Source organism: Hydra vulgaris, chromosome 12, assembly GCF_038396675.1.
Source record: "Hydra vulgaris chromosome 12, alternate assembly HydraT2T_AEP".
Classification (NCBI taxonomy): domain Eukaryota; kingdom Metazoa; phylum Cnidaria; class Hydrozoa; order Anthoathecata; family Hydridae; genus Hydra; species Hydra vulgaris.
In genome coordinates, this window is record NC_088931.1 from 73,498,836 (window position 1) to 73,643,014 (window position 144,179).

General features: G+C 28.6%; 8 protein-coding genes across 8 annotated transcripts; 5 read left to right on the top strand and 3 right to left on the bottom strand.

Annotated features, from left to right (window-relative positions):
• Window positions 1–15,534: 15,534 nt before the first annotated feature.
• LOC136088324 (THAP domain-containing protein 11-like) lies at window positions 15,535–17,539 on the top strand. The gene is made up of 2 exons (XM_065812021.1): window positions 15,535–15,928; window positions 17,445–17,539. The coding sequence occupies exons 1-2, from the start codon at window positions 15,535–15,537 to the stop codon at window positions 17,537–17,539; spliced, it is 489 nt and encodes a 162-aa protein (XP_065668093.1).
• Window positions 17,540–19,052: 1,513 nt separating this feature from the next.
• Window positions 19,053–19,916, top strand: LOC136088325 (uncharacterized). Its single transcript, XM_065812022.1, has one exon. The coding sequence runs from the start codon at window positions 19,053–19,055 to the stop codon at window positions 19,914–19,916; it is 864 nt and encodes a 287-aa protein (XP_065668094.1).
• A 2,468-nt stretch (window positions 19,917–22,384) lies between these two features.
• On the bottom strand, window positions 22,385–23,023 carry LOC136088326 (uncharacterized). The gene has a single exon (XM_065812023.1). The coding sequence runs from the start codon at window positions 23,021–23,023 to the stop codon at window positions 22,385–22,387; it is 639 nt and encodes a 212-aa protein (XP_065668095.1).
• A 3,322-nt stretch (window positions 23,024–26,345) lies between these two features.
• LOC136088327 (THAP domain-containing protein 11-like) lies at window positions 26,346–26,747 on the bottom strand. The gene has a single exon (XM_065812024.1). The coding sequence runs from the start codon at window positions 26,745–26,747 to the stop codon at window positions 26,346–26,348; it is 402 nt and encodes a 133-aa protein (XP_065668096.1).
• A 10,610-nt stretch (window positions 26,748–37,357) lies between these two features.
• On the top strand, window positions 37,358–70,079 carry LOC101239989 (uncharacterized). Its single transcript, XM_065814384.1, has 4 exons — window positions 37,358–37,563; window positions 56,269–56,857; window positions 65,919–66,059; window positions 69,742–70,079. Exons 2-4 carry the CDS (start codon window positions 56,323–56,325, stop codon window positions 70,002–70,004), a joined length of 939 nt encoding a protein of 312 aa, XP_065670456.1. The 5' UTR covers window positions 37,358–37,563; window positions 56,269–56,322; the 3' UTR covers window positions 70,005–70,079.
• A 13,015-nt stretch (window positions 70,080–83,094) lies between these two features.
• On the bottom strand, window positions 83,095–83,817 carry LOC136088328 (zinc finger MYM-type protein 1-like). The gene has a single exon (XM_065812025.1). The coding sequence runs from the start codon at window positions 83,815–83,817 to the stop codon at window positions 83,095–83,097; it is 723 nt and encodes a 240-aa protein (XP_065668097.1).
• A 21,462-nt stretch (window positions 83,818–105,279) lies between these two features.
• On the top strand, window positions 105,280–106,938 carry LOC136088329 (uncharacterized). Its single transcript, XM_065812026.1, has one exon. It carries the CDS (start codon window positions 105,280–105,282, stop codon window positions 106,936–106,938), a length of 1,659 nt encoding a protein of 552 aa, XP_065668098.1.
• Window positions 106,939–119,102: 12,164 nt separating this feature from the next.
• LOC100205034 (uncharacterized) lies at window positions 119,103–134,785 on the top strand. The gene is made up of 4 exons (XM_065812297.1): window positions 119,103–119,236; window positions 124,333–125,038; window positions 125,278–125,418; window positions 134,426–134,785. Exons 2-4 carry the CDS (start codon window positions 124,357–124,359, stop codon window positions 134,716–134,718), a joined length of 1,116 nt encoding a protein of 371 aa, XP_065668369.1. The 5' UTR covers window positions 119,103–119,236; window positions 124,333–124,356; the 3' UTR covers window positions 134,719–134,785.
• The last annotated feature ends 9,394 nt before the right edge of the window (window positions 134,786–144,179 follow it).

Below are 144,179 nucleotides of genomic sequence, written 5' to 3' on the forward strand. Positions count from 1 at the left end.
AATTTGTTTTTTGTATAGCATTTCTCATTTTGATTTCAAATATGTAACTCTTTTTTTACCATCAGGTCAAGTTGTAAAGATATTTAGGTTCAAATCTTAAGTATTTAGGGTAAAGTCCCTAATATTGTCGAAAAAAAAGTTATTCAAAAGTATGTCAACCTGGGTCTCAAAAGAAGCGTATTTTCATAGAAATTTTAGAAAACATAAATATTTTTCCTTAAAATTTATTAACAAAAAAATTATGTAAAAAAATGCTAAAGACTCTTAAAAAAAAGTCAACAGAATGTTATTCACCAAAAATACACAAAATACTTATTTTTATTACAAATGAATAACATTTTTAAAATCTCTATGAAAATACGCTTCTTTTGAGACTCAGGTTGACATACTTTTGAATAACTTTTTTTTCGACAATATTAGGGACTTTATCCTAAATACTTAAGATTTGAACCTAAATATCTTTACAACTTGACCTGATGGTAAAAAAAGAGTTGCATATTTGAAATCAAAATGAGAAATGCTATACAAATAACAAATTGTTTGCTCGGCACCAGAAAAAAAATTTTTTTTGTTGACCTGTGTAATATACTTATAAACATTTACTTAGAAACATCATTCCAGTCAAAAAAAAATCAGTCTTTGATGAAATTCTCAGTAATAACCATATATATAACTAAAAAAAAAACAATAAAAAATCTTTGTTCCTCATAGTAAACTTATCTTTAAAGCAAGGGTTAATTTCCTGATATTTCCCTACTTACTTAAACTTGCAAGAGTAAACCCAATTTATTAAAATAATAGTTGGGCCGACGTCAACTAAATAACTTTTTTGAAAATGATAAGTTTACTCTTGAAGTTTTCATAGATTTATCCAAGGCATTCGAAATTATTTATTCTGTTAAAAAAACTAATATGGTACGGGGTATGTAATAAGTTATATCGTTGGATAAAAAGTCATTATCTAATAGAAAAAAATCTGTTTAAATCCAAACAAGTGTGGAGTGCTTCAAAGATCGATCCGAGGACCACTCTTATCTCTAATTTATGTTAATGATTTTAACAATGCATCAGTAAAACCAAATGCTATCATGATTGAAGAAAATACAAATCTATTTTTATCTAATAGCAATATCAATAAACTATATGCTGACATAAACATTGAATTAGAAAAAGTAAATTATTGGTTCAGGTCAAATAAACTCTCTTTTAACATTGAAAAAACATATTATACCTTGTTTCATAAAAAAATGCAAGAAGAAAACCATCCTCAAAAACTGCCAAACTTTAATATAAATTATAAACAAATTAAAGAACAAGACGCTATACAGTTTTTAGGTGTTATGTGGATGATCATTCATCATTGCTCCCACATTTAAGATAAATACAATAAAAATTAGTAAAACCATTAGTATTATGTATCGAATTCGCCCATACATAAATTCACAAAGTCTAAATAGTTCTGTCTAAATCATTGCTACATTACTTCTGCAAATATTACGTAGGTAAGTTGTCAACCAACAAAACATAAAAAAATCTTTTGTTTACAAAAACATTCTTGTAGAATTACAGTTAGAGAAATAAGTATCGGAACAAAACATTTTATTATGGAAAACAAACCTTGTTAGGTTATTTCATAAAAAAATAACTTTATAAAAATAAAAAAAATGATTATTCTGAAAGAAAATTTAATTACGAATTCAATATGCAAAAAAAAAATATCAATAATAATATTTAATTGCAAAAAAATTATGACTTAAACTATGCAATTTTTTACCATTAAATAAGTATCCGAACAAAATTTTAAAGATTAAGGCTTAAAGATTAACGCTTCTCCGAGTAATTATTTTTATGACATTTTAATATCGAGTCGGACCTTAGACTTTTATGACTTTTATGACTTCTGCAAATCAATATGGCATCGATTCAACTAATTTCTTTGTTGTATCTGAGTCGATATCAGCCCAAGCTTCTTGGAGCATGATCTTTAGTTCTTCTTATCTTTTTAGACATCGTGTGCCATACTTTTTATCCAGAAAAACGGGCTTTCACAGAGCGCGGTTTCAGTGTATGATTTTACCGTAGGGGACAAATGAACAAAATGGCGACTTTGTTTAGGTTGTTTTGAAAGCTTTTTTTGTTGTTTTGATTTTTGCAAATGACTTTGCAAGTATAATATTAAATAATTCTTATTAAAATAGATAGTATTAAAAAAGAATTAACACTATGAAGTGGTTTTGTTCTTCATCTTTATGCTACAATAACGTTAATACAAAAAAAGAAGATGGAACTAAAATAAAGCATTATTCGCTACCAAAAAATAAAAATCTTCAAATTCAATATCAAAAGATCTTAAAAACTAAAGGCCTTTTTCCTGATCTCCTGAACACTGGAGTTCAGGAAAAAGGGAACACTTAAACCCATTACCCGATATTGTTGTCCCACCATCTCAGTATATTATTCATAAAAATAAATATAATAAATGTTTTATTCGAAATAAACGACTTAAAAAACCAACGCCTTTTGATAAAAAAAAATTTGAATTCGTATAAAAAAAAATTAGATATTGTTAACAACCTAATTCATCAAGATTCTCCTACTATTATTGTTCATTCATGTCGGAAATCTCCTACTAAAAGAATAATTTCAAAATATGTTCCTAAACTTAAACGTCGTTCTTCAAAATTGCAGCTAAATTCCATGTTATCTAGTTCATTAAAAAACTATAAATCATTAAAACAACAACTTAAAGAAGCTAATATAAAAATCAAGAGACTAGAAAATGAAAATAAAACCTTACAAATAAAAGTAAAATTTCTCCAAAAGTTAGGCACATATGTTATCAGTCTCCAAAAGCACAGTTAATAGACTTTTTGTTACATGGATAGTATTTTCAGAAACACTGTTTGATGAAGTTGATCTTCATCCTGATTATGGATATTTATTAAAAAGAATGCCAGAAATATTTGTCAAAACTGGACATGGTCTAACTGATATGATTATAGACTGCACCGAATTTAAATTTCAACTAGCAACTAATTTGTTTGTTTATGCGACACAATGGTCGCAAAAAGTGACCAACGGAGCCGTCCAGTTACGTAGACCTGGGAGATGTGAAAATAGAAGTAGATTGTAGATAATGTCATTGATTGAGAATCATAAATAAATGTAAAGACTATCCTGCAGAAGGAATAAAATGTTAGGTCTCAGGGATAGGGTGAACAATAACTCACGCTCTAGTCATCCTAAACAAATGACGAAACAATGTTTAGTCTATGACTAAACAAGTCAATATAGATCCGCTGGTTTATGAACGGCAACCATGGCTAAAATTATCGCACCAAAAAAAAAAAAAAAAAAAAAAAAAAAAAAAATATGTAGATAACAAAATAGTAAGAAAAATGATCAAAAATGATAGTACGGGCAATATAAAAAGAAAAAATAGGCTAATAAATGTGCTACTATTTATGGTCTAAACTCTAGATAATAAACTGAAAACTGATAATCACCTGTGTGAGATAAAAGTATATAAATGTCGTTAATGTAACAAATTCATAATATAAAGCTCACAAAGCACTATAACACGTGGGTGTAAGAGGTAAAAAAAATGTTGGTGCCATGGTAACTAATCAGAATTAAGTAGTGGATAATGGTGATCCCCCTCCTCAGGAATGCACTGCGATCACCAATGACGTTTCGGAGAGCCCGAGACCTGCACTAACGCCACTCGTCAGGGGCGTGTCCTTGTAACAGATCACACCGCCTGCACTCTACGTAATGCTAGTCAATATTGCAATATAACAGGATAAAAGCCAAAAATCCCAAACCCTATCCCAGTTTTTAATTTAGCTCCAACATTCTTAGAGATCTCATGAGGGTGGTAAGGGATGCGCGTGGTTTTTAATTTTTTTTTATTATTATTAATATTTGCCGTATATTAAAATTTACAATGAAATAAATCATGTTAATAAAAAGAGAGCTGGAGCTCGCAGAAGACATAAACTGTCTTATCATCAAGCCTCATTTACATTGAAAAAATCGTCAGTTTATATACAAAAATGAAAAGTAGCTAAGTACATAAAAAGAATTTCGCACACGTTAGTTACAATATAAATATTAATATAATATAAATTATAATATAATATAAATAATAATATAAATTAAATAAAGTTTTGAAATATAACGCAATATATCAAAGATTAACAACAATAAAAAAGTATAAAAGTTTTTTAACAGAAAAAAATTATATAAAAATAAAACTGCAACAAAAAGGAAGTAGTGTCGATAACTATTTTTTTAGATAATTTATATTATTTATGTATTTATTTTAAAAGAGATATTTTAAATCAAAGTCATTTTGTAATAAGAGACTCTTAGATTCTTTCCTGAATTGTTCCAAAGAGATGTTTTATATATTTATTTTTTTTGGTAATAAATTTTGGAAAGAGTTTCCATAGAAACAGTCCACGGTATTGGATTTGGTGAGAACTTAGTACAATTATGAAGTACAATAGTTTAAAATATTTCATCAAAAGGAATTTTGGAAAAATTCTTTTCTTTTTAGCTGAGATACAAGACTTCAGGCATAACTGTCCTGTTATGCCTCACTGTCCCGATATGCCCCGCTCTACCCTAACTACAAAAATAAAGTTTAACTAATCTATATTTTATAAAACATCCATATGAAATTTTAACAAATAACTCGACAAAATACATCTTACACATACGCCAAGCACGCTATGATAAAATAGTCGAATACTTTGATAAAAAAATCCGTTGCTGCAAATCGGCTGATACGTATATGTCTGCGCATGAATCACAGTGTCAGTATTTATTAAAATATCTAGGGTAAACTGACCTAATTCTTGTCGATTGTCAAAAGCACTAAAATCCCTAATGAAGAGTGAAATTGCTCTGTTATAAAATGAAGTATAATATTTCAGCTAATATTCAGCTTAAAATATACAAAGACTTCCCAATGCTTCGAAAACATGCTTGAAATATTTGATAAATCTTTTGTTTCCGTAAACTCAACATTTATTGTTTTTTAAAGTTTTTATAATTACATTCAAATTCTAAAACATTTGTAAATCGCTCGAGTTGAAAGTAATATTGGAAAATAATATTGTTAAAGCTGTATATGCATTTATTGACTTGCAAAACTTTACAATGACTTTAAAATCTTTCACAATGACTTTTACATTTACCTTAAAATGTAGTTTTATTAAAAGCCTAATGGCGTATTTATCGTTTGTTTTCCTTTAATTTTTTAAATAGGTATAAGTAAATTCTTAAGACACCCATTATACTTTAGTTAGTTTTCTTTTCTATTTTTTGGCACGCATGATTTTCACATTTCCTTATGTCTGCTGAGTTTATATGTATGGCTAAAAATTTTCTAAGGTCAATTTTAGCTATATGTAAAATCTCAATTTCTTCATTTTTAATAAAATTTTTACCTTTTTTTTTAGATACGAACTCGATAACTTTACAGTTTTAATGCCCCTTACCCCTGAGTATTTGGAACGCCAATATTTTTAGACTATATAAGAGTCAGCCTATTTGGCCTATTTGGTACCGAAGGTCCATTGAAGTCTGATTCACAGAGGGGGTTGATAATAATGACTAGTTGAACAATCTTTGTGTTTTCTGTATACTGTTTTGTTTTAACTGCTTATAATAATAATAAGAAACCGTCTTTTTAATGGTATATGAATTAATTTTTTCATATATAATTATGTAATAGTAATACATATCTTCAATATACATATATTTATTTGAGAATTGTATAATAAAATATAACTTTTTAAATTTGATATAGCATTAACTAATAATAAAAGTATTAACTAAAATGGGTTGTACTTAAAAAAAAAAAAAAGGTTAGAAGATAAAGTACAGCGTGTCAACGAATCCAAGGAGGCTGCTGTAACTCCTAAAGTACACTACCAGTAAGCTTTCAACAATATTTGGCAACCATCGTAAATATTAGATTAGTTCATGTAAAGATTAAGTTTCTTAAAATCTCCTAGTTCAAAAAAATATTTTTTTAATATAAATTAACTATAAAACAATGATAAATGGCAAGTTTTATGCAATACATATTTAATCTAATCATTTAGATTCAAGCATCAATCAACATTAGATTAGGCAATGCTCTTCAAAAATCCCTGAGCAAAGATGTGTTTTAAGATTTTATCATCACTGGATCAAGTGTCAAGGATAAGATACTGAAGCTCCATAATAAGTATATAAATCTGCATGATCTCAAATTATTTAACTGGAAATTTTGAACAAAAAGTAAATCAGAATTGTTTTTTTTCTGAAAATGCTAAAGAGGAGGATATTTTATCCAGATCAAAAAAGAGAGCTAAACATGTTTATTACAGAAGAACTCGATCAAGCATAAAAAAATTCAATTAATAATAAAAGTATTTAACTCAAGAGGATAGAAGAGGTAAGAGGTAAGGGTATAATCTCAATGAATGCAGTAAGATCCGATGAAAGTGAGGCTTCTTTTCATTCATCTGGACGTGGTTCTGAATTGAAACTCAATTTAGATTCTTCCGATGATGAAGATGTACCTAATAGGTTTAGTTATTCTACTAAATTTAAGGTAGTAATATGAATAAATGCAGAAGATCTGGTTGACTGTACTGCTGCAGCTTCTACCCAATATAAAGTAGGAATACGTCTACAAACTTCATTAGTAGCTACTATTTGCAATAAAGCTGTGTGAATTTAGAAAATATTAATCTATCAAGAAGTACAGTCCATAGAAAGAGATTCAGTAAGATTGAGATATTAGGAGATAAGCTTAGGCAAGAAATTAAAACTACTCTTAAAGCAAAAAAGCAATATGTTTATTTTGATGGAAAGAGGATAAAAGAGATGGAAGAATATCTAAAAAACTCTATTTTGGTAAAATAAGAATATTACTCAGTGATTGTAGATTAAATATTTACTGCTTGCTGTGACACTACGGCATCCAATACTGGAATACACTCTGGACTAGCTGTTTTCCTTAGCTTTATTCTTTTTTTTCCACTTTCTTTTTTTTCTCTGTAAAAGACATTATACACCTAGGCTAGAATGGAAACACATCTAGGCTAGAAATTCATCTAGGCTAGAATAGAAACACATCTAGGCTAGAAAATACAAATCAGCCTAGAAATACACATCTCACACTATATGGAGACTTTGACTGAATATAAGACAAAGAGCCTAAGGAAAGGACTGTATTTCAAACTCCTGAAAAATTGGTGTTTAGTCAAGATAGATGTGGAAAAATGATAAACCTGGTTAGGTAAATGAAATTGCTAAAAAAGCGTTGGTGTTTGGAAAAAAGGCCCTTGACTCAAAAACTTTTGCCAGAAGTCATTAACGGAAACTATGCGAATTTTTTGTTTTCTCTTTGGGAGGAGAAGTACCTGAATTTTGTTTCAATCAACCTAGAACCTGTCATAAACCTAGGCCCAGTATATTAAAAAAATAAATGTATAAGTATAATAAAAAACATATAAATAAAAAAATATAATAAATAAATAATTATAGTGACAAAATCTTACTCTTTAGGTTTATAGCTGAGCGGCTGCAAATCAGATAATATGCAGCAAAGTTTAATACTGGTAGCCAGGGACAATAGAAAGAAGCTTAAACAAGATTAATTAAAATATATATAGTTTATTTACTTCTGAAACACATATTTTTTGACGCAAATTTGTATTTTTATTAGGGTTTTTAACAAAAAACGGAATTTAACATATTGCAAAAATTCAGCAATCATGGGACACAAGGAAATGGGAAAAAATCATTTTAGTCAATGGGTTTAAAAAGTTTCAATTTTATCTATTTCCTTTAATTGATCTAAAACCAACTTTACAACAAATTGATTTAATCTGTTCTTTACAAGTATATGTAGCCATTGAAATAAATTTTCATCCTTTGAATCTTAATTCTTGTAAAAGTTAACTGACCTTCTTGCTATTTTTAAAACTGTTTTAAATTTGGGTGTTTTATTTTTGGATCTTAGTGTTAACGGATATTATCTTTTGAATAGCAATAATTCTAATAGCTAAAGACATCAGATTCGAATCTCTGGACTATTCTTTTATGTGGTTCCGTTTAGCACCTATTCACTCAACCACTGTACTTTTTTTTCTCCAATAACTGTGTTATCTCTCTTTTTTTTCCAATAACTGTGATTCAATGTTATTTTTGATAAAAAAAAATTAAGCTTTTTTTCAGCTAATATTTTATATTTGTGACTTGAATGCTCATTGCAGTAAATGGCTTGAATTTAGTACCACTGATCCTGATGGATTTAAGGCTTAAACTTTTTCTTATTTTAGTCTTTTACTCAGATAGGTAACTTTGTGATTGTTTTTTTATACAATTCTATTCACTTATTTTTACTTCTTAAATTGTGGCTTGTACAGTTTTATCTTGTTCTTTGTTAAATGGTTTAGAAGATTCTATGATCTTACTAAAACATCACATACTTTTTCTTCAGAATGATCTCACTTGGTTTTTCCAATGACCTCACTTCTTATTTCTACTTTTTATTTTTATAAATATTTACATTACTGTTATTTACTACTTTTAACTATCATTACTAATATTAAGATTGTTATTATTATTATAGTAATTATTATTATTATAACAACATTACTAGCGTAATGTTGTTATAACAATAACTATTTTTATTACTGTCATTATTGCTGTTGTTATCAGAGTCGTCTCGAAGAGATCTTAAAGGGGAGGAAGGGTGATATATCTCTTTTTTGCCGACTAAGACCAAAAAAAATTTTTTTTGGCGATTAAAAAAAAAAAGTTCTTCGTTTGCAGACATTTGCCAACTGCAAACCATTGATCCAATTTTGCCGACTCCAGTGTCCAATTTGCCAAATAATATAATTCGTAGGGAAGCTACACCCCTGTGTCACCCATTCCTTGCCCCGGGACGTCTCTGGTTGTTATATTCTTATTGTTATACTATTATACTATAACTTTTGATAATTACTACTATTATTGATATCTATATTATATTTACTATTGTTATTATCACTATTTTTATTATTATTGAATTTGACAGGTGTTTACTTAATATTAGTATTCACTACTATTTGTAAATATCCTTGATGTAAGAGCTTTTATTAAGAAATATATTTGTTTTGATTTGATTTAAACCTAAATGATATTTTTTTAATAATTTTTTTTTTGGCTCACCTGTGTGATTTCCTAGTTTAAGGCCGAGATGGAAACTTCTATTACTTTTTGGCGGATTCAGGTCAGGCCATCTTCTAATGCAACTGTTATTTCTAATCACAACCGTTTCTTTCATATTTTTCAAAAGAACAACTCTTGCAAACATTAACAAAAGAAAGTCTAACACTTCATACATAAGTCTGATCTTACCTCTCCAAAAGATAGGACAGAACTTTTTGGAAACAACTTTTTTTCTAAATAATTTCTTTAATTTAATAACCACCATTCATTTTATCCCGAAGAGATAAATTGATTCAAAGTTAGATATCTAAACTAAATGCTTCCGCTGCTTTTTTTATTCCAGTTGTTTTTGTCACTTAAATTCTCCTACAGCTTGCGGTCCGCACAAAACTCTTGCTACAGTCTTACAAAAGTCCAGAAAATATGCACATTGACAGAAAATGTGCACATTAGGGTGTCCCAAAAATATGTAGAAAAACCTTTTTTTTCAAACTTCTCTTGTACACAAAATTCATTGTCTATATATAGGTAGAAGATAAATACATTCTAAAAAATTGCACTCAGATCATTTTAAGAGCTTACTGCAAAATTCATAAGTTTTCCTTTTTTTTAGCTAGAAAAAAACAAAATTAAATAACTGACAGAATAGTTCTTTTATTCATAAATATATCTCATTATTATCATTAACTGACAATATAATTCTTTTATTAACAAATATATCTCATTAAATTTTATCATATAAAAAGCTTTAAATTTTCAAAAGTTCGTTTTGAGTTTCTTTGTTACTTTTTTTCTCTCCTCTCTCGCTATTAATAGTATATTTGGATGCTGTTCTCCTTTTTGAAAATATTTAAAAAAATTATTTATTAATCCGATGTTCGTTTCAGCGCAGTCGTTAGTTACAATAAGCCCTTTAAGAAAATTTTCAAAAAGACTATATGATTCAGTTTTTGAGAAGTTGGGATGAGAATGAGCCCAATCTTTGACTTGGTACACGATTCCTAGGCGTATAAATATAAACAAGCTATCAGCAGTAACAAGCTCTGAAAGCTTGCTGTATGGTAAGATTAAAACAGGATTAGGTTTTCCCATATTTATTTTTTCTAACTCTGGAACTAGAAAGGAAATTAATGACTTCAAAATCTGATATTTTACAAATATTTTCAAGCGAGAGTCAACTAGTGAAAAAACAACTACTGCTAGAGAAAAGTACCACAAATGTTTATGAAAACTTTTAGTCCTAGAATTGCCTTTGCAATACTCTAATATGTTTTGAATAATAATAGCTTGATCTTTTCCTTCAGTGCTCTCTACAGCTATAATTCCAAGTAGGCGGTCATCTTTTGTATTGAATTCAGGACTGGTAACAGCAACCCTTTCCTTTTTAACTGTAACTTTTAACTTTTCCTCTATTTCTTTTACTAACTTATTGTCAAAGTGCAAGATCAAATTCTTTCCCAACATTTCTTCATAATGGCTTGATCTGATGGTGGCTCCTAAATGAAAAAAAAAATTTTTTTCTCTTTGTAATCATTATTTTTAATTTATTATAAATATTAATAATATATAAAAAAATTTATCTAAATCTTCAATATTCTTGAATCAACTTCTTACTATTGAGCTTCTAGATATATTTAAATGATGAGCATTTCCCCCTAAAGCTTTAACAAAAGCTCGTAGAAACATTGTTTGTGAGCGAATGCTAATTCCGTATCTAACACTAACAGGTGTTGTAGCTAATAGAAGCTTGTCTCTGTCAAACTCTATTGTTATTTCCGAACAGCCAGACTTAGTTAATGACTTAATAAATAAAAGTTTAAATTAAACTTTTAGTAAAAATAATTACTTAAAAATTTTTGAATCAAAGATTAAGGATATAATTTACCTGATTCATCTAAGTCATGAGAGATCACTTCATCCATTTCTAAATCAATTTTGCAATTCAATTTAAAACTTTCATTAACTCTGCATTTTTCTTCATAAAATCTCATTCTTTCATACCTTTTAATTCTCCTTTCAACTCTTTGTTTCATATCAATGTCATACTTTTCACTCATCACACGTCTCCTCAATGTTCTTTGATCTTGAAAAAATGCCCAATCTTCTATCACTGCAGCCTTCGATCTTGGCATATCTTTATCTAATTTTTTTTTGGTATCTGTGTTCCAGGCTATATATCTTACTCTTTGCATTGAAATGTACAACTTATTTAGTTTAATAAACTTTTGCACAATTTGTACTTCAGAAATTATATAGTTTCCAAAGCCAAAGTATATTTCCATATATTAGCAATTTTTCTTGGGCAGCATATCTGCATATTTTCATAACAGAAATCTTTGTCAAGGAAAACCATATCCCTACTCCCACTCTTTGTTTTGCATGAAAAATTTTCTTGCGTAGACTTAAACCTTTTACTTTTTTCTGTAATAACATAATGATATTATCGTAGAACTGTTCCATTTGTTGGAAGTTGATGTTGAGGAAAAACAGAAATCGGACTTCTGAGAAGGTCGTCGTGGGTTTAAATTAACATTGTAGTTCGACTTTTTTATTTTAGTGATCTTTCTTTTCCCCATCTGTGATAAGAATTTATTATAAGTACTTATTTTTTTAATAATTTTTTAAAAATAAACTGCCCAAAAGATTCTTTTGTCAAGAGTAACGATTCGATTAGTTTTTTTTTATCAGAAAAAAATGATTGGTTTAAGTTTGTTTACGTTTTCTAAAAAGGTAATCAAGATTGCCGCTTTTCAAAGTTGATATATTTAAAAGTCGATATTTTAGATAATATAAAGTTGATATATTTAAAAGTCGATATTTTAGATAAGATAAAGTTGATATATTTAAAAGTCGATATTTTAGATAAGATAAAGTTGATATATTTAATAGTCGATATTTTAGATGAGATAAAGTTCAAAAATCAATAATTTAAAAATAGCTGTTAGTCCAGAAGCCTCTTTATTATTCTCTAAACTATTTTCATATTTCGTTTTTCTGCCAGTTGTAAAATAACATTTGTCGTTCCAATCTTTAACTCTGAAGATTGCTCTTGTCCTTCTAAGTATCGTTCAACCTTTTGCTATTATCAGCAAAGTCTTTAATCTTTTAATAAACAAATTTCTCATATCTTATCTTGATTCTAAGAATCTTCACTTAGAGAATCAATAGCCTTCAACCGATTCGCTTCGAGAATCAATACACTTCAACCGATTCACTTCGAGAATCAATACGGATTTTAATCTCTCTACTGCTGACTTGATAACTTAACTTATGAAATGATCTGTTAAATACTGGTTCTAATGTTAATCCATTTCAATCCATTTTAATTGCAACTGTAACAGAGAACCCAGTGAGTGCAAGATCTAAAAATACGTCTTCTGAACGTTTAAAAGACGTCCAAAACTTTCAAAAAACGTTAAATAGACGTCCAAAACATTCAAAAGAAGTTTAAAAGACGTCATTTTTAAGTGTCCACTGGGAAATGATCACTCACAGTCATATGAGTTACTTTATATTTAATACATGTGACATTTTTGTGTATCGCTATTATGTCTATTATTCTTGTTGTTACTCGAGTAAGCTAGATATTTTTTACATTCGTATTCACCATTGGATTGCAGATTTGAATTTTTTCTTTAAACTTTCTTGAAGTAAAATTTAGGTAAAAGTTTCAAAATTTTGATATTTTGAATTTAATATTCAAAATTTGAACAAAACTTTTATTTTTGTAAATAATTAAACAACATTATCTAAATGTATTTTAAATAATAAAACCAAGCACCTCCCAGACATTAACCAAATATTCAAGCCTTTTCAATCCAATAAAAAAAAAGCTCGTTCTAGAAAAACACGGAGCATGTTTACTTAGCTGGTAAAAAACACGTTCTAGAAAAATACGAAAACATGTTTACTTAGCTGGTGATTTTAGCTTAAATTTGCTTAATTTTGCTTCAAATAAAAATGTTCAATACTTTTTAGATACTCTAACCCAATATAACCTAATACTAACAATAAATAAGTCAACGAGAGTAACTAAGACTACATCGTCATTACTTGATAATATAGTTACTAACAATTTTCAAAACTGTCGTTTAGGAACGGGCATAATCAAAACTGATTTAACAGATCACTTTCCAATATTCTTAATTACTGATAACATTACCCAAAATAATCACCCCTCGAACTCTACAATTTTAACGCGACAGATCAATGAAAACTCCTTATTGTATTTTCGAACCCTTTTATCGGAAAATATCGATATGAATCTTATTTTATAATCCCATGAAGTCAATTATGCATATGAACTATTTTTAGCGCAATTCTGTAAACAGTATGACATAGCATTTCGAGTTAAAAAAATAGTTATAAAATCCAAGTCTCTTTTAAACCCCTGGATGACCAAGGGACTAATAAAATCGTCTAAAAAAAACAAAAACTTTATATTAAATATTACAAAAATAATACAAAAACTATAAAAACTTATTTGAAAAAACAAAAAAACACTCTAAAAAAATTTATTATGCAAAGTTGCTGGAAAAAACCAACGGCCACACTAATAAAACGTTGAATATAATTAAACAAATAAGTGGTAAAAATAAATGTGTAAAAAATAGTCTCCCCCAAAAGCTTTTAATTGACGGGGAAATAATTAATGATTAAAAAAAAAAATAGCTGAAAAACTAAACTCATTTTTTCTTGAAGTAGGGCTTGTAAACTTGGCGAGTAAAGTTCCACCAAGTACCACAGAGTTTGAATCTTATATTAAACCGTGTAATACTATTATGGAAAAATCTAATTTAAATCTAAGGGAGATAAGGAATGCTTTTAATAGTCTTAAAAGTAATAAAAGTGCGAGCATTGACAAAATTAGTGTAAATGTTGTTAAGTCAGTTTTCGATATCATTAAACCGTCATTATTTCATATTTTTGACCTTTTATTAAAACTAGGTGTTGTGCCAAAAAAACTTAAAGTTGCCGTAATCACTCCAATTTTTAAATCTGGTGACGAAACTAATATTTCAAACTACGGACCTATTTCCGTCTTGCTTTGCTTTTCAAAATTATTGGAACGAGTTATGTACAACAGACTTTATAACTATTTGATGTTAAGTAGTTTGCTGTACAGTAAACAATTCGGGTTTAAAAAAGATAATTCAACTAACCATGCGGTAATCGAACTGATTAATCATGTATCAGATGCATTCAATAATGACTATTTTAACTTAGGAGTTTTTATTAATCTATCAAAAACCTTTGATACTGTTAACCAAAAGATACTTATAAAAAAACCGGAACTCTATGGAGTATAAAATAAAAACTTACTTTGGTTTGAGGATTACCTGGCGAACAGGTCGTAATGTATTATTTATAAAAAAATTGAAAAAGAAAAACACATTACATGTGGTGTGCCCCAAGGTTCAATCTTAGGACGATTATTATTTTTATTGTATATAAATGATTTATACTTAGCATCAAACATTTTCAAATTTATATTGTTTGCAGACGACTCCAATCTTTTTTATTCCAACAAAAACATAAAAGTTCTCTTATATATATTTAATGAAGAACCATTAAAAATAAAAGAGTGGTTTACAAGTAATAGGCTTTCGTTAAATGTAGAAAAAACTAAATTTATTTTATTCTCCAAACCTAGTAAAGGTGATGTTCCTCTAAAATTACCTAATCTTTTAATCAATAAAACATTTATTAAAAGGGAACCAACCGTTAATTTTTTAGGAATAATACTAGATGAAAAAAAACTAAACCATATCTTAACATTGCTTCCTTGAAAAAAATATACTTTTTATTTATTCATAGTTTTATCTCTTACTATAATATTGAATGGGGTAGTACTAATTATAGTAAATTAAAAAAACTTTATAGTAAACAAAAACACGCATCCAGGATTGTATTTGGTGCACACAGAACTTTTTATTGCGAACCTCTTTTAAGGAAGCTTGGTGCCCTCAGTATCCATAAAATTAATATACAGCAAGTTCTACAATTCATGTTTAAAATAAAACATGGGCTTTCTCTTATTGTATTTCAGTCTTACTTTAATGAAATATCGCACAAGTATCCTACTAAATTTCCAATTAACAACTTGATTGTACAAAAAACTAATAGACCTTTTCGCGGTTGCGAAATGCATCTTGGGTAATCAGGGCAAACAAACAACAAAGTTCGCTTTTTTTAAATCAAAGCTGAAGACCTACTTCCTATTATTTTTATTATCTAGTGCTTAGATTTATGGTTTGATGTTTTATATTGTGAATTTTTTATTATTATAGATAAAGAAAATATAATTATAAAATGCCAAACTACCGTTGCTGTGTTGCTGGTTGTAATAACGATTCTAGGTATGCGGATAAGTTACTCAAAAGAAGTCAAGTAACAGAGCTAAAATTTCATTATTTTCCTAAAGACTCTGAAAAAAGACATCAGTGGGTAAATCAAGTTGGAAAAGGTTTACTAAATTTTACAGTTTCTGATAATAAAGTGGTTTGCTCTAATCATTTTGAGTTTGGAAAACCTACTTTTGCTTCACCTATTCCAACTTTGTATTTGAATATTCGTAATGCATATAAGGAATCTCCTACAAAAAGAAGAAAACTTAAAAAATTGAATCTTATTGTGGAATCAGATTCAAACAGTTTCTCTACAAGTTTAGCTATAGAAAGTGAAACTTGTGATAAATCTATTCAGTGTAATTAGGTATGTTACATCCCGCGTTTTACGGAACCGATTTTTGTGCTAAAAAACTGTTCCACGTTTTTCAAACTTGGCGTTTAGGCAGTATGGTAGGATGATGTTTTGTAGCATATTTTTTTAGAATTTTATATTAACTTAGAAGTTTTTTTAAAAGTAGAATGGTTGAACTTTTTTAAAGAGTATTTTTTTATTATATTGACGAAAGTTAAAGTGTTATTTATTGATATCAAAAAGTGTGTTGTACTTCTTGTACTTTGTAAATGTTGAAGATATTATCTTTTTTTTTTCTATCCTATTCTTTTTTTTAAGTTTATACGTTTTCTATGCACATGCCGAATTTCAAGAATTTATTTTAACTAGCAGATACCCTATTTTTACCCTCACTTTTGGTACCTAAATTTTGTTTTTCCGTCTTCTGTTTGGGGGAGAAGGGGGGGGGGGTACTGAAGGATATTAAATATTCGTTTTTATAAGCCAATAATAATAATTATTAAAAAAATTTATGTGATTTTTCTATAAAGTGATTTTGTGATATAAGTACTAATATTACATTTATAAAGTATCAATGTCAAAATAGCATTTATTATATATTAAATCAATAATACATGTTTTTTGCTCAGTCCAATCATACTATTACATTTTTAAAAAGCTTTATATCATATAATAATATAATATATTGCTTTTTTACGTATTTAGAATATATCATATATTAGTAATATACTAATATTTGTCTAAAAATATATAGACATATATAATATATTTATAGTATATTAAATTTAATATACTATTTATAGTATATTATATTTATACTATATTATATACTTAATATATACTATATTATAGTATATATTAAATATATACTATAATATAATATATATATTTAATACATACTATATCAATAATAATTATGAATGATATGATTCCGATAGAGCAATGACAGTCTTGCACAATAGCAGAATACTAAAACTTAAAAAAAAACATAGAAAAGCTATTACTATTTCTTAATGGACTAGAAAAGAAAATGATTCTGAAACTGTTGATTATTATATGAAAAAGTTCCAGCTGGTTGCTGACATTGTAGTTGATGTTTTCATTGAGTTGATGTTTTCCTAATGTGAATATGTTGCCATTATTTTTTGATAATTGGACATGCATTTTATTATCTTACTACATGATTTTACTATTTTTCGACTATATATAAATATAAATATATATATATATATATATATATATATATATATATATATATATATATGTATATATATATATATATATATATATATATATATATGTATATATATATATATATATATATATATATGAATATATATATATATATATATATATATATATATATATATATATATATATATATATATATATATATATATATATATATATATGTAAATTATGTTAGTGTATTTTACAAATAGAGTGCTCAATGTTCTTAAAGAGCAGAGCAATAATAAATTAGTAAAAAATACTTGTCTAAATTTTTCTTCAACTTAAAGCTTCACCATTGCTGGATCATCAGGAAGAGTTCTCAGAAACTCCTCCTGATGATCCAGCAATGGTGAAACTTCAAGTTGAAGAAAAAGTTAGATAAGTGTTTTTTACTAATTTATATATATATATATATATATATATATATATATATATATATATATATATATATATATATATATATATATATATATATATATATATATATATGTAATATGCAGCAAGTAGTGGAACTTGCAAAAAAAAATATACAGCGAGTAGTCAAACTTGCAAAAAAAATTTACAGCGAGTAGTGGAACTTGCAAATAAAGTTACAGCGAGTAGTGGAACTTGCAAATAAAGTTACAGCGAGTAGTGGAACTTGCAAATAAAGTTACAGCGAGTAGTAGAACTTGCAAAAAAAATGTACAGTGAGTAGTGGAACTTGCAAAGATATGTACACGGAGTCGTGGAACTTGCAAAAAATATGTACAGCGACTCGTGGAACTAGCAAAAAAATTTACAGCGACTCGTGGAACTAGCACAAAAAAAATTACTGCGAGTAGTGGAACTTGTAAAAATATAAAGTGAGTAGTGGAACTTTTTTTTGATAGATGGATCTAGCTTACATTCACGTCGTGTCTATTGTTAACAATGATTATTATATAGTTTCATTAATGGAATTTAATATCTTAATCATTAACTAAAAGCCAAGATGTAAACTAATTAAAATAATATTATAAAACATTTTTTGTTTTTAAAAATTTTTTCAGGTCAGAGGGGGAACCATCTATAACTATCACTAAGCATTATGTGATGTATTTTGAATTTTGGTAAAAGATGTTTTTATATTAAAGTTTATTATTTTAATTACATTTAAATAATTTTTCGAATCTCATTAAAAATATAATTTTTTTTTAGGTTGTAAAAGAGGGAGGGGGGCGATGATACGCCCCTTCCCCATCTACACCCCTTGAAACAAAGGGTGCACTGCTAGTGATGTGAAGTAGTAAAATATAATTTTTGATTTGATACTAGATTTCTTTTTAATTATAAAGATTAATATTTATTAAAAAAAAGAGTCATTTTTGACAATAGGGTGTTTAAAACCATCACCCTTACATCCACCCAAAGACAATGATAAAACTTCTATATTCGACTGTGGTCGGATAGCTAATTACAAAACATCTTGTATATAAAAATTTATATTTTCATTAAAAAAAACCCACTTTTTTACGAATACTGTTAGTTTTTATTGCCGGTATTGATGGTGGTTTTGTGCCCCCTCTTGCCCCTGGATGCACCCGTAATCTAGAAACCTTTATAAATTTGTAGATAACTCTTGTATCCATCTTTTGATACCAAGATGTAAACTTTTGGATAAGAATTGATTAAGTTATAATAGTTTTAGTTAATAAAAACTTTATTTTGACCACAGTTTTTTCAACAAATCCTAATATCAAAAAATCGGTACTTAAAATGTCATAACTTTTTGTAGGGTGATTCGATTTTAAAATTTTTTTCACTTTTGGAATAATGAAATAAAGCTCTTTTTAATGATATATAACAACCTAGAACTTGATGAATTTAAAAATTTCATGTTACATACCTAGTGTAATGAACCAATACGAGGATCAATGATTTTTGCTAATTTAACTAGAGATTCTGATGTTCAATTTTTTACTGGCCTAGCAAATTCAAATATCTTTGAAATGTTATTTTCTTATTTGCAGAGGAAAGGAAATATAATGCACTACTGGAAGGGTAAGAAAAATACAACTAAAGACTTATCTTCCCCAAGAGATTTAAAAACAATATCATTAAAATCTCTAACATTGCAGCAAGAATTTCTTCTTGTAATGATGCGTTTACGCTTAGCTCTTTTAACTGAAGATCTTGCTCATCATTTTATGATTTCTACTTCTGTAGTCAGTTCAGTATTTATAACATGGATAAAACTATTTTCTCTTGAGTTAAAATGGATTATACATTTTCCAAACAGAAATATTATAAAAAGAAATTTACCAACCATGTTCAGAAAGTACTATCCAAAATGCTCGGTAACAATTGATTGTTCTGAACTCTTTATTGAAACACCGTCTAGTTTGGAGATAGCTGCAGCTTGTTGGTCAAATTATAAACACCATTATACTGTAAAATATTTAGTTGGAATAACACCCAATGGTGCAGTTTCTTTTTTGTCTAATTATCATGGTGGCAGAGCTAGTGATGTTTTCATAGTTAAAGATTGCGGATTTTTGAAATATTTACAACCTGGTGATCAAGTTATTGCAGATAGAGGTTTCAAAATTAAAGATCTTCTAGCATTTTACCAGTGTAACATAGCTATTCCCCCATCAAAACATACAAATTTTCAGATGACATATAATGATGTACAGGAAACCTCAAAAATTGCAAATGTTAGAATTTATGTTGAGCATGCCATAGGGCGTATGAAAAACTTCCGCATATCAAAAAATGAAATGCCAGTTGTTAATTAAAAACAAAAAGTTGTTAATTAAAAACAAAAACATTAACTTTTTCTTCTAAATGAAATTTTTTACAGAAGTATATGTATATGCGAACATATACATAATATATATATATATATATATATATATATATATATATATATATATATATATATATATATATATATATATGGATGTATATATATATATGTATATATATATGTATATATATATATATATATATGTATGTATGTATATATATATATATATATATATATATATATATATATATATATATATATATATATATATATATATATATATATATATATATATATATATATATATATATATATATATATATATATATATATATATATTTATATATATATATATATATATATATATATGCAAACACCATAGGTTTTACCGCTCCTACTTGTACTGACAATGTTTGTGACTGGAATGCTCTATCCAAAGAAGTTTAAACAATTATGGTAAAAGATATGAATATTGTTCAACAAAAAAGTGGTAAGCCACATAAAACTTACTTGATGTGTAAAGAAAAAATAAATTTTGATTCGAGACCAGAGCTAATGCCTGAAGCGACGGATGCTGAAAATTTTTTTTTTTATAATATTCAAAACAACTCTCCCTAACGCGTTTTTAAACACCAAGTTTACTCCTCCTACTGAAAGTGATGTGCCACACCCAGTAACAGAAATAGCTTCCGCAGCACTAGGTTTTTTGCCGAAGGATCCACGTGGTGTGACTAATAGATTTTTTGATAGCGTACGTTTAATGACCTTTAACTAAAAGAATTAGAAAAAGCTACAAGAAATAATCACACTCAAAGCAATGGTGGGAACAACGCAGAGGAAGAATAACATCATGATGTTTTTATTCCCAGCACCAAAAAGTTACATCTTTTTTAAGAAACAGCGAAGAAGACGTAAAATGCAGAATTACTCCACTTCTTAAGGCTAATGTCAAACCTTTTGAATTGAAAAATGTAGCATCTATCAAATGGCGTAAAGAAAACAAGAAAAACCCAACTGAAGCATTTATGTCATCTAAGGGGTAAAACATCAAAACCCGAAGTTAAATACATGTGATTTATTCTTGCATAAACCTCTCCTATATTTTGGCCCTTCTCTGGACAATATTTTTCTATGTCAGTGTTGCCTAAAAGCTTGTGTAGAATATAAATGCCCCTTTAGTATTCGTGACGAAGAAATAAATGTTTCATGGAAAAAAACTGACTTCTTGGAGATGGTTGACAACAAAGTCATGTTAAAAAAAATCACAAATACTACACCCAAATAATTGGCCGAATGGCAATCACTGGTTATAACTCAACATATTTTGTAGTCTATACAAAGAAAGATGTTTTAGTAAACAAAATCACGTTTGATGAAGATCATTGGCAAAGAGTGCTTCCAAGTTTAATTCTGTTTTTTAAAACTTATGTCCAGCGTTACCTGCTTGGATTTGTACATTTATATACATGTCCATTGTGTGACAAGCCATGCTTAAATGAAAATGAATTTGAAAATGAAAAAGATAACAGTATTGAATGCAATATTTGCGGTCTCTTGTTTCATTGGGAATGCTGTGGAATCAATAAAAAGACAATATTGAATAATAGATTTATTTGCATACTTTGCCAATAACTTAAATGTACTTAATCATTGATTTATAGACATTTTTATATAGTTATGGAGATAAAAAGTGTATTATTTAAACATTATATAATATAAAATTTATCTTTCTATGAGATTTTCAGTAACAAACTATTGATTTAGAAGATTTAAAAAGTTTATTAATTAATAAGGCACCTCCTTATTTAGTTTAAACTGTAAATAAAAAAAAATCAAAGATAAAATTAAAATTTTTGTATGCAACATACCCGAAATAAATGAAACAAAGTAGTTAACAAAAAAAAGAAAGACTAAATTAATATATATATATATAAATATATAAATATATATATATATATATATATATATATATATATATATATATATATATATATATATATATATAAATATATATATATATATAGTTTAGATAGATATAGATATAGCTGCCTGATGAACCTATATCTATATTTATATCTATCTATCTATATATATATATATATATATATATATATATATATATATATATATATATATATATATATATAAATATATATATATATATATATATATATATATATATATATATATATATATATATATATATATATATATATATATATATATATATATATATATACATACATATATATATACATATATATATACATATATATATATACATCCATATATATATATATATATATATATATATATATATATATATATATATATATATATATATATATATGTATATATATATATATGTATATGTTCGCATATACATATACTTCTGTAAAAAATTTCATTTAGAAGAAAAAGTTAATGTTTTTGTTTTTAATTAACAACTTTTTGTTTTTAATTAACAACTGGCATTTCATTTTTTGATATGCGGAAGTTTTTCATACGCCCTATGGCATGCTCAACATAAATTCTAACATTTGCAATTTTTGAGGTTTCCTGTACATCATTATATGTCATCTGAAAATTTGTATGTTTTGATGGGGGAATAGCTATGTTACACTGGTAAAATGCTAGAAGATCTTTAATTTTGAAACCTCTATCTGCAATAACTTGATCACCAGGTTGTAAATATTTCAAAAATCCGCAATCTTTAACTATGAAAACATCACTAGCTCTGCCACCATGATAATTAGACAAAAAAGAAACTGCACCATTGGGTGTTATTCCAACTAAATATTTTACAGTATAATGGTGTTTATAATTTGACCAACAAGCTGCAGCTATCTCCAAACTAGACGGTGTTTCAATAAAGAGTTCAGAACAATCAATTGTTACCGAGCATTTTGGATAGTACTTTCTGAACATGGTTGGTAAATTTCTTTTTATAATATTTCTGTTTGGAAAATGTATAATCCATTTTAACTCAAGAGAAAATAGTTTTATCCATGTTATAAATACTGAACTGACTACAGAAGTAAAAATCATAAAATGATGAGCAAGATCTTCAGTTAAAAGAGCTAAGCGTAAACGCATCATTACAAGAAGAAATTCTTGCTGCAATGTTAGAGATTTTAATGATATTGTTTTTAAATCTCTTGGGGAAGATAAGTCTTTAGTTGTATTTTTCTGAACCCTTCCAGTAGTGCATTATATTTCCTTTCCTCTGCAAATAAGAAAATAACATTTCAAAGATATTTGAATTTGCTAGGCCAGTAAAAAATTGAACATCAGAATCTCTAGTTAAATTAGCAAAAATCATTGATCCTCGTATTGGTTCATTACACTAGGTATGTAACATGAAATTTTTAAATTCATCAAGTTCTAGGTTGTTATATATCATTAAAAAGAGCTTTATTTCATTATTCCAAAAGTGAAAAAAATTTTAAAATCGAATCACCCTACAAAAAGTTATGACATTTTAAGTACCGATTTTTTGATATTAGGATTTGTTGAAAAAACTGTGGTCAAAATAGTTTTTATTAACTAACAACTATGACAACTGATCAATTTATCCAAAAGTTTACATCTTGGTATTAAAAGATGGATACAAGAGTTATCTACAAATTTATAAAGGTTTCTAGATTACGGGTGCATCCAGGGGCAAGAGGGGGCACAAAACCACCATCAATACCGGCAATAAAAACTAACAGTATTCGTAAAAAAGTGGGTTTTTTTTAATGAAAATATAAATTTTTATATACAAGATGTTTTGTACTAGCTATCCAACCACCGAATATAGAAGTTTTATCATTGTCTTTGGGTGGATGTAAGGGTGATGGTTTTAAACACCCTATTGTCAAAAATGACTCTTTTTTTTAATAAATATTAATCTTTATAATTAAAAAGAAATCTAGTATCAAATCAAAAATTATATTTTACTACTTCACATCACTAGCAGTGCACCCTTTGTTTCAAGGGGTGTAGATGGGGAAGGGGCGTATCGTCGCCCCCCTCCCTCTTTTACAACCTGAAAAAAAAATTATATTTTTAATGAGATTGAAAAATTATTTAAATGTAATTAAAATAATAAACTTTAATATAAAAACATCTTTTACCAAAATTCAAAATACATCACATAATGCTTAGTGATAGTTATAGATGGTTCCCCCTCTGACCTGAAAAAATTTTTAAAAACAAAAAATGTTTTATAATATTATTTTAATTAGTTTACATCTTGGCTTTTAGTTAATGATTAAGATATTAAATTCCATTAATGAAACTATATAATAATCATTGTTAACAATAGACACGACGTGAATGTAAGCTAGATCCATCTATCAAAAAAAAAGTTCCACTACTCACTTTATATTTTTACAAGTTCCACTACTCGCAGTAATTTTTTTTGTGCTAGTTCCACTAGTTGCTGTAAATTTTTTTGCTAGTTCCACGAGTCGCTGTACATATTTTTTGCAAGTTCCACGACTCCGTGTACATATCTTTGCAAGTTCCACTACTCACTGTACATTTTTTTTGCAAGTTCTACTACTCGCTGTAACTTTATTTGCAAGTTCCACTACTCGCTGTAACTTTATTTGCAAGTTCCACTACTCGCTGTAACTTTATTTGCAAGTTCCACTACTCGCTGTAAATTTTTTTTGCAAGTTTGACTACTCGCTGTATATTTTTTTTTGCAAGTTCCACTACTTGCTGCATATTACATATATATATATATATATATATATATATATATATATATATATATATATATATATATATATATATATATATATATATATATAAATTAGTAAAAAAAAATACTATCAACTTTTTTTTACCTTGAAGTTTCACCATTGCTGGATCATCAGGAGGAGTTTGGACTCTTCCTGATGATCCAGGCAATGGTGAAGCTTTAAGTTGAAGAAAAATTTAGACAAGTATTTTTTACTAATTTATTATTGCTCTGCTCTTTAAGAACATTGAGCACTCTATTTGTAAAATACACTAACATAATTTACATATATATATATATATATATATATATATATATATATATATATATATATATATATATATATATATATATATATATATATATTCATATATATATATATATATATATATATATACATATATATATATATATATATATATATATATATATACATATATATATATATATATATATATATATATATATATATATATATATATTTATATTTATATATAGTCGAAAAATAGTAAAATCATGTAGTAAGATAATAAAATGCATGTCCAATTATCAAAAAATAATGGCAACATATTCACATTAGGAAAACATCAACTCAATGAAAACATCAACTACAATGTCAGCAACCAGCTGGAACTTTTTCATATAATAATCAACAGTTTCAGAATCATTTTCTTTTCTAGTCCATTAAGAAATAGTAATAGCTTTTCTATGTTTTTTTTTAAGTTTTAGTATTCTGCTATTGTGCAAGACTGTCATTGCTCTATCGGAATCATATCATTCATAATTATTATTGATATAGTATGTATTAAATATATATATTATATTATAGTATATATTTAATATATACTATAATATAGTATATATTAAGTATATAATATAGTATAAATATAATATACTATAAATAGTATATTAAATTTAATATACTATAAATATATTATATATGTCTATATATTTTTAGACAAATATTAGTATATTACTAATATATGATATATTCTAAATACGTAAAAAAGCAATATATTATATTATTATATGATATAAAGCTTTTTAAAAATGTAATAGTATGATTGGACTGAGCAAAAAACATGTATTATTGATTTAATATATAATAAATGCTATTTTGACATTGATACTTTATAAATGTAATATTAGTACTTATATCACAAAATCACTTTATAGAAAAATCACATAAATTTTTTTAATAATTATTATTATTGGCTTATAAAAACGAATATTTAATATCCTTCAGTACCCCCCCCCCCTTCTCCCCCAAACAGAAGACGGAAAAACAAAATTTAGGTACCAAAAGTGAGGGTAAAAATAGGGTATCTGCTAGTTAAAATAAATTCTTGAAATTCGGCATGTGCATAGAAAACGTATAAACTTAAAAAAAAGAATAGGATAGAAAAAAAAAAGATAATATCTTCAACATTTACAAAGTACAAGAAGTACAACACACTTTTTGATATCAATAAATAACACTTTAACTTTCGTCAATATAATAAAAAAATACTCTTTAAAAAAGTTCAACCATTCTACTTTTAAAAAAACTTCTAAGTTAATATAAAATTCTAAAAAAATATGCTACAAAACATCATCCTACCATACTGCCTAAACGCCAAGTTTGAAAAACGTGGAACAGTTTTTTAGCACAAAAATCGGTTCCGTAAAACGCGGGATGTAACATACCTAATTACACTGAATAGATTTATCACAAGTTTCACTTTCTATAGCTAAACTTGTAGAGAAACTGTTTGAATCTGATTCCACAATAAGATTCAATTTTTTAAGTTTTCTTCTTTTTGTAGGAGATTCCTTATATGCATTACGAATATTCAAATACAAAGTTGGAATAGGTGAAGCAAAAGTAGGTTTTCCAAACTCAAAATGATTAGAGCAAACCACTTTATTATCAGAAACTGTAAAATTTAGTAAACCTTTTCCAACTTGATTTACCCACTGATGTCTTTTTTCAGAGTCTTTAGGAAAATAATGAAATTTTAGCTCTGTTACTTGACTTCTTTTGAGTAACTTATCCGCATACCTAGAATCGTTATTACAACCAGCAACACAGCAACGGTAGTTTGGCATTTTATAATTATATTTTCTTTATCTATAATAATAAAAAATTCACAATATAAAACATCAAACCATAAATCTAAGCACTAGATAATAAAAATAATAGGAAGTAGGTCTTCAGCTTTGATTTAAAAAAAGCGAACTTTGTTGTTTGTTTGCCCTGATTACCCAAGATGCATTTCGCAACCGCGAAAAGGTCTATTAGTTTTTTGTACAATCAAGTTGTTAATTGGAAATTTAGTAGGATACTTGTGCGATATTTCATTAAAGTAAGACTGAAATACAATAAGAGAAAGCCCATGTTTTATTTTAAACATGAATTGTAGAACTTGCTGTATATTAATTTTATGGATACTGAGGGCACCAAGCTTCCTTAAAAGAGGTTCGCAATAAAAAGTTCTGTGTGCACCAAATACAATCCTGGATGCGTGTTTTTGTTTACTATAAAGTTTTTTTAATTTACTATAATTAGTACTACCCCATTCAATATTATAGTAAGAGATAAAACTATGAATAAATAAAAAGTATATTTTTTTCAAGGAAGCAATGTTAAGATATGGTTTAGTTTTTTTTCATCTAGTATTATTCCTAAAAAATTAACGGTTGGTTCCCTTTTAATAAATGTTTTATTGATTAAAAGATTAGGTAATTTTAGAGGAACATCACCTTTACTAGGTTTGGAGAATAAAATAAATTTAGTTTTTTCTACATTTAACGAAAGCCTATTACTTGTAAACCACTCTTTTATTTTTAATGGTTCTTCATTAAATATATATAAGAGAACTTTTATGTTTTTGTTGGAATAAAAAAGATTGGAGTCGTCTGCAAACAATATAAATTTGAAAATGTTTGATGCTAAGTATAAATCATTTATATACAATAAAAATAATAATCGTCCTAAGATTGAACCTTGGGGCACACCACATGTAATGTGTTTTTCTTTTTCAATTTTTTTATAAATAATACATTACGACCTGTTCGCCAGGTAATCCTCAAACCAAAGTAAGTTTTTATTTTATACTCCATAGAGTTCCGGTTTTTTTATAAGTATCTTTTGGTTAACAGTATCAAAGGTTTTTGATAGATTAATAAAAACTCCTAAGTTAAAATAGTCATTATTGAATGCATCTGATACATGATTAATCAGTTCGATTACCGCATGGTTAGTTGAATTATCTTTTTTAAACCCGAATTGTTTACTGTACAGCAAACTACTTAACATCAAATAGTTATAAAGTCTGTTGTACATAACTCGTTCCAATAATTTTGAAAAGCAAAGCAAGACGGAAATAGGTCCGTAGTTTGAAATATTAGTTTCGTCACCAGATTTAAAAATTGGAGTGATTACGGCAACTTTAAGTTTTTTTGGCACAACACCTAGTTTTAATAAAAGGTCAAAAATATGAAATAATGACGGTTTAATGATATCGAAAACTGACTTAACAACATTTACACTAATTTTGTCAATGCTCGCACTTTTATTACTTTTAAGACTATTAAAAGCATTCCTTATCTCCCTTAGATTTAAATTAGATTTTTCCATAATAGTATTACACGGTTTAATATAAGATTCAAACTCTGTGGTACTTGGTGGAACTTTACTCGCCAAGTTTACAAGCCCTACTTCAAGAAAAAATGAGTTTAGTTTTTCAGCTATTTTTTTTTTTAATCATTAATTATTTCCCCGTCAATTAAAAGCTTTTGGGGGAGACTATTTTTTACACATTTATTTTTACCACTTATTTGTTTAATTATATTCAACGTTTTATTAGTGTGGCCGTTGGTTTTTTCCAGCAACTTTGCATAATAAATTTTTTTAGAGTGTTTTTTTGTTTTTTCAAATAAGTTTTTATAGTTTTTGTATTATTTTTGTAATATTTAATATAAAGTTTTTGTTTTTTTTAGACGATTTTATTAGTCCCTTGGTCATCCAGGGGTTTAAAAGAGACTTGGATTTTATAACTATTTTTTTAACTCGAAATGCTATGTCATACTGTTTACAGAATTGCGCTAAAAATAGTTCATATGCATAATTGACTTCATGGGATTATAAAATAAGATTCATATCGATATTTTCCGATAAAAGGGTTCGAAAATACAATAAGGAGTTTTCATTGATCTGTCGCGTTAAAATTGTAGAGTTCGAGGGGTGATTATTTTGGGTAATGTTATCAGTAATTAAGAATATTGGAAAGTGATCTGTTAAATCAGTTTTGATTATGCCCGTTCCTAAACGACAGTTTTGAAAATTGTTAGTAACTATATTATCAAGTAATGACGATGTAGTCTTAGTTACTCTCGTTGACTTATTTATTGTTAGTATTAGGTTATATTGGGTTAGAGTATCTAAAAAGTATTGAACATTTTTATTTGAAGCAAAATTAAGCAAATTTAAGCTAAAATCACCAGCTAAGTAAACATGTTTTCGTATTTTTCTAGAACGTGTTTTTTACCAGCTAAGTAAACATGCTCCGTGTTTTTCTAGAACGAGCTTTTTTTTTATTGGATTGAAAAGGCTTGAATATTTGGTTAATGTCTGGGAGGTGCTTGGTTTTATTATTTAAAATACATTTAGATAATGTTGTTTAATTATTTACAAAAATAAAAGTTTTGTTCAAATTTTGAATATTAAATTCAAAATATCAAAATTTTGAAACTTTTACCTAAATTTTACTTCAAGAAAGTTTAAAGAAAAAATTCAAATCTGCAATCCAATGGTGAATACGAATGTAAAAAATATCTAGCTTACTCGAGTAACAACAAGAATAATAGACATAATAGCGATACACAAAAATGTCACATGTATTAAATATAAAGTAACTCATATGACTGTGAGTGATCATTTCCCAGTGGACACTTAAAAATGACGTCTTTTAAACTTCTTTTGAATGTTTTGGACGTCTATTTAACGTTTTTTGAAAGTTTTGGACGTCTTTTAAACGTTCAGAAGACGTATTTTTAGATCTTGCACTCACTGGGTTCTCTGTTACAGTTGCAATTAAAATGGATTGAAATGGATTAACATTAGAACCAGTATTTAACAGATCATTTCATAAGTTAAGTTATCAAGTCAGCAGTAGAGAGATTAAAATCCGTATTGATTCTCGAAGTGAATCGGTTGAAGTGTATTGATTCTCGAAGCGAATCGGTTGAAGGCTATTGATTCTCTAAGTGAAGATTCTTAGAATCAAGATAAGATATGAGAAATTTGTTTATTAAAAGATTAAAGACTTTGCTGATAATAGCAAAAGGTTGAACGATACTTAGAAGGACAAGAGCAATCTTCAGAGTTAAAGATTGGAACGACAAATGTTATTTTACAACTGGCAGAAAAACGAAATATGAAAATAGTTTAGAGAATAATAAAGAGGCTTCTGGACTAACAGCTATTTTTAAATTATTGATTTTTGAACTTTATCTCATCTAAAATATCGACTATTAAATATATCAACTTTATCTTATCTAAAATATCGACTTTTAAATATATCAACTTTATCTTATCTAAAATATCGACTTTTAAATATATCAACTTTATATTATCTAAAATATCGACTTTTAAATATATCAACTTTGAAAAGCGGCAATCTTGATTACCTTTTTAGAAAACGTAAACAAACTTAAACCAATCATTTTTTTCTGATAAAAAAAAACTAATCGAATCGTTACTCTTGACAAAAGAATCTTTTGGGCAGTTTATTTTTAAAAAATTATTAAAAAAATAAGTACTTATAATAAATTCTTATCACAGATGGGGAAAAGAAAGATCACTAAAATAAAAAAGTCGAACTACAATGTTAATTTAAACCCACGACGACCTTCTCAGAAGTCCGATTTCTGTTTTTCCTCAACATCAACTTCCAACAAATGGAACAGTTCTACGATAATATCATTATGTTATTACAGAAAAAAGTAAAAGGTTTAAGTCTACGCAAGAAAATTTTTCATGCAAAACAAAGAGTGGGAGTAGGGATATGGTTTTCCTTGACAAAGATTTCTGTTATGAAAATATGCAGATATGCTGCCCAAGAAAAATTGCTAATATATGGAAATATACTTTGGCTTTGGAAACTATATAATTTCTGAAGTACAAATTGTGCAAAAGTTTATTAAACTAAATAAGTTGTACATTTCAATGCAAAGAGTAAGATATATAGCCTGGAACACAGATACCAAAAAAAAATTAGATAAAGATATGCCAAGATCGAAGGCTGCAGTGATAGAAGATTGGGCATTTTTTCAAGATCAAAGAACATTGAGGAGACGTGTGATGAGTGAAAAGTATGACATTGATATGAAACAAAGAGTTGAAAGGAGAATTAAAAGGTATGAAAGAATGAGATTTTATGAAGAAAAATGCAGAGTTAATGAAAGTTTTAAATTGAATTGCAAAATTGATTTAGAAATGGATGAAGTGATCTCTCATGACTTAGATGAATCAGGTAAATTATATCCTTAATCTTTGATTCAAAAATTTTTAAGTAATTATTTTTACTAAAAGTTTAATTTAAACTTTTATTTATTAAGTCATTAACTAAGTCTGGCTGTTCGGAAATAACAATAGAGTTTGACAGAGACAAGCTTCTATTAGCTACAACACCTGTTAGTGTTAGATACGGAATTAGCATTCGCTCACAAACAATGTTTCTACGAGCTTTTGTTAAAGCTTTAGGGGGAAATGCTCATCATTTAAATATATCTAGAAGCTCAATAGTAAGAAGTTGATTCAAGAATATTGAAGATTTAGATAAATTTTTTTATATATTATTAATATTTATAATAAATTAAAAATAATGATTACAAAGAGAAAAAAATTTTTTTTTTCATTTAGGAGCCACCATCAGATCAAGCCATTATGAAGAAATGTTGGGAAAGAATTTGATCTTGCACTTTGACAATAAGTTAGTAAAAGAAATAGAGGAAAAGTTAAAAGTTACAGTTAAAAAGGAAAGGGTTGCTGTTACCAGTCCTGAATTCAATACAAAAGATGACCGCCTACTTGGAATTATAGCTGTAGAGAGCACTGAAGGAAAAGATCAAGCTATTATTATTCAAAACATATTAGAGTATTGCAAAGGCAATTCTAGGACTAAAAGTTTTCATAAACATTTGTGGTACTTTTCTCTAGCAGTAGTTGTTTTTTCACTAGTTGACTCTCGCTTGAAAATATTTGTAAAATATCAGATTTTGAAGTCATTAATTTCCTTTCTAGTTCCAGAGTTAGAAAAAATAAATATGGGAAAACCTAATCCTGTTTTAATCTTACCATACAGCAAGCTTTCAGAGCTTGTTACTGCTGATAGCTTGTTTATATTTATACGCCTAGGAATCGTGTACCAAGTCAAAGATTGGGCTCATTCTCATCCCAACTTCTCAAAAACTGAATCATATAGTCTTTTTGAAAATTTTCTTAAAGGGCTTATTGTAACTAACGACTGCGCTGAAACGAACATCGGATTAATAAATAATTTTTTTAAATATTTTCAAAAAGGAGAACAGCATCCAAATATACTATTAATAGCGAGAGAGGAGAGAAAAAAAGTAACAAAGAAACTCAAAACGAACTTTTGAAAATTTAAAGCTTTTTATATGATAAAATTTAATGAGATATATTTGTTAATAAAAGAATTATATTGTCAGTTAATGATAATAATGAGATATATTTATGAATAAAAGAACTATTCTGTCAGTTATTTAATTTTGTTTTTTTCTAGCTAAAAAAAAGGAAAACTTATGAATTTTGCAGTAAGCTCTTAAAATGATCTGAGTGCAATTTTTTAGAATGTATTTATCTTCTACCTATATATAGACAATGAATTTTGTGTACAAGAGAAGTTTGAAAAAAAAGGTTTTTCTACATATTTTTGGGACACCCTAATGTGCACATTTTCTGTCAATGTGCATATTTTCTGGACTTTTGTAAGACTGTAGCAAGAGTTTTGTGCGGACCGCAAGCTGTAGGAGAATTTAAGTGACAAAAACAACTGGAATAAAAAAAGCAGCGGAAGCATTTAGTTTAGATATCTAACTTTGAATCAATTTATCTCTTCGGGATAAAATGAATGGTGGTTATTAAATTAAAGAAATTATTTAGAAAAAAAGTTGTTTCCAAAAAGTTCTGTCCTATCTTTTGGAGAGGTAAGATCAGACTTATGTATGAAGTGTTAGACTTTCTTTTGTTAATGTTTGCAAGAGTTGTTCTTTTGAAAAATATGAAAGAAACGGTTGTGATTAGAAATAACAGTTGCATTAGAAGATGGCCTGACCTGAATCCGCCAAAAAGTAATAGAAGTTTCCATCTCGGCCTTAAACTAGGAAATCACACAGGTGAGCCAAAAAAAAAATTATTAAAAAAATATCATTTAGGTTTAAATCAAATCAAAACAAATATATTTCTTAATAAAAGCTCTTACATCAAGGATATTTACAAATAGTAGTGAATACTAATATTAAGTAAACACCTGTCAAATTCAATAATAATAAAAATAGTGATAATAACAATAGTAAATATAATATAGATATCAATAATAGTAGTAATTATCAAAAGTTATAGTATAATAGTATAACAATAAGAATATAACAACCAGAGACGTCCCGGGGCAAGGAATGGGTGACACAGGGGTGTAGCTTCCCTACGAATTATATTATTTGGCAAATTGGACACTGGAGTCGGCAAAATTGGATCAATGGTTTGCAGTTGGCAAATGTCTGCAAACGAAGAACTTTTTTTTTTTAATCGCCAAAAAAAATTTTTTTTGGTCTTAGTCGGCAAAAAAGAGATATATCACCCTTCCTCCCCTTTAAGATCTCTTCGAGACGACTCTGATAACAACAGCAATAATGACAGTAATAAAAATAGTTATTGTTATAACAACATTACGCTAGTAATGTTGTTATAATAATAATAATTACTATAATAATAATAACAATCTTAATATTAGTAATGATAGTTAAAAGTAGTAAATAACAGTAATGTAAATATTTATAAAAATAAAAAGTAGAAATAAGAAGTGAGGTCATTGGAAAAACCAAGTGAGATCATTCTGAAGAAAAAGTATGTGATGTTTTAGTAAGATCATAGAATCTTCTAAACCATTTAACAAAGAACAAGATAAAACTGTACAAGCCACAATTTAAGAAGTAAAAATAAGTGAATAGAATTGTATAAAAAAACAATCACAAAGTTACCTATCTGAGTAAAAGACTAAAATAAGAAAAAGTTTAAGCCTTAAATCCATCAGGATCAGTGGTACTAAATTCAAGCCATTTACTGCAATGAGCATTCAAGTCACAAATATAAAATATTAGCTGAAAAAAAGCTTAATTTTTTTTTATCAAAAATAACATTGAATCACAGTTATTGGAAAAAAAAGAGAGATAACACAGTTATTGGAGAAAAAAAAGTACAGTGGTTGAGTGAATAGGTGCTAAACGGAACCACATAAAAGAATAGTCCAGAGATTCGAATCTGATGTCTTTAGCTATTAGAATTATTGCTATTCAAAAGATAATATCCGTTAACACTAAGATCCAAAAATAAAACACCCAAATTTAAAACAGTTTTAAAAATAGCAAGAAGGTCAGTTAACTTTTACAAGAATTAAGATTCAAAGGATGAAAATTTATTTCAATGGCTACATATACTTGTAAAGAACAGATTAAATCAATTTGTTGTAAAGTTGGTTTTAGATCAATTAAAGGAAATAGATAAAATTGAAACTTTTTAAACCCATTGACTAAAATGATTTTTTCCCATTTCCTTGTGTCCCATGATTGCTGAATTTTTGCAATATGTTAAATTCCGTTTTTTGTTAAAAACCCTAATAAAAATACAAATTTGCGTCAAAAAATATGTGTTTCAGAAGTAAATAAACTATATATATTTTAATTAATCTTGTTTAAGCTTCTTTCTATTGTCCCTGGCTACCAGTATTAAACTTTGCTGCATATTATCTGATTTGCAGCCGCTCAGCTATAAACCTAAAGAGTAAGATTTTGTCACTATAATTATTTATTTATTATATTTTTTTATTTATATGTTTTTTATTATACTTATACATTTATTTTTTTAATATACTGGGCCTAGGTTTATGACAGGTTCTAGGTTGATTGAAACAAAATTCAGGTACTTCTCCTCCCAAAGAGAAAACAAAAAATTCGCATAGTTTCCGTTAATGACTTCTGGCAAAAGTTTTTGAGTCAAGGGCCTTTTTTCCAAACACCAACGCTTTTTTAGCAATTTCATTTACCTAACCAGGTTTATCATTTTTCCACATCTATCTTGACTAAACACCAATTTTTCAGGAGTTTGAAATACAGTCCTTTCCTTAGGCTCTTTGTCTTATATTCAGTCAAAGTCTCCATATAGTGTGAGATGTGTATTTCTAGGCTGATTTGTATTTTCTAGCCTAGATGTGTTTCTATTCTAGCCTAGATGAATTTCTAGCCTAGATGTGTTTCCATTCTAGCCTAGGTGTATAATGTCTTTTACAGAGAAAAAAAAGAAAGTGGAAAAAAAAGAATAAAGCTAAGGAAAACAGCTAGTCCAGAGTGTATTCCAGTATTGGATGCCGTAGTGTCACAGCAAGCAGTAAATATTTAATCTACAATCACTGAGTAATATTCTTATTTTACCAAAATAGAGTTTTTTAGATATTCTTCCATCTCTTTTATCCTCTTTCCATCAAAATAAACATATTGCTTTTTTGCTTTAAGAGTAGTTTTAATTTCTTGCCTAAGCTTATCTCCTAATATCTCAATCTTACTGAATCTCTTTCTATGGACTGTACTTCTTGATAGATTAATATTTTCTAAATTCACACAGCTTTATTGCAAATAGTAGCTACTAATGAAGTTTGTAGACGTATTCCTACTTTATATTGGGTAGAAGCTGCAGCAGTACAGTCAACCAGATCTTCTGCATTTATTCATATTACTACCTTAAATTTAGTAGAATAACTAAACCTATTAGGTACATCTTCATCATCGGAAGAATCTAAATTGAGTTTCAATTCAGAACCACGTCCAGATGAATGAAAAGAAGCCTCACTTTCATCGGATCTTACTGCATTCATTGAGATTATACCCTTACCTCTTACCTCTTCTATCCTCTTGAGTTAAATACTTTTATTATTAATTGAATTTTTTTATGCTTGATCGAGTTCTTCTGTAATAAACATGTTTAGCTCTCTTTTTTGATCTGGATAAAATATCCTCCTCTTTAGCATTTTCAGAAAAAAAACAATTCTGATTTACTTTTTGTTCAAAATTTCCAGTTAAATAATTTGAGATCATGCAGATTTATATACTTATTATGGAGCTTCAGTATCTTATCCTTGACACTTGATCCAGTGATGATAAAATCTTAAAACACATCTTTGCTCAGGGATTTTTGAAGAGCATTGCCTAATCTAATGTTGATTGATGCTTGAATCTAAATGATTAGATTAAATATGTATTGCATAAAACTTGCCATTTATCATTGTTTTATAGTTAATTTATATTAAAAAAATATTTTTTTGAACTAGGAGATTTTAAGAAACTTAATCTTTACATGAACTAATCTAATATTTACGATGGTTGCCAAATATTGTTGAAAGCTTACTGGTAGTGTACTTTAGGAGTTACAGCAGCCTCCTTGGATTCGTTGACACGCTGTACTTTATCTTCTAACCTTTTTTTTTTTTTTAAGTACAACCCATTTTAGTTAATACTTTTATTATTAGTTAATGCTATATCAAATTTAAAAAGTTATATTTTATTATACAATTCTCAAATAAATATATGTATATTGAAGATATGTATTACTATTACATAATTATATATGAAAAAATTAATTCATATACCATTAAAAAGACGGTTTCTTATTATTATTATAAGCAGTTAAAACAAAACAGTATACAGAAAACACAAAGATTGTTCAACTAGTCATTATTATCAACCCCCTCTGTGAATCAGACTTCAATGGACCTTCGGTACCAAATAGGCCAAATAGGCTGACTCTTATATAGTCTAAAAATATTGGCGTTCCAAATACTCAGGGGTAAGGGGCATTAAAACTGTAAAGTTATCGAGTTCGTATCTAAAAAAAAAGGTAAAAATTTTATTAAAAATGAAGAAATTGAGATTTTACATATAGCTAAAATTGACCTTAGAAAATTTTTAGCCATACATATAAACTCAGCAGACATAAGGAAATGTGAAAATCATGCGTGCCAAAAAATAGAAAAGAAAACTAACTAAAGTATAATGGGTGTCTTAAGAATTTACTTATACCTATTTAAAAAATTAAAGGAAAACAAACGATAAATACGCCATTAGGCTTTTAATAAAACTACATTTTAAGGTAAATGTAAAAGTCATTGTGAAAGATTTTAAAGTCATTGTAAAGTTTTGCAAGTCAATAAATGCATATACAGCTTTAACAATATTATTTTCCAATATTACTTTCAACTCGAGCGATTTACAAATGTTTTAGAATTTGAATGTAATTATAAAAACTTTAAAAAACAATAAATGTTGAGTTTACGGAAACAAAAGATTTATCAAATATTTCAAGCATGTTTTCGAAGCATTGGGAAGTCTTTGTATATTTTAAGCTGAATATTAGCTGAAATATTATACTTCATTTTATAACAGAGCAATTTCACTCTTCATTAGGGATTTTAGTGCTTTTGACAATCGACAAGAATTAGGTCAGTTTACCCTAGATATTTTAATAAATACTGACACTGTGATTCATGCGCAGACATATACGTATCAGCCGATTTGCAGCAACGGATTTTTTTATCAAAGTATTCGACTATTTTATCATAGCGTGCTTGGCGTATGTGTAAGATGTATTTTGTCGAGTTATTTGTTAAAATTTCATATGGATGTTTTATAAAATATAGATTAGTTAAACTTTATTTTTGTAGTTAGGGTAGAGCGGGGCATATCGGGACAGTGAGGCATAACAGGACAGTTATGCCTGAAGTCTTGTATCTCAGCTAAAAAGAAAAGAATTTTTCCAAAATTCCTTTTGATGAAATATTTTAAACTATTGTACTTCATAATTGTACTAAGTTCTCACCAAATCCAATACCGTGGACTGTTTCTATGGAAACTCTTTCCAAAATTTATTACCAAAAAAAATAAATATATAAAACATCTCTTTGGAATAATTGTACTTCATAATTGTAAAAAGCGTTAATTTTAGAAATACCGAAATGCATTAAAAGTACCAAAATGCGTCAGTAAAATTTTCTAACTTTCTGAAGTGATCAACAACAAAAGATTTATCTTCAACAATCGCTTATTTGCTTTATTTATAACAAGTTCTTAAAAATTTTTTTATCCTCTTTTAGATCTGGTTTTAAAAAAATATCTAGAATTGAACTTTTTGAATAGTTTTAATTTCAGTAAAATAACTTTTGTGGGACATTTCGGGACAACAAGATATTTATATAATTGACTATATTACTACCATTTTGTCTACAGTTTGAGGGTTTTATTTTAAATATAAAATATTATTTTCATTATTTAGAAAAGCAATATTAGTAATAAATTTAAAGAAATTTTTGTAACTTAACTTTGATTATCAATAGTAATCAATGTAAACAACTTTGATTATCAATAGTAATCAATGTAAACAACTTTGATTATTAATAGTAATCAATGTAAACAACTATGATAAGAAATTATATAAGAAAGATCAATTATCCAAAATGGGATGAAATGCAGTTTTAGCTGTGAACAAAAAGAAACTTAAAATTCGAAAAGCTGCTGATACATATGGTATATTGAAATTTGTTCTACTTTGGCATATCATGGCAGTAAGCCAACTCACCAAAAATGTTACCAAATAATAAATTTATTATTATGTAACATGTTTGGATACTTTTAATGTGATTTATGTCATCCATAATATTTTTTGTTTAATTTTAAATTTAGTAGAAGTTTCTAATTTAATAATAAATACTAGTTTCGCCCTATTTAAAATTTTGAACAATTTCTAAAGTTTGTTTGTTTAAGAGTATATGATAATAAAACACAAAATTTTTTTATTTTTAGTTGCTATTCCTTTTTTTGTGGTGTATGGGTGTATGGGCGGGTAAATTGTATGGGTATGTTACTTTTTTAAGATTTTAATGTCTGAACATGCTTAAATGATAAAATGCATTCATTTTAATCACTTTTTAAGCTTTACGATTATCGAATAACAGCTACTTTTTAACTGTCCCGCTTTGCCCCACCCACTTACAAAATGTTGTCTCGAGTTTTGTTACTTTGGTTGTCAAAGCTTATTTTTAAATTTTTTCCCGTTTTCTTATATAATTGAAATTTAGAAAACTCATAAAAAAAAGTGTTAAATATGATTAGTTTATCCACAGCTAGCATTTGTTTCTTAAGTGTCCCTATATGCCCCGCTTTTAAAAATCTCAGTTGGTAAACTTAGACCAGGTTTACCAACTGAGATTTTTTATAAAATCAGACTTTGAGAAACTTAATGCTGACAAACAGTCGAAAAAGTACATGGTAAGCCAAAATGTTATAGAAAGTTAAAATAAGATGCAATAGCTAATTTTAATATTGATCGAAAAGCTTTAATTTTAGTCTTCGAATCTATGGATATAATTTTGGGAGTTGCTTCTTTCATTAAAAATTTTGTTTTAATCGAACATTTTTTAATATGATTTTTTTGATGTTGAATTTTTTGAATAAAAAATAATTTCGTCATCTTTAAGTGCTCAGAGGGTGCTCGGTTTGTTTTAGTTACGGCAAAGTCCTTCTATTAAAACACCAGTTAGCCTTTAAGCAAGCATTTTCTAAAAGGTTTTGGAAATATCTTACACCATTATTTAGCTTTTGTGTTATTTTATCTTTGCTGTCGGTGTAAACGCACCTTTTGCTTATCTATAAAAGGTTTTTTGGTTATTATGGCAACCGAAAGGTATTACATTGCTGGAAATCTTGAAATGTTGTCAATGGAGCATAGTTCTTATATATAGATTTTTTTTTCTATTTAAAAGGTTTTAAATCACTTTCAGAAAGTAAGTCAGTAAAATATTTATTAATTAATTTGCTGGTATTATTTATAATATTAGTTTGTTGGGTCAATATTTACAAAGAAAAATTTAATCAAATTTAAAATAATATATAAATCTATAATTTTTGTTACGACCATTTATTTATTTTGAAAGTTAAGTAAATATTTTGCTTTTCTAAAGACATTTTTTTTTCTTATCAAGTTAAAAATATTTTTTCTCCCGTGCAAGCGAAGCTTTTTAAATCAAAGAGCTGGATTAAAGAAAACCTAAATCTGATAACATTCCAATTTTTCTACATTAATTACGAATATTATTTCAATAAAAATCTTCATTTATTCAATAAAAATCTTTATATATTCAGTAAAAATTGTTTTTTTTTTAATAAAAATAAAAATTTTATTAAGAAAAATAAGTTTTAACAAATATCTAAATAGGAATTAATCATGTTAAGCTAAGCAGAAAATAATATCTCAAAAGCCTATTGATTCAATATTTTTTGTGTATGGAACACACGATAAAACATTTTTTTGAATAAAATTTGTTACAATATTATGGCCATAAGATAAATCTATTCATGTTTACTTTAATGCATGTCTTTTTGTCGTTAATAAATCTAAATAATTAAGTACATCCAAATTATCACTTAATAATTTGGATGTACCACTCGGCTCAAAAAAAAAAATCAATGTTCTACAAACCAACAACAATGTTGGATGCAACTTTAATTAAAATGTTCTTCATTAAGTATTTAAATTAAAGGTGAACAAATCTAAATATTGCAATCGATTCAAATTTTCATGAATAAATAGAAGATTTAGGGGTAAAAGTAGAAAAGAAAAGCGGTAAAACTTCGGAAGTTTCATCTGCTTTTTTTTGAGGAAGCGAGTAAAACCAATCACCATCAGCAAGATATGTACTCACGCGTGCCAAATACATCTTGGTGGTTGGTAATAAAAAAAAGGGTAAGAATTTTAGTCCAGATCTAATAACCGGTGGAAGGAGAGAGGGTGTTTTAATAAAAGGGTGGGTTAGAATTTTTTAAAGACAGCAATTTTTTTAAGCTAAACTCAGATTTAAAAATGTGCTATTAAAACATAACTCTTAATGAAAAAAACAACTCCTTAATATTTTATCAAAATTGGTAAAACGGTTCTTAAGATGAAAAGAATACTATTACATAATTTCAATCAGATTTAATATGTTTATATAAGCTTTATACTATGGCGAGGAATAAATTAAAAGTTATTTTTTTAAAGGTCCACGTTTTTTAAAGCCTGATTATTCTGAAAGTTTTTATTCTCATCAGTGACTGATAAAATATTGTTAGATTTTTAAGACTGATTTACTCTGATTTTTTTTTCAAGTTTTGAGATATTGTTTTTTTGTTGATCACAACTAAAAACTAATGAACGAGGGGAGGGGGAGTTACTAATAACTTATGGTAAATGGGAATATGTTCTAAAAATTCAAAAACTTCCTCTCCTGTATATTAGGTACGCAAAAATACGATCGCTGTAAGCTATTATTAGTAATGCAACAAAAAGGTCTGATCTGATATTATTGTTATTTGATTCGAAAATGTTGGCAATTTAGATTTTTATTGCACCAATTAAATGAAACAGTTGTGTAGTGTTTACATCATTTGTGGGTTACTTTATGATAATCCGCTTTACTTAAATACTGTCAATTCTACATTATATTTTATAAATTCAATCAGTTTCATGTATTTTTAGCTGATATATGTAACTAAGTATTTTTTTTTAGACAGTATGCGTGCAAACATCTTGTATTTCAATGCAAAATTTTAATTTGTTATACCTTTTGCCTTAAGAGCTGTTTATTCGTATTTTTTGAAAAAGTGGGGTAGGAATTGAACCCGGTACATTATTTCACGGTACTTTATTTATCACAACATCTTTAATTTTCCTTTAGTTTAACAATGAAGCGACAAAGTGTTTTGAGTGAGTTTTAGTGTTAAACAACAAAATTGGATGTCAATATTGTGCTCAACACGATATTCTGAAAGAAAAAGGCATTCACGTTTCAAAAGAATGGCAAAGTAATAATATCAAAGCAAAAGGAAAAAATAAAGAAGCACAACAAGCCTCACTAAGGGGTAATTCCGCATCAAATCACCCAAAATTTAGGAAATTTTGAACCATGGGTTCTCAAATTTTTTAAAAACTTCTTTGGCTGTTGCATCTTAAAAAGAAAAGTTGACACATAAAATTTCAGTTAAAAATGTTGAGCGGTTGACAAGATACTGCAATTTTAATATTGACCTGGTTTCCCAAAATGACCCGATTTTCATAACATTCTGAAAAAACATTTTTATTAAAAAAACAGGAAATAAAAATGGCAAAACAATGAAAATAAACATATATAATATTTTTTTGACGCTGAATTCAATAAATGTACTTAAAAAGCTGAAATATAAAAGGAACATGCTTAAAAGTTAATAAAACAACTAGTTTCTATAAACCAACTTTGGGGCCCAATATCTCAAAACACCCCCGTCAATTTTTTTTTTATTTTGCTGTTATTATTTTCAGCTGCTTATAATCTTACAAGGCACAAAAAATCTAACTGGAAAAACAACTGAAACATATGGAACTTTAATTTCAAAGATATATCAAATTTTCAATAAATTATTTTAAAAAACTTGCAAATAGAGTTCTGTAAAATATTAAATTTGGTTTATAGACTCCTTAAAAAAACGAAAACAACTTTGTTAAATTTAAGGAAGTCTTAATTATATGATAACTTAGTTATTTGATCTTAATAACTGAAAAAAACATTTAAATCAGTTTTTATATAAAAACAATTGTTTTTATATAAAAACTAATTATGTATGATACTGATGTGCATTTGTTTAAAAAAGAAATTTTGACAACTATATTTTGTATAAGTTTATAATAACTAGTTTATAAAAAGTTCAGGCATAGAACAGCATTTATTGGTGAAATTTTATTCAAATTTTAACAGATTAACAATTTGACATATATATAGATTGTATATATATGCAAATATATCTATAAAGAAAATTAACAATATCTATCAGTGTAAAAAATTATACAACAGGGATTCTGAAAAGGTTTGAATTATTTCTATATTAAAAATTTTTTTCTTTTGAACTGAAAATTAAGTAGGAAAGAAGAATTCTCTTTTTTTAAAAAAATACATTCATACTAAGTAATTTATTATAAGATGTGTTCTATTGATTTATGTAGAGCTATGCCTGGAAAAAAAGAATATGTTAGCATTCAAAAGAACGTCCATAAACAAAAAAAACTGCTTTTGTGTAATTTAAAGTAACTATATGTATTATACAAAGAAAACAATCCAGAAATACAAATAAGTTACTCAAAATTTGCTTCACTTAGGCTAAAGTGGTGCATTTTGCCAGGTGCAAGCGGTACACATTCTATTTGTGTTTATTCTTATCACCAAAATGCTAAATTGCTAGTAGATGCCTTAAATATTGGACTAAAGTATAAGGATTTACTTTCAAAAACCATTTGTTCAGTAGAAAAAAAAGAAAGCATGCTTTCACAGTGTGATAATTGTCCTGGTAAAGAACCTCTTACCAAATATTTGTATGAGATTTTTGGAGAATACGAAGATGATTTTGAGATGATTTTGACACTACAAGCAATTGCAAACTACTGATCGTACAACACTATTGAGTTTAACAGCAGATGTTCCAACATTTGTTGAACTATTAGTATCTTGCTTTGAAAAGCTACAAGCTCATTCTTTTATTGCTCGCTCTCAATCACAGTACCTTAACCAACTAAAACAAAATATGGATCAACCAAACATTATCATTATTGGCAACTTTGCTGAAAATTATGCTTTTGTAGTCCAAGATGAAATACAAAGCTATCATTGGAACACCCAACAATGTTCTTTACATTCATTAGTGATATACTATAAAGATGATAAAGATGTACTGAAACATATTTCTTACTGTTTTATATCAGACGACATTCCACATGATGTAACTTACGTGTGCAAAATATTTCAACTAATCATATCAATATTTAAAAAAAAATTTTTCAATATGTCCATATTACATTTATTCACTGATGGTTGCGCAGGACAGTACAAAAATTGTAAAAGCTTTTACAATCTATGCCAACTAAAGAGCGAATTTGCCTTTAAAGTTGAATGGAACTTTTTTGCCACGTCCCACGGAAAGTCACCATGCGATGGGATTGGTGGTACTGTAAAAAGATTACCAGCACAAGAAAGTTTAAAACGACCATACAGAAACCAAATTCTCACTTCAGAAGCTATGTATGAATTTTGCATTGAGAAAATCAAGGTTGTTAACTTCATTTTCATAAAGAGATTAGACTTAAAATTGCAACGTGAAGAGCAAAAAGAAAGGTACACTGGTGTAACAACTCTACTTGGTACTCGTAGCTTTCATCAATTTATTCATCTTGGAGATAACAGGGTTGGGGCAAAGAGGTGTAGTGCGGATACTAATTATACAATAATCCACAATCTTAAAAAGAAACAAGATATATTTCAAACTGATACTGTTACTTTAGGAGGTTATGTAGCTGTAGTCTATGATGATAAGTGGTGGATCGGCATTGTAACTGAAACCAACCTAGAAGAAGTTGATGCTAAAGTTAAACTTCTTCACCCAAAAGGTCCATCAATCTATTTTAACTGGCCTGAAAGAGATGACTAGTGTTTTATTCCGAAGACCAACATATTGAAAAAAATATCTGTTCCACAAGCTTGCTCTTGTTTCGGTAGAAACTATGTGTTTAAAAATGCTGAAATAGGAGAAGTACAAGTAAAATGGGAACAATATCATGAACTATTACAAACACAGTCAAAATAACTTACATCTTTGATACCTTTGAAAATCTTGTTTATTCAAGTAACATTTTAAATTACGATTAACTTATTTTCATTTTATTTACAAATATTGATTGGGAATTTCTTGAAAAAATAACACATCTTTGAAATTAAAGTTTTATATGTTTCAGTTGTTTTTCCAGTTAGAATTTTTTTGCCTAGTAAGATTATAAGCAGCTGAAAATATCAACAGCAAAATAAAAAAAAATTTGACGGGGGTGTTTTGAGATATTGGGCCCCAAAGTTGGTTTATAGAAACTAGTTGTTTTATTAACTTTTAAGCATGTTCCTTTTATATTTCAGCTTTTTAAGTACATTTATTGAATTCAGCGTCAAAAAAACATTATATATGTTTATTTTCATTGTTTGGCCATTTTTATTTCCTGTTTTTTTAGTAAAAATGTTTTTCAGAATGTTATGAAAACCGGGTCATTTTGGGAAACCAGGTCAATATTAAAAATTGCAGTATCTTGTCAACCGCTCAACATTTTTAGCTGATGTTTTGCATGCAATATTTTTTTATAATTAGGAATAATGTGTCAAAATATAACACAAAAAGAAGACACATGGTTCAATGGACTGGGTGATTTGATGTGGAATTACCCTAAGGAAAAAATTAAAGGAGCATTTTGTTTATCAAAGGAGCAAAGTGTTTAACAGCAACTTGTAGAATATTCAACACCGTATACAGTTTAAACTGTATACGGTGTTGAATATTCTACAAGTTGTTGTTAAACATTTTTCATTCATCGTACCAATGATGTTTTGCATTAAGTCTTGTTTTATGAGTTTATAGTTTTCCACGAATATTTTGTGTGCTTTTGAATTAAAATGCTCGTTTAATTTTTTCTTTAGTGAGGCTTGTAAAACTGTGAGGTAAAAGACGATGTAAGCCATTTTTCGATATTGATGACTAAATTGAATTGCAAAAAATTGCAAAATGCATTTTAAAAAAATGCATTTAAAAAAATTGTTCAAAAATGATTAAAAGTTTGTTTGATTATTGACGAAGCTTCAACAATTTCCTCGAAACCTTTTGTCATACTACATTTTAAAGTCGAAGATCCTATTACACCGCCAATAATATTCGTTGAATTAGTGGAACTGCAAAAACAGGACGCAGAAACAATTTTTAGCGCAGTAATGAAATGCTTGTTTGACAATAGATTTTTGAAAAATTATCTACAAAATAACTTAGTTGGGTTTAGTTCTGATGAAGCGAGTGTCATGCTAGGAAGAAAATTAATGGTAAGTACCCGAATCATAGAATAACTTTGCAATGTAATAATATGGCACTGCTTAAATCGTGCGGCCGTGGCGCAGTGGTTAGAACGCTTGCAATATAAGCAGGAGATCGAGGTTCAAAACGAGCTCTGGACATATTTTCGCGTCACGGTAAGGAAGCAGGCGTGAACTTACTGGTTAAACGCACTTCCGCGGTGCTCTGTGATAAGACCGTTAGGACTTCTTGGGGCACTTAAAATAAAAAAAAATAAAAAAAAATCATTGCCTTCAGCTTGTACTAGATGATTGTATTAATGAAATATAACAGATAAATCATTTTAAAATCCTTATTGATAAAATTACGTCATTTTTTATCAGTCTAACAATCAGATTAAACTTTCGAATATATCTGAGCAACTTAAGATTGGTATTATAAAAATTGGTCGATTTCTGGGGCCAAGATGGGCTGCATGCATCTTAAGTTCAACTTTAACTGTTTGGCGTGCTTACCAAGCTCTACATAATTTTTTTACTTCAAATAAGCAATACACTGGCATGGCTACACGTCTAAAAAATAAACACTTTTTAGAAGATTTGGCATTGATGATTGATGTTTTGAATGAAGTTTTACTTCATTCAATTGATGTTTTGAATGAAGTTTTTGTCCAATGCATTGCAAGCCCGAAATTTAGAAATAATAAAAGCTGAACATTTAGTGATAAAAGCGATTTGAGCTTTTCAGACGCATGAGAAGGAAAAAGGAGGTTACAAAAAAAAATATTAATTGTTTCTGAAGCATTTAAAGATGTTCCTTTTGTTGATAATCGAAAAAATTCTCCAATTCCTCGGCAAAAGTTTTTAGAGAACATTGTGGTTGACATAAAGAAAAGATTAATGGATTGTGATCATTTAAAAACGAGCAATCACGCCTAAAATAATTTGGAGTTTATTAAAGTTTTTGAAACCAGTTATTGGAATCTTTCTGAAGTTCTTGTTCCATGGCCAGCAAGCGAAGAACAATTGCATTTATTTTATAAAATATTTAAATATGCAGTTGATAAAAATGAGTTTTGTGATTTAGTTGAGAATGCATTAAAAAAATTCTGAAAATTATAATATCCCGGAAGGTGTTTGAAAAGCCAAAAATATTATAAAAACCATCGCAGTAAGTTCCGCGGAAGCAGAGAGAAGATTTTCAAAAATGAATACCATTTGTGCCAACAAAAGAAGTCGCTGGACTGTGTCAAATATTTCCAATATATTGACAATTAGTCTAACTGATCTACCTCTGAAGGACTGGAATTTCGTTCCCGTTGTGAAGAAGTGGTTGTGAATGAATCACTCTGCTGATGACCCTCGTTTGAAGACAATTAAAACTACTAAAAATGATGAAAATCTACAGGCGATATGACGTCATTTATAATGATTTTTCTTTGTATGTTATTTTTATTTATATAATAAATATATATATAATTCGTTTATTTTTGTAATAATGGTTCATTTTGTGTTATTTACAACTATATTATAAATATTTATATAATTCGATTATTTTTGTTAATGTGCAATGTTCAATAGACTATTATTATTAAATTTCTCTTAATGGAAAATTTATTTTTTCATTTGAATAAAAATGTCCCAGATTCCGTATTTGGTTTGGTTATTTTTTTAGTCATCATACCGAACCGGTTCTTAAATTTTTTGAACCCCACGACTGAAAAAAATTTTTAGAACAAGCACTAAATCATATTAAGCTCAAAAAAATATTTATGTTAAAAGCATGATATCAAGCTAATGATAATAATATAATAATAAAATAATAATAGTGATAATGATAATAATAACAATAATAACAAATAATAGTTATAATAACAATAATAGTAATGATAACAGTAATAGTAATAATAATAACAATAAAAAAATGATATTATAACAATACTGTGAGAGGAAAGAAGGAGAACGTGTGAAAAATGTTTTAAAAACAGTCAATATTAAAATAAGATAACAAACAGAAGAAATAAAATACACCCAAAATAAATCAAACATTTCATTCTAAAAATAACCAATAAAAAAATTGCACTTATCAGATTTTAAACTGAAAAAAGCAACAACAACAACAACAACAACAACAACAACAACAACAACAACAACAACAACAACAACAACAACAACAACAACAATAACGTATTTGATTACCTTAAAAACCACATACAAAAATAAAATTCATGTAAAAAATAAAATAAAGCGAAAACCAATTTTAAAAGAAATAATTTGACCGTAATTGATCTAAGTCAAAACATTGACTTAACAAAAATATAAAATCAAAATGTTAGCTTGTAGAACGGCAAAACAAGTTTTAACATAAGTATAAATATAAGTTATCAAAATTTTGTTTATAATTTACTTAGCTAGTTATTTAAAAAATATAAATATATCTAAGTTATTTTAAAATCAAAAATAAATATAATTACTCACTTGTTGCTTCAACTTAAACAATGGTTTAGCTTTGATGAAGTTTTATAAATTATCTCTATTTAGTGAGGCTGGCCAAAAACTTTTATTTGCATTTTGTCAAAAAGAAATATTTGAAACTATCTTAAAATAAAAAAAATGCTCCATTGTTAAATGAATGTTGACGGCAACGATATCTTTTAGTCAAATATGCACGCGAACATTTCAATGCTTAAAGGTTTTAAGCGTAAAAAATCAAGTAAAACTACTAAAAATGATGAGCTCAAAGAAAAAGAACTTTGAAAAATTGTTTAAAAAAAGCATAAATACTTTTAACCTCACTTTTTTCAATTTTTTTAATTTTTCAAAAGTCATCTATAATATTGATTTCTATATCATTTTACAATTTAAATAAACTAATATTCTGCAAGCTTTCAACATGTGAGAAACATCTTATAGTTGGATTTTATATATGAGATTATATGTAAATTACGACAGCCTGAATTCCAGTCGCTTTTTTTTAATAAAAAATATTTCCAGCATATTCATTTAATATTAATAAAACAAGAAGTAAAAGATTTTTTTAAAATTGGAATGTAATAGGTTGTTTAGAAAAATAGCTTATCTAGGAAATCTGATTGTCTGGAAAATCTTTTGTTATGATAGTCTAAAAAAGTAAATGGATTGTCTAAAAAAGTAAATGGGTTGTCTAAAAAAGTGAATGGATTGTCTAAAAAATTATTTAGCCTATTTAAATGATTTTTTCCATTTTTTATTAAACGAAAATAGAACCTTGGAAGTAGCAACAAAGTAAAATAAACAAGAACAAATTATAAAAATTTAAGAAGTTGTATCAAAGAAGTAGTAAGTGCAAATATCTAATTCTTTTATTAATTTATTATTTAAAATTTCTTTTTAGTTGTAGCAGCAAAGTAAATCCTTCTAACTGATTAGTTTGGAAACTACTTAGGGCCGAGACTCTATTTGTATATACTATTTAGATTATTATTATTATTTACTTTATAAATAAATACATGATTTAGGTATTTATGAGAGTTTACAAAAACCCGCAAAAGATTTTATTTATTGAGTTGATTTTGCATGCAAGTTGCAGCTTACGCAAATTCCCGAGATTTTGCAATATAGGTCTAATTAAAAACAATGCTCGAAAAGTACAGAAGTAGCAGTTTACGCGAATTCCTGAGATTTTGCAATATAAGTCTGACTAAAAACAATGCTCGATGAGAGTGATCATTCAAATCGGCAACTTTTTTAATTAATCTAAAGCAGATGTCTTTAAGAGAAGAGATTTAATTTGAACATGGACATTTGTTACATATGATTGCTGCAAGTTTCTCTATGGTTTATAGTTTCATGAATAGAGATTTAGATATATCACAAAACACAGGCAAAGCGTAAGCCATATGCAGAAAAGGCTAGATAAGTTTTCCATATCAAATCAGTACTGTCTGCTATCCAAGCAATGGACAATACCTATCTACAATACAATATCTGCTTTGATATTCCAGCACAACGATTCTGATGGATGTTTTTGAAATGAGTGTTTCACTTAAGGTTATTTTGTAATGTCACACCGAGGAACTTGAGTAAGGGTTGGGTTTCTAACTTTCTGCTAGCAACATATAGAGAAGACCGGGGCAAGATGACTATGAGTAGTCCTTTTCAATATTAAATATATTAATATTTACTTAAATTTAAACTAAAAAAGAATAATTTAAACAAATGAAAAAATGATAATTTTATTTCTTTGCAGCTTTAACAAAGAGTCAACTTGCTCAAAAAGTCATCTTGCTCAAAAAGTCATCATGAACTTAGCTTTAGTTATGACTTTTTTAGCTTTAGGAGCTTATTGTCTTTGTTTTTTTAATTTTTTTTGTTCTTCTTTCTACTTTTATCTTTGTTTTAAGAGTTCTTTGAATGGTGTACTTGTAAGAATGCTTGAGCTCTTTTTTTTTTTTTGCTTTTTCGTTTTTTTCACGTTCTTTTGCTTTAGGATATGGTTTTAAATCAAAAACACTAACGAACTTCATTGGTGCATCGGATTTAGAATTTAATATAAGTTCTTCTGGATGGTTTATATAATGGTTTTCTTCTACCTTCGTCATTATTGTTCTTAGTTTCTTTAATGGGCCAAAAAATGACACATCAAGGGGCCGGAGACAATGTGATGTGTGAGAAGCAACCCACCCAGGATGATTTTTTTTTCTACCATATAATATAGCCTCCAAAGTTATGTGAGTTTTATGACTGTCAACAACTAATAGAGCAGAAAACTATTGCTTAGTATTATTTGTAGGCAAAAGTGGTTTAAAAAAGATAAAAAGGTTCCCTCGTTGCTCCAGCTGTTATCGCTGCAGTCACCTACAGTTCTGGGAGGAACTCTTTCTATAAGTTTAGGAAACATCCGTTTTTTGGCAATTATTGGAAAAAGTGGCAGATAAATACCAGTAGCACCAAACAAAAAATTATAGTTACATACCTTCCTCTCCCTGCTAAAACCTTCTTAGAAACTTTTTAGATCCTGTAGGACTGAGAAGTATGGGTAACTTTTAAGGCACAGTGGGCAGACCTACTTCCACTGCATTGTAGATTGATAGAAGCAGGGAATTTATATTTTCCCGTTTTTCCCCTTAAATGTTGAAAAACTTGTCTACACTTGGGTTATTGAAACCCATATGCCAATCAATGTTGCTTCTGGTTTTCGTACACTAAATTTATTTTTCTTTGTAAAATTAATCACTCAATCTTCTCCTGCCACCTTTGTATCCTTGTTGAACAGATTCGAAATAACATATTCCTCTGCTAAGCCAAAAATTATTTTTCTACACTGTTTCTTTTTTAATCCAAAAAACATTTTATCTAATGCTATAATATAGGATTTTAAATCTTCCTGCTGTGCAGTGTTAAATACTTCTCTAGATCTTTTTCCATGAACCGGCATTTCCTGGAATAAAAATTGGCATTTTAGTGAAAAAAATTTCAGAACTTAGATTTTACATATATAATTACAGGTTTAAAAACAGGTTTTAAACTAAGAGGTTCGGTCAATTAATTACTAGGTTCAAGTTAATTTTTTTTTTTTTTCATACCTTTTCAAAATTTACCCTCATATTTTCATATTTTTTCAAGCGGCGACAAAGTGTAGCTTCAAGTACGTTAAACGCATTTTTTGCTCCATTCACTTTTTGAAGATTTCGTTGTGTCTAACCATATCTGGAATATAATTATATATATAATATATCATTATTAAACTATTATGACTAATGTTTAATTGACTAAACTAATAAAACTACAAACCAAATAAGTAAAACAATTATTTATTTTAAATAAGTTATTTAGCTTACTTGTATATTAAATAAAATTAATTTTATATTTAAGAACTCTTATTCTATTCTCTAATTCTATTCTCTTATTCTATTCTCTTATTCTATTCTCTTATTCTATTCTCTTATTCTATTCTCTTATTCTATTTATTCCCGACTGAGCTCTTACAAATAGAATTTTCGTTAATATCTTTATTTGATTGCAATCAAGTCTTCTTCGCGTAATTTCTCTCCTTCTTAAATGCAATATAATACTTAACTAATACTTAATTAAGCCAACACAACAGCTCCTGGATCTTAATCATGGTTAGTTTAATAAATTTTGAAACACGGGGCAAGATGGTGAGGCCATCATTTTGCCCTTATCACCTTGCCCGGGACTGTCTGTTTAAAATATTTGCTTTCCTTGCCATGAAGAAAGGCAACTAACTTTTTTTTTTGGTAATACGTAGTGCTTAAACTAAGTTACTTATAAATGTTAAAAAGAAACGAAAAAGCCTACCTATATCTCAAGCGGAGTTTATTTACAAATGCATAAAAGTTATAACGTGTCAGCGGTAAACAAAGCTTCACAACTAATATAAAATTGGCGGTTTCAACGTCTTTTTACTATTATTTAGTGAACAGACTACAGGGGAACCAGTTGTGTCCGATTAATACTGCTATCTAGTGAAAAACTAAAAATTTAAGACATTCTTCATCTGCTCTTCAAAAAATTAATCTAATCTAAATAAATTTGATTTAATCCCTTTTAAAGAAGTGCCCGGTAATTTAAAAAGCATTTTTAGCTGCAAGGAGGACAGCTAAATGAGAGATTCTATCAAATGTTTTTTTTCATGCAGATAGAAACTTGAGTTGAGCAAAGTTTTGATTGTAGATTAGTATTTGGGGGCGTAATCTATTAGAATTGTTCCTGGGATACGGTCTGGTCTACTGTCTGATGATTAAATTTTTGTTAAAGTGTTTGTTAGATAGACATGTGTATTAATTGCATGAAATGTGGCAGGATCCCAATTGTTGCTAGTGATATCAGTTTGGTCTATACTCTCTGCCTAGTTATCATTTAATTAAATGGCTTCCGAGAAAGTAAAATTTTTAACTTTTTCTGGTGGCTTTACAGGTAGAATTCCCTTAAAAATACATACCCCCTTAAACACTACACCTATAGACTTTCAGCTCTGGGTTCCACTAATGTCAAAAAAATTATTAAACATTGATTGAATATGTATCTCTAAACATCCTGTATGATAAATTAATTAAAAATTTACCTCTTTTGCAGTTTTAAAATCCTCAAAAAGAGGATTTTAAAACTGTAAAAGTTTAAAACTTTAAAATAATTTAACTTTAAGTTTGCAGTTATCTTATTTCTAGATAATGTTAGACTTGTTCTAATGCACCAATGCAATATTAACTAATTTACAAACTCTTAAAGATGTTTATTTTATATTTTTTTTTGCAGTGATAGGGATGTAGTTTTTAAGGGGTTACTAGCTTTAAAATAGGAAATCTAGCTTTTAATACAATAACAATGTATATTTTGAATAATCTGAAATATGAAAAATGATGAGAAAGATCTAATACAATAACAGCTTTAATAACAGCAATAACTATTTTTTGAATAACATAAAATCACAAATCTTTTCCTCCATCGAGAGAAACCACTTTGGAAAGCATATCTTGAATCTCCATAGATCCATGCACATTAGTGAGCCTTATTGTTTTTGTTTGATTAACCTCCTTGGGTTTAACCGATTTACTAAAAGTAAATCAGGTGCTTCTGCTTAATTGAGGCTTTTCTCATTTCCTTAATGAATGGTTGTAACATTTCATACATTAATTTCCAATATTCGGCTGAACCATTTCTTCCTTTTGTTTAGGTAACTTTGGATTGTAGTCTTGGGGTTGTTGCCAAGGGTCCGTCTTTTGAGTTCACATTTAGGAACTCTCGCTTTCTTAGGAGTAGAAGCTTAGGAACACTCGCTTTCTTAGGAATAGAACCTTGGAAAGAAACATCATCAGTTTTATCAATAAGGAGAGCTGCTTGTTCAAATTTATCCTGTTGCATATCACCAAAATTAAGACCATTCTTACTTATACCAACTCTCTTAGCAGCTGCTACAATATTGCTGCGCATGCTCAATTGCTCAACATTGTTCTTAGGATATTCATGAATTTTTCTCAATTTATTGTCTGGAAATTGGAAAAGAGCTCATCTCGCGTGTTATTATTCTATCAATGGAGCTGCTGATTTGGTTCTTGGTCTAGCAGGTGTGTGACTCCAGTAATATCAGGGAGAAAAACAAAGAAATTGATTTGCTTTTCAAGCAAAAAATTAAGAACTTTAAAGTCAAACCGCAACGAATGATCATCTGATACAAGCACAATTGGTCGCTCTATACCTTGTTCAGTGAGATGTTTATCAAGTTTTTTATACGCAGCCAATAATGAACAGTTATCTTTGGAACTACTCTTTGTCGTGGAGATGATCAAATTTTTGATGTTACTGACAGATTTTTTTGGTGTCATCTGGCTCGTTATGCCTTTGCCAGTAAATATTACCTGAAACAATAAAATCTCTCCTAAAAGTATAAATATTATATTTCACTTTTTTAAAATATGAAACAATAAAAGCCACAACTTTAGTTGTGAAAAGTTATTTAGTTGACTCACCTGATAATGAAACAAATGAGTTTATAGTTACGCACTCTCTGTTTTCGCGAATCATTTTTTACATGGCTCTTCTTTGCCAGAATAAACTAACCCAGTGGCTGTACCATCTACACCGTAACTGACAAACTGTGGTGTTTCATCATGATTGAAAATTCTTTCTGTTGCAATATTACCAACCCATACACCTTTTTTTTTTTTATAGTTCTTCATTATATTACAAGTAATCAGTTCATCAGCTAAGGCTTCTGAGGTAAAAAAAGTTGTAAAATTAATAATATAATCAAGTTACGTAAATTATCAACGTACAAAACATATGAACTTATTCAAAAATAAAAAAGTTGTAGAACAATTTGAGAATGAAATTGATAATAGATTTTTTTATATTTAGGCTAAACTAAAAATACAATATGTGTTTAAAAATATGTACCTAGATGAGCTGAAGCCATCTCCCTAGTACAATTTAGGGCTCAGTTCATTTTAAATCGGCCTTGCCTCTTAATTACAATATCATCATGATCAGCATGCTATCTTCTAAAAAACGATTTCCCGAGTCTTAATAGTTTGGATAATAAGGTTCCGTATTTTACATCTATTTAATATCTACTGTACCCTTGTACCTGTTGGGATGTTGATAAATTAGTTTAAAGAAAAAACTTACCTTCCATTTTGTAGGGCTTTTTTTGCACTTGCTGATAGTTTTATAAACTTTCTTCCACCTTTTCCATTTTTGTTTAAATGATCTCTGATTTCAACTCATCCAAAATTATTTCAGAAACTTCTTTCTTAGAGAGTCTCTGGTGGGCTCTGTTTTTGTTTCTGATAAAACAAACTATTTCCTTCTCATCATCTAGATGTAACACTATCAAATGTAACTTTTTTACATTCTTAACTTTGCCATCCAATCTTCTGTCTATTGTGTGCTACAATAGACAGAAGATTTCCTTTAAAGAAAGTTTCCTTTAAATAAAGATTTCACAAATCTTTATTTAAAGGAAACTTTCCTTTTTAATGCTGCCTGTCCTCGTTTTTTACACACACACACATACACACACACACACACACACACACACACACACACACACACACACACACACACACACACACACACACACACACACACACACACACACACACACACACACACATATCTATATATATATATATGTGTGTGTGTGTGTGTGTATGTATATAAATATATATATATATACATATATATATATATATATATATATATATATATATATATATATATATATATATATATATATATATGGGTGTGTGTCTGTGTGTAAAAAACGAGTCTTTTAAATGTTCTTTTGTAGGTTCCCCGCCCACTGGGCAATGTGTTAAATTTATTATCAGTGTTCTTAAACTTGAGCTCGTCGACTTTGTTCAGCAAAGAGGTGGTGTACATTCTACACTGGCATATAAGTAGATAAAGTGGTACAAAAGACTCCAAGAAATAAATAAAAACATTAATGGGATTAAACAGTTAATAGCAACAAGAAATCTAGAGGAGTTTTTTAAAAAAAACAAGTGTTCTAAAAAATTGAATTATATAAGCGTTATATAAAGCTATGATTGATGACTTATATAAGTGTACATTTTGACTAAGTAAACTTTGAAGTATTTTTTAAAGTGTATTTAAAATATTTATTAACTTGATCGTTGTTAACATTAAGGCAATCTTCTTGCCGCGTAATATTGTGTGTAATTTTGTTAATAGTTTTTGTTGGTTAAACAAACTGGCTGTTTGTTGTTGTTTTATTTTGTTGCAGTAAAAAGTTACTTTTTTAAATTAACTTTTGAAATGTCACTTTTATAGTTTTACTTTTAAAATTAGTTTTGTATATGTAATGATTTTATTTTTAGATTTAATCTTAAATTGTTAATTTTTTTCCTTAAAAAAAAAAAAAAAACTTGTTAACTTCATTTTTTTTCCAGAATTTATTCAAAAGTCTTTATAATGGAAGTTATTGGTCTTGCTTACATGTAATAATGGCATGCGTTGGTCATATTTTTAAAAAAAGGAAAAGATCAAACAAAAGTGAAACAGTAGTCATCGAAAAATACGATAATGTTGACGGAGAAATAGAAGAGCACCATAGCAACGTCACGATAAAAGAAACCGACACTTTTATAAATCCAACAAATTTAAACTCGTCTTTAGACGAGGAAAACATCTTTACCTTTTTACAAAACAATAATATCAATATTTCAAAATGGTTACAGCTGAAAAACAACATCACTGTTGAATATTGCATCCGATTATTAAAAAGTCGCGATATTTTGTCTCGCATGGTAAGCAACGAAAACAATGATAGTTGTGGAATACCTAAATACAAATCTTTAGGCAATGTTTTATCAAATTTTGATTCGTTTTTACGAAAAAAAAAATGGCATTGGATGCCTTTAGGAGAAAATTCATTTTCGTTTTATGTTGAAAAACTGATGGAGATAAGAGGAGTTAGAGATAGAGAACGATTCATTCAGGATTCAGAAAAATTCTTACAAATCTACAAGTCTCGTTCAGGTATAGGCATTTATTTTCATTTTGTTTTTAATTAATAAACTTAATCTTATGCATCCACATAGCTCACAATAACATAAGTGTTAAATTTTCTTGCATAACCATTGCTGTTTTTGTATTATATGAATATATATTTTTTTGTAAATATATAAAAAAAAAGTTTCCTTTTTATATATATTAAAAAAATCTTGTCCTTTTGATGTGCAGCTAAAATTTGTTTCAATAAAATGTCCTTACTTTAACTAAACTTTTACTTGCCCCTATGAGACGCTGTTATTCGTTGGCTATATTTACCAAATGTTTTTAAAAAATTTTAGTTCCTAAGCCATTTATTTAATCTTGCGCAGAAAATAAAAATTAAAAGTTTTAACAGTTACGCGAATATAACAAGCTCATCAATCAGTAAAAAAAAAGTAAATATATTAGCGCAAAGGGATGCGAATTAACACGTGATAGTGAAACTAAACCTGATACTTTTTTAACTTTTCTTATTTTTACTTTTTGTATACGAGTTCTTTTAGGATAAAAATCTTAAATTTAAAATACATTTGTGTATATTGTTTTAAGTTTACACAATATATTTTAAATTTTAAATAGTTGACTTACTTCAAAGCGTAAAAAGAGTTAAAGGAAACAAGTTATAAAGTTCACAGCAGATGGTAGACTATCTTTGGTTTTCTATGCTGAAAGAAATAATATTTCTGCTTTATAGAGTCAAGTGCAAAATAAAGATTTACCTAAAGTTTTCATTTACATTTAATAAAGATTACTGGAAGAAAAAATTTTTTCTCAGTGAACATGTTATAGAAACAGAAACATTAAACAAGCGTATTATTAGTACCTCAAAAGTCGCTAAGAATGGCAAATAAATATTTAGTGCGGCCGTGGCGCAGTGGCTAGAGCGCTTGCTTTATAAGCAGGAGATCCAGGTTCGAAACGAGCTCTGGACATATTTTCGCATCACGGTAAGGAAGAAGGCGTGAACTTCCTGAATAAATGTACTTCCGCGGTGCTATGTGACAAGACCGATAGGTCATCTTGGGGCACATAAAAAAAAATGGTGCATGGTCCTTAAAATTAAGTTCAGACTCTGACTTAATAAACAATTAGTTTAAAAAGTAACAGAGTCCTGTTGTTTTATTATTACTAATAAAATTTTAAACTTTTAAGATTACTTTTGTGGTTATTGTTTTAAACAAAAATTTAATAAACTTTGCTTTAATATAACAGTAAGCAATACTCGAGAAATTGTAAAGGTGAAACGTTTATGACTGAGTCAATTAATTGGATCATTCATCTTCTTTTTAAAATTATACAACGTCCTCTTTAAGGATCTGAAACATAAAAGACGCAATTTTGAATTTATAAACTGTGTCGCCTTCCTTTTTAGGTAACACAATTCCTTTTAAATAAAGATCTGGCAGTAACACCATTCCTATTACCTAAAGATCTCAAATTTAATTTTTTCATTTCACTGTAGATTTTGGTTAGAAAAACTGGCATTTGAAACTATTAACTGAACGCTGAACATTGAATAATTCATAATGATTTTTAAAGCTGTGCTCAGAAATTTTATTATAAAAATAAAAAATAGAAAATAATTTTTTTCAGTTTAGGACAATTAATTTTACTTAACAATTTTAATAATGAAATTATTTTATTTTTTAAAAAACTTTAGAAAAATGATTTTCTTTTTTTATAATCAGCTTGAGGTGATTATAAGAAGCTTAAGCTGGTTATAATCAGCTTGAGCTAATTATAATCAGCTTTAGCTTATTATAATCAATTTGCCAAGTAAATTTTTCTGTTCGTGGATCTAGAATTTAGACTTTCTATATTAACAAGCTTGATACCGTTCATGACTTAAATTTCATAGAGATAAATATTACTATGGGTATTGTGGTTTATCCTCCAATTAATCATCGGCCAATCGCCATATAGAGACCACATACCTGGGCCGCGAAGACAAGTTCAGCTCACTAAAGAGGATCATCACACGCTTCGCTAACCAAGAGTAAACGAGTTTAAGAAGAATAAAGTAAGTTAGAGTGAAAGTCAGAAGAAGTTGAGTTAGAAAAATAACATTGAGAAAACGTACATACTGAGTTAGAAAGATAGCATAAAGAAAACGTACAGACTGAGTTAGAAAGATAGCATAAAGAAAACGTACAGACTGAGTTAGAAAGATAGCGTATTGAAAATGTACAGACTGAGTTAGAAAAATAACATAGAGAAAACAGACAGATGTCTGTTTCAACTATGTAAAGCGGCGTTTTATGAATCATCATAAATCAATGTCTATTATTAATAATCAGTATATGTTTTGTTATTTATTTGGTCGTTCGGCTACATGCCATACTGACTCTCGTAAAAAAAAATTACGAAGATATCGTAATAAAAATAAAAACCTGTTTTACAAAGCTGTCCTATGGACTCAAATACAATTATATTACCATATTAAAATTAAAAATAAAATCCAAATAAAAAAATAAGTCCTATTTTTAAAGGAACTTACAAAACAAAATAGTAACGAGCTTTTTCTTTCAATACTAAATTTTCATTTCAAAATATTTCTTGTTTGATACTTATGTTCAAACTTATTTACTCTGATTTTTGCACAAATTTCACAATTAATATTGGATTTAAATATTTAGAATTTTATATAAGATTTAAATATAATTTTTTGTCATTTTACACATTTTACAATGTTATCTATAAAATTTAAACAAATATATATAATTACAAGCTGACTGGGGCAAGTAGAAGTCAAAATGACTTATCATCAAGCCCCTTTTTGAAATACAAAAAAATACAATTAAATTTTACATCTTCCAATATTATATAAAAGAGTGTAATTAATCAGTTAAAAAAAAAAAAAAAATTTGGTTAGAAATTTTAGAAGGTTAAAAAAGAACTTAAAGTTAAAAAAAGAACTTAAAGTTAAAAAAAGAAGAAATTTAAGATAAAGTTAAAATATAAAATAACAATTAAAAAATTACAAATCTGTACATATTCGTATACATATTAAAGACAATAAACAAAAAAAACAAAAAAAAATTTAATACGCTTCATGTGCATATACATATTCGATACAATATTAAAATTAAATAAAGTACATAAAAAATTAAAAATACAAAATTATTTCAATTTTTTTTTGAAAAAAAAAAATTGAAATAATTTTGTCAAAACGTCAAAAAAACAACATTCGTTGTTTTTTTGACGTCGTTTCCTCTTTATTTTCTTGAATTTTATTATTTTTATCATTTGTAGGTATACTATTTTCATTTTTATTATTTTGTGATTTAAATTGTAGCAGCTGATTTTGTAAGGCATCTTTGTCTCGGTAGATGGGTATTGTTACAGTTTCTACATAAAAGCTCCTTTCCAGCTAAGTGTAAAACTATTTTTGATTTTACTTTTAATTTTACTCTAAATAGTTGTCTACCATCTCGATTGATTAATCAAAATATATGTTGTTTGTTTAACAGAAATAATGTTTTTAATATATGGCGTTACTTTTTCAGAGATTTCATTATCTGTAATTGTAGAGTCACACTTGATTGTTATAAGAAAACCCTAATCTTCTCTTTTTGTGAAGACTACAGGCATAATGCATTTGGTCATGTCAGTTTCATTTTTAGTCATTGCGTTTGCATCATTGATATGATTTAAACATCGTCCATCTTTATGGTAAGTTAGATTCTCTAGTTTATTTTTACCAACTTTTTCATTTGAAGCGACTTTTGCGTAAAACGCCATTTTGTTTTTATCGCAAAAGAAAAAGCATGTCCGTACACGACTAAAAAGTTTTAACAAATTTTATGTTTAAATGTTTTCAGATTTCCATTCAGATTTTTAATAATCAATATATATTACAATAGATATTGTGGTTTGACCTCCTCCGGCTAATTGCCATATAGAGGTCCAGATGCCCGGGCCAGCGAAAACAACTTCAGCTTTATAAGGAGCATCATAACCCGCTTTGCAGACCTAGAGTTAGAGAGTTTGAAGAACAAAGGATACTAGAATGAAAGTCAGAAGAAGCCGACTTATAAAGATAGCATCGAGAAAGCGAACAGATATTGCACTGATTTAAAAATGTGCAGTTAATACCATTAATTAGATTACCTAATTAATGTACTACTCTAGAAGTAATTTGCGAGTGAGTTAACACCGCGGCAGATAAATTACTATGGGTACGAGTATCAATATAGGGACATTTATAGATATATATTAACACGATTTTGACGAATTTAATATGATAATGCGTGTAGGTGCAAGTTACAAAGTTAATGTTACGAGTCGAAGTTATAAATTGTGGATATGAACTTATGTAATTTACCATCATAGATGCTATTATTTAAATAAATTGCAAGACTTTTGTTAGAAAACATAGGACTTTAGCATTTATGTTTGTCACTAGTGTTCTTAATTTTCAAGGAATAGTTTTTCAAAACACCATTCTGTTTAATTTTATTAAACTTGCAATTTAGCGATGACATTTAAGATTTTATAAATGATTTCAATGCTTGGACAAATTAAGCAGCCGCAACGCAGTGGTTAGAACTCTGCTTTAGAAGCAACGGAACGAAGTTCTGTACATCATATAGACATGACAGATTAACCACAGAACTCCTTTGTTTCTTATATATTAAAAAATAAACTTGTATATATATGTCGGTTTTTCTTTTTAAAATGAAACATAACTACTTTTTTAAACATTTTGGCGATAAATGACTTCTTGGATTTCAGCCATTAAATGCATTTAAGTTTTATATTTTACTCTATATTTTTTTTTTGTTTCTTTATCTAGTTTAAACGTTGCAGATTCTAAATATATATCATTTGAGATGAATTATACGTTCTATTATAAAGAAATTTACGTTTTTATGGTGTAAGGTGAATAATGTTATCCATAGCAACACCTTAGCATCAGCTTTGTTTTATTTGCTCAACACCGTATCAGCTTTGTTTCATTTGCTCATTTTTTGACACAAATCTTTTATTTTGAACTGTAAAATGCATTTTACAAATTGTCTATTTTTTTTTATGGTATTCTTTTATTTACAAGTTATAGTTTTGATTTCAATTAATGATGACATTTAAAAAGGAAAAAGTAATGTTGTTTATGTTGTGTAAATGTCAACACAGATGCTATAGTGATTTCTTCCAATATCTTTTATCCATCTCAGTATTACAAATAACTGCATTTATTCTTTATATGTTTATAGAGTTATTAAATATGGATAAAAATAAAAATAAAATATGATTAAACAGAAAAAGACAGTTTACATCTAAAAGATATAGATGTACTGCAAAAAATCAATTTCATAAACCAAAAAAGGAAGCTGTTTCGTCATCAAAAATCAGTTTAAATGATTCACTCCTAAATGTTGGCAAAGGAGATTCTAACTTCTTTTGAATAATTTACTTTAGAATACTGCAAAGTTATCTTTTTTGTCAACTTTTAAGTAGATGCCTATATTGTAGTGATAAATTCACTGTCAGTCTTGACCAGATAAAAAAATTGGGACTCTTGCATGCCCTTAAACTAGAATATATCTTGTGATTGGAGTTATAATTTTTACTCATTTCATGAGATACAAAATAAACACATTCAAGAAGTCAATGTATGAACTGTAATGAGTTTTCGCGAGATCGATTTTGCCCTCGAACAATAAAGAGTTAGTGTAAATGGCAAAGAGATACTTGAATGTACTAGTACAAGATAAACTTGAAGGTACAACCAACAAAGCACATTTAAATTTGCCTCTAGCTATAAAAGAAGAAATTGAAAGTATCTTTAAAAATCTTGGCTCTGAAAATCTTCTATAAAAGTGCTTACATGGGTTTACCCATGTAAGCACTTTTATAATCCAAATGAAGCTTTAAACCAATTAGTTTGGAGTAAGTGTTCAAAGTCTCATTTTGTGTCACAAAATGTTTTAGAGATAGAAGTATATTCTGCTATCATTAAATACAATGGATAATTACAAAGGTGTTATTAAACTTAACAATGTATTTAAACTGTTAAATACGACTGCTGGAAAATACTTTAGATGCTATGCAACAAAACAGGAAAATACTCGTACCAAGCAAATTAATAGTAAAATGAGCAAAAAAAATTTTAAGTGCCGTTAAAAAAGAATTCTTTAACAAAATAGACAGAGGGTGAAATTTATAGTTTTGGGGTGCACTAGTTTCATATTGTATGCTTTTAATATTATTTTTCATTTTTCTTAGAAATAAGTTTTTGTACTTTCATTTGAATTCAAACAACAATTTTTAGTACTTTTATTCGACCGATTGATTGAAATTTTCACAGACCTTTCTTCAATATTGGAACTAGGTTCTGCACAAAAAAAAACTATTTAAAGCAAACAGAGCTTGTTTAATCGCACTTTATTTTTCTAAAATGACCTATGATAAAAATTTTTAATGCTCAAAAAGAATTGTGAGCCATTATGGATTGGTAAATTTTTGAAATTTGATTTTATTTCAGAACCTGCTTTGCTACTTTGCCTATAAACTTTCAAAATTTGGTTCAAATACTACTTATAGATTCTGAGAAGTTAATGTTTAAAATTTGATACCTTTTTGATGATTTTTGCTGACACAGCTTTTTTTCTTAGGCACTTTTAAAAAATTTTGGTCAAATTTTTTTTTATCAAATATATTAACAGTAAACTTAGTCTAGAGACATTTTTATTGATTTTTAAAGAATTTAGTAAAAAAGGTGTAGAGCCACCTTTACCTTACATATATCTTAAACAGAATTTAATTTACTATTGATAATAATAATTAAAAAAATTGAACAAGTTTTTAAAAAGTCCATATAATTTTATAGTCTGTACATAAGAAATGATTTGTGTAAAAAAAATATTCGTTTAGTTTGGTTACACCAATAATAAGGACATCAGTTTCATTATTGAAGGAAAGCATATTCAAAGGCCAATTTTTTGAAACTCGTAAAAGAAAGAAAAAAATTTTGTTTTTTCAAAATTGAAAGCGTTTAGTAACTACAAAAATTTTTAACAAAAATTTTACAAGGCTGCAGTGTCTATCATTGATTACAATGTTGCAGTGTCTATCATTGTTTACAATATTGCAGTGTCTATCATTGATTACAAAGTTGCAGTGTCTATCATTGATTATTTTATACAGGGTTAATCAATGATTATTTTAAATTGATGTTCTTTATTATTATTATACTACTTTATATTATTATTATATGTATTATATTGTTGGTGTTGTTACTATCATAAAATTTTAAAATATAAATGATTTCAAAATATAAATGATGATGAGATAAGATGGTAAATATAAAAAAATATAAGTGGGGCATCAAAGTACATTTACATATCATTAAAAAACTTTTTTTTTTCAAATTTTTTTAGCTGTAACAAAAATAAAACTGAAATATTTCTACATGTTTACTAACTCTTGGATCTGTTTTATGACATTTGGTTTTTTGGTTAGTTGTTGTTGTTTTCTTTAATTAATTATTTAAGATTTGATCTTCTGGCTTTGTTTCATTTTCTTTAATTGTGTACAAAGTTCATCAAATGTACGACGTTCCGACAATTTTCTTTTGGTTCTTTTTGTTTTTTCTTCACTTAACTTACGTTGTCTGTGTCAAAATTTTAGTATTTTCAGAAAAGTTGCTTCAATTTCGCATCTTGTTCTATTGTAAAAATTTTTCATATAGTTCTTCCATGATGCTTTGATCCTTTTACTACCTAGAACGTACCTATATTGAGAAGTTGTAAAATATTACTTTTATACTTTAATAGATAGTGAAAGAAATTAGCTCATCTTTATTAATAACAGTCAAGCCAACAACAATTTTCGATATGTGAGTTGTTTCCGTTAACTACTACAAAATTTGGTCCTTCTAATTGAATTGTTTCGGCAAAAAATTATTCGATGAGTTGGGTTGATTCCATCCTAAAGAAGAACAGTTGTAAAGTGGTTTGTCCGGACAGCCATTACACTTTTGTACTGTAAAATATTTGCACTGTAAATATTGTTTTAGTTTAAGCGCTTTATGTGGATTATTTAGAGAGAATTGTTTTGCTTGTCTATGTCAGTTGGAAACCCTGTTTCATCCACATTAAAAATGTTTTGTGGATTATTATGTAGATGAGTTACCTCAATGACTGCTATTTTCTCAAAAAGATTATTAAGCACATTTATATTGTATTATGGGAATAGTTATATTTGTTCATTCAATATTGAACTCTGTAGCACATGATGTCTGTAGCACCTGTTAATAAAATTTAAGTATAAACAATCGGTGACCTGTTTAAATATTTAACCAATACAGTGGCGGATCCAGCATTTTTTGATCTTTGAGATTGCTAACTTCCAGACATGGAGCTAACTCCAAACATTTATATGTTTATACTTATATCAAATAATGAGGGTTTGCAAAAAATTGCGATGGTTGGAGGCTGGGAACAAAAAAGCCCCAAAATTTTTGCAGCACCTGCCCCAAACATGAGAACAATAAGTTGGTGAAATATTTTTGTACTATTCTCAACTAAACTTATATTCATCGATAATTTTTAAGTTTCATAGTATTATTTCTCAGCGTTCAAAAATTATGACTATATAAAAGTTACAACCCTCTCAAATTGAGGGGGGTTTAAACTTTATATGGTCATAATTTTTGAACGCTGAGAGATAATACTATGAAACTTAAAAATTATTGATGAATATAAGTCTTATTAAGAAAAGTATAAAAAATATTTTATCAACTTGTTGCTCTCACGTTTGGGGCAAGTGTTGCAAAAATTTTGGGGCTTTTTTGTTCCCAGCCTCCAACCATCGCAATTTTTTGCAAACCCTCATTATTTGACATAAGTATAAACATATAAATGTTTGCAGTTAGTTCCATGTCTGGAAGTTAGCTATCTCAAAGATCAAAAAATGCTGGATCCGCCACTGCTATATAACATGCCAATGTTACCCACCTCTCATTCTTACTCCCCGTTTCCTTGTAAGACTAAAATATAAAACTTTATGTCAATTTTTATAAGAAAAATAAATATCATTATTACAGATAAAACTGACGTTTTAAACCACACCGATTACTGGGGAAGTCTTCAACAGATAATGTCTGGAAAAGTAATTGCTGATTTTGTTGCTCAAGATTATGGTCCTTTAGATCCTGTCTTTGGTGTTCTTCTTAATCCAACAACAGGTAAACATTTTTTTCGAACAAGAAAGTTTGATGTGGACTCATGTTTCATTAAATAATAGCCACCGTCATTATACAAGATTAAACTTCCCTAAGTGTTATAAATACCATACCCATAGATGGCTCACATTTACGTTATCCTATAAATTGGGTATGGCTATCAATTGGGTTTGTGGCGTGCACCAAAATTTCTTATTATCATGAAAATTATAGTTTAAAATTGAAAAGCTTTAAAAGAAAAAATGTTATTAAGTTCACAAAGGCAATAAAAAACAGCTGTAATATTTTAAACTGTAATATTTTTATATCTTTAATGTGAAAAGGTGTAAGTAACAACAACAAAAATAATATCACAAAGTTGTTTTGTAGTAAAGTAAATTGAATCCAATTATTGGCTATAAAACCGAATAAATATCACACCTTATTTGAAAAAACTCTTTGAATTCATTAAAATGCAATGTGCCTAGAAATACCAGATTACCTCTCTCATCAAGTTAGTTTCGATCAGAGTTAGTTTTAAGTTCAACTACAAAGCGCAACTATGCTTATAATTTGTAAATACCTTTAGCTGAAAATGAGATTTTTTGTTTGAAAAGCTAAATTTAAAAAATATATATTTGCTATATATAACGTCTATTTATTGTTTACACAATACATTTTGTTGTTTTATCGATTATGTGTCATACCTTGGACAAAACTGAAATTATTTCCATTTGTCTTAAGGCGTGCAACCAGGATCAATTTTAATTCATTTAAAGAATATCTACCCAAATCATCTGTTTCCTACATAGTAGGAAACAGCTGATTTGGGTTTAGATATTCAATAAAATTTCTTATTAATTAGTTTTCACACATTTTCCATTCTATAACACCCCTACAATATGTTATATTGTAGGGCTGTTATAGAAAGGAAAATGTGTGAAAACTAATTAATAAGAAATTTTACATTTCGTATTGTTAAAAAAAAGTCCTTGATTGAATTGAATTGAAACTTGATTGAATTGAATTGAAACTTGATTGAATTGAATTGAAACTTGATTGAATTGAATTGAAACTTGATTGAATTGAATTGAAACTTGATTAAATTGAATTGAAACTTGATTGAATTGAATTGAAACTTGATTGAGTTGAATTGAAACTTGATTGAATTGAATTGAAACTTGATTGAATTAAATTGAAACTTGATTGCATTGGGGTAAGTTCAAGCTGCTAATTTTTTTTTTGCTTTTATATATACCTTTCAATGGAGAAAATCTTTTAGTTTTTTAACTAACCTCACCATTAAGAAATTAAAAAAGTTAATTTGGGGCACTTTTTCTCAGACCTTATAAATGACAATATAAAATTAAAATGCAGTGGAAAAAATATTTTTTATAGTTACCAAGTATCTTAAACATATGTCTTCAAATTTAACTTAATACCTTTTTTTATGAATATTATTTATTGAAAAGAATAACTAAAAACAATTAATTCTCGTCTATTGGTGGTATAAGTTCCATTACAATTTAGTTTATAGTTCTGAGCAATTTGTTCTATTTGTTTTTATTTTATAGATTCCTTGCAAGTTTTTTTGTATTTTGACAGCTCTATTTTTGCTTCTTAGAAAAATTAATTCACATTTGAGCTTTGGGTTTGAATTTTGGTTTTTTGTTGTGTTTTCATTTTAAGCAAAGCTCTGTTAGGGTCACTCATGTAAAAACAACTATTTTAAAGAAATGTAGAGTAGCACAACTTTAAGTAAAGATTTTTAACCAAATAATGTTCAAATTTTAAGGAACTAAAATCTATTGGCAACTTAAAAGAAAAAGTTCGGCAAAGCCGCTTATACTTTGGCTAAACAAATGCATTCTGTGGTTCAAAAAATTTTAACAGAGTTTTGATACGTCTATCTTACTCCTGATATAATTTTGACTAATTTATGAGTTTGTCACTTTTCTTTTTTAATATTTAACTTTCATATATTATAATTGATAACTGATTCTAACCCTGATATTATATTTATTAATTGTAACAGTTGATACATTTTAATTTTTTTTCTATTTTGTTTTAAGGACCAAATTAGCTTTTTATAATTTATAACCTTTGTTATTTTTTTTAATTTTTTTTAATTCTTCCAAGAAGTAACTTTTAGGAAAGTTTTAAAATCTAAATAAATTTAATACTTTAAATGTTTGTGTGTTAATACTTACTTGATGTAATAAAGTTGTTTTTGTTTTTAAAAAAACCAATACCCAACATATGGGCGGGTGGTGCCTCAATTTTAAGCCAAAAGATGCAAAGAGCGCTCTCAAACTTATAGCAAATAATGAAAAAAATAGTTACACCGTACTCTACAGCATCAGTGCATCAGGTTTCTACTTTCGTTGTTTAGCGAATTCTTAAATCGCGAAACAACGAAATCTAGTAATTAGAAAAAAGTACTTTATTGTAGAAAATGCTAAGCACGTCTCCATAATTCAATGGTTCAAGGTGAAAACGATTCATATCGATTGTGATTTGCAATCAGAGATGTGCTCCAAAACCATATTAACAAAACGATATCAACAATTCGTGTTTTTCTGAAAAAGTGTAAACTAGGCGATTTCCATATTGAGTAATCTAATTAAGAAAATCTATTTTTCTTTTTATTAGTTTTCATATATAAATTGGTCTTCTTTTTCTTTTTTATTATTTTCTCAGTGATTATAACGGCGACCAACTTAGTTGAAAAAATATATAAATCCGGTCAAATATAGCTATTTGTAAAGTTAATTTTAAGATTTGGTCTAAAAATAAAAAAAAGACCTCGGTGTGACTATGGACTCTTTTCGAAATTACAAAACTCATATTTCAAATTTTTTCTGTGCAGCAAACATTCAAGGATATTTTATACTTAAATATTTTAAAAGTTGTGATCCTTGTGTTCCCGTAAAAACCTTCACTACTTACATAAGACCTATTTAGATTCACTACTTACATAAGACTTATTTAGAATATTGCTCTCGGGTCTGGTCAACAGATTGCACTGAATTGATATATGCAGTCAAAAAAGTCCGAATAAATTTTACAAAGAAACTAGCCAACTTTCAATACTTGATTTGATACTACTCAAAATTCGTCCTTTAAAGCAATACTTAATTTCATGTTACCAAAATCTACACAACTTTGTTTGTCTTCATGTATCGAAATTTTTTGTAGTTAACAAATATGTTTATACTCGTGGTCATAAACTTAAGCTGCGCAAAGTGTATCAACTTCGTTTTTGTAAATATTCGTTCTCTCTTAGAGTTGTTAATATTTGGAATAACTTGCTGATATCGTAAATGCCAATAATATAAGAGTTTTAAAATAAAAACTCTTGATATTATTGGTTCCATCAATTTTAAAAATGCTTGTCATAGTTATGATTTATTTCTTAATTTTGTAACCTTATTAAAATATTTATTTTATTTTTGTGGGGCATGCTGTCAGAGTCGTGTTTATTTGTTAGACTTGTGTGTCTTTCAGAACATTTATTACTGTCAAAACTCCTGATATAAATAATAAAGAAATTCCCCTATTTTTTTGATGGAAAACAAAATTTTTTATCTATGAAATAAAATCACATATTAAATATATTTTTCATCAAAATTAAGTTAAACTTTTTGAATGCTGAACAAAATTGAGTCAAAACATACTTTAACATAATTGTTTTAATTATTATTAGGAAGAGTAGGCCCAGGTGATACTGGGTTAATTCACGATATTTTATTTGACGATGATGGTCCAATCGCATATCACGCCGCTGTTCACGATGCTTTTGGATATTTAAAGACATTTCACAATATTGGACCTGGTTACAACTATTTGGGGGGAATTTCTGCAGTCGAAACAGGAAATTGTATGTCAGGGCAAACGTCAGGCTTATTATTTTGGAAATATGCTATACATAAATTTAAAAAGTTTGAAACAAATAATCAAGATAAATAGTTCAAAAAATTTAGAGAAATAATTTATTATGTATTATGTGATTTTATTTAAGAGAAAAACGTATCAATTATATAATTTTATTCGTTTATTTTACTTTTTTTTTATTTTAATTCATTTTAAAGTGAAGTAAACTCTCGCCCTGAAGTAAACTAAACTCTCGCCCTGCTTTTCTACTCTTATATTTCGACAATTTTTTTCCATTATAAACAGCTTTGGGTGCACGATAAATGGAAAAGGTATTAATTACCTATGTTTTATAAGTTTGAACGTAGTTCTGGAGAATATAGACTCATATTTTCTTTAAAGTGAGTTTGCTAATGAGGTTTTTTAACAATATGAACTTAAAACTTATCTTGACTCATCTTAAAGATGTATCATATGATACCATCTTGAAGATGTATCATCACGAGATTATATCATCATGACACAATTATATAATCATGAATTATTTACAGATAAAAATAATAATAAAAGTATTAATGAAAATACATTTAATTCCAGATAACTCGAACCTCCAAGGGATCAAGGAAAATGGTTAAACTTAACAAATGTTTGACCTAAGCAAATTCCCATTGAGTCGAACTTTAGCTGATTTGAAGTAATCGTTCGATTTAAGGCAATTTTTCTTCGTGTAATGCTAAAGTATAAACATTAAATATACACCATTATACTAACAAAAAAGTGAAAAATGTTTCAACGAAATAAGTTCTACTGTATTCATACTGTACACCTAAAACTTAATAGAACATGCAACGTGTCGAGGATTAAAGCGTAGAATTAATAGCTGAAAAATAGAATAAATAAATTAATAGCCTGCGCTCCTTTTCAAAACTTAACGTAAATCCTAATATTTTTGTAAAAGACATGACTTTGATGCAACACGATATGATGAAGAATTTCGGAAATACGTCTTTGAACTTTGCGGACATCTTCATTTTCACATGGAGACGGTTGCATAAGTATTGTGAGCTTGAAATCTATTATTATGTTTTACACAGCAATAAAGAATATAGAAATTTGAAGCCGTTATAATACGAAAATCCTTATTGAGAGGCTAAATAAGAATGAAAAACTCGGTAGTGAAAACTCAGCTAAAATCAATATTGCAATCGAATTAAAAATAACAAATAAAAAAGTTGTCTCTTGTAGATGATTGCAGCGATATTAACAAATCTATTCAAACTAATTAAGAGATTATTACGGATAAATTTAATAAATAGCATTGAGTAATAACAATAACAACAATAATAATAATAATAATAATAATAATAATAATAATAATGATATATATATATATCATCGATATAAAATATATATATACATATATATATATATATATATATATATATATATATATATATATATATATATATATATATATATATATATATATATATATATATATATATCATCGATATAAATAATATTTCTGTAACGTTGTTGCAATGTCAACTTTAAATACCATGAAACAAATGTTTTTTTCTTCTTTTATCCCTGCTGTATTGCGTCTTTCACTAATGGGTCTTAATATTTTGTCGCCATAATGTAGAGACATTGACATCAATTCCCAATTCTACCTTTATCTCCTGTAGATTATAGTTTTTTTATCTCCAATTAAATCATGTAGCTTTTTCTTATTTCCCCAGTACAACCTGACTGTCGAAAAACCATCTCTAATACCAGGATTGATATTACCTGTTGATAAATATCAATGGACTAGGCGTCGTATTGAAGTCTTACTTCTATACACGAGATCCAATACTTCTTTTACACTTTTCCCTTCGTTAATTAAAAGATTAATGATCAAATTTCTTACTTCAACATTAATTTCTGAGCATTGTCTTCGTGCATTGTCTTCGTTCATTTTAGAGTTTTAAAAAATTAAAGAGAAAATGGGCTTAAATTGTATATAAGGAAGTTAAATTAAATGAAGCAATAAAAACAAAACTATTTATCATGATAAAGAAAAACCGCCAGATTGAATGTAAAAAACCGCCAAATTAAATGCAAAAAACCACCAGGTAAAATGCAAAAACCGTACTTAAAATAAAAACCAAGAGAAATTGAAGATTGCTTACAAACGAAAAACCTAAGAATAGAAGGCCTAAAAAATATAACGAAAATGAAAATTGGAGTATCAGTGAATCCAAGGTGTAGAAAGTCTTTGAAGATTGGTTTAAAATGTATAAAAATAAAAAGGGCTTACAGGACTGGACTTATTAGTATACACACAATTTGGCTAATAGTTGTTAAGCTACTAAGCTATAAAGACAAAGTAAACGGGCGAAAAATTTAAAAGGAAATAATATTTACATAAACAATGACTAATGCGCTGACACTGCAATTATAAGAAAAGAGCTTCGAGAACAACTTAAAAAGGAACAAGGTGGAAAATACGCATTAATATCGAACGATAAGCTAATCTTTTGCGACTGGACTCCTCAAGAAAAGTAACAAATTTAGGTGTTTTTTTTATTTTTATTGCTTAAATTCTCATTTTAAATTGAAAACAAACTTATTATCTAGTTTTAATGCTAAAAGTTTTACATCTAATGATAATAAAATAAATAAATTTAAAGCTTTTCTAATAAACAAAAATATACTTTTAGGAAACACCCCTGAATCAAATATTAGCTTTTATAAAGATGGGGAAGAAATGGAAATATTCTTTTTATTACACTTTAAACACTTGCTGCCAACATAGATTACAATGAACTACCCATCCTGCATCTCAATATAAGGAGATTACAATGAACTACACATCCTGCATCTCAATATAAGGAGATTACAATAAACTACACATCCTGCATCTCAATATAAGGAGATTACAATGAACTACACATCCTGCATCTCAATATAAGGAGATTATAATGAACTACCCATCCTGCATCTCAATATAAGGAGATTACAATGAACTACACATCCTGCATCTCAATATAAGGAGATTACAATGAACTACCCATCCTGCATCTCAATATAAGGAGATTACAATGAACTAACCATCCTGCATCTCAATATAAGGAGATTACAATGAACTACACATCCTGCATCTCAATATAAGGAGATTACAATGAACTACACATCCTGCATCTCAATATAAGGAGATTACAATGAACTACCCATCCTGCATCTCAATATAAGGAGATTACAATGAACTACTCATCCTGCATCTCAATATAAGGAGATTACAATGAACTACCCATCCTGCATCTCAATATAAGGAGATTACAATGAACTACCCATCCAGCATCTCAATATAAGAAGTATACAAAAAAAGTTTTTATTCAAATCATAATTAACAATTTCAAAAACATAAAAGTTTAGACTAAATTAAATTAAATTAAATTTTTGTCACTGACATTTCAGTCAACTTTCCAGTTTTTGTGTTTGGACCAAAAAGCATCAAAAAAATATCGGGAAAAAGTAATATTAAAAAGCGAATGTTAATGATTCATCCTCTATGACTTTTATTGTTCTGTTATCCACAACAAATTGGGAAACTATATAAAAATTAAAAATGCAGAGGAAGCTTATGATTTTTCATTTGCTTTTGAGTTTTTGTTGCATATTTCAAAGCCACTATAATGAACCTTTTCAAAAACCAAAAATGAAGCTTTCAAAACCAAATTCCAGCAAAATCCTTGGGTAACAATGAGATTAATAAAGTCGTCAAAAAAAAGCAACGCTTATACCAAAAGTTTATCAAAAAAGAGCTTATGAAAACGAAACAAAATATAAAAATTACAAACGGTTCTTCGAGACAGTTATAAAGTATTCAAAAAAGCAGCATTGTACTTACTAATTACTTAACTAGTGATGTACAAAATTGTGGCGCATAAAAAAAGAGGTGATAGGTAAAAAAAACATAAGCACTTATGGATTTCCCAAAAACCTCATTATAAATAATCGTCAAATTACTGATTATTCTTTAATCTCTAATTCTTTCAACTATGCGTTTGTTAATACGGGCCGAAGCTTAGCTTCAAAATTAAGAAAAGTAAAACCATTTCGAATCATACTTAATCTCTAATAATGATCTTATAGAAAATAATAAGTTATCTGAAAAAGAATGATTTGATGCTGTAAATTTGTTAAAATCAAATAAAGGTAATGGAGTGGATAATGTAAGTAGCAATGTATTAAATAAATTTTTTATTTAAAAAGTCCGCTTTTGCACATTTTCAATCTCTTTTTTCACAACAGTAATCTTTCCTGATAAACTAATAGTTGCAAGGGTGATACCAGTTTTAAAATCTGGAGATGCAACTTATATCGCCTTAAATGGTTATAAGCTACCAGTGAAATAGACAACAATACATTTCTCATAATTACGGAAAAATTAACAATATAAATACTAATATATTTTATTCTCAAAATGATATAAAAATGTTATTTAAAACTATAAACATAGAACTACTATACCTTGCCGAAAGTTTTAGAGCAAACAAATTATATCTAAGTTTAATTAAAACAAAATATACTTTTTTCCATCGCTTCCATGAACGAGACAAAGTTCCATTAAAACTTCTTAAACTTTGTATTAACAATTACGAAATAAAAAAAGATGTATCATTAAAATTTCTAAGCGTACTACTTGACGAAAATGTAACATGGAGAAGTCATATAAAATATATTGAAGATAAAATATCAAGGAGCATTGGTCTACTTTATAGGGCAAAACCTTTTTTAAATTCAAGTTGTTTAAAACTCTTTATCTCTTTTATTCATTCCTATCCTAATTGGGCTAATATTACTTGGTGCAGTACCAATAAAAATAAATTGAAAAAACTCTTTAATATACAAAAACATGCAATCAGAATTATATCCAATAAAATCTGTTATACATCCTCCCAACAGTTATTTACTAAGTTAAATATACTAAATATCTACTGAATAAATGTTTATCACCTTCTAAATTTCATGTTCAAAATTAATAAAAGTATTATTTCAAAACTTTTAATCCGGTATCTAAAACAAATCAGAATAAATACTTAACTAGATATTCAAATAACATCTATAGGGTAATGTGGAGTAAAATGGATAGCTGGGGTAATATGGATATTTTCAATAAGTATGCATGAAGTAAGTTATCTATACATAATGCTAAAACATTAACATTACCAACAGTTTACACCCATAAATAGCTTCTTTTTTTTGCATTAACAATGTTTATATTTGATTTACATAAATAGATAAAATGTAAAACATTTTATTTTGAAAAAAAAAATAAAAAACATAACGTTTTAAAACTTTTGTATGCAGACTTCAGTCATATTACTTATGCAAGTATAATAATGAAAACTTATTAGTTGGACTATGATGTGATAACATGTAAAATGTAGTTACATAAAAGTTAAAAGTTTTATATAATGCTACTGAAATATTTACATTAAGATCATAGTTCAAATTTTTTCCCCTGAATGGCTGGGGTAAAACTCTAACTCCCATCTATAAGTTAGGGGAGAGTGGGGTAATGGCGAACGCGGGGTAACTCCGAACATGGTCAAAACAGCATTGTAAAAAAATAAATTCGACAATTTTTTTTTACCTGCTGAGAAGGGATCCTATGCTCAGTTCCAGACGTGCAGTAGTGTAATGAAGCTGCGGATGTTGTTCACTATAATTTGATTTTAAATTTTTCTGATAATTTTATGCAACTTTTTTCTTGAGTAACACTCTGTTGTAGCTTCTATGGAAATAAAGTCACTCCTTTTTTTTGTTTTTGTTGCATAATATAGTTTTTAGACTTAGTTATTACAATTAGCTTTTTATTCGCTATTACACAACAGTGCTTGTGATTGCCCCCCAATGTGTTCGGAATTACCCCACGTAGGCAGGGTAATTCCGAACACCAATGGTTTTATTTCTGGCATAAATTTTTATTTTATAATAAGATTTTTAAAAATTCCTTTTGAGGGTTTGTGACTGAGTAGTTAAACTAATTGATAAGCAATAAATATGATCAATTTTGTATAACTGGTGTCTTTAATTTGCATTCCCGCTTAGGTGTTCGCCAATACCCCACTCTCCCCTATATATTTTATTTTTTTGTATTCCTCTATACTTTATAATTAAATTATAGGCTTTATAGAATTAAAGTTTTTTTAAAGTATTTTGGATAAAATAATAAGACTGAAATAAATTATTATGCCTCGTAAATACCAACGCAAGACTATTGGTACATATGATCACAGCAAATTAATGATTGACATACAGCTTGTTAACGAAGCATAGTCAGTATACAGTGTATCAGAGTCTTCTGGAATTCCTTATGGGACATTATACAGACAATCCCATGATCAAATCCAAAGAAATGACAAAAGAGTTGGAAGTGGCCGTGGGTTTGTTTTAAATAATACTGAGGAAAATCATCTAGTATAAACCCTGATGTACTTTACTTATAAGGGTTTTCCACAAGATAGAGAAGATATCAAACTGATGGTTAAATCCTATATAACATTTACTGGCAAAAAAGCTCAATTCAAAGATGACTAGCCAGGGAAAGACTGGTGCATGTCATTTGAAAAGAGATGGAATGTAATTCTTGGAAAAAGAAAACCTTTTGACAAAAGCAAGAGCTAATGATCTTTCTCAAAAACATTGACAGATTTTTTTGAGATATATGAGAAGACATTAAACGATAATAATTTATTTGATAGACTACATTGCATATTTAATTTAGATGAAACAGGTTTATGTACAAATCCTACAGCAGGAAAAATCTTTGTTCATGAAACATCAAAAACAGCTTATTATGTTGCTCCATCATGTGGTAAATCAATGTATACTGTACTGTTTTGTGGGTCAGCAAATTGTTAGTGTCTACCTCCCTTTGTCGTCTACATAGCCATACAAATGCAATGTATGGTGTGACAAAGTCAGAACTGTATTTTTGAAAGTTGGATTGACAGGTTTATTATACATATAAAGGGTTTTGAAAAGTCTGTGTTGCTGCAGTGTGATGGAGACAATAGCCATATAACATATACTTCTATTAAAAAGGCTCTAGACAATCATATAGTTTTACTTTGCTTACCTCCGAACACGAGTTATGCATTACAACCTCTTGATAGTTTTTTTCCCATTAGAAGAAAATTCTTAAAAATTGGTTACGAGGAAGCAGACATAAAAATGTTGACAAGTGCAACTTTATTAAAAGCTCTTGTCAGTAAGATAGATAGAAAACTTCTAAAAGGTGGTTTTAATGGCAGTGGCTTTACCCTGTTAACAAATCAAAACCTATAAAGAAGATAGTGAATATGTAACCAAAGCGCCAGAAAGTAGATGAGTCTAACAAAAAAGAAAATATTGTTGTAAAAAACCTGCAGAGAGCAATTGATTCTGTACTTAAACCTAGCCCAAGTCAACCTACACTGATAGCATTTGCAAATTCAAAAACACACACGGTATTCAGTTAAGTAAAAGCAACAGTTATATACTGCTAAAACATTAGTCTAATTTCAAAACATTACAAATCTTTCCGATATAGGTGTGAAAAGGCTTGGATTGGCTCTAAACAACTCAATGAAAAAAAGAATTGTAGAAGCAAATGTGAAGCAAAAATTTAAAAATCTCTAAACAAAATTACTAGATTGATTTATATAGATTAGCGTAATTGACACTAGTCCCAAGGAAAGTACTATTCAAGGAGCATTATGTCTACAATCAAGCTCTTTTGCCTAGATTGGGGGTGTAAAGAAACAGAAAATTTTTGTTGAAAATATATGAAAATCTTGGACACTATTGAGCCTCATTCAAGTTAAAGATGTGTTTTACAAAACTTTATGCAAAATAAAAATAGTCAACATTTTGTGTGGTATCCAGTTTCACTCTAGCAAATATCCATATTGTTGTTGTAATGCCAAGTCTGGCAACCTTAAAAACTCTGGCCTATCTAGAACATTTAGTTCTCTATGCAACAGCTCCTTCTATTTAGGTGCTAATTTTCAGTTGACTAAGAATTATTCAAGTAATGTGCTCTCTCTATTGAGTAACTCCTAAAGGCAACCTGAGCTGAATCATCAACGTTTACTTGAAATCTTCAACCATCTTTGCAAGCAACTTCTTGAAAATGGGATTGGGCACAAGAACGCCCATTCCTTTTGCACTTTCAAATGCAAGCATTCATGAGAGTTAGTTCAACAGGAATGAATGCAACAAACTGTTAAACAATGTATACATTCTTCAGAAACTTGCCCCAAAACATTGTGTATTGCTAGTAATGTTTTTTATTGGTTGCTTCAGAAAGTTTTAGCCTATTAAAAAAGCTTTCTTTAGAAAGATCTTGGAGGCAGGATTCTTTTAAAGAATTTTAGAATTCAAGCAATCTTACCTAGCTCTTGTAATTTCAGTTACTTCCAAAGTTTGTGCCGTTTTTCATTACATTAAGGAGTTTATTTTAAAAAATAAACCACTAAATCAATTAATGCCAAGTTCAACGTCTAATGTCAAAGGTATTAAAAAGGAATCTTCTCATCCTGATTATAGGGAAATATTCTGGTAGTGTTGTTTATCTCAACAACAAACACATTTGAAATTAAATCCTTTTGGATCCAAAACTCTCAGAGAAAAATTATCAGGCATAATATATTTTTGCGTGTATGTTACTTATTTTGTCTGAACACCTACTTACACTCTCAATTTTAGATTGGTTTAAGCTACTTTGCTATTCAGTATTTTAAAATGTATGAACATCTTTTTGATAAAGTTCTGTCTTAAATATTTTAAAAAATAAAATTTTAATTTTAGTTTCATTTGATAACCATACCATTTGATTCCCATTATTATTGAAATATCCCCATTAGTATTGAAATGTATTTATAAAAAAATTTTGATGGGGACTTTTTGCAGAGGAAGTACATTTTGAAAAATAAAGGTCTTTGATGTATTTTGGCTAAAACTTTAAATACAATTTTCTCCTGTGAAAATAATAAAAAAATTTTAATTTTGGCTTTAAAGTGATCCCCAAGGCCTATAGAATTACACTTCCAACGGATGTTTTGGATCGTTTACAAAGAGGTTAGGATCCTTTTTTACATTGTTTCCAAAGAGGTTAGGATCAACAGTAAGCATTGCGTAGCATGAAGATAAATAAAAAAAAATTCGACAATATCAGAATTATTAAAGCAAATTAATTGAATAACCTTATTATAAAATCCACAACAGTATGTAGCATTGTTACAAAATACAAAATACTTTTTTTTATCGTAAAATTTGCAGCTATCGGTCTATCGGTTTATATGTGATATAGAAAGTTTCAAAACAGTTTAATTTTTCAAACGTATTATATGGATGGTTGTTTTTAAGGCATTTAAGTATTTCTTACTACTAAAAATAAGCTAAAAGTTGTCATAAAATTGTCAATATTTAGAGATATCAATAAAAGTATTACTGGATCATAATAATAAAACTAAGTATGAACCATCAACAATATCACGTCATTATTAATATATAGTGATTTTAAAGTTATACCAAAGTTTTCATAGCAATTGTAACTTTTCTTACTTAAATTTAGCTGAGCAAGTATTTTAAAAGTTTGGTAAATACAGTTCAGCTTGGTAAATACGATATTTTAGTGGATAGATTAAATTTTTTAACAAAATATTGATGTTTGTATGGGTAAAGAAAACTACGCCTTTTCAAGATGAGAACTTGAGAGTTGTAATTAAGAAAAGTAAGATGTAATTGAGAAATACAACATGTAATTTAGAAGTCGCAATATGTAATTAAGAAACACAACATGTAGTTAAGAAATTTTAAAATGCAATTGAAAAAATCCAACATGTAAAAAAGAAATCGCAATATGTAATTTGAAAAACAAAAGTTGTAATTAAGAAATCTTAATATGTAAATGAGAATACATTATTTGTAATTGCGAATTCAATGTAAGCTTAAAGATCATTATATAAGATCTTCTTGGATCTGCATTTTAATAAGTTTATAATATCAAATTTTGCATTTGTATGCACCATTCATACAGTAATGCAGTAATGGAATTAAAAGATTGTTGTGTTATTTGTCAATACATTATGAATAGAAAGTCTGTTATTAAATTGAATCCATCCAAGTATTTATTTCACCAAATTTGTTTACAACCACTTCTGGAACAACCAGAACCATCTTGTCCAATTTGTAGACATGAAATACATACAACTGAACAAATTGAAAGAAAGCATTATGTTTTATCTTCATTGAATGATAAAAGAAGAGTAATTGAATGTGCTGAGCGAAACAACGATTGGGTGACTCTGGCACAAACTTTAGGTGTCAAATATAAGACAGCATACAATTGGATCCGCAGCGAAAATTTAAATTTTATTAAAAGAGGTGGTTTTAAACCATAAAAATTAACCGATGATCAAATCGAAGAAACACTAACATGCATTGAAAGTGACTGCCAGTTGACATTGGTGGCCATTAAAGCAAGGATATTAAGACAATTTAATATTAGCGTCAGCACAGCCGCGAGTGCCAATTATCTTGAAGGCAGATTATTTTCATTTAAAAAAGTGCACAAGGAGCCTACTACAATGAATAGTGATGAAAACAAACAAAAAAAGAGCTGAATATCTTTGGAACATCAACGAACACATCACAAATGGTCATCAGATAGTTTGGTTGTATGAAACAAATTTTAATCTTTTTGTAGAAAAAAGCAAGGACGTGCCAAACAGGGGAAAAGAGTAATAATAAAAATACCTTCTTCAAAAGGTGCAAACATACATTTGATTGCAACTATATCAAAAACAAATGTTGTCATGATGGAAACTTGCAGAGGATCATTTAAAGCAGATTCTTGTAACGAGTGGATGTTGACTTTGTTTAACCAGTGGGTTACATCCGGGAATCGTTTAGAGGATTTGGTCTTCGTAACAGACATGTTCCATGTCACGCTCGTTTGGAAAGGGTGTTTGAAAATTCACCGGCTCAGTTGTTACAATTAGGACCCTACAACCCAATATTAAACCCAGTGGAATCTATCTGGTCCAAAATAAAAATTAGCGTTAAAAATGTTATTCGCATTCCACCTGTATTTGGTGCTGAGATTATGGAACAACGAATGCAGTATTTAGAAAGAATTGTTACTGCGGCAAAAAAAAAACAATAATGGAAGGTGATTGTACACGCGCTGTACAACATACGACCACGCATTACGCAACGATTTTAAATATGGAAGACGTCCAAGTTAGTGCTTAACTGAATATTACAATGATTTTTAATGACGTTGTTTAAATTCAAATTTTAAATTTTTATGTAAATAAATTATTTGTGTTTTATTTTTTATTCATCTGAAATCTCAATTAAATTTTTCATAAACAAAAATAAAAAAGTTTTAATTGACACCCAATAGGATTTTTCCAGTTACCGCCTAAACCCCAAATGTCTTTTTCATAACTTTTTATATTTTATTGGTATTACATTATTATTTCCAGCCATAAATTACAAAGTATATTAGGACTAGAAAATTCAAAATACAGAGAACTTATTCTTTGTATTTTGAAAGTATTCCTTATACTTTTCTCAATTACAACTTTTATCTTCTCAATTACATCTTACGATTTCTTATTTACAACTTCCATGTTCTAAATTACATCTTACGTTTCTTAGTTACAACTTTCATCTTCTCAATTTCATCTTACGTTTCTTAACTAAAACTTTCAAATTCTCAATTGCATCTTAAAAAGGTGCAGCGCATTATCAGCAAAAATAACAAAACTGAATATATTTATAAGATATCTTTAATATAAACAAGAAAAAAAATAGCCGGAGAGTTGATCTCAGTGAAGTCTCGCAAGTAACAATTTCAAGTTGAAATTAGCAAAACTATTTTAAATTGCTATTCCTTGTCCACAAATATTCATTTTAAAAAAGAGATTCTTGTGGACAATGGTGTTAAAATAACAATCATTTTGATAAAAAAATTTATTTTAGATTTCACTGCCTAGAAAATGACATTTTTAAACTAAAAACTAAAAATATACATTTTTCTGAAAAAAAAAATTTTTTTTTCGAAAATTTATATTCAAAAAGCGATATATATATATATATATATATATATATATATATATATATATATATATATATATATATATATAAATATATATATATATAAATATATATATATATATATATATATATATATATATATATATATATATATATATATATATATATATATATATATATATATACAGGGCCGTACCGAGCCAATTTTGCGCTTCGGGCAAGAAAAGAAAATTGCGCCCCCTCTTCCCCTCCCATCCCCCACCCCCACCATAAAAAAAAAAGAAGAAAATTAAACGAAAAAAATGATTTATTGATCACAAAATTTATCACATCAAGTTATAAGTAAAATTTGTCATTAAGGTTGCACAAACTTTAGTTCAATGACACTTTTCTGGCTTTTCTTGATGCAAATTCACTAATGACATCATCAAAATCAATGTTGTTTGCCACTTCATTTTCAATTGAAATCATAGCCAAACTAGACAAACGTTCTTGGCCAATTGTTGACCTCATATAGTGTTTTATGAGCTTAAGTTTACTGAAACTTCTCTCACACGTTGCAGCTGTGACTGGTATGGTGAGGAAGATGCAAATAGCAATTGTTGTGTTGGGATAAGCATCGGTCAAAGAATATTTATAAATGAGCTGCAAAATGTCGATCGGGCTAGATTTTTCAAAGTTGTCCATCATTGCGGCAGCTTGATATTTAAAGCTTGCCATTTCTGACTGGAAATCGGAAGAATCTAAATCTGCCTTGTCAATTTGAGATAAATTTGCAGCTTTTTTCTTGAGCTCATCCACTGAACTTTTAGAGAGTGAATGCCCACTAAGGTAGCCAAAATCAGAGGACACAGCAGACATCAGCCTCAAACCGCCACTCTATTTGTGTACTAATGCTGTCAAACACAAGGTTGCACTGAGATCCGAATTCTGTTTCTGCTTTGAGAAGGTGAGAGTCATCTTCAGTTTCATAAAGTGCTATTCGCTTCACTTTGCGCTTCCTCTTAATTGGAAAGCCACCATCAATTCCGCTCTGGTTAGCTTTTTCTGTGGCATCTTTGATAATATTGTCCATCCCAACATCTCAAAAATTCTGAATGAAAGCCTTCAACCATTTCATTTTTTTTACGGCAATGTCAATTGAAATGGTTTTTGACTGAAGCAGTTTGTTTTCCCGGTCAATTAGAGAAAGAATTTGACACCAGAAATCCAACAAACACAAAAAACTGAAATCGATATGAATGAGAAGTTCTTTTGCACTGCTAACTGTGACAGCATTTGTCATGGGATTGTGGATAATGGATTCCAAAACTTGAAGAACATCTTTGATTTGTCTGTGCAATGGTGTAATTGTTTCTTTTTTGGTAGACCATCTTGTGTCACTATTTCCCTTTAATGAGATCGTCAACGTTTTCATCAGTTTTTCCCATCTTGACGTGAAGCTTGAAAAAAATTTAAAGATGGCTTGAACCTTTCCAAAAAACGTAATCATGATTGGGGAAACCTCAGCAGCATGAACACCAACAAGATTTAAAGTGTGAGCTGTGCATGGAACAAATCTTGCTGACTCATTAAGAGAATGGATGTGAGCTTTGACGCCATTGTATTTTCCAGACATATTGGCTCCATTGTCATAGCTTTGGCCCCGGCAATCGGAAATGCTTAGACCATCCTTCTCCAATTTTTCACTTATTTCTGTTGCAAGACCTATTCCGGTTTTTTGGTGAGATTCAATAAATTCCACAAAGCTTTCCTTAATTGTGCAGGTTTCATCACTGATGCGGAAATACCTGATGATCTGAGTCATCTGCTCTTTGTGGGAGGTATCTGGAGTGCAGTCAAACAGAACAGAGTAGTATTTAGCTTCTTTGATGTATGACAAAATTTCTTTCCTGACTTTCTGCCCAAGTAACTCAATCAGCTCATTTTGAATTCAAGGAGAAAAGTAGGATGTTGTGGTTTTTTTTGCTTTAACGGACGCAATGTGTTCAGCCACTAAAGGATAATAATGGCTAATCAACTCAATTAAGCTCAGAAAAATGCCACTGTTTTGTTGACCAATGTCTTCTGTTGTTCCCCGAAGGGCAAGATTGTTCTTGGCACAGAAAAAAATTGCATCAACAATCACTTTTAAGATATCTCTCTGCTTTTTCATCTCTCCACTAATAACTCTCTACAGATCAGAATTCAGGGTCTTTTCTTCCTTGAGGTTTTTTTCAAGAGTTTTCCGATCAGAATAGCATCTTTGGTGTTCATTGTTGTTTTCATCCTCAGGAATTCTTGTGTTTAGTTTTTTCCAGTCACAAAACCCTTTAGAAATTTCTAAGAAATTGTTGGTTTTTGTTGTTAAAAATAACAAACAGCAAAAACAAAATAAAGAATCTTTTTTATTGCTGTACTGCAGCCAAGTGCGAACAGATTTTTTACCATTGGGATGAATTTTTTCATACCATTTTGAGCTGAAGTGTCGCATTCTGTTGTCAAAATCACACAGCGTGTTTGGGAAAAATTCTCTTCTGTCTTGCTCTGACCTATGCTCAATCAAAAAGCATCTTGTTTTGTCCGTTATTTTAGGCCATGTTGCTGGATCCCTATGTTGAAAATTTTCTTCCGCGGCCACTGGAATTTCTGAGATTTCTGAATGAAGTTCATCCTCGTCCATTTCAGCTGGGCCTGAAAGCTAGGCATTTTCATCTTTCCTGGTTGGTTCTGAATCAGTTGTGCAAAATTCTTCTTGACTTTGGCTGATGAAAATCTCTTCTTCAATTAATTCCAAATGATGATCTGAACTTAATTAAAGTCAATTATAGGATCTGTTGAATTGTCATTAATTTCAATACAAATATCCTCTGAAATAATTTGTTTCTCCACTGAGTTTGTTACCAACCGCTTTTTGAAACAGTTTTGTAGTTTCTCGTCACTTTCTTGGCGCTGTTTTCTTTTCTTCTTAAATTCAGCACCAAATAACTTTTGGGTTCGACTCATAATAGAATTATAACGCTCAAAAGTTATCAAAGGTATATTAGTGTTATAGGGCGCTTTTTTGTTCAGTATATGAGCTTTAATATTTAAGAGTTTGTGTCAAGAGGCGGAATTTTAATTAATTTTCTGTTCAACAGCAGCGACGCCGTGAAAATTAGTTTCATAAACTGATTTTTGTTTTTTTAATTTATTAAAGTTTGCGCCCTCCCAATTTTGGCGCCTCAGGCCGCGGCCCGGCCGGCCCCGCCCTTGGTACGGCTCTGTATATATATATATATATATATATATATATATATATATATATATATATATATATATATATATATATATATATATATATATATATATATATATATATATATATATATATATATATATACATATATATATACATATATATATATATATATATATATATATATATATATATATATATATATATATACATATATATATATATATATATATATATATATATATATATATACTATATATATATATATATATATATATATATATATATATATATATATATATATATATATATATATATATATATATATATATATATATATATATATATATATATATATATATATATATATATATATAGGTTTATATATATTATTTATATATATATAAATTATGTCAGTGTATACAACAAATAGAGTGCTCAATGTTCTTAAATGTTTGGAGGCAAAATGTTTTTGAGGCCGACGCCAATAGAGAGGCGGAAGCCAATGGTGGCCGCCTCCAGAAGAAATTTTGGAGGCAAAACCATTTGGAGGCCGCCTCCGATGGCTTCTGCCTCCTAACTGGCTGCGGCCGTCAAACTGGAGGCAGAAATATTTGCCTCCCGCCGGCGGATGTAATGGAAAATAATTTCTCGTTTGCTTTAAAGAAGTTAAATATTAACTAGAAACAAATGTTAAATACTTGACATTTCATTTCTTTGACAAGTTTCATTTTATATGATTGTTTGTAAAAGTTTTGAGTATTTAAAAAAATTCTTTTTTTTTTTTAAACTAAAATTTTTTTTTTAAACTAATATTTTTTTCAAACTCATAAATCAACTAAAATAAATTAGTATTATAATTATACAAAACAAAAGTTAAAAGTTAGAAATTTTACTTCTATGCAATTCGCGAATAAATCTTTTTGACAAAAAAAAAAAAAAAATTATAATAAGTAATTAAATTGACTTATTTTGGTAAAGTTTTTTAGAACAAGTCAACATGCTAAAATTTTTATCTATTTTATCATTTACCATAACGTTAAATAATTATTTTTAATAATTGGATATTATAAAAGTTATTAAAAAAATATCTGCGAATGTTTATTAAAAATTTGCGACGCTGTATTAGTCAATGTATGCATGTGTATGTATTTTAAGAAACTTTGAAAAAAAAAAAAAAAGAAATTTTTAATAAACATTAATTATAGGAAAAACATTAACGATAAGACGCAAAAAATAATTTAAAAAAAAAAAAAAAAAAGATGAGTCAAAAAACGCGTACCATAACGTATTAATAATTATTATTCATAATGATATTTATAATACAAGTAATAACTATTATTATTAATGTTATTAATAAATAAAATATGCATAATAGTTATAATATTTAAACAAAGTATTTTAAGATGATTTTAAGAAGTCTCTTGGAACAAGAACGCAAAAATAAATTTATTTAGGCCCCTACGTCATTACCTCAATCAGTGGGCACAGCACATATATAAAATGTGACATAAAATTATCTTGAGTGAATTGAATTAACTATTATCTACCTAAGGTAGATTTAAGTTAATTCAATTTACTCAAGAAAATCTTCTCGCGGAAATATTTTCTCTTCGAGGCATTGGTAAGCTCATTTCGGAACCAAACTTGCTTGATTAAATTTTTTTGGTTTGATGTCAGTAGGCCATTCAAAAAATTAGAGTTTGAGTAATCAATATCAGTTCTTGAAAATTCGGCTTGGAAACGTTTAAAAATGGGTTCATCTGGACTCTTGCTATCTCCTCGTAATGCGGTAAATGCATGTTTGATGTTTAGCTCATTATGATGATGGCGACATGCTAGCTATAGGAGAGGTCTCTTTAACTCAATTTCAAATCAAATCTGCTGCTCCTTTTTTATTACCTGTGTTGCTTGCAGTTGTATTAAAGCATATACCAACAATGTTTTCCAAAACGTTCCAATCTTGCGCAAGTTTCACAGCCGCATCACATTGAATTTTACCTGTCAAATCTTTAACCAAGGTATACCAATAAGAAAAGTTTCGGCCTGCAAATAAAAGTTAAGATAGTTTCGTTGAAAACAAAAATAAAAAATATACATAGGATTTATATAAATAAACAAGTACTTGTTCAGAGAACGCTAATAAGAACTGCGACACTTCATTATGCTTAAATGAACAAATCCCAGTGCAAACTGGTCTTTTTAGGTTTGCTTAGCTCCCAGTCAGCTTTGATAGACAGAACAATATTCTCCCGGGCATATTGTCTTTGACGATGCACATTTGATATTGACATGGGCATATCATTAAGTTTACCTCCGCTTTTGCAGATGATAGTGGATTGAAATAAAAGCTGTTGGCGAACTGATAAACAACATTGGTCTGCCACAGATACCGATACTTCTGAGAGCTTCTCTGCTTATACTTCGAGTGAATTTGTTAAAAGCATCGTTCTTTTCTTTGTTGGTAAAAGAGTAAACTCTGTACCTTTTTGATTTTCTTCGTTAGCACTTTCAACTAACTCAATGACATCAAAGGCACTAGAATTTTGATCTTCGGTTGACCTTCTCCGAAAATCGATGCTTAATCTATCTTCTTGACGTTCTCAAAATTTTGAAACACCTTGATCGATGCTACCTGTCATGCAATTTGTCTCTTTCTGCTACTCTTTTGATCTTCATAAAATGCCCAATCTTCTTTCCATTTTGGTCTACGAGATATTAATAACTGTTCATATGCATTTACTGCTGCAATGACGCAAAGTTGCTCAAGTTTATTACAAAATCTGACAATTTTTTCTTTTCCAGCATTAAAATTTCGACTTGCTTGATCAATTTTTTTTTATTTTCATTTTTTCCCCTAACAATTTGGTAAGCAATAAAAGACAAGAGTTATCTGATCGAATTGGCACTCCAGCTTTTTCCCAAACTTCCTTAAGCTCACCAAAAACAAGTTTAAAAATATCTCTTGCAGAAGTATCGCTTTTTGAATATAAATGTAAATGAGAGTATCTACCTAACACATGTTTTTTTGTTGGTTTTTGTTCGACTGAAACTTGATAATTTATTGGTTTCAGGTTAACCAGTTAACCAATCTTGATTACTTTTTCTAACGTCCATCATTATAGTAAAATATTCGCTAATCCAATAAACTAGTTTTAAAATTATTTTTAAATTATATATTTTTAAATTACATACTAAAAATATATTTTCAATTAAGCTATCGATATAACAACCAACTTTTTTAAAATAAATTTATGAAATTTATATACATACGTAATAAATAAATACGTAAGATGTTTATTTGATGATGTTTATTTTGCAAACTATTTAATGACGCAACGACTTTTAGTGGTTAATTATGCTCATTACTTAAATTTTGCATTTTATTTTACGTATTTGGTTTTTTAAAGCATTCAAGCATTGAAAATACCTTGAATTTCAAGGTATTTTTTAGCACAAAAAAATATGTTAAAAAAATACGGCCGCCTCTAATATTAACCAAATTTTTGAAAATTTGGCCAAATGTTCATCCGATAACCTTTATTACATACACCAAGTAACATAACATGAATTTAATTATTTTCTAAGTAATTTAAATTTAATGTTGAAAAAAGGGTAAAAAACGCTACTTTTTCAAAACGGCAACCTCTAGAAGATATTTTAAAATTTTGAAAAACTTACATTTTATATAAGATAATATTTTATCCTTTTTTTTTTTTGAAATACGCAATAAGCATTTTAAGGCGTTTCAAAAAACGGCTGCATTATTTATATTTTCTGTTTGGCGAACAACTTTATATTAATTTTATATTCGATTTTTAAATCACTCAGTTTTCTAGATTATTTGTAATAATTTTGTGAACAACATTGTCAAAGACCATGCTGTGATCAATAAATATTCATAATTTTTATTTTGTGAATTAATATATATAAATATAATAAATACTCATAATTTATATTTTGTGTCTCTAACAAGTTGGAGACACAAAAAATATCTCTAGATTTCAAGACCTGGTCTCACTTATAATGTTTTAACTTTTTTCTTTTAATAAATTTTTAGGAAAAATTATTTTTTAAAAGAAAGATTAAAAATATATTTTCAAGCGAGTTTATCAAAATAAGACATCAATTTAATTACTGCTGATATGATCGGGCTTATTTTGGATAGTTATAACGCGTTAGATAATTATTTTTCCGTTAACTCATCATTTTCTATTATAATATTATTAGCTGTTAGGTACAATTTAAACTCAGCTTTATTGACATTTATTTTGATTCTAAATTTGGACCTGAGTTTAAATATGTATAATAAGTTGTTTTAATTGACATGGATTATTAGTTGTTGGGTTTTTTTTTTTTTTACCTAACGCTTCCTTAATTAAAAAACCGTTTATATATTTTGTTAATGGGTTAGTAAAATTTTATTTTTTGTTGTTGTTGATATACAATTGTATTTGATGATTTTATTATTTCTAATGCTATGCGAGGGTTTTAAGGAGTTTTTTGTTTAGCCATTCTTATAATCTTTGCAAAAGTTTTACCATAGCGTTTTTAAAACATCTAAACATTTTTTATTTGCAAGATATATTCTCAGTTTGTGGAAGATTTTTATAATAATCATGGGATGATTATTAGTTATTTCCTATGTAGCTTTTACTTTTTTGGAAACTTGTGTAAATGTATCTTTCTGATATTATAAAGACCGGAAAGTGATCTGAAATATTTCTTAATAACCATACTAAATATTCCTATTTCCTATTTTTTTTTTTTTTTTTTTTTTTTTGCTTTTTTTTATTTCCTCTATGTTGAAAAAATTGTTAGTTATAATTAGATCTATTGAAATTACACTAATTTGTGTTAATTAAGTTAGTTTATAGTTTTTTATAGTTGGATTAAAACTAAATTTTTATATAAAATTAAGTTTTTATTTACGTCACAATCTTTCACGTTAAAATTAAGTTTCCAACAAAGTATTTACTACATTAATGTATTGAACTTATCTTTCATATTTCAAAGGATACAATACAAAACAAGAACGTTGATAAACTTACCTCCAGTTTGTGAAAATAATTTGTTTTTTATTTTCACAATTTACAGATTGTAATAATAATCAAAATAATATTTTTTTTTAATTTTATTATTTACAGATTGCAATTTTAAACAAGTTGTGTTATTTTAAAATTTAAAAATTTTTAAATCTTAAACAAGTTGTGTTTGTCTCTAGGAAAAATATGAGAGAGAGAGAGAGAGAGAGAGAGAGAGAGAGAGAGAGAGAAGAGAGAGAAAAAAGAACAAAAAGGAGAAGTAAAGAATGTTGGCAAAAAGGAATGCAAGAAAGATTTTCAATTAATTAGTGATTTTTTATTCAAATAATTTAGGTTTGTGGCTATAAGGTATTTCCGAAAGCTTGTGAGATTATTTCCGAAAGTTTCAACAAGTTTCTTTTTTATTAACATAAAATCTAATGTCATTAGAGAGAGAGAAATAGAGAGAGAGAATGCCATTAATGCAAAAGTCTCAAATGCCACTTATGCATGGAATAACATCTTTTTAATTTATTAATAATATTTATTTGTTGGTTTATTTTTTTATTAATTATTGACAAACAAAAAAACAAAAAAAAACAGCGACATCAACATTAGGCAATGTTACTTTTATAGAATTGGGTCCCATTTTTTATGGCTCCAAGCGTGTTTCTGCAGGGAATGGTTCTTTTTGAAAAATTACGTTTAGAAATTTAATTGTTTTTTACTCCTTATTTTTAATATTACAAAAACAACTTTTTCTTTTCTATCTTTTAAGCATATACTGTATTTTTTTGGTATTCCACTGAATAAAGTAGTTTCATTCAGTAACTTCTTATTTTTGCATTTTAAGTAATAATTTGAAGCACGTCGCCAAGTATTTACTAAAAACTTTATTAGTCTAAAACCATTTTTCTTTAAACTGAACTTTAAAGTTTAAGTTATTTTTAGATGAGCCAATAAGTTATTGTAAACAGTAATAATTTTGTTGCAAGTATAATTGATCAATAAAAAAAAGTATAATGGAGAAATAAAATGACGGCTTTTAAACGTTTTTCAGTCGCCCAAGATAAACAATTATTTTAATTAGAAAATTGGTGACGCAAAAGTATTTTTTTGCGTTTTTGAAAATCATTCTGAAAGGTTTTACTTTAGTTAAAAAACTTTTAACTATTGCATGAATAATGTGAATGGTTTCCTTGTGGTATCAAATGAATATACAAATCTGGTCAGAGTTCGCTGTAACACAAATTGGTTGTAAGCCTTTGCTGAAGTTTTAAAACTTTATTTTTATTCACTAACTTTATTTAAACTATATTGCTTCAGATTATTTTTTAATTATTTGAAAATAATTCAGGGGTCGTCCATAAATTACGTCATGCAATTTTCGACGGTTTTCAACCTCCCCCTTCTCTTTGTCACAAAATTGTAACACTGTATGAGTAAAATTGTATGAGTAGTCACAAAACCACTACCCCTTCCCCCGTAGAGCGTGACGTAATTTACTGACAATCCCTAAGGCGCTTTAAGACTTAAATCATTTTTTTGATTACATGCCTGATTGCGTTTTAAAATTTAGATTAGCATCATTAAAGGCGTTTAAATAAAAGGGCGTTCAACTTATTATTATAAATCAAGGGTGTTACTATTTGGTAAAATATATCCTCCATCCTTTATTTTGTTTAAAAATATAGTTTTATTATATAAACTTTGGTTTAAGAATGTATTTTAAAGTCAACTTTAAAGCAAGGATCTACCAATAAAAAAGTTTATTGCTCTAAAGATTTTTTCCAGTTTTTCATGTTCTGATAAAATCAAAACTGAGGTTAGTATTATGTTAGTCTATGACGCTAGTATGATGTTAGCCAATGACGTAAGCCTAACAAAAAATGTCTTAATTAATGCTTTATTAAACGTATATGGTCTTCAAAAATATTCGAATCTCTTACACCGCTTCCAACGAGAGTATGTATGATCAGAGGCGATTTTACAGAGAGAGGTATGACAGCAGCATTTATTATTTTTTCGCATGGTGTTAGATTTGCTTTTTTAAGAATAATAAGTGTAGTGATGGATAAATGGTGACTCATGTTTAAATATGAATTAGTGTGCTGCAATGTGATCGATATAAGATGAATTACTCAGTGTTTTGTGTTTATAGGATAGGTAGGACCAGTACCATTTATTATGTAAAAAGAAACACCTCATTTAATTCAAAAAAATCAGATAAATGCTTTGATGTTGAGTTGTTTCTTCTTTGTTTGTTTTGGGCTTCCGTATCATATATAATTTCAAGAAATGACTGGAAATCACCAGTAATGAAACATTCTACTTTATCTTCATTCGTGTTAATGATAAAGGATAATAAGATATAATTGAGAAAGATAGTTTTTTAAAATTTTTCCTATGCAACAAAAGCGGCTTAAAAAGTGTTGATTAATTGCGATTGGTAAAGGATTTTAAAGATTAGTCTGTTTTCAATTAAATGCATAAACTCTATAGATTAGTAGTTTAATGCACTGTCATCGGTACTGTATATCGAGTACTGCAATTCAAATTCGCTTCTTAACGAAACATATTTTTTTTATCTGGCCATGTATATTTGTAGCAAAAAAAATGAATATAGCAAAAAAGACTCGTAGTTGTTAAAATAAACAATGAGGTTTTTTTTAGCTATCTTCTTTTTCCATTTTCTTTTTTTTTTTCTTTTTGTCTCTACAGCAGCAGCACCTTCTTGAGTAGCAAAACTGTTTTGAAGGGGAGGAGAGCACGTGTTGCATGTGTTTTTTGCCAACTAGAAACACACAAAAAAAAAAAAAAGGTCCTCAATATTTGACATATGCCAACTATACTTCAAAACTTGCCAATTTAAATTCATAAATAACAGCTTTGGCGGGTAAGACTACACCCCCTACACCCCGTTGAGGACGGCCGTGATATTTAGTAACAACGAAATTTTTTTAATTGTTTTAAAATATTCAAATTTAAATTTTTTTTTTTTTAAGTTTAAAATTAAAAACTTTAAATTTAAATTAAAAATTAAAAATTAAATTTTTTTTTTTTTTTTTAGTTTTTATTTAATATATTTCCATAATATAGTTTACATAGTTTTCATTTTTATCTTTAAAACTTGTTAGTGGTGAAAATGTTTACTTGCAGAACTAGTGTGTGTCTTTACATAGAAATTTGTTTTTCAAGTTTTTATATCCGGTTATAATTTTGTTTAAACTCTCAGTTATTTTTAGTTGTTGAACATTCAAATCTTCAGTTTTTTAAGAATAGTCTTTTCTCCTTTCATCGCAATGTTCGTTTTTCAGTTTTAATAAAATAACACTTCATTTTTTTTCTTCCTTCTTCTTCCTCTTTTAAATCGTCTCCAGTTCTTGACAATCAATAAAGACGTAGATACTAAGAAATTGCTGTTTTGACCAATGTGTTCCGGTCTGATTTTTTTTTTTAATTTTTTTTTAACTTATTTTTGTTTGTATGTAAACACACACACTTACACTCATACATATATATACACACATACATACATACATACATACATACATACATACATACATACATTTTGTATCTATAAATTTTCCTCTTTTATTTTTAATATAAAGTTTTACATTTACAAATATTGGAATTTTTATACTTTTAATAAATTATAATAGAGAATATAATCACCACATCGAGAAGATTAAAAATAAAATAACAAAAAGAAAGTTTAAATAAAAACTTGGTATCTGATAGAAGATCTAATGATCTTGTCGTCAGAACCATAAAACGTTATAATAAAATGTAACTTAAGCTATTAATAAATATAAACAAATAAAAATGACAAAATACAAAAACAAAAGAGCGTGTTTATATAAATTTCTTATTTTTAAAAGTATTTCAAAATACTGTCATTAAAAAGGATAAATTCTTTTAATTTTTTTTTAAAGACTGGGAAGGTAATTGATAAATCAAAATTAGGTGAAATGATTTTGTTCCAGAGATTAGGTGCACGATAAGCTATACAGAACTGATTGAATTTCATTCGACAAAAGGGTTCATAGAATGAGTTATCATTTCGAAGTGTATACTTATTTTTTGTTTTTAAGGTAATAAAACCTTTAAAAATGTGTAATGATTGATTTTACATTGAAACATAAAACATAATATTTTATATACATTCACTTCATAAATATTAAGTACTTTTATATTTTTAAATGAAAACCTTGAATGCGTAAGTCGATTTTCAAAACAAACTAAGCGTATTGCGTGTTTCTGACGATGATAAAGAGTACGCAACTTAGTTTTGCTTGTACTTCCCCAAGCAATATTTACATAGTTAATATAACAATGTATAAATGCGTAATAGAGTTGGATTAAAATGGTTTTGTTTAAATAATTTCTTGACTTTTAGAGGACTCCTATATTTTTAGAAACTTTAGTACAAATGTAGTTAATATGCAGTTTCCATGTAACATTCTCATCAAGATAAATGCCAAGAAAACTAGCAAAAGATTCCTTTTTTATTTCAAGTTCATCAATAAGAATTTTTGGCATGGTTGCTGGTAAAAAAATGTTTTTTAGATATAGGGTGAATCAGAATGTATTTTATTTTATCAAGGTTTAAGGTTAGTTTGTTACATTTAAACCACTCAGATACGCATTTAAGCTCTTTATTCATATCAGAAAACAGCTCATTAATATTACTGTTTGATAAGAACAAATTTGTATCATCAACAAATTCATTTTTGTATCATCAAAAATACTCCGAAGATTAGCTGCTTTACTTAAAATCATTCATATAAATTAAAAACATAAGAGGACCTAGAATAGAGCCTTGTGGAACACCACAGGTCATTTCAATATAGTCACTTTGAAGGCCATCATTAGAGGTAACAAATTGTTTTTTATTTGGTAAGTAACTATGAAACTATTTTAGCATATTGTTATTAATTCCATTGTATTCGAGCATTTTAAGCAATATTTTATGGTCAACGGTATCGAAAACCTTCGAAAGATCAATAAAGACTCCTAGGGTATATTGTTTTTTTTGGAAAGATTCTGAGATTTCCCTAACAAATTGAATAATTGCGTGCTCAGTTGAAATATTTTTTTGTCAGCCAAACTGTTTGGTATATAGTATATTATTTTAGTCAAAATATTTAAATAATCTATTATATATTATTCTTTCTAATAATTTTTAAAAAGTTGAAAGAACCGAAATTGGGCGTTCGTAGTTAATATTTGTTTTATCGCCTTGTTTGTAAATTGGTATAACTTTCGCAATTTTCAATTGATCCGGGAAAACTCCTTGTTTTATAGATGCATTAAATACTTTATAAATAATATCTTTCAGACTTTCATAACAATCTACAACTATGTTACCACTTACTTCATCAGCACCAATAGCTTTATTTCTTTTTAGAGATTTAAAGGCTCTATTAAGCTCGTCGTGGGATAATTCAGAAGAATACTCATTGTTATAATGAGATTTATTTATAGGACACAAGTAGTCTTCAAACGAACTCTTATTCATAGGAATTTTTTTGGAGAGACTGGTTCTAATTTCAGTAAAAAGTTTATTCAACATGTTTGCAATTTTGCTCGGTTCACATATATTTACATCTTCAAATTTTATAGTTTGTGGTAAAAAAACTTATGTGATTTTTTTGTTTTCCTGTTATTTCTTTTATTATTTGCCAGATGCGCGTTGAGTTGTTTTTAAACTTGATCAGAGATTAGAATAATATTTTTTTTTTTAGATTTTTACGAATTTTTTCAAATAAATTTTTATAATTTTTATATATCTTTTTATTTGCAGAAGATTTAGTATTTTTATATTTTATTTACAACTTTTGCTTTATTTTCGAAGATTTTTTTAAGCCTTTTGTAATCCAAGGACTGTTTAAGGTTTTATGACTTATTAATTTTTCACATACTGGAAAGTTCGCGTCATATACTAAGTAGAATGTTTCGAGGAATTTATTATAAATAGTACTTGCATCTTCATTAAAGTTGATATGCCCCAATGAAGTAATGATAGTTGATGTTTAAAATCTTTTATTTTTTTGTCGTTGTAAATACGTTTTTTTACAGTTCTATTTTGTTTAATTTTATTAGATAATGTTGTGTTAAGAGTTAGGAAAATAGGGAAGTGGTCCGATAAATCAGTTTTTATGATGGAGTTATTAAAAATTAACCTTTTTGGATGGAGTTATTAAAAATGTCTGTAGTAAAAATATTGTCAATGAGGGTAGCAGAATTCTTAGTTACTCTAATTGGATGATTGATTAGGGGAACTGCGCCTGCTAAAAAAATTTCTTCTTACCCAGTGGGCACAGGACCTAAATAAGACGTCTTTTGAACGTTCAAAAGACGTCCAAAACGTTCAAAAGACGTTTAAAAGACGTCCTTTTTACGTCCTGTGCCCACTGGGTAGAAACTTCTCACTTTTTTGTCGTCGTCATAAATGAAACAGTTCATATTTAAATCCCCAATTATAAAGTTTTTTTTTCTTTCGTTGTTATCAGCGTGAACTATATTAAGTAGCAAATATGAGCTAAAATTTTCGCACGCGCCGTCAGGTGGCCTATAGCAGCTGCTTATAAGTATGTTTTGTCCTTTGTTAATAATTAATTCATTTGTTGCGATTTCTTTATCTTTGTCAGAAACGCTTAAGTCGCTCCTAACTTTATATACAATGTTTTCTTTAACGTAAATCAGAACTCCTCCACCGCGTTTATTTGTTTGTCTTTCTAATGAGACTAATTCAAAATTCTCAAGATGATAATTAGATTTATTTTTAAGTTCGAAAGAAGAGCAACAAGTTTCCGTAACACATATAATATTTAAAATGTTTTCAGTTTCTTCTAGAACATGCCGAAACTTTTTTTATTATTTTTGCTTAAACTCCTTATATTAATGTGGAGGATTCTGATTCTTTCACTGTTTATATCATTTACATTTTTCAAAGAAATTCTTTAATGGTGCTGGGATAATGATATAAACTTTCCGTGTACATATCACATATCACTAAAAAAGTTTACATCTGGGTCTGCGTTTTCATCTGATAAAATGTATTTTTCGTAAAGATTATTGGTTAGCGATTGAAAGTCATTCCTTTTTGTAATTATTTTTTCATGTGCACAGTAGGGTTATGACATTTTTTGAATCTGTTGTGGACATATTTCTATAACCTGAGAAATGTTGAGTAGTTGATAAAAAAACTGGTGTAATGGTAGTCTAGTTGCAAAAATATCCCCCCCCCCCCTTGATAATATCATGATTTTTCATAGATTACTTGAGGACACATAAAGCTTATTTCCAACCCATTTATGAACAGGCACAAAAATGAATAAAACTAATTGTAAATTATATTTAGTATTTATAAACTACATATGATTGAAGTGGATCAATAAAAGTAATTATTTTCAGCAAGTTAGTTTTAACGCTTCACAGGTCATTCTTTCCAATAAATCTCACATTTGCATATTCCCATTTTTTTTAATTTTGAAGGAGATCTTCAAAGTTCAAAAAAATAGGAATATGCAAGTGTGAAATTTATTCACATTTGCATATTCCCATTTTTAATTAATTTAACACCTCTTTCAGCAATGATGTTTGTTCTTTGAATATGAACTACACTATCTTCTTTGCTCCAGTGTTTCAGAAAGCACTTTAAAGCAACTGTACACTTAATTTCAGTCAATTCATCAAGCATATATTCATATGATTTATCATCAAATAATTGTTTGCTGAACCAAAGTTTTTTCCATTGATTTGCAATAAAAGTTGCTGCACTTTCAAGTTCACACCTCCATGTTGGTATAAGAAAATAGGCAAAAAGAACATATGATGCTCTAGAGTTCCATCTAGCACTGTGCAATGGAGGAAGCTTGTGCCACTTGATTTTTGGCTTCATATGTATAATTTTTTTGAAGATTTTAATAATTTTTGATTAAGTTCTTCACAAGTTTATAATCAAAACCAGGACTTGTTGATTTACAATTTACAAAATGATTCAAAACGTGTTTTAAAAGGAGATCCAGTACATTATGCTGACATTCTAAATATTGTGGTTTAGTAAAGTCTCTGGTTTCTATTTCACTTTGTATTTTTACAACTATACCATTTAATCTTCCTGTGTTTACTGCTGTTGTGTCCATGCATCAAAATCATTTAGCAATTTTTTAAAAGCTTCAAAAATATCATTGGATTTTCCATTTTTACATTTAACAACTCATAAGTTAATTTTCCTTTTCTCATTTTGAAGTACCACAACTTGGTATTCAATCTTGTTTATTTTCTTTTCATCAAAATGTAGGCAGAATTATTCTTCTTGTACCATTTTAGTGACAATTTTCTTCATGTTTTCCCCTTGCCTTATAGTTGATCTCCATATTCCTGTCTGACTTGGAGTTTCTATTTCAATACCTTTTTCAAATAACTTTTTACAGATTTTGGCTGATTTATTTGTACTTAAAGATTCAGTTATCACAAAATTAGATGCTAACTTTGTTATATTATATACTCCCTTTGTTGATTTTTTTAATTCCACTGGTTCATAATTGTCTTGTGAATCTAAATCTGAACCTCTTTCTTCTGATGCAATTGAACTGCTAACTGGATAATTATTTGCTTTGCTTGTAGAAGTTGCATCTTTTGTATTACAAACTCTGACTTTTGAAGGATGTAATGACACTTGTGTGTTAGTACTGAGACCAACTTCTCCTGAACTTAATAATTGTATGTTATAAAATTTTTTATCTTCCAGACTAAGCCATATGCCTTTAGTATTGGTGATATCAAAAAGATCTCCAAAAACAGAGCATTCTTCCTTTTTGCCAGGCTTTTTAAGATACTTGTCATGTTTTTCTATAACCTTTTCAATTTTTCTTCCAACTGATTTTTTAGAAATACTTGGAAAGTTGAGTTTGTTCCATAATTTACTTATTTCGACAACAATTAACTTTAGTCTTTTTTTTCTGCTTTTTTCAATTGATGCCATTTAGTTGTAACTTCCAATAATAAAAGTTTTTTTTAGCATTCTATTAAATGAATCCAACGGTTTTTTCAATAAAGGGTAGACCAATTCTTGATGTTATACGTTTTCAAACGAAACTAAATTTTTTGTACATACTCTTGAATATTTGTCAACAAGAGTTTTGCTATATTTATTTGCTATTATTGGTGCAATAATGGTGCAATATAGGGTATCTTGGCCAATATCGGACAAGATATACAGTATTGCGCCAATAATGCGCCAAAAATTTATAAACCCACAAGTAAAAATGTATATGAAATTTTAAAATTGTAGTCTTTGTTAACTGAGTAATGAATCTTTGTGCTAAATCTCATATTTCTCAACGATGATTTTTGTCGTATGAGTCTGTTTATATATATGTATATACATGCATAAAGATATTTATAGGCATTTACTGTATTCGCTCTAAAATGGCTTGCTTTAAACTTCATGCTTTTATTATATAATTATGAAAAAAATATATATATATGTTGGCGTTATATTGCAGTTTATGTATAGCCAATATTGTAAATCAATATTGGCTATAAATATATCAAAATGTGGATTATATATTGATGCAATATTGTTAACAATAATTAGCCAATATTGAGATCAATATTGTACCAACATTGCGCCGATGTTGCTTGCTACTAGGGATGGATAAACACATTTAAAAATTTCAAATAAAGTTTGATTTACACAAATATTGTCGCATATTAAAGAAACCGGTATCCCTCCAGCGCTCTTTATTCCCTCTAAAACAAATTAATTTGTTTCAAACAGAAATTTAAAATCAAGCTAGTAAAATTCTAAAATTATATTGCGATCCTTCATAAAGTGACGCTAATATAAAACTTAAAACAGTAGTTGCTAAATAGTCTGGTTTATTTACTACTTTTCCAAATATTGAGCCAGCATGGTAAGTAAGAGATGATTTGGTGCAGACTTCGTCTATCAATAGCAATCACTTTTTTTGCATTTCATTTTTATGTTTTGAAAAAACTGAGATTAAAAACTCTGTATCATCCATTGTAGAACATTTTTGAAGTTTAAAAGTATTCAAATGCTCGTACAATAGTTTCTGTGGTGTATTCTATTCTGTAATAGAACTCATATCATGAATGTGTAGCAAAAGATTTACTATTTTATTGGATTTTGTTAAGTTATTTAAAAAATTAATAGCTTCTTGCAATTTTGATTATGAAAATCCTGTTTTCACATAGAGATTCAATTTTATGTTTAATCCCGCAAAAGTATCCTTCAAAAGTAAGGTCATTTTTGATTTTAAGCATAAATTTCACAATTAAGAGTTTTCTTCAAAGTCTGTTGACTGAATAATCAGTAACTGTTCACCAGCTAAATACCAAGTTACATTAACTAAACCAAAATCAATTTCTTTATTTTGTAACTTCTGTTATAATGAGATAAAGGGTGTAATTTTATCAGCAGCTAAAAATATATCAAGTTAGTTGGGCGTAATGTTGCGGGCAGATGAAGATGTTTTAATAGTTGTTCTTAACAACAGTGGAAGAGTAGGTATTAAACTAGGTTTGACACATGTAAAAACTGATGGAGGATCGCGAGCCCTTTTATGGCCGAATTTGGTTACTGTTGGATATCTAGATGGAAAGTGTCTTTTGCAAACAACTGTATCTAGACCGTCAGGTATATAGTCTCATAGTATAGTATTCACCTACGAGTATATTCTTCTTTTTACAAGGAAGCCGGAAAACGTTTTCTTTATTTTCCTTATTGTAATTACCATTACAGTTTGTCACACGACATTTTTTGGGTATTTTTTGTATCTATAAACTAAATAATAGTTGCAATTTAGTTCAAAATTAGTAAAGATGTTGCTTGCAATTATTAAGCAAAATAATGTCAGAATACTATTAGCCCCCTGCCCCAGGCCCTTATGTACGCGTTTACGAGGCCTGTCAGTGCAGACTGTCTACGAGATAACCACTCGGTCACGCTGGCATGTTGACTGATGAAAATTTTAAAACTATGTAATAAAAAAAAAACTTTATTAAAACGGAAATAAATTTTATAAATCAAAATTAAGATGTTGCCGCAATGCAATTTTCAAGTAAAAGTTAAGCTGTAAAACTTGATATTTGTTTTAGTATGTTTTAACATTACGTAACTTAAAGTTTAAGTAAGTCAGATATTTGGATACACCTTCGCTCATGTTTTCTCATAAAATAAAGAAAAAGTGCTGCGACTCTTTCTCGCCGCTACCTCGGTTGCAATAGCTGCCATAGGTTTCGTGTCAAACACGCTCGAATGAGCATTGAGATCTTGTTTATTATATTATAATAAGTTAAGATAAGACGATATGATTAAATATAAAACAATGAAAACCCTATAAAACGTGTTTGAAAATGTTTGAATACAAAAGTATTCAATTATCAAATAAAGTATTTAGAATAAAACTTTATTTGATAATTTTTTATTAATGATTATGGAAACACTTTATATGTTTCCAGGTGAAATAAAAAAATATGATTAGAGGAAGTTAAACTTTGTGATAATCTGTCTTTTCTTTATCCTAATATAAAAAGTGTTAAAGCAAGTTTTGAAAATTTATCAAAGATAATCGAAATGCCAATATCAAATCATTGATTTGATATCGGTATTTTGGTATTTAAGCTGGGCATTGCTGGCAAATGTTTGAAAGCGCTAACCCTTCCTTTCGCATCTTTGGCAACTAGAAACTGCTACCGCTCTTCCGCTACTTTAGCAAACTTTAAAATTAGTAGCACTAGTTCGTTTCTAGTCCGTTGCCAAAATAGTTTTTGTTTATATATAACAAAAAAATAAAGAAATTTATCTTCTTTGACTGGTATTTTGACCCATCGTAGCAGGAGTTCAAACTGTCGATCCCTGGTGTTGCCAACCTCAGGGCTGTTTTGATACCATTTGCCAATACAATCCTTCTATTTTAGGCATTTCATATCCCATGAGTCTTTGCAGCTTACATTAAAAACAATTGCATGGGGTTCAAATTTAAACTTGGCACTTTATCGGTATTCTTACTAGCCAGCAAGGTCATCGTCTGTGCTGTACAACGAAGGTGCTTTGATAGAATGATACTATCATTGTAACTTTCAATAAATTCCTCCAAAAAGAAAGGCGTCGAGTTGATCAGCTCAGGACCCACTTTCTCTCTCTGCTCTTCCTACTCTACTTTACTAAACTGGTTTACGGTACAAACATAGTTTAAACCATTTTTACAATAAGGTAGAAACATAGTTTAAACCATTGTTTGTAGATGTTGCATCAATCTGAGGATTAAAAAACCTTATTAATTAAAAAATGTAAAATACTAAAATTCAATCACATACAACACTTTTAAATCTGCAAAATATATTCTAGAAGTAGAAACAGTTATCTGTTGTACATCTATATATAGTTGTAAATCTAAAAGTTGCTGTTCAACTTTTTTTAAAGTTTACTTCAATAAGATGATTAAAAGTTTTGATTAAAGCATATGTTTGCATAATAAATAATAATCAAGCTAGTTGAAGACATTTTATGTAAAGCATTAATGCCACTTTTTTAAAGTTTTAAAATCAAATTTCACACATCTGATTATTAATTTGATTTCACGGGAAAGTTTTTATACTTTGAAAAGTTTATTTTTCTTTCACTTTATTTTCAGTAAATGAAAAAGTCTGTAATTTAAATAGTTTCATACTCTAAGTTTAAATATTAGCGAAGTAGTGCTTTGAATTTTTTTGGTAGCGACCATAGTCCGCTACCAAATTTTCTCAGTGAAAGAGCTTTCGCAATTGCGAAACTCCGCTACATGCAACTAAGTCGCCCTACCTCTCAACTCTGCAAATCACTAACATCTATTTATTTTAACAAATACCTCAAATGAATTTAAAATAAATAATAAAGAAAAAATGTCAAGGCGGCAATTTTCATAGACAGTCAGGTTTAGTTTCAAAATGAGTTTCGCAATATCAAATCGTATAAATAAAAATCCTAAAGTGATATAAATTTAACGAGAACACGCTTATAGATATTTTTTATATTTGCACGAAAGATTTGCTTTGTTACTTCCCCGAAGTAACAAAACAAATAAAATCAATCACATAAACTCGATTTGTTTAAGTAAAAGTGTAATTCCGGAAAGTTCTAGAACATTTAATGACGTTAGAGATTTAATAGCTTTAATAGTTTTTACCAATAATAATTGTAAATATGTTTTTGCGGTGATTTATGACGGTGTTTTGAAGGATATTTTAGGAAAAGCATAGAGTATATATATTGAGAAAAAAATTTGTAAATAGCAGAGTTTTAGTTAGGAGAAAAGATTATCGTTTATTGATTTAGTTTATCTGTTTATTGATTTGTTGATTACGAGAAAAAACTACAAGCTAACCGGGCATGGAACCAAGTATGAGATTATTTGATATGTTTGAAACGTATGATGGCACTTCGGATGCTGCTGTTTGGATTCAACGAACGAAAGTGATTGCTGAAATTCAGAACTTAAAGCTTAAACTACTTTTTCCGATTCATCTCAGAGAGGCTGCTTATGCAGTGTACGATGCTTTAACCGCGGAAGATAAAAAAGATGTTGTGGAAGTCGAGCGTGTGTTATTAGCGGCGTTTTCTGTAGATGCCTATACTGCATATGAACTGTTTACAAAACGAAAATTATGTGACGGAGAAAAAGCCGACGTGTTTTTGGCTGATTTAAGACGATTAGCTTATCTTGCTAAATTATTTACAGTCTGTGCGTTTGGCGTTTGTTGTGGGTTTGCCAGAAGTTTTATCATCAAGATTTCGAGCCGTAATGGATCCGATTGATATAATGTTACCCAGAGTGAGAGCTGCTTTGAACTGTGCAAATGTGATTGACAGTGACGCTGTTGGCGCTGTATCTAGACGCCATGCTACAAAAACCGCGTTAGTGTGTTACAACTGCAAAGGTTTGAATCTCATTGCAAAGAATTGTTTGCTTGCGAAGAACTTGTCACCGAAGACTGTTAGATGTTTTAAATGTGGTGAGGAAGGACACATTGCATCAAAATGCTGGAAGCTGCAGGGAAACGATTGCAGGAGCGAGGAATCTGCGCTACCTCGCTCCTGAACAACGGTGGAATGAGCTCATTATCAGTTATTAGTTTAAAAGTTAACGGTATGGTTGCGACAGCTTTAGTGGACACAGGATGTTCGAAGACGATTTTGAATAAAAAATTCCTGCCCAAAAGTCAATGTAGGTACTCAAACTCTCAAAAGGTAGTAACGTTTGAAGGAGAAGTTCATCAGTGCACTAGGTCAGCGGTCGTGATTCTTGAGGTTGATGGCATTAAAGCACGCGATGAAGTTATTTTAGTGGACTTCCAACCGTTTGGAGTTGATATGATGCTCGGAATGAGTTCCATTAAATTACTTGGAGTATCCATTTCTCCTTTGGGAAAAGCGAAGTTCGGATTGAGATACTGTGGAGCATCGGCTTTGAATAAGGACAAAGTTAAGAAAATCGAAATAAAAAAGAAAGATCACGAAGCAGTTTTTAATGGTGTTGAATGGAGAGTCAAATGGAAATGGAGAGATGGAGAAAGCCCCGACCGATTGCGTAATAAAGTGGCACAGTACGGAATTCCACAACACGCTAGAGCAGACTATGAAAACGAACTACAGGATTGGATTGATCGGAAGTGGCTGTTAGAGTATGACAAAAATGAATTGGGGCCGCCCAAAGGGCAGATTCCTTTAATGGCTGTCATTCAGAGAAACAAAGACCACAAAATCCGACCTGTTCTGGACTGGAGAGAATCTAACGATTACATTGAGACATACACGAGAGATGCAGATGTGTGTGTCGAAAAGCTTAGAGAATGGAGAAGAATGGGTTACAAACCAGCAATTATTGATTTACGCAAGGCTTATCTTTAACTTAAAACTTATAAATCTCTTTGGCCCTTCCAAACAGTGGTGTTTCGAAATAAAAGGTATTGTTTGACAAGACTTGGTTTCGGATTGAACGTTGCGCCAATGATCATGAAATCCGTTGTGAGTGCCGTCATTGATCAAGACGAATTAGAGAAGAGTGGAACACCCGCTTATGTTGACGACATTTTTGTAGACGAAAGTGTGGTGAGTCTTGATTATGTCAAGAGGCATTTTTCAAAATATGGTTTAGAAAGTAAAGAAGGTGAGCAGATTGGTAATGATGGAGTTCGTGTATTAGGATTGTGTGTGCGCAAGGTGGGTAACAAACTGATGTGGTCCAGAGGGAATCGAGTTGATGCTATCTCGCAAAAGTTAACCAGGAGAGTTGTGTTTTCAATCTGTGGACAGTTGGTAGGACATTTACCCGTGTGTGGTTGGCTGCGAGTGATTTGTAGTCTCTTGAAGAGGAAAGCTGTCAGTCTGACGAAGGGTTGGGACGATGAAATTTGTGATGAGAACGTTAAGTGGGTGCTTAAAGAAGTATTTGCTGAGGTGGAAAGTTGCAAGCCTGCTTGTGGTGATTGGGCTGTGTGTGGTGATGAGGGAAAAGTGTGGGTTGATGCCAGTTCTTTAGCGATGGGTGCTCTTATTCAAGTTGGGGAAACTACTGTGGAGGATGCAACATGGCTGCGAAAAGAAACGTCAGATATTCATATAAACATGGCAGAATTAGACGCTGTGATACGTGGAATGAATATGGCTCTAATGTGGAAGCTGAAGAAAGTGACTGTTTTTACCGATTCCATGACAGTATTCCACTGGGTTTCTGACGCCATTACAGGAAAATCAAGGTTGAGATCAAAAGCGACGGGTGAAATGCTGATTCGAAGAAGACTGAGCGTGTTGCAACAGCTAATTGAAGAATACAATGTTAGTGTTGAGGTAAAATTCATTCCTTCTAAAGATAATTTGGCTAACGCATTAACAAGAGTTCGCAGCAGATGGCTCAACAAACTGACTGTGCCAGAGTGTCGGAATAGTTGTATAGGAATCGTAGCTACGAAGGCTGAATATATTTCCGATATACACCAAAGAACTGGACATTTCGGAGTGAATCGAACGTTAAACTTTGTTAGTAAAGCAATTCCGACTGCAACTGAAAACGATGTTCGAAATGTGATAAAAAGTTGCGAACCATGTCAGTCAATAGATCCAGCGCCAATACGGTGGGAAAAAGGGAAATTGGATGTTGAAGAAAACTGGGAGAGATTGGCCATGGACATCACGCATTATGGCACTGACGAGTTTTTGAGTCTAATTGATTGCGGACCTTCAAAATACGCGTTGTGGCGACAATTATCAAGCTCATACGGAAGCCTTGCCATAGTCCGAATACTCCGTCTTATTTTTTGTGAACGTGGAGCACCGTCTGAAATATTGACTGACAATGAGCCGAAATTTAAAACTAAAGAGATAAGGAGTTTCCTTGATAGTTGGGGAGTACAAGTTAGATTTAGAGCCGCTTATTATCCTGAAGGAAATGGAATTGTAGAAAGAAACCACCGTACAATCAAGAGAATAGCAGAACGATCGAAAATGTCGATACCGGAAGCACTATATTGGTACAATGTTTCAGCCGACAAAAATGGTGCAAGTCCGATGGACAAAATATACAGTTATACCATTGGTGTGAAAGGATTGGGAAAAGAGAATCTTCCTGCGCAAAATGTCACGAACAAGAGGTTTCGAATCAGCGATAAAGTCTAGCTGAAACCACCAAATGCGAGGTGCTATACAAAGTGGCAACCAGCTACGATAACTCGGAATGCGTTGAAACAAATCGTAGAAGTGAACGGCATTCCGCGTCATGTGAAACACGTTAGACCTCGAAATGATACTCAGTCCTGCATTATCCCTGATGTGGAAATAGAGATGAATACTGAAACTGGTCTAGAGAACGCTAAAAATCAAGGAGAGCAAGTTAAAGATGTATTAGAGACGAACGAGGAAAATGTCGAAGCTGAAGATAGACCCCAAGAAATCGACATGCTTTTGCGACGGAGTGTTCGGGAACGGCGCATGCCTCCGAAATACTTTGATTGCTATTTGGATGATCCGTAAGGATCAAGGAGGAGTGTAATTCCGGAAAGTTCTAGAACATTTAATGACGTTAGAGATTTAATAGCTTTAATAGTTTTTACCAATAATAATTGTAAATATGTTTTTGCGGTGATTTATGACGGTGTTTTGAAGGATATTTTAGGAAAAGCATAGAGTATATATATTGAGAAAAAATTTGTAAATAGCAGAGTTTTAGTTAGGAGAAAAGATTATCGTTTATTGATTTAGTTTATCTGTTTATTGATTTGTTGATTACGAGAAAAAACTACAAAAAGTCTTAAAAACACAGCAATAAACTAAAATCCAAACACAACAACAATAAAAATGTCGCTAGAATCAGCTATCATAATAAACACCTTGAAAAAGAACAAACGGCTTTTATAAACCCATATTGATAAACCAATAATTAACAAAGTATTATCTCCTAAAACTACTTATAAACAACGACAAATCAATCAATAATGAAAACAATTTTGTAAATTAGTTTAACATATCGCCGGTATATAAGGGAAATGCGCTAAGTCCATTTTTACCAGTATAAACAAACGTCATCAGCAATAATGACCGCGTATATACTGATACATTAATTAGATAATCTAGTTAATAGTATGAATTGTACAAGTTAGCATCTAGTGCAATTATATGTCCGCTTTCTATGTTACCTTTCTAACTCGACTTCCTCTGACTTTCGCTCGAACTTTTTTCGCTATTCCTAAATACACTTACTCTTGGTCAGCAAAGCGGGTGATGATGTTCTTTAGCGAGCTGAACTTGTCTTTGCTGGTCCAGCTGTGTGGCCTCTATATGGCAATTAGCCGGAGGAGGATAAACCACAATACCCATTTTTAGCAGTTTTGAGTTATTTATACCACTATTTAGTATTTTGAATTCTCTATCGTTTGATATACCACACAAATTTAATAAATCAATTATTAATGAGTTATTAAGATTTTTTAATTTAACTATTACACAAAAGCTTATTAATTTAACTATTACGCAAAAACTTATTTGTTCATTATCTCAAAATGATGTTTTTGGACTTAGTGCATTTCCCTTGTATACAGACAAAATTCAATATTAACACAGGATCTAATCATCTCTCTTAAATATTTTGATAAATATTTTGGTTATAATAAAAACGATTAAATAACTAAGTAAGAATTTAAAAGGTCTTTTATAAGCGTAAAAAAAACAAGACACCGGGATTCGTCGATTTCATCTGCAGCATAGTAATTAACCGCCTCGATGAGCATAATATTTCTTTATTAAAAGTTTTAAAACACTCTCTAAAAATATTTTTTTTCCTGAAAACTGCTAAAGTAATACCTAAGTTTAAATCAGAAGGTACAAGTGAAATAACTAATTACAAACCAAAATTAATACATTCTATGTTCTCCAAGATACTTTTGAAAACTATGTGCAATAGATTATCTTTTTTACACTAAAGTCTAATTATTAAAATTTTTGAGTTTCAATAAAATACTTCAACTGAAAAAGCAACTCTTTACCTCATTGAAATAATAATAAGTTAAATTCTTTGAAATTGCTCATAAATCTTTACCACATAATCATTATGACGACTTTAGCTTTTTAAACAAAAAATACTCCGATTCTGCATTTTTTAATATACAAAATTTAAATTAGAACTTAAAACCACTATAAATAACTTTACTGGAATATACATAAACATCAGAAATTTACTTATTAATGTAAACAAATTAAAAAACTTTCCTTGAATGCAAACATACTTTTAGTATGATCTACCTTACAGAGACTTGGTGCTCTGACGAAGCAGCAGAAACAAACTCTGACCTCCAAATTCCAAACATAAAATATTTTCTAAAGAAAGATCGGTTAGCAAAAGAGGAGGAGGAATTTTGAATTATATAGGGAATGATCTAAACATTAAGATAAGAAATGATCTTTCTAACTCTGATGTCGATAGTGAGATCCGCACAATGGAAGTTACTAACACTGCCTCAAAGAGTTTTCTAGTTTCTACGTGCTACAGACCACCTGATGGTGACTTGTAAATTTTCGAATTATTTGAAACATATAATTACAAAAAATAGATAACAGAAAAAGTTATTCATTATTGGATATATAAACATAAATATTTTAATGTACAACGAGCACACGATCACTAAAAATTTCTTTGACGACATGTTTCAACTTAATATCTTCCACATTATCAACAAACCTACCACGGTAACTTCCAAATCTATTACTGCTAATGACAATATATTAACAAACTCAATACAAGATTCTTCTCTAAAATCAAGAATAATAAAAACAGATATTTCAGATCACTTTCCAATATACTTCTCTTTGTCACAAAATTCCACAAAAATTAATAATTCAAAAACCTTATGTTATAAAAGAATTATCGATAAACGATCTTCTAAATGCCTCTAATATCTTTAAAACTATGTTTGCCGACGATACAAACTTATTTTACTCATCAAAGACAATCGAAGACCTCTTTGAAAAAACAAATGCTGAACTAAAAAAAGTTAATATATGGTTTAAATCAAATAAACTGTCACTCAATATATAAAAAACTAAGTATATACTAGTCCACTCTAATCATCAAATTAAAAAAATACCCCTGAATCTACCAACAATTGATATAGAAAATGTAACCATCAAAAGAGCTCTGAATACAAAGTTTTTAGGAGTTCTAATTGATTAACACATCTCCTGGAAACCCCACATAAACTACATAGACACAAAAATATCAAAGAACATATGTCTATTTTACAAGGCAAGACCATTTTTGTCACAAAAAAGTCTAAAACTTGTCTACTTTTCATTCATACATAGCTATCTCGTGTATGCCAATATAGCATGGGGCAGTACCCATAAATCTAAATTAGAACCACTTTACTTACATCAAAAACACGCTTCAAGACTAGTATACAACAAAAACAAATTTACTCATGCTCAACCCTTATTGGAACAAATGAACGCACTAAATATATTTCAAATAACTATTTTTCAAAATATACTTTGCATGTTTAAATATAAATCTTATCAATCTTACACAAATTTCGTTTTTATCACATTTATACGCAAGCATTACAAATAAACTTATAGTGAAACATATAAACACTCCTCCAAAAAATCAGCAGATTTATTTTTATTGTTTTTTTATTTTAATTGAAAGAATATAGAGATTTCTCGGATTATTTTCACGTAAACGTTATTATATCGTTGTAATTGGTATTTATTTTTATCATGTCTCGGAGTTGTATGCAACTATATTTTTATTTACTTCGTATATTTCGAACTTTATGTTTATGATATTTGTATCTGTATATCTTTACCGCTAATCTGTGATTGGTTACTTGTAAATACTTTGTAGTTGTAAAATAAACACGCATAAAGAAAGAAAAAAAGAAAAAGCTCTTTTGCAAACGGAGAAATTTGATACATTCGACTTCAAATTTTGATTCATTCGATTTCAAAATATCAACGTTTAATTTTTACGCTATGTAAGGAGTAGATAAACAAGTGGATACTGATTTAAGAAACGTGAAAACTGATTTAAAAAACGTGAACAATTTGCGCTCAAAGCTTTGTTCAAAGTTATGTTGCGGTAATATAGTGTATTTAAAAAAGCAAACCAAAACCTCATTATTGTAAACAGAAGTAGCTATACAAGTAATTAATTTTAAAAAGAAAAAAGAAGATAAAAAACCTCTTTTTAAACAAATATCTTAACTAATTTTGTTTCTACTAAATATTTATTTTAAAAACCATTTTACGCCCTCTAATTCATTTATTAAAGAAACGAAAACTTTAAATATTTACTAACTAGACGTGTATAATGTTTTATGCATTACATTTAAGATAGCGTTGTTACGACTTTGAAATAATTCAATTGTCTCCTAAATCGAGAAAATGTATTTTTCAAAGTCGACAAAAACTGACTAATAATTTTTTGATGTCACCTAAGTCGACTAAAAGTCGATTTAGTCGAAGTATTTAAATAATTTTTTTTTAGTTATAATTCTTTAATTGACAATTAATTTTTAGGCGCGAAATAAGTAGAACTTTAAGACAATAAAAAAAAAATCTGGGGGGGGGGAATGTAACACATTTATAAAACATATTATTATAACAAGAGCGTGTTTTTTTGTTTAATTTTAATTAATCTATGAGATCATTTAAATCGAATAAACAAACAAAACAAAAAAGAAATTACAATCGTAGAGTAAAGAAAAAAACACAAGATGATCATTTTATATTTCTTGGTTTAACAAAACAAATAATTCATTATTCATCTAGTTTAAGTCTATTTTGCCGTTCTGTAATGATTTCTGCAGCACTTGAAAATAGCTCTTCCGAAGGCGTTGATGAACCAGTTTTACAAAAGGGCATTTTCGCTATCTTTGACAAAACGGTAACTTATATACTTCTATAAATTTTAAGGGGACACGAATTTTATATTCATATTTAAACAATTTATAATTTCATTGTCTGAATATTCTGACGACACTGTTTCATCGCATAACAATACTTTTTTTTTTTTTTTGATGAAGATTTTTGACTAGATGACGACTGCTGGCTAGACAACTCAAGACTTGTTGGTGCGAGCAGCAATTCATAGCTCAATTAAATAACTAAAGAATGAGCTTTTTTAATAAAAGTAATTTTCTCTGTTTCGTTTGATATAAATTTGAAAGAACAAAATCGAGGATCTGAATATTTGGCTACGTACAACTATTCAATTTTGAGAAAATCTTTACACCATTAATTAAAATTATATTTAAATTTGATGGCAAGATTAATAATTATACGATTATTTGATTTACTTTTAAAGTTAGTAAAATAATCAGTTAATTTATGAACGGCCAGTAATGTAATTGAACAAATGGTATATTATAATCCGTTTAAAATTTTTGTAAAGTCATGTATTGGTTCAAATAAATCAATTAGATTGCCAATGATTTCCAGTTCCAAGCTTTTTAAAAACAAATTATTATTATCTTTGTACTCTGGCTTGATTATAACGTCTTTGCTAAGTTTAAAAACTGAGTACAACATTAACAGAGGTCAAAATTCCACAAAGTAGGATTAACTTTTAAGTAATTATTAAACCCCTATAAATGATTAATTTAATGATATTCTAATTAAAATGCTTTCAATACGCATTCGTGGCTTGAAAAAGCCTGGTTCAACTGAACATAACTAGCACTACTCAGGTCTGCTGCTATTATTTTATTTGTCGAGTATAAACACTTTATCAGGTTTATTATAATTTTTATATTTTGGGTACTTTTATTTTTGATACAAAAACCTCTGGGATGAAGTAACCCGGCCATTATGAAAATATAATCAGCTCCTTAATGGAGTTCCCCTCTTTTTAATTCCTCCCAAATCGGAAAACAATTGTTTTTTAACAAAAACAATTGTTTTTCGATTTCAGATTATTATTGTATTACTTTTGTCAATTTTTTATTTAAGATCTCATCTTGAGTCTAATATCTTATTTTTGAAAATCAATATATGGATTTTGATTTGTTTGTTCTACAGCTAACTTGCTAACTGCTGTGACGGTAAGGTTCAGTTGTGCATTAGGTGGAGGCGGCGAGGTAAGGACTATTTTTTTTGACATATTAAAAGTTTTTGATAAGGATTAGCATGCTAGTCTTCTCCGTAAGCTTTCTTCATTGATGCATTTGGGAAAGTCTTAGAGATTATCAAACTATTTCTGTTTAACTGCAGTATTAAAGTTATCTTTAAAAGTCAACAGTCTTCTTCAATTTCAGTAAATGTTGTACATCATAATTTTATCCTTGTTACAATCCAGTTTCTTATCTATACTAATAATCTTCCTGACATTCTTAATAAGTTTACTAAAACCTTATTCAAAGTGACTCCACTGGCTGACGGCCATACTTTATACTCTTTTGTTTACAAAAAGTCTTCTCTTTTTGATCGCTTAGAACAAGCAGCCAATGTTGCATCTGATTTCTTTTCTGTGATATATATGTAGTAAATAACTGAGTTTTGTTGGAGTTAAAATTCACAAGCCACTGCAGTGCCCAGATTGCAATGGCTCGTTAATTTTAACTCCAACAAAACTCAGTCATATACTGGAAATAACAATCGCAATATTCTTGAAATTCTTATTTTGATGAATGGCAACTCTTTTACTAAATTCTCTACTTTACGTTTTCTTAAAATATCATTCAAAATTAAACTCTCATGAAAACCATTGAATACAATCCATTAAAAAGTTGTACTACGGTCGCTTTTCTCTATCGTGCATGCAGTGCCGGTTTAAATAACGGACACACTGGACAATACGGTGTTGCATTTCCGACAATTTTTCAAAAATGGTTGCGTTACATGCATAACCGGGTAAATAATGAGCCAAAACAAAGTCTCTAAATTTTTCAAAATATAAAAATATCATCTAGTGGTCGCCGTCTTGAAAAAGTAGCGTTTTTTTTACCCTTTTTTCAACTTTAAATTTAAATTACTTCAAAAATAATTAACTTCATGTTATGTTACTTGGTGTATGTAATAAAGATTATCGGATGAACATTTGGCCAAATTTTCAAAAAAATTGGTTAATGTCTAGAGGTCGCCGTATTATAAAGCTTAATTTTTTTAAACATTTTTTTGCTAAAAAATTCTTTGAACTTTTTTGTTCCCTCTCGACGACTCCAAGTCAAGCCTCACTCTCCTCCATGGTTTTCCTCACACTGTGCTGCTGCGATTGCCAATCGAAACCGTTACTTCCATATTTATCAGCAAAACAATTCTCCAGAAAACAAATGTCTGTTTATTACTGTTAGAAATCATTGTAAAAAGGTTTTGTTTAACGCCAAAGTCCGCTATTCTCAGGTCATGAAATCTCGTATCTCATCTCAAAAATTAGGCTCTCGTGACTTCTGGAGTATTTTTAATAGTATTAATAAAAGGGCAAATTTTTAATTCCACATCTCTTGTATGGTTTAGACTTGTTATCCCTATCTTTAAAAATTCTGGAGAGCAATCTGGTTCGTCTAACTACCGTCCCATTAGTCTTCTTCCTAGATAAGCAAGGTTTTTGAATCTTTAATTAACAAAAACTTAATTTCTGATCTTGAATCTAATAACTTACTTTCTGACCATCAATATGGATTTCGATCTTCTCGTTCTACAGCTGTTTGCTAACAGTAATAACTGATAGGTTTTATCGTGCATTAGATAAAGGTGGAGAGGTTAAGGCCATCGCTCTTGACATTTCAAAAGCTTTTGATAAAGTTTGGCATGCTGGTCTTCTCCATAAGCTTTCTTCTTATGGTGTATCTGGCAACATCTTTAAGATTATTGAATCCTTCCTTTCCAATCGTAGCATAACAGTTGTCCTCGATGGACAGCACTCTTCTTCTTATTCTGTAACTTCAGGGGTTCCACAAGGTTCTATCCTTGGCCCTATACTCTTTTTAATTTTCATTAACGATCTTTCAGATATTCTCGCATCTAAGGTGACATTGTTTTCTGATAATACTACTATTTATTCTTGTTGTGATTAGAAGCCAACACTTTCTGATTGCTTGGAGGGGGCATCTGAGCTTGAAAAGAATCTCACTTCTGCTACAGCATGGGGCTCACAGTGGCTGGTGAAATTCAATACAGATAAAAATCAATTTTTTTCAGCCAATCGTTATTGCAATAATTTAGATCTTCCTATATTTATGAATGGTGATGTACTCGATGAATCATCTACTCTTCATCTTCTAGGATTAACTCTTACTTCCAATCTTTCTTGGAAACCATATATCAAATCAGTTGCAAAATTAGCATCTGCTAAGGTTGCATTTTTTTTTCGAGCTTGACACAAAAACGCATTCATTCACAAAAACGCATCTGTTTACGTCCTCTTGCTCAACTTCCTCTCTGTTTTCAAATAAAATATCTACTTTTTTGAAATGCTTTAAAAAATAGAGTTGTTGAAGAATCCCTAGTAACAGTTCAAAGATTATTAGAAGAGGGCTATGAAGTTGAGAGGAATGCAACGATTTCAAATCGGAATTGAATTTTTAAATCATTTCATATTTATTCAAATAAAAAAAATGCCTCCAAAAGTAAAAAATTGCCCAATTTTTGGACTATTGCTTATTGTGATAAGCATTTGTAACACTACGTACAGCTACGTACAGCTACAACGCAAACTGCAACTGTAGCAATAGCACCGGCTTGTTAGACTCCCGCTACTTATCATAATCGTACAAATCAACCAACGTAAAAATTGTTAAAGTATTTGAAATGAAAGCAAATAAATAAATATAGCATTTAAATGTCCCCTAAATTATAAATATACTGTAGATAAAACAATTCGCCAAATCGATCAAATGCAGATAAACGGAGGACAGTTTAGTTTGACTAAAATTTTCTCATTAAAGCCTTTTGTCAGATTCTATGATGTTTTCGGTCAAATTCTATAACACTCACAAAAACCAGACATTGTAAGAGAGTTTGACGCAGCACAGGGTTGGGCTAGCTCTAAAACTTAGACCGGAAAACTTATTAGTAATCTTCCTCATTATAATATATCAGGCTATTTAGACTTTTTTTTAATGTTTCATGATACTTGCAGGACATCATAAAATTACTTACTAACATTGATTGAATTGTTAAATGCATATAACTAATGTAGTGAATATAAGAATGTATTGCGTATTTTATTGTATGATAAAATAAATATATATGATAAAACTAGACAAATTACTACGTTATATTATACGTAGTGTAATATATAAATAAAATAATATAAATAGAAAAAAACAATTATGTTTAAAAACTTTGAAGTATGAGGGAAGGTGGGGTACAGTGGATCGAGGGGCACAGTGAATAAGAGGCGTTTTCTCAAAGAAAAAGATTTTGTTCATCAGGATAATTTAATCATTTTATGTACTCCTACATCAACCATCTTTATTTGTAGTTGTTACTACATAATTTTTGACTACCGGTTTTTGGTATGTAGTTTTTGTTTTAGCTAACTAAAGTAAATTTTCTTATCTTCCTTATGTTTGTAATGGAAATCATGGTTAATATAACTTTAAAAAATTTTTATTTGAATTATTGATATGCTTCTTTTTATTAGTTTTTCTTTTTCCTTAATAACACTTTTGTCCCAAGAAATTAGGCTTAAACTTAATTTGATATGGTGGGGCACAGTGAATCAGGGTACATTGAATCGGTTAATTCGCTGTGTACCATTAAGTTCTTAAAGATTAAATACATGCATTTTTAACAAACAAACCACATTAAAATTAATTTATTAAATTTAAGTTATGAAATATTGTGTTATTACCTTTTTTATTAACTTTTTTAACACAATATTTTAAATATATGAGTATAATAGATAAAACTATATTTGGTATTTAGAGTATCATTTTTTAATTTCATGAAGTAACAGAAATTTTAAACTATTACCTTATTATGGCTTTATAATACTTTATGTGTATTAACATTCTTAAAAAATAGTTTAAACAAAATATTGCCCACATAATTTCATTATAGCTAATAATGATTCTTTATGCTTTATTTATAATTAAAAAAGGGCAAAGCATTTCTCCTGTAAGCAAACATAGTAACATTGCATTTTCAATTTTGTGAGAGTATATGGAAAAAGTTAAACAACTTGGTCTTAATAAAGTAAAATACGCATTAAACTACAAATACCGACAGGTTTTCACAAATGAAAAAGAAATTTTGTTAAAATATTGCGTAGTGAAGACCTCCAGGATATATTAAAGGCTTACTCACGCTCAATTAAAAAAAATAGCTAATGATTTTGCTGATCACAACAGGAAAATTGTTCCACAATCATGGATAAATAACCTGACTGCTGGAGAAGATTGGTTTTATGGTTTTATGAATAGATTTAAAGATCTTTCTTTACGTAAAAAGTTTTAGTTTAAAAAATTTTGCAGAATTTTTTAAAAATCAGGAAGAAATACTTCAAAAAAATCCTTTTAATTCTTATGAGATCTATAATGCTAATACCATAGGTTGTTGTGCATTCAAAACATAATTAAATTACTCATTAAAAAACTAAAGAGGTTTCGTATAGCTAAAAGTATAAAAAAATGGCGAGTTGTATATAAAAGTGATGCACAAATAAAATTATAGTCTTTATTGTCAGCGCACAGCTAGGAGAAAAAAGAAAGAAGAAAAAAAAAAAAAGTGAATTGATATTACAATAGATTATAATCCAACTTCCAAATAAGTTCTAAAAAATAAGTATTAACTATAGAGTCAAGCTGGTCTTAACTAAATTTTTAAATTTACTTAAGTTTGGAAATTTAGTTAAAAACTTTGGTTTTAGTGCCATTAGTAGATTCTAAGTGTAATGGCACAAGCCATTAGTATGTAACCATATATATATATATATATATATATATATATATATATATATATATATATATATATATATATATATATATATATATATATATATATATACATATAATTTGAGTATAAATTGAATAAAAATTTAAATACAAATTGGGTATAAAGCAACTACATAACCTTTCGTAAGACCGTTCTCCACCCTAGTCTAGTATCATCTTTGTCAATACTTTCCCTGGTGAATTCTTAATCATAATAATAGACACAACACTACATGAAAGTTTGTGATCACTAATATTACGCCTATTATTTTTTATTTTTTTTCACAAATTTATACTTCTTTCACAAATTATACTTATTTTTCACAAATTTATACTTCTATTATTACGAAATATATAAAACATTTATTTTCAATTTTTCTGTAGAACACCCCTAAAATAAACTCGGTAGCCATTGGTGGTACTAAGGACAACGGCCCAATCTAACGACCCCATCACTGCCATCAACGGCCCCATCTTACTTCCTAAAATAAAAAGTAAAAGAAGAAGACCTAGCTCAAACTTTAGGAAAACAATAAAAAGTCGGCTTAATCAATCAATCGGCTTATCAACTGTGGCACTCTGCACACCGGTTGATAAAGAAAGAGAAATTAGAGTATCCATGGCAGCCTTTTTACAAGATGAGGAAATTACAAAAAGAGTCAAAAAAGAAAAAGATATAGGAAAAGAGCAAGAACAGGTGATGCAAGAAGATACGAGGACAGAAGTGAATGAAACACTAGAGTTTTTGTCAGAAAATCTTGAAATATTTCTGAACAAGGATTTTATTGACATTTTAAAATAATAGAATAATTTGAATAAAAAATGCTTAATTTAATACCCAGCTTGAATTTATTATTTGTGTGGCTGAATATTTTCAAATAATTATTGCCCTATCGCTTAGTTGATGAGGTTGTTCGTGTGGGTTCACGCATTTTTTAGTGTACTGTACATTGCTAAAAACAATTGTTAAAACATTGCGACAAACAAATGGTAGTTCAAACCGTTTAAAACTAATTTTACTCAATTGAGAGTTAAACCTTGCAGTTTGTAGACTTAAATTTATTTACCTATAAAACTCTCTTTAATGTATTTTGTCGTGCATCGGGGACCTAAGAGACAAATAAGTACATAACTTTGTTTTTCTCTGTTTCATTATGGTAGTCTATTTACAGTAATAATATTATTCATATTCTCCCTTCCCTCACAACTATTTCAAAAGTATCTTGCTTTTAGTGACTGTTTTCTGGAACTTTCTACTTATCCTTTAAAATATACTTTAACCACATCATTTTCATCAACCAATCACTTTGCACTTTTATCTACCAATTGATTTGCACTTTCATTTACCAATCGCATATATATCTGTTGAAATTTAACTCAAAGAGCATATTCTCATATATTGTTTCTGCTTTTCACCGTGTTACCGCAACATGCGTCATAGAGCATCGTGGTACACTTTTACATGCGCTTTAATTATCTGCTCATTCGCGTTGCACAAACAATCCACTTTACTATCACAAATTTCAAAACTTTTTTTCAATAAAGATATGGTAAGTTGCATGTTCGTTTTTTATTTATTTTTTTATTAATTTGTTTTTTAATTTTTATTTGTTAATATAAGTACAAAATAAGTTTTCAGCACTTACTAGGCCGTTTGGTGTCATTTTTTAGATTTAGATCTTTAAGACTACCTCCTGCGTAATAAGTTCTACTTACTTTCTTAAAAGTATATCAGTACGTATCTTTTTAAAGGAGAGAGAGTTAGGGTGTTTGGCTTTACAGTAGTATGCCCTATCAAATGTTGCAACATAAGAAGGCTTTGACGACGTAGAGGTGGGTTTTACTTGCTTGTTTTGAGGATGATACAGCGACGTGGGTTTCTAGAAATGAGCATTAAAACATTCGAAACGTCATATACCAGAGTATTGAATCCTTATAAGGGTCAATACTATATCCATTTCGTGACAAGAATCTGGTATTATACTACATAATTTCCAATTTTATTTAACGCTGATATATTTTTATACTCTTTCTTTAAGTAAATATGCGCGCACTCTCCCTATTATACTTAATGTTTGTTTTTGATGTTTTGTGTGATACTTCTGCTTTATTGTAGTGCTTTATGTTTAATAAATTAAGCTATTTTGTTACATTGTGTTAATTGGTTTATCACATTATGATTACCACAACAATGGCAATTATTAACAGTTGTTTTGGTTTTGTAAAAATAAAATTATTTTTTTTCGTATAATTGTCTTATGAATTCTTATAGTTTTAAATAGGTGTTTACTATTTTTTGGCTGAGGCTGACGGGTTCGTGTTGCTTGGGGGTACACAGATTTATTCTGTTTATCGCTATTTGAGAATATTAACTTAATGTAAAACAAATATTTTAACTATAAAGCTGCATATTTTTATAATACAAATTTACTAAAACGCTCAACTAAACGGTTAAGTTATAATTATATCTGCATTAGTATAAAACAAATAACTCCATGTTAACGGCATTAATTCTTATTTAATATAAACTAAGCGTTAAACGAATATTTCCAGTACTAGGGTATTACTTATAGATAAATGTTAACTAAGTATAAAACATATAAATCCATTAAAATGGTGTACATTTTTAAATGAGTAGCTACACTATAACGGTATAAATTACAACTTTATTTTAACTAAGTATAAAGTAATCAAAATACGAATTACTCGATGAAAACGATAAAAATTATATTTATATATAAACTAAGTATAATACTAATAACTATACTTAGAGAGTATATAGTTTTAAAAACGAATAATTCCACTAAAACGATATCAATAGTTATTTTGTATAAGCAAAGTATAATGCATAATACTCCAAGAAAGCGGTATAAGTTATAAATGTACATAAACTAGATTTAAAACGGTATAAAGTTTGAGTTAAATGTGAACGAGATATTAAATAAATCACCCCACTTTTACGGAATAAATTGTGATTAAAAATTAACTTAGTATAAAGCGATATTTTTAGATTAAAGGTATATAAAATATTTACATATAAAAGCTATGTAAAAAACAAATAACTCTACCTAACCACTGCTACGATAAACATTTTTTAATACTAACCACTCGTAATGTGGTTTTAAAATATAATTAAGTATTACTTAGTATAAAACGAATATTTCCGCTCAAAGGCCTTACTTAAAATAATTAAACATAAATATAAAACGAACATTTCCCTAATTATATTCAAAATTAAACAAAGTAAAAAGCGATAAAACAAAAAAAGTATAAAACAAATATTTCCAATTAAAGGCTATAAATTAAATATAGATATAAGTTAAAATAAATTTAAATTTTATATAAAAATAAAGGGTATAATTAAATATAAACTAAAGTATAAAACGAAAAATTCTACTAAAATGGTTTACATTTTTAGAAAACAAATTACTCCACTAAAACGGCTTAGATCATAATCATTTATATAATTAGATAAAACGAATTAGCTCTATTTAATTTAAACCTTTTTTTTTTTAGTATTTAATTTAAACTTAATTATAAGTTATACGGAATAAATTATAATTAAGTTTAAATTAAATATAAGCAAATACTTCCCCTGAAGGGTATACATTATGATTTAATACAAACTAAGAGAGTTTAACTACCATAATATAAACAAGTATAATATAAACTAATTATAATTTCTTAATAAACTAATGAGTGTATATTTTCAATAAAGCAGTATAAACAAAATATAAATATAAACTATGTTTAAGTTGAATATCTGCGCTAAAATGGCATACATTTCATACGGCATACGAGATATAAATGATCAGTAACTAGAATTATTTTCTCTTCACTCAAATACTTCTAAACTGGGCACCTGTCCAACTTTTTTGATCATTGTTGAACTAACACTAACTCCAATAAAATCATAACTTCTTTTTTACTCACTTTTTTACAGCTGTTTGTGTTCCAAAAAGTAACTGGGTTCTTTTGGGGTTTAGATGCGAAGTTACACAAGAAAACCCTAATCGTTAAAAACATACGGAAATCAGTCTTGCCCATTCTTACAACTAAATTATAAGCTTTCTAACTGGACTTTTCTCCTTTTTGATAATTACTTGCTTAATTCTTACTTTAAAATAATCTTTTTTGCATTTTCACTTAGGGTTTGACGGCCTGATGTGTTCCAAATAGTGACTAGACTTTTGCTCTAGTTGCGAACATTAATAAACAGACAATTGAGTGAATATTTTCAATAAAGCAGTATAAACAAAAATTTAGATATAAACTTTATATAAATTGAATATCTGCGCTAAAATGGTATACATCTCATACAGCATAACAGATATAAATAATCAGTGACTAGAATTTCCCCCACTTCACCGAATGCTTCTATACTGGGCACCTGTCTAACTTTTTTGATCATTGTCTAACTAACACTAACTCCAATAAAATTAGAGTTTTTTTCTCACTCAAGTTTTTACAACTGTATGTGTTCCTTAAAGTAACTGGGTTCTTTTAGGGTTCAGGCACGAAGTTATACAAGAAAAACCCTAATCGTTAAAAACAAACGGAAATCAGTCCTGCCCATTCTTACCATTAAACTATAAGCTTTCTAACTGGACTTTTGTCCTTTTGATTATTACTTGCTTAATACTTATTCTAAAATAATCTTTTTTGTATTTTCACTTAGAATTTGACGGCCTGATGTGTTCCAAATAGTGACTAGACTTGCGAACATTATTAAACAATTTTGCAAAAGAATATCTTTAATTAAATTCATTAATATCCAAGTATTTAATTAAATTCATTAATATCCAAGTATCCAAATTGTCAAGTAATAGCCAATTTTGAAGACAGTTTTTATAACGGGTGATGACAAAAAAACCAGACTGCGTTTAAAACGGCATAAATCCTTTATTTTAAATGATTTTTTTAAAATTAAAAATGTATTAAGTAGAGATTTTTTCGAGCTTTCAAAACATATATTAAATTATCTTCTATTACTCCATTTCTACGAATATTATCGATTCGACCTTTTACCGATCCCATAAGGCGTTGTATGGAAGTAAAGTCGATCTTATTCAAACAATACTTTATTCTATTGCAAAGTTTATTAATAGTTTCTGCTTGCCAGTTGTTCTTGTATCTCCTTTCAATTAAAACCAAAAGTCCTCAATAGGCCTGCATTCAGGTACGTTGGGAGGGTTGTCTTCGTTTTCAACAAAATTGATGTTATTTTGTCTGAAATACTCCACTACAGTTTTTGCGTAATGTGATGTTGCTAGATCAGGCCAGAATATGTATAATTGTCGTCTAGATGATTTGCTTTGATGAAAGGAACAAGTCTTTTTTTGATGCACTCGTTCAGGTATAATTCTTGCTTAAGTGATTGCTTAGAAAATACAAAAAAAGGTATAGAAATACCTTTAGCCAAAACGCAAATCCAGGCCAACACTTTTTGCTTATATTTTTCCACTGGATTATATTTTACGCATGGCGGTGTCAAAGCAGTGTTACTTGAGTAGAAATTTTGGTTTCCGTTAATGGTGCTATGCTTGAAAGTGAAATAAGATTCATCATCGATTATCCAATCGTGATTTTTATATTTTTCGTATAATTGACTGCATCTGGTTCTTATTTTGCGTTTTTGTGACTCTGTTCTTAATGGAATCTTTGTTTTTTTTTGCATTTAATATCTGTCTGTTTCTTCAATGCTTTGCTTATAAAAGACTGATCGCACACAAATTTTCTTGCTGCTTGTCTTTGTGAGACGCCATCCTACAAGTCAAACATGGTCTTCAGCTTGGTAATGTTCTTTTTCGTCATTTTTATTGCGACTCGACCACTTCCTTTAACTCTTTGAGTTCTGATTCCATTTTCTGTGCGTTCAATTATACGGTATACAGTTGCTTTTGGTATTTATTCTGCTTTGAAATGACAATGAGTGTGATATTTACCATTTTGCTTAATGTCCATGTAAAATCCATGCAAACGTTTACGGAGAAGCTCTTGCTTAGATTTGTTTATTTTCATTTTAAATCGTTGAATTTTAATTACTTTTTTTTTATTTAAAACTAGAATAAATTTGCAATAAAATACAAAATTTATATACAGCTAATGGTATTAATACATGCAAATTTAAATTGAACGCAGTCTCATTTTTTGTCATCACCCGTTATAAACCTAATTAATATTTTATAAATAATTTTTTTCATATTTTATTCTCTTCCAAGTGTAATTCTGGTAGCTCAGTTTCTTCATTTGTATACAATTTGCATGGATTTTTGGTAAATTTCTTTTTACTAGTTAAACTTGAAATTCATCTCTTAATCACATGCCCAGAGCTGCGATCTGACGGCGTCCCGGTCGGCTATTTCAACCCAGGCGCTACATTAATCGTGTTAAGATCGTAGTTTGCAAATTCTATATAAATCTAGTTATAATGCTGATGATAAAAAATCTATTACACTTTTCTTAAGGCAAAAAAATGAATACGATAAAGAACAAACGTAGAACGTTCATTAGACCGTCATGAGTTGGAAAAGTTTTTTTTATTAAATTTGATGTTTTAATGGTATTCATATTATTGTGATTGTCGTCATGTTCTAAAATTTGATTATTTTTTTAACATGTTAAAGTTTTATTTATTTTATTTCAGATTGTGAAAAATATTATATAGAGAATGAGTTACACTTTCAGTAAACTTGTTAAAAAAACTATAACTACAAGTGATTCAGTAAACGTTAAAAAAACTGAAAATGTTGACGTTAACACATTTGAATTGAGTGAGCTCTTAAAAGAATATGTAATTGTACCTGTAGGATCAGAGACAAAAGAATATGTAATTGTACCTGTAGGATCAGAGACAAAAGAATATGTAATTGTACCTGTAGGATCAGAGACAAAAGAGCAGCAAACTATATTTAGTAGCAGTGAAATAGAAACTTCTCCAAATCAAAATATATCTTTAAATATGTCTTTAAATTCATCTTTAGATGATAAAAATGTTTTTACTAAAAACAAAGCTCATCTTTCAAAATTGTTGCATCTGAAAAACAAACCTATCGTTGAATATTGCGTTCAATTGCTAAACAATCGTGATAATTTAGTGCACATGATAAACAGCATAAAAAAAGAAGTTGTGATTAACGATGGTTCTGCAGAACCAAAATACAAATCATTAGGAGATATTTTGTCAACAGTGGATTCATATTTAAGAAGAAAAGAATGGAACTGGGTGTCTTTAGGAGTAAATCCGTTTTCTTTTTATGTTAAAAAATTGATGGAGATAAGAGAGGTAGAAGATAAAGAAAGATTCATAAAAGATTCAGAAAAATTCTTACAAATATACGAATCTCGTTCAGGTGTGAATTTTATTATTATTATTATTATTATCTTTTAATGTTGCATCGATTCATAGCTGTTATGAACAGCACCATAATTATATACAAATAACCTAAATTCGCAAATTGTATATTACAATTACGATATTCTTTATAATTAAACAATTTAATGTGATCTAATATCTCTCTCTGTCTATATTTGTAGCGTGTATATTTATAATATAATGATTTTTTGAATTTTTTCAATAAATCTGTTACAGGTGAAACTGATGTTTTGAATCACAGTGATTATTGGGGAAGTCTTCAACAAATGATGTCTGGAAAAGTAATTGCTGACTTTGTTGCCAAAGATTACGGTCCTCTCGATCCTATCTTCGGGATTCTTCTTAATCCAACAACAGGTAAATACTTTTTATTTTATTAAATGAGTTTGAAATATAAACAATTGCACATTGAAAATATTATAAGAAAAATTACAAAAACAAACGAGATTCTAATTATGAGATTCTATATGAACTGATTAATTAGTTTCTTTAACTAATTAGAAAATACTTGAAGTTTTTTTTATTTCAAATAGTAGGGAAAAGTTGTACTGAATAGACCACAAAAGTACACTTTTTTATAAATACATTTTATATAGGTTTATTTGAAAATGTTTATAAATACATTTTATTTGGTTCATTTTAAAAGATTTATTTGAGGTTTAGGGTCAAGGTTAAGGTTTAGAATTAATTATCAAGTTACAACAACCTTACCCTTGTCTTAACCCTATTCGTACCAGCTGTGATCTTAAATCTGACCCTAATCATGACCCTCATCACTCTAAACTTTGTCCTCACTTGATCTATTTATGGAAGGGTGCGTTTATTTAGACGTAATTGCGACAAACCCAAAAAACAATTTTTACGCCGCCTAACTAAAGGATTACCTGTTATTCTAAGTAGTGTTGTTACGGCTTAAAATAACTTGTCTGTCGACTAAATTAACTAATATATATTTTTAAAGTCGATTAAAATTGTATTTTTGAAATCGTCTAAATTGAATAAAAAATGATTTAGTCGAAATATGAGAACAACTTTTTTTCCGAAATAAATTATAATAAAATGAGTTAAGTAATTTTTATTTTCATTTTTTAAAACCATATTATTTGAATAATAGTGAAACAAAAAAAAAACGAAAACAGGCCAGCTCCCACAACGAGACAATTTTTCTCCAAGCCAGTGATTTAGATATCACGTTAAATTCTTGCTAAATATCAAAAAGTCTAGGGTAGGGTGGGGTAATATGGATTGTTGGGACAATAATATTTAATATGCATCCATGGAGTAAATAATCTATACATAATTCTAAAACTTGAAAATTACCAACAGTTTCTACACATAATAGCTTCTTTTTTTTGCATTAACAATGTTTATAATTGATTTACATGAATAGTAAACATGTAAGACATGTTGTTTTGAAAAAAATATAAAAAACATGTTTTAAAACTTCTGTCTGCAGTCTTCAATAATACTACTTATGGAAGTTTAATTATGTATATTTATAAGTTGGACCATGATGTAACAATATTTAAAATTTAATATACAAGTTCTCTAACCCATATTGATAAATAAACAAAAATCTAAAATGGGGTAAAATGGATATACAGGTAAAATAATAGTGGGGTAAAATGGATATATATAAAATATATAAAATCCTACTAACATTATAGTATTTTATTACAAAATCATAAGCTACATAATATTTAAATATAAATTTATCCTCACTTTTACTTTTTGATATAGTATTAGACATTTTTCAGTTTCATATATAATAACTTTATATAATGCTTCTGAACTATTTACATTAAGATCATAGTTCAAATTTGTTTTTCCTGAATGGCAAGGGTAAAATTTAAATTCTCATCTAAATGTTTTATATTTTATTTTTGTATTCCTCTTTACTTTATTATTAAATTATAGACTTTATATAATTAAATTTTGTTCTAAAATATTTTGGATAAAATAATAAGACTGAAATAAATTATTATGCCTCGTGAATACCAACGCAAGACTATTGGTACATATGATTACAGCAAATTAATGATTGACATACAGCTTGTTAACGAAGCATAGTCAGTATACAGTGTATCAAAGTCTTCTGGAATTCCTTATATGACATTATACAGACAATCCCATGATCAAATCCAAAGGAATGACAAAAGAATTGGAAGTGGCGGTGGGTTTGTTTTAAATAATACTGAGAAAAATCATCTAGTAAAAACCCTGATGTACTTTGCTAATAAGGGTTTTCCACAAGATAGAGAAGATATCAAACTGATAGTTAAATCCTATATAACATTTACTGGCAAAAAAGCTCCATTCAAAGATGATAAGCCAGGTAAAGACTGGTGCATGTCTTTTGAAAAAAGATGGAATGAAAAGCAAGAGCTAATGATCTTTCTCTAAAAACATTGACAGATTTTTTTGAGATGTATGAGAAGGCATAAAATGATAATAGTTTATTTGATAGACCACATTGCATATTTAATTTAGATGAAACAGGTTTACGTATAGATCCTACAGCAGGAAAAATCTTTGTTCGTCAAAAACAGCCTATTAAGTTGCTCCATAATGTGGTAAATCAATGTATACTGTACTTTTTTGTGGGTCAGCAAATGGTCAGTGTCTACCTCCCTTTATCGTCTACAAAGCCATCCACCTATATGATGCATGGTTTCAAAATGGACCAGAAAATGCAATGTATGGTGTAACAAAATCCGGTTGGATGGAGGACTATATTTTTGAAACCTGGATTGACAGGTTTAATATACATGTAAAAGATTATGAAAAGCCTGTGTTGCTGCTGTGTGATGGATACAACAGCCATATAACATAATCTACTATTAAAGAGGCTCCGGACAATTTTATAATTTTACTTTGCTTACCTCTGAACACAAGTCACGCATTACAACCTCTTGATGTTGGTTTTTTTGCTCCATTGAAATCCCATTGGAACAAAATCCTTAAAAATTGGTTAAGAGAAATCAGACATAAAACAGTTGACAGTATGTATTTCCAACTTTATTAAAAGCTTTTGTCAGTAAGATAGATAAGAAACTCCTGAAAAGTGGTTGTAATGGTAGTGGTCTTTACCCTGTTGACAAATCAAAACCTATGAAAAAGATAGTGAATATGCAACCAAAGCACGAGGAAGTAAATGAGTCTAACAAAAAAGAAAATGTTGAAAAAACCTGCAGAGAGCAATCAATTCTGTACTTACACCTAGCCCAAGTCAACCTACACTGACAGCACTTGCAATTCAAATAAACGCAGGCACGTGTCCAGGCCAAAAAGGGAGAAATTTTAACAGCACAAGATGTTGTCGCAAGGTTTCAAGAAGAAGAGAAGAATAAAGCTGAAAAGAAGACTGTATCAGTAAGTAAAAGAAAACTGCTAGACATAATCAATACAGTTTGATTTTTTAAAAACGTGAAAAACAATAGGTGTGATATATGTGTCAGATATAATATGAGATCCGCATTACCCCACCAGTGGGGTAATTTAAATGTATAAAAGGTGTTGTTAAAAAAGGATTAGTAAGTTAGTTATTTAAAATATATTTATGTTTTACTCATTGTGATTTTGTTGTATACACCCTGTATACACCCTGAATGTAAAGAAAAATAATAAAAGTTTTTATGGGGATTATTAACTCAAAAAAAAAACTATATTAGAAAAAAATATATCTAAAATTCTATCCATATTACCCCTCCCCACCCTATACAATCAAACGCTGTCGACTTTTTTACATTGTTTAAAGTGTAATCGTATGCGCAAGGCATTGTGGGATGTCCTGCTAGTATAAAAATGAACTCTCTTTATAAATTTGGAAGAAACTATCAAGTGTTTTCTGTGTATTATATTGCGATTTTTCTTCAATTAATGATTGTTTTTAGTATAAAGAAATGCCTTTGTATTGGGCAGCAGTTAACTGCACAAATACAAGTGGAGTAGCCGATAAAAATGTGTTATTTTTTCGTTTTCCAAGAGACAAAGATAGGAAAGTACTTAACTTTACTAACTAAAGCATCAAGTTTTAGGTGCTTAATTGATTTAACTTTGCCCGTATAAAGTAGGTCATTGTGCAACATTTCAAACTGATGTGTTTTTGTTTTCTTTTGAAATAAGTCAAAGCTTTTATTTTAATTTTTTTGAAATAAGTCGAAGTTTTTATTTTGATCAAGTTATTTCACTGATTAATATACATGATTTAATTATAATACAATTACTATAAAACGAAAAGTATATATTATTTATGTTATTCTTTTTTTTTTTCTTAGCATTTGTTTGTATTAACTTTAAAGTTGTTGTTTATGTTTTTTTATTTGTTTTTTAAATATTATATTATTAGGGCATCCCATAATCCTCTGTAAACAAGTTACATGTTTTTTACGCGAGTCGACAGTGCTTGTAGCAATTCCAATAGTACCAATTCCAATATCATACTGATTCTGAAGAAGAGTTTGCATTAATAACTTTTGAAATAATATTGGAAACCAAATTTTTTGCTGTAAGGTTTCCCTTTAGTACAATCTGACTTAAATTAAAAGCAGCACTTTCAACATTTGATTTTGTAACAATGACCTAATTTAAAAATAAAAAAAAATGAAAGAATGTATTCAATCATTTATTTAAAAATTGTACACATTTTAAAATTATCACAATGTAAAATTGTAAAAAGTCATATATATCGTAAAACACATTATATACTTCAAACAAACAAGAAGCAAGATTAGAAAATAAGAAAGTAGCAACATTTACAATAACATTGTAAATGTGACTTTTTTAGTATTTAGACTTTGGAGCTTCATTATTTAAATTTGTCCCAGGCCCCGAGACAGCATGAAACAACCCTGTATTAAAGCATTTATGAAAATTGCAAGCAGAGAATAAACGAAAAAAAGTTTGTCTTGTTTTTGTTTTTTTAACAGTTTCCAGGTTTGGATCTCTATCTTTTTACTAAAAAATGTGATTTGTAGTTTCTGAACATTTTACAACACATCTATTTCTGTTAATTAATTTATTTAATAGCAGACATTTGTTATACTAATTGTTTTTCTCCAATAAATAATAATATACAAATAAAAGAAAAACATATACAGTCTGGTACCTACCTAATTGTTTGTAATTGCAAAATCTGAAATTCACCCTTCAACCAAGGTGTAATTAACTTTGAAAGAGTGCAGCATAAAGAGTTTTCATTATAGCATCTGATTTCAAAGTGTTTTGTCAACGGACAGTGGATAATTCTACTTTCTTTTTGTTTTGGATGCTTCTCCTTTAAATGCAAGAAGTATTGAAAAACCTCTTGCTCTATAGAAAATTTGTCTTTTGACCTGGATTCCCCAACCAAAAATTTTATTTTTTTCTTACTTTTTTCTGACATGAATAAAACTGTAGTAAATAGCTCTAATAAGCATATGAAGTAAATATATCATGAAAGTTATCAATAATTATTTCCCGCGTATTTAAATGAAAATTAAATATCGTCATGGCTAAAAAATTATTTGCATAACGTGTTTAAGCAAGTAAGCAAAAGTATTAAAGTAAACGCGAAGCGTAAAAAATTGGAAAAATCTGCATTATTATGCAATTTTTTAGTTAGGTTTAAACAAATAATTTTAAGCAAATTAAATTATCATGCATTTTTATTTTTTTCTACTAACTTAGAAGAAACTCTAGAAAGAAAAAAAAAATTATTTTGAGTTTTAGAACTCGCTCAAATGTGTTGAAAATAAGCTTTAAAAAGGTAAAAAAAAAAGTCTAAAATTAGACAATTGGGGCACTTGAGCAACCCCTAAAAGTGGTTAAAACTCAAAAAAAAAAATATCTACTAATAAAATAGGGTTCTGCGCAGCAGATAAAACTCCATAGTACTTTAAATCTTTTCATGACATCAAAATGAAGCAGTCTATGGAGCACTGTTAGCAAGGCTGACAAATGTGAAAATTGACTCACAAAGTGAAAACATTTCCTATCTATCTTTTTGAAATTAAACTAAAGATTATACTTTGTAAACTTAAAGTTAAAATTCAAGACTATTATAATTTCGATCATAAAATGTATAAAGTGCTGTCTTTAGTTTTTAGATTTGAGCAAATGTGGCGCAGTGGTAGCGCACTTGCCTCAGAAACAAAAGACCCGTTAAAGCATTCTCAAATACATAGTTTATATAAGTATGTTGTACGAGACTAATAGTGAAGCACTTTTGCATACAAAGTTTATATGCAGTTTTATGTGACTACTAGTGAAGAACTTTATTTTAAACTGATTTACATGTTTATTATAAAGAGTTGAAAATTAGAATTTTTTAAAAAAGAAAATTTGTACTAATTGCAAAACTAGTTTACATGTTCCATGTCAATATATGAGCTCTGAAGAGATTTCGTTTTCATGCTTTGTTTCAACCATAGTTTGGAGGAGGCTGATATATTTTTTTATTACGTAACTTTAATAAAACATCGTGTTAAACGATTAAAAACTTTTTTAAAATTTATAAAAATTTTTGCAGGCTGCATTAAGTTAAAAAATATTTAAAAATTTAACAAAAGAAGTGATATTTATGATTGTCTACAGAACAGTAATTTTTGTACAGTTACATATAAACACTGACATTAAAAGCAAGAAAAAGTATTGAAGTCAAATAAGTTAATCGAATAAAAGTGGATTATGGCATAAATAAAAGTGGATTATGGCAAATGATTGTGGCATTTTTTGTATTGCAGTAATTGAAAAAAAAAATGACTTAAAAAACTAAACTAAGTGGTTAGAATCGATCGTTTTAATGAAAAAAGAGTAATAAAAAAAAGAAAAGAAAATTATAAAAAAAAGAACAAAGTAAGTTGTCATGCTATGAATATTTTTGCTATTATAAAATGTGTTTTGTATGTATAAACTCTTGAAATATTTCACTTGAATTTGCATGTGTGCAATTTTGCAAGATTTCTAAATGTGTTTCTTATCAAATATAATATCCGTGTTCTATAAAGCATGCTTGATACAAAGTTTATATGCAATTGCACCAGACTACTGGTAAAGTACTTAAAATATGCAAAGTATAAATTTTAAGCTGAGGTAGAGTTTGTTCTAAGCTCGTTACTGCATCTTTATACCAACTTGTTAATTATAAACAGTTTAACATTTAAAATTTTGGAAAAAGAAAACTTTTACAGATGTTTTGCCAAACTAGCTTACATGCTCCATATGAATCTACGAACCCTGAAGAAGTTACTGTTCAACCTAAATTTTGAGAAGGCTGATAAGGCGTACATCAATATTTTTCTTTATATATTATATAGGATGAAAATTGGATATTAATCTAATGGAAATAATTTGAATAATAAATTGGATAATATTCTATTGGAAAATTTAACAAAAAAAGTGATATTTGTTTTTTCACTGAACATTAAAACTTTACTGAGTATTAAATTCAAAAAATTTAACCAAATAAAGGTAAATTATGGCAAATTTTGTAATAAAAATAACTTCATCAAAATTAGCTTTTACATTTGAAGAAGCAAGTTTCCAAAAAAAGTGTTAATATTACATCAAAATAAAACATATTGCATCTCTGTTTTTATATTAATAAACAAGAGATATTCACTGAAATTTGAAAAAAGAACACTTGTTTTTATTGGTTATATTAAAAATTATATAATAAAACTATAAATAAAATTTGTAAATATGGAGTACATTTTATTTAAGATTTTTTTTCTAATTTTTTTAGAGCAGACATATTTTCTTTTTCTTCTAGAGTATATAATGTAAAATAAGTTATTAGCATTATAAATATATAAAATTTATCAAAGTTTGCTGCTTTATTTAATATTATTTACCATCAGTTGCTATTAAAGGATACACATTTTATATTAATTATAGAATACAATAACGAGTATTTTGTTCAGGTTAAAAGCTATATAGCAACAAAAATGTATTGAGTTTTGAAATTGAAATAAACAACAACATGAACGTGCATGTTTGCAATCTTTCTTGTTTCTACCTTTTTACACTTAGTTTTTCATAAAGGTGTGGTAAGTTGAGAGTTATTGCTTTTCGGTAATCAGTTTCCTATATCAAAACACACTTGTGGACATCAAGTTATAGATTTTTTTTAATAGCTTACAATGCTTTGTGATCTTTTATTACTATACATTACCAAAGGATATCTAAATTTGCTCTTGCTTACAATTGCTTTTAATTTAAGAGTGTTGCAAATCATCTGGCCTAGCTATAACAACCAATAAGCAATATTCTCAAATTTTTTTAGTGTTGTATATAATTTATATATGGGAGTAATAAGTGTAAAGTTCTAAAAAGAAATTAGGCTATTGTTTCAAAATACTTTTCTAGCTAAATGATTGGATAAATGAGAACTTAATTTGAAAAAAATTATACCAAGTTAATTATAGCCTATTGATATTAGTAGATAAATTTTAAAACTGTATTAAAAAATCTATTGTATGAGAATCCCAGCATAGTCAAGTTTCACCATCTGGTTTATAGTTTGTTACAATGGTTGTCTTTTTTATATCTTAGAATTATAAAAACAATTAGAAAAACAAACTTATTTTTTGAAATCTTTATTTTTAAGAAAAAATTATGAAAATTACGTATGTTTTGAGTTGTGAGGGTTTGTATAAGTATTTGTACTATATTGCACAAAATTGGATAGAAAAATCATAATTTTTTTTGCTATTATTATTTGGTTTTTTATGAAATTACTCAAATTCACTTTTATTATTCAATACGTTTTTTGACATTTGTTTTGATTTAAACATACGCGCAAAATGCCTCCTTTTCAAAATCAGCGAATCAAATTGCGCATATCGCTGCCTATTCTGAGTCTGTAGAGGGTTTCAAAATATGCCGCCGGAAAACCGTGTAACTTTCTCCTAGGCTCAAATGGATATCGGGCTCCCAGGTTTATTTTTGTTATTACATTTAATTGTATGTACCGTAATAAGATCTTAAATTTTTAAAAATCAAGGTTTAATAAATGGTCTAAAAACACCCTTGTTGAACCTGTTTTCTCGCTTTGGAACCTTTTAATAATTAGTATATTATTACTTAAAAATATGAAGAAAAAAAAAAATTCATTCAATACTTTAGTTGCAAACTTTGTAAAAGAAGTCTGTAACAAAAACAATTAATACTACCTACATGCATTGAGACTTTTGATTAAGTTTTACTATAATTTTACAGTTGGAATAGGTATAACTATAAATCTTTTTAATGTAGTATTTATATTTTTCCAATTTGTAAGGCATTAAAACCATCTTTTGGCTATAAAAATGTGTACTTATGTCATGAATATATGAACTTACTTTTGTTACACTGATATTTAACATGCTTATTTAATTTTTGTTAGGAAGGGTAGGCCCTGGCGATACTGGTCTTATACATAACATTTTATTTGACCGAGATGGACCTATGGCATATCACGCAGCTGTTCACGATGCATTTGGATACTTAAAGACATTTCACAATATTGGACCGGGTTACAATTATTTGGGAGGAATTTCAGCAATCGAAACAGAAAATTGCATGGCAGGACAAACGTCTGGATTACTTTTTTGGAAATTTGTTATAAATAATATTAAGGAAATAAAATCCAAGGAGTCAGCCGAGCAGAGTGAAGCGAATAATCCAAAAAAATTTTGAAGCTATGTACCCTTAGCTGTAACTGTAATCTATGATTACATTTTTTTATTTCAAAAACCATTGCTATTAAAAAAAAGTAGCTGGGTAGTTGTGCAAAATGATTACTTTTTCTCAATTTTCTTTTCTGAAAAATTACTTAACATTTATAAAAACTATGTATTGCATATAAAAATTTTATATATATATATATTTTTATATATCATACCTTTCGGCAATCATCAGCCATTGTGTATTTCGTCACTATCTATATATATATATATATATATATATATATATATATAAATATACATATATGTATATACACACACACACACACACACACACACACACACACACACCCACACACACACCCACACACACCCCCACCCACACACACCAAAACATATATATATATATATATAGATATATATATATATATATATATATATATACATATATATATTTATATATACATATACATATATGTATATATATATATACATATACATATATGTATATATATATCCACACACACACACACATATATATATATATATATATATATATATATATATATATATATATATATATATTTTTTTAACATTAAGAAATACAGTTTCTCTCAATACAAATAATATTATTATATAAGAAATTTTTGCTGGGTTATGGATACCAGCATCATCAGCTTGTAAAGTATTACAATAATTTTTAATCGTTATAGTTTATATAAAATTGTTACTATTGACGTCAGCGGTTGAATGGCTTCTTTTGATTTTTAAATTTTAAAAATGGCGTCCAAAACATAGATGAAGGCCAATATGTCATTTTGACATATTGGCCTTCATCAAGATTAATTCCGCCGTTTCGCGCAGAGCACATGTTGTTTTGTATTTCTAGTGCCTCTCTAATTTTTCTTTTAAACTTTTTATTTTCTACCTTTAACGTTCTTGATTTTTCCCAAATAACATTTTCTTTGCAAAAGGTTTTATGAAATGCTAATGCAGATTGATTAGGTTTGTTTTACATTAATGCTTGATTAATGTAAAACAAACCTAACTTGAAATATTGGAAATAAACACAATAATAACAACTTCTTTTATTTAAATAGGAAATATATCTTTATTGAATTGGGTTTCAATAAGATATCAAACAGAAGAAAATCCAATATAACCTTAATCTCCCATTAAAAAAAACACATACACACAGACATGAAATGATTTCCTTTAAAAAAATTACTTTATGGTGTTGTTCTGATATTTATTACTTTTTCTTCAAATTGCTGTTGATATTTTTTTATTTAGTACTTGCAAAATAAGCTATATACTTCTGAAAAAGTTTTTATAAACTTAATAAATATAGTTTTTAATATAAACAAAAATTTCAGACAAGAATATTTATTATCAACAAATATTGTCTCAAGTATTTCTAGAATGAAATTCTAGAAATCACTGTTTAACTGTTAAAAAAAAAGAATTATTTAAATAATCCAATTCAAAGATGTTTGCTGTTATAGTCAATAACACAATTCAGTAACTGGCTTCCATAACTAGGGTGATCAGGGTTTCTTTTGTACCTTGCCCATTGAGCACTGAAGATTGAATGCAAGGTTTCTGTTGATTGCTCACTAAAAATGCCCATGCCGAACTCTTTAGAGCAATAAATTCAGGAACATAGTAGAACACTGCATGGGCTTTTGGAGTGACTGAAACTGAGAGTTTAAGATAAAAGTTCTTAAAGTCTTTGATATGTTGAACATATGCAGTATTTAATGTCCTTCCAAAACAGGAGCGAACAACGCTCTTAAAATGTTGGAATGTTTTTACAAAACCAAGCATGTGTTCTGCTTTTTCGCTTTCAACAATTCTTTGCAAAACATCTATGTTCTTCAAAAGCTTATGACAATCATTTCCAACAAACTCTCCACCATGATAAGGTTGCAATTTCAATTTGAGAAGTAATGGCCAATCTTTGCCTTTAGGCCATATCTTTAGCATTGATTTGTAAAGATGATTTACAATTCCAAGGAGAAGATGAAGTTCCATTGGGGGAATAAACTCAATAACTTGTTTGACATCTTCTTGGTCAAACAATGGATTATGAACAACATTATGAAAATCTTTTGCGCACATTTTTCCATTCCCTTTCTCAATCAATGCTTTGTATTGCATCTTAATGGATCTGATGTTTCTTGAAGTTCCCTGTTCTTTGAGGTCATCAGATTTAACATCACACCAACAGCAAGGGTGTTTGCTTGAGCGAGACATTTTCAGCAACAGCAACAAGTAGCTGAAGCTTGGCACTTGTTTCTTTCCCATGTTTTACAGTCAGTAAGCTTTTTTCATTTGAGGCTGAAGTTTTTGTGACATTTCGACATCCAACATTAGAGATAACACTCAACCTGAACTTTAGAAAAGATCCTCCACCATCAATACCTAGTTTGATGAGAGGCGATGAAGTGATTGCTCTAACACTGAGAATTGAGTTATAAAAATCTCCTAAACTCTTGAAATGAACAACATCCGCCAAATCTTCAGTTTTTGTTGATGGCTTTGTAAGTGAGATTTTAGAAACTTTGACTAAACCTTCAACTTTTCGACCAGCCATTGTAAAATTTTCCCTAAATTTTGTTTCAACAATTTTTGAATTTGTAGTCTTGTTTAATGTTACAGCCAGTTCTTGCATCCTTTTATTTGAAAGACCAGTATTGATTTGAACTTGAACCATGTCCAAAGTAGTTAGAGAAGTTCAGTGCATACACTGCTTTACCACTTTCTCTGCTCAACCTAATTGTGCCCTGTGGAGAGGATACCTTTTAAGTTATTACAGAGGACGCAAATTTTTCAGCAGTTCTTGAATCAGTTGCTATCATTTTCTTTAAGTTTTCATACTTGGTGGTTTGTGAACAAACATGTGTTATTCCTCTTTTGACTACACTGAGACAGTTTGAGCATAGTTTATCAAAGCTACTTGATGTTTCTTTGAAATCTTGATTGGTTAAAAAAGTGAGCTTTGTAGAATGTCCTTTTAGTTTGCCAACTTGGCAAATTAAACAATTAAAAGAATCCAATCTTTTGGTCTTTGGTCTAATAATCACTTTGTTATAGTCAGGCTTGGGAAGAGGCAAGTTTCTATCACTCTTGCCATGCTTTTGTACCATCGCTCTGCAGGAATTGCATATGCCCAATGAAACTCTATCATAGAATTTCCAGAAAAATTATTTAGCATCCTTTCCTTGATGAAATCAGTAATATGTCTGTCACATTTTGAAAAACGAAAAAAGCATACAGATTGCCGACAATCATGATGAGTTTTTCTTTCACATGACATTTCAATGGTTAAAAAACTGATCTTTGAAAAATAATTTCAGTACAAGCTTGTGTTGATAAAAAATCTTTTTAGTTGTTTAGGTTTTAATTACTTTGAAGTTGCGGCTTTTGTAATTACTTAAAAGTAATTACTTTGAAGTTGTGGCTTTTGATTTTTAAATAGTAGAAACAAACTTGGTCAGAGCAATAAAAGATAGGAGGTCAAGGAGATGCTTCAAAACAAAAAAAAATCACAACAAAGTTATGCATTTTTGATTTATATAAAAAAAACTTGATCCTAACATTATTACTGAAATTATTTTATAAATTACCAACTAATTTTGAATTTACAATTCAAACATAATTTTTACAATATGAAAAAAGTTGTAATTATATCCGATTTTTGTTCAATAATGTTTAGAAAAAACAACAAAGCAAACCTGTGGGTTTAACTACTAAAACAAAAAGAGGTTTTTATGCGTTTTAAATTCAGAACAACTAGAAAAAAATTTCTCTTTGTGCTTTTTGCTCCTACTTTTGTACAAACAAGGTCAAAAAAAGCACTCTTTTTGCAGACAAAGTACACACAGATGTGATGTCTAACAACCATAGAATCCCATATCCACTAGTCACCTCTTATTGTTACTAAATTAGTTATTTAATGTAACTTTGAATCTTTAAAAGACATAAAAACTTCAAAAAACTGCTACATTTTGGCCGCTTTTTCAAAGGCGAGGTTTCTACTTTAAGAGCTATATCTTTTCGCAGATAAAAGATATCTTGCTCCTATTTTTTTGCCTAAAAGATACATGCCAAGGCTTCATTCTATTAAATTTTGAAACTTCCATAGTCAATAATAAGGTTATAATAAAAACGTTAAGCATCCGTTGTCTCTTTTTGAAGAGGTTTTAGTGCTATACTCTATACTTTAGGTCCCTGTACACAAACCACAAGTGTTAAAGAGCTAATTTTTTGTCAGGTTATAGCCAACACATATATGTAAAGAGTTTTTGATATTTTTTAAAAACTCCATAACCAAAAAGTGAAAAAAAAAACAAGATTTACAACGGAGCTCCAAGTGCAATCAGTAGCGCAAAGAGCTATAAAACTTTAAATGTGTTTTTCTCCTTAGGCTATAGAGATTAGATTTTAATTTTTACATCTGGTGATACAAGAGACCTTGCAGATTAATGTCCAATAGGTCGTTTTTTTGGTCCTCAAAATTGAGGTTGGGACCATTTTTGGATAGGTGTGGGTTGTATTGTTTTAACTAAGAATTCTGATATTCCGTGGTTTGGTGGGCCAATGGTAAAAATAATTATTCTCATAGGGTACGATTTTTCTGGTTTATGAGCTTTTATTACTCCATACATTCGAGGTGGGATAGGATCACTTGCATATATTATTTCGTATTCCTCTTTAGAAAAACGCTGTTTTTAATTTAGTTTTGAAAGAAATCTTCTAATTTTTGCCGCGTAACTGGCAGTAGGGTCTTCACTAATAATTTTTGTCGGACCAATTTGTTCACGGATTTTTTCTAAAGCTTTAGAATGTTCAATTCTTACAAAACCTGTTCCTTTTTCAAACGGGTATATAGCAATGGTTTCATCGTTTTTTATTTCTCTAAAAGATATCCTCTGTTCATTTGTCAGATTGTTATTCATTTTTTTCTCCGTTTTTAGTATTCTTAAAACATTTTTCCTTAAATTTTGTGCGTTTTCTACTTTGTTGTTGTATTATAATTTTAACGCAGAAGACTCTGTTGTTGTTATAATATTCATGTATGGTATCGACTTTAAAGATGGTACAAAATTTGGACCAAGGTTTAAAAAATCATTGTGACTTATGGAAATATCTGTATCGCAAAGGTTTAAAACTGCGTCCTTTTTATATTTTGTTGTTTTTCTCGCAATATCTTTTCCATATGCATGTTCACTTTGAAGTATGTTAAACTTTTTTATTAATCGTTCTTTTGATTTAATAAACATGCTTTCCCTTGATTTTTCAGTAATTTGTTCTAATTTAATATAGTCTTCTTCATTAAGTGTACATTTAAGAAAGTTTTGAAGTTTTTTAACATTATTCATAACATTAAAAAAAAAATATATATATATATATATATATATATATAAAATAATATGCAAAAATATATATATATATATATATATATATATATAATAATATATATAACCCTTCCTGTATAGACCTTATCCTTATATACAATATACCTTATCCTTCCTGTATATAATAATATATATATATTATATATATATATATATATATATATATATATATATATATATATATATATATATATATATATATATATATATATATATACAGAGGCATTTAGTAGACATCATATCATTAATTATCAAACTGTTTTAGAGGAAGTAAATAAAAATAACATTATTATCAGTATCATTAGACTTATACCACTCTGCCAGGTAATAGAATAAACAAAATGCTAACCATTGGTGGCAATAACTCAAAATATTGTGACTTATACCACTATGCATCTCATGGGCTCATATAAAAGTATCCAAATATATTTGATTAGTGTCACTTTTATTGTACCAGGAATAAATCACAACGGTGTTTTCCTAGTTTTTTGGTCTACAAAGTCATTTATGATATCATCAAAGTTCATTTTCCTCATGGTTTCTTTTTCCATTTTTTGATTAGTTTCATTTTAGGAAACAATCTTTCCGTCAAGCAAATTTTCAGCGTCAGCAGTGTTAAGAATGAGTATTAACCCTGGTTAACACATTAAGTAGCCCTTGTTAACGTATTAACACAATTTTAATACGTAACGCATTAGGGATCTCATCCTGCACACCTTTCTTGTGAATAAAAAAAATGCATGAAATTTTCCATGCTCACGTCCGTTCGTTGTTTATAATAAAACACCTAAAATTTAATTTAACTCATTACTAAATCATTTCCATTTCTTGTAAGTTGCTTCAAACTTGTCTCCGTCTGACTTGACACTCTTAGAATCGAGTTCTACCAACTTAGATAAGAAACCAAAAAGAGATGATTTATGATCATGGACACAACTCTCCGTTTAATAGTGATCAATCGCTGAAATAAGGTTCTCAACACGAAATTTCTGGAAAGGTGACATTTGAGAGAACGTGCATGATCGCAGTCTAAGTGAGTTAGCCTCACATTTTAAATTCTCGAACGAGCTATCAAATTTTGTTTTGCCAACTATCTCTACTCCCTATCGCTCTTACTCTTCAAAACATTCAAACACAATAAAACATAAAACACAAAAACATAAATTTTGATAAACAAAGAAAAAACATTACCTACAAAAGAAAATTATAATAAAAAACTTTAGCTTCATTGATTGACTTTATAGTTAAAGTAATCTTAGCTAATGGCTCGAAACTTACATTTTATTTCATATTTGAACTTTATAACAAATTTATTAAATATACTTTCTTTACTTAATTTTTTGCTTTTTTTCCGTTGTTAAAAAGTAGGGTGTATCGAAAAACAACTTTTTCTGAATTTGAAATTGTAATAGAGCGGAAAAGTTGCATAATGCTATAAAAAGTAACTGTGCCAAATTTGTTTTTTTTTTTTTTTTTTTTATGTCTTCAGTTTGCGCTAGGGTTTTATTTTTCTTAAAAAACATGTTTTCTGACCTTTTTTAAAAATAAAATTAACAAATTCTATGCATAGACTTGATAAGTTCAACTACCTGATTCATTTGGATCTGTCTCAAACTGTCTTTTTGTGTTGAACAAAAGCATTATTTTTCGCGATGCAAGTCTTGCACGAATAAAGCCGTCTTTACTTGCCAAACTGTAAACATGATCTGAAGTTTCGGTTACAAGTTTGATCATCTCTCTACTCTTTGAGAATGGCTCTTTACTTCTTTTCATCTGAAATGTGAGACTCATATTTCAAATGGAAATCTAATTGAAATGTTAATAAATTTTTATCTTTCAGATGTGAACCATTTTCCATGCCATACTCAAGGAGTAGAGAGATGCATCAAACTTGAACCGAGTTTGCAGATTCGTAATCAAGTTTGCGTAGAGTTTCGTAATCAAGTTTGAAGTTTGGCTAGTAGAGACGGCTTCATTCGTGCAAGACTTGCATCGCAAAAATAATGCTTTTATTCAACACAAAAAGACAGTTTTGTCACAAACTGAAAAATCAGGTAATAAAGTTCAACTATCTGATCCAAATGAATCAGGTAGTTGAAATTTATTACAGCTAAACTTTAAACATTTTTCAAAAACATTTTCCACTCTTATTAAAACTTTAATTGTACATTATGGACTGCAGAGCTTGTGTGTCAGAAACTCATTAAACAGTGTTTTTTCGTAAAAACTCAGCCCTCAAGCGGCAACTGAAAACATTAAAATATTGTCTTGAAAATTAAAACCATTTCTAACTTAGTCATAATGTAATGTTTAAACTCTATTGCAACTCTAGTCTATGCATAGAATTTGTTAATTTTATTTTGTAAAAAAGGTCAGAAAACATGTTTTTTAAGAAAAATAAAGCCCAAGCGCAAACTGAAGACATAAAAAAAAAAAAAAAAATTTGGCTCAGTTACTTTTTATAGCATTATGCAACTTTTCCGCTCTATTACCATTTCAAATTCAAAAAAAGTTGTTTTTCGATACACCCTATTAAAAAGTTTGCCGTTTGCAAAGTATATCAATAAGATAAAGCAAAGCAAGTTTTCTATTAATCTTTTTTCGTTTATAGTTAGCAAAATATTTTTTATATAAATTATTATTTATTATTATTTTTAAACACGGGCTATTGTTTAATAAATAAATAGCTAGACTTCAGTGACGAACCCAGGAATATTTGGTGGGAGGAGGGGGAGAGGGGGATGTTAAAGTATTTTTGTATTTTGTACCACATTTGCGTCTCCTAAAAAAAGAAAAATTTCTCAATTTCTAAGATATTTTAGGACTTTCAGATTCTGGTGAGAGGGGATGCATACCTCAAACCCCCTCCCGGATCCATCACTGCTAGAAACTATATATCATTTATTTATGATCAAAGACTTAAAACTGTTTTCTCTTTTATACGTGGGGCACCTTTATTTTCGGGGCAACGAGCTTTAGCCCAATATGTCCTATAGTAAATTCGGCACTACATAAATATATATGTATACATGTGTGTGTGTGCGTGTGTGTGAGCATGTGTGCGTGTATGTGTGTGTGTGTGTGTGTGTGTGTGTGTGTGTGTATGTGTATGTGTGTGTGTGTGTTTGTGTGTGTGTGTGTGTGTGTGTGTGTGTGTGTGTGTGTGTGTGTGTGTGTGTGTGTGTGTGTGTGTGTGTGTGTGTGTGTCTATATATAGTAGAAAATAAATCTACGTGATTTTCACTACATTAAGTTTAATGCTGTTGCTCAATCATCAGACGACATACAAATATAGTTTTTTCGTTAAAAAGTTATATTCAACTGAAACTAGTAACGTAAAATTATACAGAAAAAACCTATACGGAAAAAACTATCGTTACAACTGCGAGTATATATTCTTCATGTTTGTGGTTGCTTAATTGAAATTTATTTTCGTGACGACATTTGGAAATTAACTCTGTTTTTTTATTAAGTAGCTCTTCAGCGTTTTTATCAAGTAAAATTATTAGTTTTTTAAATTAACAAAGTGAAATTTGTTTTTGTAATATCGTTGTAAGCAGGGGCTTTTTTTAGGATAGGTCAAGTTAATTCTGGTGTTTCTTTAAGTTTTTTCCTAGTTTCCCATATATATTTTGGGAGAGTGGTTGCATATGAAAGTTTTTTACTTATTTCAAATGCATTCACTCTCTCAAAATATATATAAAAAACTATGGAAAAACTAAAAGAAACACCAGAATTAACTTGGCCTATCCTAAAAAAAGCCCTTGCTTACAACAATACGACAAAAAAAGTTTCACTTTGTTTATTTGAAAAACTAAAAATTTTACTTTATAAAAAATGGTAAAGAGCTACTTAATAAAAAAACAGAGTTAATTTCCAAATGTCGTCACGAAAATAAATTTTTATAAGGCGAGTTTCCACTCATCCGTTTTTCTACGGGAAAGGAAAAGGAAAGGAAAGGAAAAAGTAATCACGTGAGTATGCGGACAAATAAAAACATGCATGTTTTTATTTGTCCGAAGGAAAACTGCGCATACTAACGCGTTAGTGTGCG

Coding starts and splice junctions, on each gene's coding strand:
- LOC101239989 (XM_065814384.1), top strand. CDS start 56,323: ATGGCATGCGTTGGTCATATTTTTAAAAAAAGGAAAAGATCAAACAAA. Junction 56,858..65,918: donor AATCTACAAGTCTCGTTCAG/GTATAGGCATTT, acceptor TCATTATTACAG/ATAAAACTGACGTTTTAAAC. Junction 66,060..69,741: donor TCTTCTTAATCCAACAACAG/GTAAACATTTTT, acceptor AATTATTATTAG/GAAGAGTAGGCCCAGGTGAT.
- LOC136088326 (XM_065812023.1), bottom strand. CDS start 23,023: ATGCGTTTACGCTTAGCTCTTTTAACTGAAGATCTTGCTCATCATTTT.
- LOC136088328 (XM_065812025.1), bottom strand. CDS start 83,817: ATGACTCAGATCATCAGGTATTTCCGCATCAGTGATGAAACCTGCACA.
- LOC136088325 (XM_065812022.1), top strand. CDS start 19,053: ATGATTTTTGCTAATTTAACTAGAGATTCTGATGTTCAATTTTTTACT.
- LOC136088329 (XM_065812026.1), top strand. CDS start 105,280: ATGAAATCCGTTGTGAGTGCCGTCATTGATCAAGACGAATTAGAGAAG.
- LOC136088324 (XM_065812021.1), top strand. CDS start 15,535: ATGCCAAACTACCGTTGCTGTGTTGCTGGTTGTAATAACGATTCTAGG. Junction 15,929..17,444: donor TTGTGATAAATCTATTCAGT/GTAATTAGGTAT, acceptor TTCAACTTAAAG/CTTCACCATTGCTGGATCAT.
- LOC100205034 (XM_065812297.1), top strand. CDS start 124,357: ATGAGTTACACTTTCAGTAAACTTGTTAAAAAAACTATAACTACAAGT. Junction 125,039..125,277: donor AATATACGAATCTCGTTCAG/GTGTGAATTTTA, acceptor AATCTGTTACAG/GTGAAACTGATGTTTTGAAT. Junction 125,419..134,425: donor TCTTCTTAATCCAACAACAG/GTAAATACTTTT, acceptor AATTTTTGTTAG/GAAGGGTAGGCCCTGGCGAT.
- LOC136088327 (XM_065812024.1), bottom strand. CDS start 26,747: ATGCCAAACTACCGTTGCTGTGTTGCTGGTTGTAATAACGATTCTAGG.